This window comes from Nicrophorus vespilloides, unplaced genomic scaffold, assembly GCF_001412225.1.
Source record: "Nicrophorus vespilloides isolate i.1.1-1 unplaced genomic scaffold, Nicve_v1.0, whole genome shotgun sequence".
Lineage (NCBI taxonomy): Eukaryota > Metazoa > Arthropoda > Insecta > Coleoptera > Silphidae > Nicrophorus > Nicrophorus vespilloides.
In genome coordinates, this window is record NW_017098599.1 from 61103 (window position 1) to 170913 (window position 109811).

The 109811-nt window shown below is 31.7% G+C and overlaps 8 protein-coding genes across 9 annotated transcripts; 3 read left to right on the forward strand and 5 right to left on the reverse strand.

Annotated features, from left to right (window-relative positions):
- Positions 1–11628: 11628 nt before the first annotated feature.
- Positions 11629–13095, reverse strand: LOC108562834 (translation initiation factor IF-2). Its single transcript, XM_017921303.1, has 2 exons — positions 13025–13095; positions 11629–12933 (listed from the first exon to the last, which is right to left on the reverse strand). The coding sequence occupies exons 1-2, from the start codon at positions 13034–13036 to the stop codon at positions 11629–11631; spliced, it is 1317 nt and encodes a 438-aa protein (XP_017776792.1). The 5' UTR covers positions 13037–13095.
- A 20321-nt stretch (positions 13096–33416) lies between these two features.
- LOC108562846 (paired box protein Pax-1) lies at positions 33417–61676 on the forward strand. Its single transcript, XM_017921316.1, has 6 exons — positions 33417–33658; positions 43915–43951; positions 51249–51469; positions 55299–55518; positions 57421–57877; positions 61550–61676. The coding sequence occupies exons 2-5, from the start codon at positions 43939–43941 to the stop codon at positions 57873–57875; spliced, it is 909 nt and encodes a 302-aa protein (XP_017776805.1). The 5' UTR covers positions 33417–33658; positions 43915–43938; the 3' UTR covers positions 57876–57877; positions 61550–61676.
- A 4081-nt stretch (positions 61677–65757) lies between these two features.
- LOC108562841 (toll-like receptor 4) lies at positions 65758–67387 on the reverse strand. Of its 2 annotated transcripts, XM_017921312.1 has the most exons (3): positions 67195–67387; positions 66941–67137; positions 65758–66886 (listed from the first exon to the last, which is right to left on the reverse strand). In XM_017921312.1, the coding sequence occupies exons 1-3, from the start codon at positions 67330–67332 to the stop codon at positions 65764–65766; spliced, it is 1458 nt and encodes a 485-aa protein (XP_017776801.1). In that variant the 5' UTR covers positions 67333–67387; the 3' UTR covers positions 65758–65763. The 2 variants fall into 2 exon arrangements, with proteins under 2 accessions (XP_017776801.1, XP_017776800.1); XM_017921311.1 differs by having other exon boundaries at positions 65758–67137.
- A 314-nt stretch (positions 67388–67701) lies between these two features.
- Positions 67702–75639, reverse strand: LOC108562843 (lipoma HMGIC fusion partner-like 3 protein). Its single transcript, XM_017921314.1, has 3 exons — positions 75100–75639; positions 68278–68520; positions 67702–68218 (listed from the first exon to the last, which is right to left on the reverse strand). The coding sequence occupies exons 1-3, from the start codon at positions 75500–75502 to the stop codon at positions 68025–68027; spliced, it is 840 nt and encodes a 279-aa protein (XP_017776803.1). The 5' UTR covers positions 75503–75639; the 3' UTR covers positions 67702–68024.
- Positions 75640–76515: 876 nt separating this feature from the next.
- Positions 76516–79979, forward strand: LOC108562870 (transcription factor TFIIIB component B''-like). The gene is made up of 4 exons (XM_017921361.1): positions 76516–77380; positions 78022–78245; positions 78309–78532; positions 78590–79979. The coding sequence occupies exons 1-4, from the start codon at positions 76753–76755 to the stop codon at positions 79845–79847; spliced, it is 2334 nt and encodes a 777-aa protein (XP_017776850.1). The 5' UTR covers positions 76516–76752; the 3' UTR covers positions 79848–79979.
- LOC108562869 (tRNA selenocysteine 1-associated protein 1) lies at positions 79974–81407 on the reverse strand. Its single transcript, XM_017921360.1, has 5 exons — positions 81289–81407; positions 80876–81230; positions 80545–80822; positions 80373–80481; positions 79974–80304 (listed from the first exon to the last, which is right to left on the reverse strand). The coding sequence occupies exons 1-5, from the start codon at positions 81325–81327 to the stop codon at positions 80177–80179; spliced, it is 909 nt and encodes a 302-aa protein (XP_017776849.1). The 5' UTR covers positions 81328–81407; the 3' UTR covers positions 79974–80176.
- A 116-nt stretch (positions 81408–81523) lies between these two features.
- On the forward strand, positions 81524–83823 carry LOC108562835. Its single transcript, XM_017921304.1, has 10 exons — positions 81524–81742; positions 81793–81987; positions 82040–82223; positions 82279–82487; positions 82552–82674; positions 82731–82883; positions 82938–83115; positions 83172–83404; positions 83459–83624; positions 83680–83823. Exons 1-10 carry the CDS (start codon positions 81549–81551, stop codon positions 83821–83823), a joined length of 1779 nt encoding a protein of 592 aa, XP_017776793.1. The 5' UTR covers positions 81524–81548.
- Positions 83824–83981: 158 nt separating this feature from the next.
- On the reverse strand, positions 83982–96916 carry LOC108562845 (A disintegrin and metalloproteinase with thrombospondin motifs 18-like). The gene is made up of 17 exons (XM_017921315.1): positions 96742–96916; positions 93937–94012; positions 88144–88406; positions 87087–87470; positions 86769–87030; positions 86608–86713; positions 86416–86550; positions 86257–86363; positions 86061–86203; positions 85788–86008; positions 85557–85738; positions 85363–85505; positions 85032–85277; positions 84781–84892; positions 84549–84706; positions 84332–84494; positions 83982–84273 (listed from the first exon to the last, which is right to left on the reverse strand). Exons 1-17 carry the CDS (start codon positions 96808–96810, stop codon positions 84134–84136), a joined length of 2910 nt encoding a protein of 969 aa, XP_017776804.1. The 5' UTR covers positions 96811–96916; the 3' UTR covers positions 83982–84133.
- Between the last annotated feature and the right edge of the window lie 12895 nt (positions 96917–109811).

The window sequence follows — 109811 nt, forward strand, 5'->3', positions numbered from 1 at the left end:
TTATATTGCCTTTTCTTTTACAATAAACGTTATTCCTTTACAGATTCATTAACTTTATTTAAAAAGAAACTAATTTGAAACAAATAGAAGAAATAATTACAAAATTTATAAATATTTAAGTGCATTTACTATAAATATAATAATTATAATGGTTCAAAACTGAAACAATACAAATAATAATGATACAGTGGAACCTCGCTTAACGAGTTAAATCCGTTCCAAAATTTCCGGTTCTTTACCGGTATAGTGAAATACTCGTATAAGGAAACATATTCAAAAATACACATAATATGTGTACACAAGTTTTAAAGATGATGTAGCAGGCGCGCAATCTGAGAATTCTCTTCTCATCGTCACTCGTTATACGAAATGTCGCTCGTTTTTGCTCGTTAAGCGAAATGCCCGTTTTGCGAGGTTCCACTGTATATGTATGTTCATAAATGCAATTTAGTGTATAGTTTTATATAATATTAATAATGTACATTTAAATTAATTTTGAAGTTAGAAAATTAAAAACATAAATTATTTAGCTACTTTCATTAAGAATTTCCTCATCAAATATAAGTTTAAAAAGTGGACCAGAGCTAATTAATTAAGTTACTTAATTATATAATTTGAGGAAATTTGAGGTAGAAATCTACATTGTTGCATTGTATGATCCTATCATAATTTTTTCTTTACTTTTTGTTCATGACGATAAAGAAGTATTGGGACCAAAATGGAAAAACCGGAACTATTATACAAGTACGAATGATTAGGTTTATTGCATGGTGTAATAAAATTATACCTGCTCTTGACTTGGTATTAATTTTTGCATAAGCAATAAAAAAAGGACCTTAATTCCTCAGGTACATCAATAAATTTGATACATAATTCGCAAACAAATTGAGAACATCATTATTCTGATTCTGAAACTTGTGACAAACACAATCTACTCAAGCAAAAAACATGAAGCTGACTTCTACAACTTATTTTAATAAAGGGTGCTGCTATGGAAAGAGATTTTGGTGCCCATACAATTGTTAAAGGAAGTTAAGAAACGACATAATTAATTTAACAATTGGAAAACAATATAGTAAGAGTAAAGGTACTCTACGAAAAATGATTTTGCTGAGAAATACTCGGAGGATGCTGAGCTCGGAATTGGACAACGAGTATCTGATATATGCATCTCGACAGATGTATATGCAAATGCCTGCGCCAGTTCCAATTCTGGCTGAAAAGACTCTATGATCATATTAATTTCAGTGGATAATATGTCAGAAAACAACAATTCACGTACAGAAAATAATATCATCGTTCCTCCAACAAATTACGAAGTACCTGACATAGAAAGAAATTTAGAGGAAAACAAGGACATAAGTTGGTCATCTGTGGTTTGCTGCTCAATGTACTTGAAATAAGAAGAAATGTGTTGAAAAAAACTGTCATATGATAGATATATGTTACTTATTAAATTATTTTTTAGAAATAAAAAATATTATTGTTAATTATAACATTTCTGTTTGTAACAAACACAACTCTACTGAAGCAAAAATCATGAAGCTGACTACTACAACTTATTTAAATAAAGGGTGCCCATACAATTGTTACAGGAAGTAAAGAAACGACATAATTAATTTAACAATAGGTAAACAGTATAGTAAGAGTAAAAGTACTCCAAGGAAATTGATTTTACTGAGAAATACGGAATTGGACAACATCATATAATTACTACACAGTTCCATTGCAATTACTAATTCCAGCTGAAAAGACTGTTCGAATCCCGAACATATTAAGAATACAGATACTGAATACAGAAAACAATATCAGCGTTCCTCCAACAAATTACGTGGTACTTGACATAGAAATAAATTTAGATGAAAATAAGGAAAAATTGGTCATCTGTGGTATACTTCTCAATGTACTTAAAATGAAAAGAAATGTGTTTAAAAAAAAACTGTGATTTTAAGTGGTGCGAAAAAGGTTTTGTTAATTTATCGGACGATTGAATTCGAGCTCTGTCGCACTGATGGATATATGTTTCATTATGTAACGCAAACTCCAAATCGAGTTAATTAAACTAGTGAATGTGTGTATACAACATGAACCATTGAACCCGACAGGAAAATGTCCCTGTTTATTGTAAATTAATTGGTTTACTTGTATGCGCTTGACCAAACGCGAATTGCTTTCTAAAATAAACGAATATTAGTATTAATTCTAATTCTAATTTCAGTTCAAAGAAAGAAATCAAATTAATGTTTTTTTTTCTCTCTCTTCGCATAAATATGAAAGAAATGTACTACTTCTTTCAAAATATAATTAATGTGTACTATTTTTTTTGTAACATATAATAATAATCTATTGATGATAGACATTTGTCTATATCCAATAGATTGTTATTTTTTTCATTGTTTAATCAAATTTAATTAATATTTTTGTAAAAAAAAATAATATATAATTAAGAAAGTTAATTAATTAGCACTGTTCTTTTCAAAATTACATTTGATCAGGAAATTCTTAATAAAAGTAGCTAAATCATTTTTTTAAATTGCGCGTCTGGTAATCATCTTTAGAACGTATTATGTGTATTTTTTAATATGTTTCATTTCATCTCACCAAAACCGAACTACGGCCTCGCAGATACTCCAACGAAGTCTGAATAGTATCGAACCAGAAAGTGGAGAATCAGGGCTAATGAAACTAAGTCGGTGCACGTAACGTACACAATGCGTCGACAAACTTGTCTACCCGTTACACTGAATAGCAGTGACGGGTGCTTTGTGTACAAAAATACAAATTATACAATATCTTCAAAGCCGGCTTGGAGCGTAGTTGCAGCGTTGTCAATTTTACCACGTTACAACTACCTCCCTTCCCGGTAAAAAAAACGAATAATTCTACTACTTAACAAAAATAAATATTCTAAACAAAATCAATTCCTTCCGTCAAGTGGGTCTTCTCTACTACTTTTCCATCCATTTGATTCGCCGTTGATGTTGACTTAAACAATTTTTCTTCTTCCATCTGGTTTTCACAAAAAACTAGAATTTTCCAAATTTTCTTATTATCCTTTTTCTTAGTTGAAGTCTTCTGTTTAACGTCTTCATCCATTGGATTATACTTTTTCCGCTTTTCGCTTTCTTCGCCTTCTTTTCTTTCTTTCTGATACGTTTTCTCCTTTTTCAACTTGTTTTTCTTCTTGACCTTATAAAGGGTGTCCAAAAATTAACGATAGATTTGAATTAAATAGAAAATACAGTTTTTAATCTCCAAGTTGCGATTTTTGTCAATATCATCCAACTGGGGCAGAGTGTGTTATGATGTCGTGATATCGAGCATCAGTAGCAATCACTGCTTGAACAATAATCCATTCAACGTCTCATTTTTACTAACCCTAACCTCTCAGCTGTCAAATTGTTTATTTTTGGGGTTGCCAACACTGTAAACACTGTAAAGTGGCAAATGGCAGCAAATTAAAATTAATTTTGGGACACCCTATATTTCTCTTCTTTTTCTTCTTCTTCAACATCTGAACCATAATTTTTCCTCTTTTTTCTTTTCTCTTTCTTTACCTTCTTTCTAGAAGTGAGTAGCACTTCATCATCTTCTTCAGATTCAATTTTTCTTATAGATGATTCAAGTTATGCAGACAAGGGTATATCTTCTTCACTTTCTTCATCTTCAATAACATCTTCCAATTGAGGATCATCTTTGAATTGAGATAATTTATAATCACAGCTGCTGGCAACTGAAATTTTTGGATCCTTTTCATAGTTTTTCAACAGTCTCCTCTATATTGTATAATATTTTTATAATAATTTCTTCTTCTTCCTCGGTTATTGGATGAGCATAAGATTTTCCTTTATTATTTTCAAATTGCTCACATTTAATCCACGTTGCTTTGTCCAATTGATCCAGTTTTATTTTGTACTCATTTGCCTTCGATTTCAATTCTTCAGGAAACTTTACTAAGCGCCCATTTTATGGTTCAACTTCGTTTCAATCCACTCTGCCAAGATTGAATCATATGAGCCATGAAAACGTTCTACCAAATTTTCCAAAAATTCAATCTTCCGCTTACAGTTGCAAGACACCGCCATTATGGGACTTAGTACCTCCCCAGTTTCCTGCAATAGAAGAGGCGCAAGTCTACTCTTCAACTGATTGTGCGTCATGTGATTCATAGACGCATTTATCTTTCAAGAGTCTTTGTATATCCATATTTATATTTAAATTTCTATCAAATCTAAACCAAAATGAAAATAAACTCTTGTAAAAAAAACGTTTCCAAATTTGAATAAACTGAATTGAAACTGATAAGCAATAACAAAAAAATGAATGACTATCGTTCTGAATAAATCAACAAAAAAATAAACTTTCCAAAAATCGTACCTTCTAATTACAATTTAACTATTCTTCCACACCTTCTTTTAATCACACTCTTGATCCGCCCCTGTTGGTCGCCAATTGTTACACGACGGGTGCTTCGTGTACGAAAAACGAATATACCAAATCTTCAAAGCCGGCTTGGGCGTGAGTTTCTGATGTGGAAAGGTTCTGGGCGTCACTTCCTTTTATTGAGAGGAAACACTCTAATAACTGCTTTCCTCCGACGGTGGGCCTTGGCTCTTCTAGAGCACACAAATATGTATCAAATGTCTTCTCAACTGGAGACCTCGACCATCTTCCTTCGTGGTTCGCTGCGGTCTCCCCGAATTTTGGAAGCATAGTTGCACCGAGGAGCGTAGTTGCAACGTTGTTAATTTTACCACGTTACAGTATCTTGGCATGCATCTGGATCGTCGACTCACCTGGAAAAAACATATCACGACAAAAAGAAAGCAGCTGATTGCATTGGCTGATGCGTAGGTACTCATCCATCTCAGCTCAAAACAAGGTTTTAATATACAAAACAATTATAAAACCGATATGGACTTACGGATTACAACTGTGGGGATCTGCTTGTAATACAAGTATTGACATCATACAGCGGTTCCAGTCAAAAACGCTCAGAGCAATTGCCAATGATCCCTGGTTCTCGACTAACGAGTACATACATTCATCAATACACTGGAGACATATTTGTGAAAGATGAGATAATGGAACTCAGCAGCAAATACCAACATCGGCTGCAGGACGAACATTGAAACGATTTAAACCCTAATAACTTTTAAAGTTAAGTTGTGATGTCTAAATTGACAATAAGACTTATTTGCGTGTATGTGTTCGTGAGTTTTTCTTTTATAAGCATTCTGTGGAGATTGGTCGCTGGATCAATCTCTAATATATATTTTTATTTTTTCATTAATTAACCCTAAACTAGAGCTGTTTTACTTTTATTGTAGATAGATTACTTTGTAAATAGAAAAGAAATCAGTGCGAAAAGTAGATAATTTTAATAACGACTTCTTTGTAACGAACCGATATATGAATTCGCGATCAAAGAGGCATCGGATTTAGGATCGAATTGCGAAGAGGCTATTAGAATTCAAAAATTTATGCAGCCATAAATGGGTTCATTTTCAAATAAAATCTATAACGCAAATATTGTTTTTCTTACCTTTGAAGCTGAAATTAGAAAAAGGGAAAGGGATTAAATGTTACAAACAGAAATGTTATAATTAACAATAATATTTTTTATTTCTAAAAAGTAACTCGCATTTACAAATAAATTAACAAATAACATATATCTAACATATCATCAAAGTTTTTTTATCACATTTCTTCTCACTATAAGTAAGTTGAGCAGCATACCACAGATGACCAACTTATTTCTTTGTTTTCCTCTAAATTTATTTCTATATCAGGTACCTCGTAATTTGTTGGAGGAACGCTGATATTACTTTCTGCACATGAATTGTTATTTTCTGGTAAATTATTCACTGAATTTGATATGCTCGGGATTTGTAGTGTCTTTTCTGCCGGAATTGGAACTGGCGCAGTCATTTGCATATACATCTGAGGAGATGCATATATCAAATGCTCGTTATCCAATTCCGAGCTCAGCGTCCTCCGTGTATTTCTAAGCAAAATCACTTTCCTTAGAGTACTTTTGCTCTTACTGTTCTGTTTTCCAATTGTTAAATTAATTATGTTGTTTCTTAACTTCCTGTAACAATTGTATGGGCACCAAAATCTCTTTCCATAGCAGCACCCTTTATTTAAATAAGTTGAAGTAGTCAGCTTCATGTTTTTTGCTTCAGTAGAGTTGTGTTTGTCACAAATTTCAGAATCAGAATGATGATGTTCTCAGTTTGTTTGCGAATTATATATCAAATTTATTGATGTACCTGAGGAATTAAGGTACAGGTTTTATGGCTTATGCTAGAAGCTAAAACCTAGTCTAGAGCAGGTATAATTGTATTACCCTCTGCAATAAACCTAAGTACAATATTCGTATCATCGTTCTGGTTTTCCCTTTACCCAATACTTTTTGATTGCTTTAAACATAAACATTAGAAGAAAAAACTGATAGAGAATCTTTAACTGAAGTATCCATCATCAAATTATTCATTGCTGTCAACATTTCACAAAATTTGAAAGAACGAAGAACATTATTTTAACACGTGAGTTAGCTGTGGAGAATTTATATACAAAATGTCAATATGTTGATTATCAAAATCTTTGCTATGTTGAAAGAAATTAAAAATTTAGTAACGAAACATAGTGCATTGATCCATCATAGCCAATGCAAGAATTAAAATGATGTTCATCGACCTTTCAAATTTTATGAAATATTGAGACCGTTCAGATAAATTTTATATTCCATAATCAATTAGTAAACATTTTCATTATAATTCATATTTATTATCAAAATAGATATTTTCTTCCAGCTGAAACAACAATTGCAAAACCTTATTCGTGTATGTACAGGGTGCGGCAGAAATAACTCCAACATTTCAAAGGGGGATTGAAAAAAAAGTATGAAATGGTAGAAAGACTCGATGCTCAGTCGATGTATTTTTTTTTTCTACTTAAAGGAGTATTAAAAAAAATATTTGCAGCGACAGGTAGAATTAAATGTAAATTTCAATATTTTTCCCACAATTGTTATAAATTGCTTCAATATCATTAAAAAATGTATAAGAAAAATTTAAACGTTTAAAAGTTATAATTGACGTAAGATATTTGACTCAATCCATAGGCGTCCACGAAAAATTTTCTGGGGGCCGTACTTAACGTGTTAAATAATTTATAATAACGAAATTATTAAATAATTCTATGAATAGATAAAATTGCATACAATTGCAAAGTTATTTCCTTTTCAAAATGATAATAAAATTTGTTTTCATTTATATTCATAACAATGATTTGGCGATTGAAATTAAAATTTTAATTTCTTAAAAAATAAGATTATTTTTCGACATTCATTAATATACCAAAATTATCATTGCCATTATTAAAACATTTTTTGGTATATTATCGGCATTAGGAAATTTGAGGTAGGAATCTAAATTCTCTTTTAATGTAATGCGTTGTTTATGATCCTATCATCATTTTTTCTTTACTTCTTGTTCATAGCAATAAAGAAGTATTAGGACCAAGATGGAAAAACCGAAACTATAGTACAAGTACGATTGATTAGGTTTATTGCAGGGTGTAATAAAATTATACCTGCTCTAGCTAGGTTTCAATTTTTGCATAAGCCATAAAACCTGTACCTTAATTCCTCAGGTACATCAATAAATTTGATATATAATTCGCAAACAAATTGTGAACATTATCATTCTGATTCTGAAACTTGTGACAAACACAACTGTACTGAAGCAAAAAACATGAAGCTGACTACTTCAACGAATTTAAATAAAGGGTGCTGCTATGGAAAGAGATTTTGGTGCCCATACAATTGTTACAGGAAGTTGAGAAACAACATAATTAATTTAACAATAGGTAAACAGTACAATAAGAGCAAAAGTACTCTAAGGAAAATGATTTTGCTTAGAAATACACGGAGGACGCTGAGCTCGGAATTGGATAACGAGCATTTGATATATGCATCTCGTCAGATGTATATGCAAATGCCTGCGCCAGTTCCAATTCCGGCTGAAATGACTCTACAAATCCCGAGCATATCAAATTCAGTGAATAATTTACCAGAAAATACCAATTCATGTGCAGAAAGTAATATCAGCGTTCCTCCAACAAATTACGAGGTACCTGATATAGAAATAAATTTAGAGGAAAACAAAGAAATATGTTGGTCATCTGTGGTATGCTGCTCAACTTACTTAAAGTGAGAAGAAATGTGATAAAAAAAACTTTGATGATATGTTAGATATATGTTATTTGTTAATTTATTTGTAAATGCGAGTTACTTTTTAGAAATAAAAAATATTATTGTTAATTATAACATTTCTGTTTGTAACATTTAATCCCTTTCCCATTTTCTAATTTCAGCTTCAAAGATAAGAAAAACAATATTTGTGTTATGGTTTTTTTTAACTGAAGCAAATTGTAGTTTTCTTTTCTCCCTTAATATTAGTAAGTATAATAATTCTGTAAGTATGTTACACTGTAATCTAAGGTAATTTTTTCTTATAAATATAATAAAAACAAATTAGTTACATTAAATTTCAAACGTTGCATTTTTTTGATATTTAAATTTAGTAAATGTTGAAATTCAGATTTTTTGGTATTTGGTTTTCTCAAATTATTTACAATAAATTTCAATTTTGGATATTTCAATATTTATTAATATGTTATGAAATATTTGTGTTGTTTATTAATACGGTGGAATTTCGCTTAACGAGCAAAATGTGCGACGTTTCACATAACGAGTGACGATGAGAAGAGAAGTCCCTGCTAATCATTTTTAAAACCTGTGTACACATATTACACATTGTACACATATTATGTGTATTTTTGAATATGTTTCACTATACGAGTAAAAGTCCGGAAATTTTGGAATCCGGAATTTTCTGTATATTTAGAATTAATATTCAATTAAGTTAAATCTTACAAACATTTTCAAAATAATTAACTGAAATTACTGCAAGAATCATAATATACTTTTTCCATTGGACATTTAACGTTGCGTGCGGCGAATAAATTGCAATGCAAGTTTTTACTTCGTACTAAACTCGATTATGCAAAATAGTTATACTCATTTCGCTCCTTAAGTATGCTAAATAGTTATAAATTTATGTATTATCTTGTTATTAAAGGGAGGAGAAGAACGAGAGAGAACAGAAAGAAAGAGAAGAAGAAGAAGAAAAAAATGAAGTGGAAGGATAAACGAGCAGCTCAAAAGCACAGGCGGCGTCGGTTAACAAGTGACGTTAATTTGTAATGACCAGGTCCGACTTAGCGAAAAAAAAAGAAGTTAAATGGATGCCCAAAAAGTGAGACGTTAAACTGTAACAATTTATATTGACAATGAATTTTGTAATGTGCGAATTTGTTTCAGCAGTTTTCTTTTAATTGCATGAATACAAATATTTTTTAATAGACAAAAAATTGCAACATTAATACAGATTATTTTACAACAATTTGAAAATATTCAATCATAATTGCTATAAATTAATTATTAAAAAAAAAATGTTAAAAACTACGAAAAAAATTGTTTTATTTGAAACTTTAAGTTATATTTAATTTCACTTCTGTCTTCAATTACAAGACAATAATACTATTAAGGATATACTGAGAGATTTAATAAAATAGGCAAATGAAACTTGATCGGTTTATATCAAATTGCGCATAATGAAATTTTAGTTGAATACTGTAATATTGGGATAGGCTTAATGGAATTTATATATGTACATAGTGTAGATTATGAGAGGGGTCCGGGATGTGTGAAAACAGTGATTCATTTTGTGTAACACGGCCAAACATAAGTTGCACGATCGCCCCCGACAATAGGGCTAATATGATATCAATTACGGTCGAGCGGTTGAAGGGATGAGCGGTCGCGCCCTTTTGCCTCTCTCCCAAACCCAAAACCCGTATGTATATACATATAGTATGCTTGCTGCAATTGTCCTTGCAGCACAATTTAATCGGATCGTCCTTGTTGTCACAACAGTATCGCATCAGTAATCCGATTACGACCACACACACACACACACACACACTCAAACGTACGTACGTACGAACGAACGCATGCACACGTCAACTCTTGACGTTCGTCACCCTACTTTCAGTTTGCTGAACAACGTGCGAAAGAAACTTTTGAATACATTGCTTGTAATTGCTCAAAACACAACGACACTTTCACTCTTAAGTATACATACATACTCTCATTTTAATGGGATACTAAATTCATGTAATACAACATTTTCATTATTAATAACAATGCAAAATCTCACGATTAAGAAACTAGTAATCTATATGATTAATAATAATACAATATAAGCAGGTTTCAAGCGATTTGTTATGAACTACAGAAGGAATGTTACAATAATTAATTAATTAATCTTTTTATATAAATGTTTTCTGTAATTGTTTTGTAAAAACATATGAAATATTTAGTAAGTTATTTATAACAGACTTCTGCAAGACTTTTAATTTATTGTTGTTTGAGATTTAGATAACAATTCATTTTTTTAAAAAAATAATTATTGCAAATTCAATTAAATCAGAATTTATATAATATTATTTTTTAATTTGGAAGTAATACTTCAGTTAATAACCTTTGGGTTGAAAGGACAAATTTTTTGTTTGTTTTGTTTTTTTTTTCTATCAATTTGTGTTAATTATCAATTTATTATTTGTTTTTCATTTGGGTTTCCGCGGTAACAACAATACTATACTCATTGATGCATGCGATTAAGTAATAAATAAAATAGTTTTCAATCTTGTATAATTACATTTAGATTAAATATAAATCTAATTACGATTTTCAATTATGATTAATAATTATCATTATGTGCAATGCATTTGCACGCTTGATTATATAATTTGGATAATGCACAAGCAGTGTTATTTATTATTAGAACGGCGGTGCGCAATTCCGTCAGTCGAATGTGTTTAAGAAATCGTTCGTTCGCTTTCCCCTGATGCAAATCTGTAGTTACATTCAGATTTCCTGGATGTTTACCGGTCGTTTTTCCAACTTCTTCGTCGTCGTCTTCCATAATTTTTGTTTTATCGGAGCGCAAAGTAAATGCGCGTACCGACCGACAATGTGGGCAAATCACCAGGAAGCGATTGTGCAACTAACTCGTCATATGGTCGGCGCGCCGTAAACATCTTCAAAATGCTTTCACTTTGACTCTTGATTTCCTGTCTTAAGAGATGGTACGAATAGGTAAGTATAACACGAATGCGCTTTAGCTTAATTTGTTTTTAGAATTGTCGCAATTGATGCGAGATTCGCAAAGTTGATTTCCGGCCTGAAGAAATGCCAATAAACGAGGCTTTAACTGGATTTCGTATTGGAATTCTGCTGTAATGATTTATTATTGTTGGGTATTTTCAATTAAATGTTCGGCTGCTTACATAGAGATGTATGATTTATTTATTTTTTAAGTAATAATTTCAATTTCTCTTTGTCGTTTTTTTTTTCTCTCTTTTAAATCTTTAACAGGATATTATTAATAATACTGCACACTGGTTTTTGGGTGATTTTGATGGTTCGATGATGTGCGCGTCATTATTGCAATAAGATAACAAACAAACACAGCTAACAAATGGTACTAGTTAAGTTTAATGGTGTCCTCCGCCGAAGGAGTGGCCGCCCTCGAAGGAACCGCCACCAAAGGAATGACCTCCTCCGAAGGATCCGCCGCCGAAGGAGTGACCTCCGTCACCGCCGCCGCCTCCGAAGTGAATTTCTCCGCCGCCGAAGTGACCACCGCCGCCTCCGCCTCCAAAGTGACCGCCGCCGCCTCCGCCTCCAAAGTGACCACCGCCGCCTCCAAAGTGACCACCGTCGCCTCCGAAGTGACCTCCTCCGAAGGATCCACCGCCACCTCCTTCATGGTGAGATACTTTGATGGGAATGTGGACTGGTACTTTGACCGGATATGGTATTTCTTTCTCGACCGGGTATGGTACTTCCTTGATCACAGGATATGGTTTGTCTACTGGTACCTTGACTGGAACTGGGACGGGCTTCTCGACTTCGACTGGGACTTTCTTCTCGACGGTGAAGGGCTGTGGTACTGGTACCTTGACGTGGTATGGGACTGGTCTTGGTACTTCGACGGGGTAAGGCTTGTCGACTGGGATTTTAACCTCGTAAGGTACTGGTTTTTCGACCGGAACAGGGATGTGCCTTTCAACAGTGACTGGGTACGGTTTTGGTACGTGCACGGTGTATGGACGATCGACTGGTACCTTCACTTCATATGGTACCTTCTTCTCAACGGTGTAAGGTTGCGGAACTGGGATCTCTACCTTTACCGGGTACGGTACTCTCTTCTCGACGGTGTACGGTTGTGGAACGTGAACCTTGACTGGGTATGGTACCTTCTTTTCGACGGTGTAGGGTTGTGGTACTGGCACCTTGACTTCGTAAGGCCTTGGCACAGGTACCTTGACTTCGTACGGTACCTTCTTGATGACCTCGTACGGCTGAGGCACGTAATATGGGACCTTGATGATCTCCTTTACTGGGTAGGGAACCTTCTTCTCCACGGTGTAGGGTTGTGGTACTGGTACTTTAACCTCGTACGGTACCTTCTTTTCAACAGTATATGGAACGTGCTTTTCAACGGTGTAAGGAACCGGGATCTTCTTCTCAACGACAACGGTCTTCACGTGCTCATGGTGACCTTCGCCACCTCCATAACCTCCACCTCCGCCGCCTCCGCCGAACCCGTGACCTCCCAATTCGAGGCCACCTCCGAAACCGTGTCCTCCAAAATCATGTCCTCCTCCACCTCCAATTTCTCCTCCGCCAAAGTGAATGATGCCACGTTTATCCTGCTTCTTGTTCTCCTGCGACACTTCCTTTTTTGTGGACTCCGCAGCTAGAGCCGAGCACAAACAAACGGCACCCAGAAATACCTGCAAAGAAGAAACAGACAATCTTCAATTAATAAACCGCACCGTAATCCTCTGTTCCAAAATTGAAGCACTTCACTCTTGGTATACTTACAATTGCCCTCATGTTTCTGACGATGTGGAAGGCTCTGACGCTCTACAAACCCGCAAACTCTTTTATACTCGGACCGCTGCACTTTCTCACCGCTGCGCTCGCACCTCCAGAGGGTTTCACTTCCACATCCGCCACACATCTTATGCAACGGTTCACCTCTTCGCAAATAACCTTGAAATGCAAAGCCACCATCACCGACAACGACCCTCAAAATTACATATTATACATCTCAATTTTATCTCTCAAAATTGCAATACCAAAATACCCGGATTCATTAATACACATTACGCTGATTTCTAATTGGAAAATAATACAAATTGATACGAAGCAGTTTCCAATATCTGCAGCAGATATTCGAAAGTGTTTATTTTTCTGAGAACGCAATAAATTGCACTAGGAAATCCACCTCATTTCGTATATCATAAATATTTATTAATCCTGATAACGTTTTCAAATACGCACGAAACACCATTTCCGCCAATAGAATAATAACATGGAAATATTACAAATATTTCCACAGAGAACAGATGTTTTTTTACATATTTTTTGAAATTATATATTCAATTTTATGGAAAATAATTTATGGAGAATCTTAATGTGTTTGCAATTTATTTGAGTGTTTAAGGAATGCAATAAACTAGGTTGCTTGCCGGGCTAATGCAATTTTGCAGCTTTAGCAAAACGCGTACGAGAGGTTTATAAACGGGAGCGAAGATAAACAAGAGTTTTGCATATTAATGAAAATGAAGAGAGGAGCAACAAAATTGGATGGATTCTAATGAATAATTCGGAGGTCTTCGAATATGGCCCGTGTATCTAATTACGGCCCCGAGGGGCAGCAATTAGCGTTTCGGTGCATCTCTATTTCCAAAAAGTAAGACCAACCGACAGGTAGGCATGGCAAAAATGGTTCACCTGTCTCTCTATATACTAAAAACGTTATCACGATAATGCCTTTCGTGCGCGCAATTCTCTCTCGCATCTCGCACATCCTTTTCCTTTCCTTTTACATTCTTTTGTACTTTTTTTGGATGTTTGCTTTTGCTTATATTCTTTTTTTTTCTTTCGAGCTCCCCGCTGACGACTACCTGATCCTAATGAAGTCGATGCTCCTCCGATTAGGGGAAGAAGCACGTCTGCATTTCGTCCTGCGTTTTTGTAAATTGGCCGTAAAACTGCGAATCGTCAAATTAAAACTCTATAAATCATCGAATGCTTAATGATGAGATTGCCGCAAAGATGCCACCTAATTACTTGATGCGTGTGCCAAGTGTTTTGGAAATAGAAAGCTTCAACGACAGATGTCCAATAGCTCAAGACGAACGACGTTTCAATCTCGCAGCTTCAAGAACAAGTTCCTGGTAAACGTCGTAACAGATCTTACCATATTACATTAATCACAATAATTTACCTGCAAAATATCATTAATGATGAATGAGAGCCGCATTCCGATTTTTCATATTTTAAAGAGCCGCACTTAACTAAATAAGCCTTATAGAAAAATCTTTTGGTTCGAAGATAATAAAATAATATATATTATAATACGATATATACAAAAAACTATTGATTACATTATTTTTAAACACAATATTTCAAATAACAACTCACAAGTAATTTGCATTTTTTTTTTAATTTTATTTTTTTTTTTTTAATTTCATACTAAATTTCACCGAATCTTAAAAAATGATAATAATAATTTAAGAAAAATGAAATCTAGTAATTTATGCATTAAAAAGTATAAACTTTGTATTGAGAATGTTATAAAATCGTGTTTAATTGTTAATAATCAATTGATTTGCATAACAATTTTGAGATTGGAAAAACTTTATAATGAATTGTAACGATATTCAGAAGTCCTTGGATTTTGCGCTATAATAATGGAAACGCACTTCCGGTGCGAATGAAAAAAAAAGCTCGTTAATTTCCCGCATTGCCTTTTAATAACAATTAAGTGAGGAGAAATATAACAAACGTGCTTCATTAAATTCCCGCATTACATCTCAATATACAACAAACAATTATCAACGAATATTAATTGATTGCCAAGGAATTACGTATATCTTAATAAAGCAAAAAATATATATAAATTGTTATTTTTATTAATTTATTTTTAAATAATAATTATTGTTAAATTTGATAGTATTTACATGTATTCCAAATTATTTATATATTTGCATTTTTTTAAACAATTTCTGTATTAATAAAGGATAGTTGAATAATAAAGGATTAATTTAACTATACTAAATAGTTTTTTTTTATTGTAGTTATTATAATGAAAATTAATAGAAATTCAATCACAATCATCTAATTGATTTGTATTATTGATAGAATTTACATTTTGATCCATAATTTTGTAATTCATAATCATAATTACGTGACGCCATCTATTGCTTGATTGCGAAGCTCGTGAAAATTGTATGTTATCTAAAACGTTTAGGTTTAAATGACATTAATTTCGGTATTATAATGAGGTAGTTTCGGTGGACCGATGATGATTAAGTAATGAATAGTTTAGATTGTACAAGTGTGATGGGCGGATGACGGTGCGGAATTAATTGCCGTTTATCGGGAGCGCAAATAGAGCGTTATTTTTAATGGTGTGGGCAGTGCACACGTCGTAATGATAAGATGATGATGATGATGGCAAAAAAAAACGAATGGTGGATGAAAATCGTAAAGCCGTTTTATGGCTCAATCAAACCCGACCCGAATGATTGCAGGTGTAAATTCGAAGTAATCAACTGGAATATCAACAATTAGCGTCAACCCCCGTGCGTCTCGCCCCGCCGCCCCCTACTATTACGGACGATTCGGACAGTTCATTACAACACAAGAAGAAGAAGATGGAGAAACTTATTAATTTTGTAAACTGCCCAACGCTTCCATCTCGAGAGATATCGAGGGCTTCACTTACTTGTTTACTTACTTACGTAAGCGATGAGCGTGTGCGAGAGCTTCCTCCCTTTCTGCAGGTGGGCGATTTTTTAACTTGTCAAAAACCTCGCTCCATTCCCACATGGATTATTTTAATTGGCTATCGGCCTAACTCATTGCTTCTTCTTAATTTGAAACGCATGGCGTTATACAAATGGAAGAAGTTATCATTTTTCAAAAACATAACAAATCTTGTTCATCGTTTCATTAAATTACTTATTACAATCACTTTGAAAAACAATCGAAACCAATTTGATAGGCGATCTACAGAAAATTAATCATTATCTTATATAGTCTAATACATACAATTAGCCCTGACTTAACGTGTGCAGCATTTTAACGTACGCAAAGTGTACGTTTGTATGAATATCTAGTACGGAAGATCGAACAATATTCTTGTATACTCAATACTCGTATAATATCTATCTAACCTATTTCATCTTAATATAAAAAAAAATTCGTTGGGATATATATGAAATTAAATAACATATGCAAGATCGTCCGTAAACTGTACGTTCGTATGAACATCGAGTACGTTAGAGCAAACGCATTTTTTTGATATATTTTATTAATTTTCTATTCTGTTTGAAATTATAACAATAAAAGTCAAATTGATAAAGAACATTAATGATTACCTTAAATATAAATGTAATTAACGTTTACTTATCGTACAACTGTTAGATAATATGATTATTTACGGTCCTCTGATCAATAGTAAAGTGTACGTTCGTATAAATGTCGAGTACGAGTATTTTTTATTATAAAAATTGTTTCTCTTGTTTGCAAAATCATTAAATTAAATAGAAATTATTATTTTTTTGTTGTTATTTTAGAAAATTTATTGTTTTCTGCTCCTATTTCTATACTTCATAAAACTAATACTAAATACAGAAATACTTAGCACTGTTTGAAACCGGACTAAACGAGGACTGTAAAATAGTATGGAAATAAAATCGGTTAATTTATATACAAAAAATTCTTTTGCATAGACATTTTTAGAATTTATTATTACTTAGCTTTATTGAAATTAACTTTGTTTTGAAAATTCGCACTGATCAAAACCGCACTATGCAATGATATGTATTTCTGTATGCAAATTATTAACTTAAAAAGATAAATCACATTTACTTCTAGAGCTAATGGAAATAAGTTAATTATTATTGGAAATGTAAAGTGAAGAAAAAAAATGTTTAATTATAAGATTTAAGTACTACAATTTTCTAATTAAACTGCAAAAAAAAGTCGTCGTTTATAAAAAGAATGAGAGCGTGGAAATTAAGACGTTATTTAAAGAAGTTATTGTTGTTGTTGTGAGCTTAAATGTGAATGGGGTAACGAGCAAAGCGCAAAGAGCATACAACAATTACGGTTTGCAAAATGCGACGGCCGGAATCTAATTGAGCGGACAGGTACGTTCGAAACTAGGCCTGCATCTTGAAATGCAAATCGATGAAAGCAAATCGAAGGCAACAGCAGCAGCAGCAGCAGCTTTCGTGCAATTCTTAATTCAATTTCATCTGGAGAAGTGGAGAAAATGTTACCATATGCTCTTCGCCGCTGCCGCAAAAGAAGCGAACATCATAAGAAAAAATAGAGAAGCAAGAAGGAACGAACCATAGTATATGTGTATGCTATGCATCGACTTTTACTTTGCACAATGTTACAATAATATCTATTTACCATTTACTACTACGCAGTTCATTGCGTAAGAAGAATTCGGTGCCAATTGCAATTTATTAAATATACTATTTCGCACTTATCGAATATATTATTACATAAGTATTCAATCCAGTTGGTGTTAGAAATAATAAGTAAAGAGAAAATCCATTATTTATTACAAAGAAAAAACATATTTAGAAAATTACTTTGCAAGTAAATTCAACAATTGCTGACACAAATAGAAAACTAATTATAAATAAGTAATAACAACGAAGAGAAAATGTACTAAATTTCAAGAGAAGATAATCTTCTATGCAAGCTGTGCTAATTTGAACGATTATTATTATTTTTTTCTTTCTTTTGCACATATTATAGTAATTTCTGCATGTATTTGCACTCTCCTTCTTCCGTGATTTCCAAGCGAGAAAGAATTGAATTTATTTGAATTTCGCTCATTATCTAACGCGAGACGGATTACAGCTATTTCCGTTAAGTTCAATGTTCCATTCTAACATGCGTTCAAATAATCAGGTTTCCGCATAAAATATTTTCTTATTAATAAATTAAATTAACTATAAATTAAAAAAAAACGAAGCAATTCCTCGCAAAATCCGGCTTCAATCAGTGCGGATTCACAATAGTATAGTTTGATAAATAAAAAACGAAATTTAGTTTGAGGAAAATGTAAATAAATTTTAAAAAATTGGTACACAAAATTTTATTTTTATACTCAAATATTCGTATTTTTTTTTACTTTTATGTAGTCAAGTCTCTTTTTCAGCTGTTTTAAAGTCCTGCACTATACGAGGTATTAAAATAATTCTTTTAGAAATCGATTTATTTGGATAATAATCCAAATTCATTGCAAAGTTTAAATCAAAATCTAACAAGTTTCCTGAAGTAAAGATAAGACGCACCCAGTTTTGAAGAAATACTCTACTTAAGAATCAAAGTATTTGCCATATTTCTCAATTTCTAAACTACAAGGCTAATAAATTGATTCTTTATTTCTCATTGAATTATTACTTTCTATCTGAGAATTGAATATGTCTGATTCAAATTACATCTGTTCACCAATTATTTACGTACAAACCATTAAAGTGTGGAAAGGCTTTTTACACTTTAATAGTTTAATAAATGTCCATTCTTTACCTTGATTTTGGTAGAAAGTTAATTGCAGTACGACAAAACCAGCCAATTCACTTTTACAGTTATTGAACATAATTGTTCCACCAAATAAGTAAAACAAACAAAAAATGTTCAAATCCTTGTAAGATTTACAATAATTAAACCATGATATAACAACATAACATTTTTGTTATAATTCGTTTCCGTTTAATTAAAATCTCTATTACGTTTTCTAATAACAGCAGTAATAAATATTGATCAATCCGTTTGCTTTCCAACAAGGGTAATTAACACAAGCATTCATTAACATAACTGCATTGTGTCTTTCTAGTAATGTGAAAAAAAAAATGCTTTTGCCTATTTGTGTCTACTATAGATGTTGCTATATTTTTTAAACAAAATGCGCACATGTTCATCGTCTGCTCCGTTCGTTGTGTGAAGGAAAGGAAAAAAGAATCTTCAGCTCGCATCGACAATGGACGGTTAATTGTTTTTCGCTAATTAATGAACGAACACAATAGTACCAACATGCGGGATGATTAGATTATCTTCCGTCCGTCTCGGCTCAAAATGTTAATTGCAGTTTGTTTTCTTGTGCGTAAGGAAAATATAGAACAACCAACATATCAAATTACTTGTTTGGAAAGGATGTCCGTCTTCCTGTCTGTTCGAGAAGCGCAAACATTCATTTTCGTTTGATATCGTCTGAACATTAATTATGGAAAATTGTAATATTCAATTGATGATATATAAATAAGTGCTAGTATTAATACTAAATCACTATCATCTTTTATGATATTTTTTTAGCATTTACTTCTCCAAATATTTTTTTTTTAATTTTACAATAAAAATATATCTTACCTACCGAGACTAGTCAATTTGATCAGTAGAAAATTTATTCGAAAAGTAAAAAATATACAAGAAAAATCTTAATAATTTCTAAGAAATATATAATATAAATGCAATTTCTTTCTCTGTTCATAATAGAAATAAATAAATGTATTTTGTCAATTCGCGAAAGTTGAACAATTTGTTCATCAATAAAGTACTTTTTATCTACATGAAACGTTTAGTGTTAATTTTTACATTCCGAATTTAAAGAAATCTTTAAAGATTTACTAAACTTACAAAAATGACTTTAACAAAAATAAATTAAATTTGATATAATAATTATGATTTCTTGTAGTTGAAATTGATTGGATCAGTATAATTTTAATTAATTTTATTCTATATAAGTATGAATTGAAAGGCAAAGAAATGAAAAATAATTTCTTATTCATTATAATCGAATAGGGAAATCCGCGATGAATGAATTTCATCGACGATTACGAACTGATCATTTCGTGACTAATAATAAATAATGACAGCTTTTCCGTCCTTTCCAACTCGAATTTCAAAACGTTAAATGAACCGTTAAAAACGGAAATTCGCATGTCGCAACTTTATATTTTGCGTCCACTCGAATCGGTGCAATCCCCCAGGTAAGCAACCATGTAACCCCAATTTAATGCTAATATTATAGATCTCGGAAGTAAATGAACAACGATTGATACGTTTTGTTTAGTTACGCAAACGGATGCATTGGCAAATTGAGTTTTTGTTTTGCTCGTTACGTAAAGTGGTGAACTCGATTAATGGACGAAGCTTACGAATTGACCTGAAGCGCACACACACTATACAGTAATTAAGTTGCTAATGTCGTTTCTCCTCCTCCTCCTCTTTCTTGCCGAATGCGAAACAAAAACCAAAACTTTGTATGCCTGATTGCGATTAGGAACTAATTTAAATGCTCGTAAATTTCAGCTACAATCCATTACTCATGGAAATGCGAAAACCCCAACGAATATGAAAGGTTATTTGAATTGATTGACAAACTCATTTAGTCATATTATTTTACCTCGTATAGTCCGGTTAATTGGATCTATTTCTTTGGAACCGGACTAATCGGGGATTTTAGAATTTCTTTAGAATTTATTTTTACTTTGATGAATTTAAATTTAGTTTGTTTTGAAAACTACTATAGTGAATCCGTACTGATCAAAACCGCACTATGCAAGATATTGCTGTTGCAATAAACAAACCAATTCAATATAGATTTTTCTACTTAAAAATGTACAAATAACGAACGTAATTACTTTACAACTTTCCTTATACGTAATAATTAATATCTTTTTAACAAATAAATAATATGTTTGTATTGAATTGAATTGTTTTTCATTTTGAAGAGTATACAGAAATACGGCTTCGATCAGTGCGAATTTCCGATAGTCCAGATTGAAAATTTCGAAACAAAGTAAATTTCAACTGATATAAATGAATTCTACAAAATTAGTGCATAAAAATATATTTTTTGTAAATAAATTTTCGATTTTTTCTTTTATATAAGGACTTAGTCCGGTTTCAAACAATCCTGTATAAATATAAATTAAATTATTTATAAGATTTTAAATTGACTATTATCAAAAAAAAATCTCAAGTTAATAAAAATGTTTTAAATACATAAGAATAAGAAAAAAAAATTGTTATTATAAATGTGGGACAAAAGCGTGGAAACCGCAGAATTACAAAAGCAGTCCAATTATTTCAATTAAATTAGATGGCTTGAGCGGAGAAAGAATAGCGACAAGAGCAACAAATGAAAAAAAGAAAGATAGATAGAAAGAACGAAAGAAAGAAAAAAGAACGTCGTCACGGTTTGTTTTTCCTTCGCAATAAATAAATCTGGCGTATATAGGTTTAATGATAAGTAATTAGTATTAGAAAGTGCCGGGCAGTATGTGCCCAGTCGAGTGCGAGTATATGTACTTGTATGTGTGTGTTATGTATATATTCATGTAGTGTGTGTATGTGTGTTAATATATAGATGTAGATATATATATAAGAGGGAAATCATTTTTAGGATCAATAGAGGCGAGGAAGTCGTTACGAGTTGACGTTGCGTAACGGACCTCGTCGGACCTGCGCTCCTTTCGGAGGTCCTGCTAACAAACAAGTCGTTAGGACAATCCACTTACTATCTCTCTATCCTTGCGTAACTCGTCTGACTGGACTATTCGGTTATATGGCGAATGCAAAATAGCACGAGTTGTCGGAACTGTTCGAGTTGAAATAATTTGTTGTACTTCGATTCGATACGTCGCAAATGAAAGGCGATTGCAGTCGAACAACATCGACAATAAAGTGAACGTATTTCAGGAATTCCATTTTAGGTTTTAGTTTGGAAAATCCCTTTCTCATCTTTTATTTTTTCAAATTATTACATTTGGTTATTATGTTCTAAACGTAGCTAATAAAAGTTTTGTAAGAAATAAGTGAGAGGAAAAAAAGAGAATGTTGAATAATAAGAAAAACTTAAATGTAAACCATGGGAAAACTTATTTAAATAATTTCAATTTAAGCATATTTTTTTTTTAAATTATCTTCTGTCCTTTAGAAATAGTGAATTAACAATGATGTTGATATAAAAAAGAAAAGCCGAAAAATTTTGTTTTGTATATTTATTAAGAGAATTATTGACTAATTATTGTCATATTTAATGTAAACATTTCTTAAATTACTAAGATAATGAACAATTATATAATTTCCTAGTTTTTGAAAGCACACTAAGATCAATTATGAATTAAAAACACAGGAATATAATTAACTCTAACTTAATTATATCGTCTAACAAGAATTAAATTAAATTATAAATTAAATGTATAAAAATAAATTGAATTTTATTTCAATTATAGTTTAAATTGATGTTACAACTAATTCATGTAATTGTCACAAATATCAAAGTTACACATATTTAAAAAAAAAACTATTTAATAATAATTTTATTTGTCGTAATTAATGTAATGTGGATTGTAAAATTAATAAATATTTAAATCATAAATAATTATGTAATTTTAATAATTTCTAAGCTACTAAACAAATAATGAATTATATTGGGTGAAGTAAAAACTTCTGAGCGTTTTTTCGCGAAATTAACAAAGTTAGAATTTTCGGATTTAGGTCAAATATGCGCCGTTTTGTTCTATAACTTATGTCCATTTTGAAGGCAATTTGATAATGTTACGATTGAAGAAATCCTCGTCTCTATTGGTAAAAAAACTTGACCAGCTCATTTTCACAAGCCTACTTTGAGGTCAGTTTTTTACCATCAAGAAAATTTTGCAAATGCTTGAAAAGGTGATAATAGCTTGAAGCCAGGTCTTAGCTATACGGCGGGTGCTATATAACCTTCCATCCAAGCTCTCCGAGCTTCTGGCGCGTCTTTAAAGATGTGTAGGGTCTAGCGTTGGCTTGATGGAACACAAAACCCTTCCTATTTGCCAATTCTGGGCGCTTCTCATCGAGCGCTTGCTTCAATCTGGTCAGTTGTTGACAGTATAGGTCCGAATTAAGTGATTGGCCTGATGGAAGCAGATCATAGTGGAAGGATTCTCTTCCAATCCCACCAAACACACAGCAAAACCTTCTTGCCTTGGCGATTATTTTGGCTGGCTCACCGCGGTTGAACCACGATCTTTTTCGCCTGTTGTTCTCGTATGTGATACATTTTTCATCGTGAGTCACCATCGGCTTCAAAAAAGGGTTGATTTTGTTACGTTTCAGCAAAGAATCGCAAGCATCAATTCGCTCCAAAATGTTCTTTTGTGGCACCCATACATCGAGCTTCTTCTTCAGACCAGCCTTATGCAAATGATTTCAAACAGTTTTCTAGCTAATCTTTAGTTCCTGGACAATGGAATAAGTACTCGCATACTTCTCCGACTAGACGATTTCCATGATTTTATTAAAATTTTAGATGATTGGTCCATCAATCTTCAATGTCTCATCATCTTCGACGTCCTTATTACCAGAACGGAACCATTGGAAGCAACGCTTTGCTGTTGCATTCAATACAGTATTGGGCAACATATTTTTTTTTGGCTTCCTGTTCCGGTTTTTGTTGAAGAATGTATCGAATTTTCTCTTTTTTTACCTCCATTTTCGAACGCTCTAACACACAACTGGATTCACGAAACACAAAATAATCAAAGAACTTTATTTAAAGCATTATGTCGTTTTTAAATCGCAGTATAGAATGACAAGATGCAACGTATACATCGTGAGATATGGCTCACTAAAGCCATCAAACGAAAAATGCTCAGACCTTTTTACTTCACCCAATATTAATAGAATTATTATTAACTATATAGAAAAAGTCTAAATTATAAAAAAAAATGAAAATTGTGAAACAATTATGTACATCCAACTAAATTAAATTACACCCAAAAACAACAATATTTATGGAAATAAATCTGTTTTCATTAAAAGTATTAATTATATAATCAAATAGACATAATTCATTACTAATTATTATCCTGTTTAAAGTAAAAAATGATGAAATTACAAAGATTGTAAAATTAACAAATAATTATATGATCTGTATTTTTAATAATTATGTTTCTAAATAAATTATTAATCATATTAATATAGTAATATCATTGAGTCCTGTATTAAAAGACTAAAGTAAATCATAAAATATTGTGAAGAAATTATGTAGAATCTAAATATTTGAATCTTACTATAAAACAATATTTATATATAATAAAAATCAACCTATTTCAATTATAGTTTTAATTAACGTTTCAATTAGTTAATCAAATAGATATATTAAGATAATTATTAATTAATTATTGTAAGTGATTCTAATTCCAAGGTTACAAATTTAAGAAAAAAACTATTTGATCAATCATATTTTACGTTTATTGTTAAAATTATCAATTTATAACGAAAGAAATTTTCATAATTTGTTTATGTACATTTTAACTAATTATAAATTAAAAAAATTAAAAATATCATTAACTCCAACATAAAGACTTTAAGACTATATTAAATATAATTAAAAATATTATATAATTAAAATATATTAAAAATAATTTACAATTATATTGTCTACTAAAAAACAAATAGAAAAGAATAAATAGCCAAGAAGTTGAAATTTAAATATATATAGACATAAGATTTCTAAATTAGTCTGCATTATACATAGTTACAGTTATCCGAGTCCATTAAATGCAACTGACCAGACACAATTACGCTCATTACATCATGCGCAGAAATAAAAAAAATATCGCACGTAACGCCCAATGAAATTGCAGTTCTTGGAATATTCTTCGGTAATAGTGCATGTTTTAAATAATTTGTACTGGTATTTTATATAATTAATGATGTTAGTAGGTGAAGTATGCATACAGAGAAAGTCTATATTAATATCATTTCATTTAAATTACCTAACGAACTTACATCCAAGAACAAAACAAGGATTACATAAAATACATTAATACCTCGCATAGTACGGCTTCTATCAGTGCGGATTGAATACAGTCCGGTTTGATTGTTTTTTATTTATACGGTCATGTTTTAAAGTCCTCGATTAATCCGGTTTCAAACAGTATATTGGTGAAATTGATTACCCGCACTATGCGAAATATTTATTGATTTTACTTATTTTATGTTTATATATTTATATTATATTTAAGAATGTGCTATGCAATAAATTGTATGTTTATTTTATCCAAAAAATACTGTAAATTATAGTCTTTGCGTGCAGTAAATACATGAAGTTAATAAAAGATTATTATTTCTGTTAGGAGAATTTACAAAAGAAAAATGAATATACTACAAATCGTTGAATGCAGATGCGTTCAATGAAGAATAATTGTTTTTTTTTTGTTTAAAAAAATGTAAAATGTATGATTCTAGCATGCACGTATATTAATTCTATGCAACTTTCAAATTTGCTAATTGCAGTGGAACAGCGCAACACGCAATAACAATAATTTTACATTTAGGATTAACATAGAAAGTGGTCTTCTGCGCTTATATATGTGTATGTATTTGTATATTTTTATATGTGTGGATGTGTGTATTTGGAGCGGGAATTCATGTAGATAATCGGGTGGAAAATTTGCTCTTATTTTGGGCATAAATTTAACGCAATATGTGGGGTAACACGAGATACACGCAGGGGTTAACTTCTGGCAGGAATAGAGTGAGTGTGTGTGTGTGATAGAGAGAGAAAGGATGGATGAGAGGATATGTGTGTGTGTGTGTGTGTGCATTTGCACCCTCGAGTGTGATTATTATATAATGGCAAAAGTGGACAGGTTGGATGGATAATGCGGCCGGTGTTGCGAGACCGCGGCTGTTAGCGCCGTCATACACCAACGGACACCCCATCCTCTCCGACCATAGACCCAACATTCTGCATAGACTGTTACGTAATCGATTGCAACATCATCAACCCTCTCAGTAATATTATAATATTAAGATCAAAAATTCTAAGGTAGAAAACCAGTGCATATATAATGGTACCTCGGTACTCGTCCATAATTTAGTTAATAAACTTTTGTTTGCATAAAATTTTGTAGTTTTTCGAAATAAAACAAAACTAAATTGTTATCATAGGAATGCGAATCCGACTGTTTGTAGAGTACCAAAGCATTCAATATGTAACAAGTACCATACACAGTGTTTAGGGCCAACAAGAAATTTCTGGGGACCACAAAAAAATATTTGTATTCAATAATACAGAGTGGCCTAATTGAATTGCAACCAACTTAAAACTGCTATAACTTTTGATCCGTTTGTGTTCATATTTCGCCTAATGTTAGCTGATTTTAATGTTTAGAAGCTTGCGGAAGCATTTGCATCTCAGTTTTTTTTTTAAATAGTTATCAGTGATGGAATACAAACGTAATAGTGTGATAGCCCAATATTTGAGCAGAAAACCAAAAGTGTAAATACTCTCTTGTCTGATGAGAAAAAATTCCCAATCGAGCAATTCATAAACAACAAAAATGATCAAATTTACTTAGAAGAGAGATCATACGAAAAATTAGACATTCGAATGACCACAAGAAGTCAAGTAAAACCGTTTGTGGTAGTTTGGGAGGCTGTGACGGTCGTTGTCGCTCTCCGTTGGTGTTTTTGAACCGTGGCGTCAAGGTTAATGCGAATGTCTACTACGAAGAAGTTTTGGAATGTATTCTGAAGCCATGGGCAACCAAACATTTCAGTCAGAAAGAGTGGACGTTTCAAGAAGATTCTGCACCATCACACAAAACACAATGCATTTTGACCGTACAGTTGCCTCCACTGTGACCAGATGCAAATCTGTTTAACTTATCGGTATGGGTCATTTTACAGGCCAATATCAGTACTAAAATATACCAGAGTGTTAATGTGTTTAATAAAGCCCTTATTCGTGAATGCAGGAAGATTCCGCAGGTTTCGTGCAGCGACCAACTAAGAGCTATGAAATGAATCAAAAAATTTAATTGTTTTCCAACATTTTTTGCTTGTGATTCCATAAAATCCAATTTCAAATAAAAAAAATACAACGTTCTGAAAAGTTTTTCGCAACCCCGTTTCCCTCTTCCTCATCTACTTAACTGTTGTGTAGTGCACATGAAAATCTTAATACGGTCTTGACAAGCACCGAATACATAGTTTTGTTATTAATGGATAACAACATACAAATAGAAAGTTATAATTATAACACGCAATTAAAGTTGAACGTATTCATTTTTTATTAATATAGTCCGATTTGAAGTTTTCAAGGGAAACAAAAATTTTAATTCAGCAAAACAAAGATGAATTTAAAAAAATTGTATATAAAATTATATAAGTAATTTTTTTTTCTTTTTTTTAAGTCTCCTTTTGTGCGATTTATTTTCGCAGTTCCTCAATTAGTCGGCTTTCAAATAGTCCGAATAGTCCAAATATTGGCAGAACGTATTACCCGCACTATGCGAGGTATTGCTCTATAAAACTTCATATAATTTTAATTTTATCAATGAATAAGAAAAAATCTACTAATTGTATAAAAATATTATATTCCAATGATCTCCTTTACTCCAAAACCAAAATAGTCCCTCTCCTAGACCGATACCTGTCCCTCTCCTTAAATCCAAACAATCCAACATAGCCTCCCTCTCTAAATTCTGTGTCCCTGGAAACCCAAATGTCCTTCCCAAATTTAAATATCCCACATTATCCCTATTCCAATACCTAATGTCCCTTGATTGATATACACTCGAGTAGGAACACTCCGCTGCTTTTTTTTTTTCATCATTCTTCTTTTGTTTAATTGTATATTATTATTATTATTATTAAAATATTGTAGTATTCCATAATTAAATTTATATTCCCGGGCGGAAAGACCCCGGTCATTAGCCCTTTGGCCAGCCTATTGATATATTTTTTTTTTTATGTTAGAATTTATTTATGTATATCTTTACATATGTCCTTTTTTTCCCTTTTGTATTAATATTTGGTCAATAAATTATTATTTTTTTTTTTTATTATATTCCATAAATATTACTAAGAATTAAATTTAAATTGAAATATTCAATATTTAAAATAAGTTAGAATTATTCAAATTCAGTTTGTTTTAAAATTTTCAAACCGGACTATAGTAATTCCGCACTGATCGAATCCGTATTGCTGTATTATAAAATTGTGTTAGAATAACATTCAAACAATAGAATATATTAGAAATAATTAGTCTATTTTTCAATGATGTAATGACTACTGCGACTAAATTATAAAACAAGTTATCAAGCGTCGTATATGTTTATTACACATGTCTTTTTTTTTGTGGAGCTGTGATTTATGTGCGTCGTTTGGATGTGCGACATGTGTAGGATTTGTAGCTCTGTTCCATTAAATTTCGAACGTCAATGGTGGAAACCCCAATGGAGAGAGAGAGAGAGGAGAGAGACATCAATAAATCGTGTTCAATAATGCACTTGCGGTTTTGGATATTCGACACCCTTAATATAATATAACAAGTTCACATGTCCGTGACCACAACATGTTTACACGTATGCCACTGATCTTTCGGCAAATGCACACATGCCAGCCACATCCATTCTCCTCATCTCCGATCCGCTCTGATTGCCATCAAAGAGTATAAAGAGCAAAACCTAATTGCATTTCGCAGGGTGAAAGTCGCGATCAAAATATAAAAAAAAAAACTAATAAGAAAAAGTCTAGAGTATTAAATAACGCGATCTTCTGCAAATGGCTTTTTAATTCATTAGTATTCCGATGGTAGAATTATCTCTTCATCAGCATACGCAGGTATATTTAGAGCGGTTAGATAAAATACCTGTTTCGGGATTCACTGTGAAAGAGAAGCGCGTGTCTGAGAGGGTTCAGCCGACGTTCATTCAGCTCGACACGAGGATTGGATGGAATAATGTCCTGTAATGAGAGCCTCCCGTATTTTTTTAATCGTCAAATGTAGTGGAGGTGAAGAGAAGAGAACTGCACCCGGCGATCCTTCGTCCGGCGACTTGTCACACCCGGACCAATTACAATTTAAACATCTTTTCAAAGGACCCTCTCATTTTCGCATCTCTGAAAAATAAAAATTGCAATCCTCATCTATGCTGTCATCTTCTCGTCCGGAGGATATGCAAAGCGAACCATTAAAACGTCATTTTCCTTCCTATAAACACTATTCTTCATCACCAAAAAACACTCCAATTTCACTACGTTCCCACGCAATTAAAACTTAATAACACAAAAAACATATCAGAGTTCTCCTAGTCACCAATTTAATAGCATAATCAACAAAAGAATACAAAAATACGGTTTATTTTAATCATATTAATTTCTTCAATTAGTCCGGTTTCAAACAATATTTGTATTTATTAATATCTAGAATTATTAAAAAATACTTTATATTATCCAAATACTATTTTACAAAGTTAAAAATTTCATTAATTAACTATCGATTTCCAATTACAAAGAAAGCAAAAAATTGAACACATTTATATAAATTTCAGTTTTATTTTATTTATATTTTTTTATATTCAAAGCAAATATATTAACAAGTGAAGCTTTTATTTCAATTTTTAGTTTAGTGTGCATCTCCATAATTATCGAAATTACTTTCTAACTTTCAGCAAAAAATAAACAAGAAACAAATTTTTATTTGCAAATAATATTAAACAAGCTTTTATATTTATATTCAACAATACTACACATTACCTGTAAACCGGTTTTAGCTATCAATATGATTACTGAAATTACCTGTAAATCTTCATAAGAAATATTCGTTTTTTTTTTCTCTAAAACTCCAGAATAAAAGTATTGAAATTCCGTTTTCAGAACATGAACTTATATTAACATCTACATTTCTACCCATAAAATTGGCTGTAGAAGCTATAGGTGCAGATGATTACTCAATACCGATATTACCCATATACTTATTGTTGACAAATTACATGATTTTAAATTATCCTCGAATTTAGTAGGACTTATTAAAAAGTTTGTGTCTAATCTGTGTTCTTAATGTAATAACTTTTATTAAAACTTAATTGGTTATTGTTAGTAACTCTATTTACATATTATACAAACATTGCTAGTTAAGAAGTAGTACTATCATACAAAATTTTCAATTAAAAAATACCGTTAATTTATAGGTTAAGCGGTTATAACTTAAAATATTTACCGTTTATCGATAGAAGAAAATCTCGGTAATTTTGGAACATAATACATTTTAATAAATTATGAATATTAATAATAATAATAATTTATTGACCAGACAGGAAATACAAAAAAAAATACATTCTATATATAAATAAATAATAAAAATAAATTCTAACATAAATTAACAAAAAAAAATTAACATGCTGACCAAAGGGCTATTGACCGAGGTCTTTCCGCCCTATGAATATTATGTTTATACACTTACAAATTTAATAATTACTGCAGTTAGGGCATCCAAAATTACCGAGATAAATAAAATTTAAGCCTTTCTCTAAACTTTGTTTGTTTATTTCTATACATCGTGTTTTGAAAGAAATGGCGGTATTTACTAATCGCATTGTGAAAATGCACAATAAACAAGGATACCTGTATATTAAGTTGTCATTGTTAGAGTAAAAACAACTGCCGGTCAAAAACGAGAACTAAATAGTAGAAGTACAAGATGATGACAATTTCAAGGATCAAGTGAGAATCGATGGATGCAGCTGGTGCGATGTTTTTTGTGCGTTAGAGCAATGTTTCGGAATTCATTATTCATGTGGCCTTACGTGCCTCGAAGTTCGTAAGAAGCGCAAAGCATTGTTCTTCTTCGTTGTCAATCCACTCAAAGCTAATGTAATTGACGTACATTTCCGTCGCATTCTCAGGCAGAACACGCCGCCGTTCGATACATATCGATTTTTTTTATCGGCTATCATTTACATTGCACAACGCGTCGTACAAATAACAATTACATTTAATTACCCATAAAACGAGAAAAACTGACTACTATATTATCGATACAGAACAGCATGTGTTTTGTACTTATTTTTTTTATATTATTATATTATATTTAACATTTCGTCATATTTTTGACCAATAAATATGTTAAATAAATAAATAATTGAAAGTTAAGCAATTAGATTGATTAATTGATCAGATTCAACAAAATGATTAATTTAAATAACAGATTCTCATACTTAACATTTATCAATCAAAATGTAAGTCACAAAAAACTAAATATAATCTAATAAGTATTGTTTTTGGAAAAAATAGGCAAATACTTTATATACATTTATAAAAGCAAAGTATTGCCAATGAATACTATATTATAATACCAATTATATTCATTTTTTTTTAATAATATAAAGAATTAGTGTTTATACATTATTTTTGGGCGAAATAAACTTATGATTATTAGACTTTTGTAACGTTGTTTTATTGTTAAGATGTGATTATTTTATTTTTGTTTACTTTTCGTGATTGACGTAAGAAACAATAATTTTATAAGAAAAGCAATAAAATTACAGATTACTTCTTAAAATGATCAAAATGTAATCTGTAGTATCATAGATATTAAGTTTTTAAAGTAAATAAAAGTGATGTTTGTATTTAACCGCGTTTTTCAATTATCCGTGCTTTAACATTCCTGAATACCACGGATAATTGGCGTTTTAGTGTACTAATTAATTATTAATTATAAGTATTCGATAAACAATTATGCAACAGCATTAATTATATCAAATCTTTAAGTAATTTAATGAACATTTCATTAATTAATTAATTAATCATATTTTTTACTTACAAAAGATAATTAAACTTTAAAGTAAAGCTCAATTAAACAGTTTTCTTTGGGTTGTATCTACCTACAAAACGTTGTACCATTATGTATCTTTGCAAGGATCTCCGGAGATCCAGGAAACTATAAGAATGATAGTATTATTTTTTGTTGTTGGTGATGGTGAAGATAAGACGCGGGTGCGTTTATTTGGTTTTATTTTGGGGGGCACGTGCCGAAAAACGTAAAATTTATGGATTTGCACGGCGTTTTTAAATGGCCCCATGCTGGTAGCAAGTGCTATAGATCCAAGTTGAATTAGTGGCTGAAGGATGATGGGTCATCGGTCTGATGGAAATCGATTTGCATGGAGTTATTAACTTTTTCGGGGCGAACGTTTTAATCCCAAGCGAGGATAACGATCTGCTTAATTAAAGGCTCTTCGTTCCTTCCTTCCTTCCTTTCTACCATACTATATCGTCCATCCTTCAATCCTCCATCCATCGGCTTTAGTGTTAGGTTACAGATAGATCATCTTTCCCCATCCTTCGTTCCTTTCGACCGTCCTGCGGCGTCTGCGCATGACGGCCCGTGCCGCAGGACACATGCACGCGCCGTCAGCTCGGAGGTGCTATTATGTCGCCATTGGCCCATCTGCTGCTCATCCTGTCCGCCCATTGGACGCTCGTGCCCTTCGCCTCACCACATTGGTCGCACTTCCTTTCAACGCTACCGCATCATCCTGTCTCATGGTCATGCATAGTCTGCAGTCCGACGATTTTCGTAAATGCTTTACGTAATTGAAAATATCAATGTTACACAGACAATTATGTAATAATTTTTACTTAAATTAATTTCAACAATTAATAAACAAATATTTCAACAAATTAGAGATCAATAATAAATAATTAATTATTTCCTTATATACTTTAAGGTTTGTTTATTTGTATTTTATTTGGAATTAGAATTATTTGAACACATCGAGTTTTTATAATTTGTACCAATATTAATTTCCTATATTAATTTTATATATTATTTTGTAAATCCAATTGTAAATCCTTTTTGTTTGTTCAGTCAAAGAACAAAAAAAAACTTTTATATTTTGTTTTTTTTATACATTCAACTTCAATAAAGAATAAAGTCAAATCATTCATAACATCAATTGTATTATTGCATGAAAAAGTATGCAAATATTAATTAATTATAGTCATAATATTTTTTACAGACATTTAAATAGAAAATCTACTATGCAAATATTATTATTTTGATGAACAACATGGTAAGATTTGATTAATTAATTATCAAACTATAGGATTTTTAACAACTTACATTCCCATGGAATAAGACTATTAAGCATTCATTTCTTAACAACATTACAAATTGTTTTATGTAATTTATATCATTTAATGTTTATATCCAAAAAATATTTTTGATAAAAGACTTTTTATTGAATAAACGTATTTTAATTATTATGTTGTTATTGTTATTATTATTTCAGATAAAACATTTAAATGTTGCGGTTGTAGTGTGACAAAATGTCTACGAATTTGATTGGCTATAGCGACATTATATATAGATATAGTCAGAACTGTGGGACGAAGATATGGGTGCGCGACTGCAGACTACAGTTGGCCGACTGCGGGGCGGGTTTTCGACCCTTCGGCATGAAGAAGTCTCGCTGTTAACGCCAGTAGCACCGTGTGATCCTTGAGCGCTGTGTCCTCCGCAAGGAACTAGTGGTGCCCGTCACGCTGCCAGGACTATAACGAAACGCTTACAGCACACAACAACAACAAAACACGCGCATACCGAAACCGCACGCACCACCCACAACCCCTAAGGTTAGTCACATTTACTCTCTAAACATTTATTACATAATTATTCACATATTTTATGGCTCCCTTCTACTTGAACTTCAATGTACACGACTTATATTAACAGCAACAATCAATATTCTACTTCAAATTTTAGATTTACAAATATTCAAAAGATAGAACTAGCCTTTTTGAATAATGTAAAACTTCATAGTTTATCCTTAAACTAAACCCATTACGAATACTTAAATCAATCAAAAAAAACTAAATGTTCACTAGATTTGAAACAAAATATTAACAATTTTATTGAATTATATGCATATTGAAGGACTTTAAGGTAAATTATTCTCTTTTTGATTATTAATATTTAATGTAATAATTAACATCTAAATAAATATAGTAAACCAAATTAAATTAATCTGAACTCAATACATTTTCTCTTGATTCATATTTTATTGGAAACAATTTTCTTGAAATATATTCATTTTTAAGTAAATGACTTTTAATTTATTCTATATAAAATATGATTTTTTTTATTAATATTTAATAATTTATAGCAATCAGTTTTCATTAATTTAAAGACAATTTAAGTGGTATAAAATTAATGATCAAATTTAAGTAAATTAATTGTTACTAAACTCTTTTTTGTGCATTACACAAATAAACTAATTGTAAATTTGTAAATAAAATAATTATTACTCAATTTATATAAGACTTAAATATTATACATGGAAAAATTTATATATAAATATACGAATTTAACTTACATTTACATTATTATTATTGGAAATGTACTAATAATACTTTGTAAATAGAATAATTATTACTGAATTTATAAAACATATAAATAATTTACGTGTAGATAAAATGTAATAAACAACATGCAAACAATTATAATAATTATTATTTTTAAAATATATAAACAGTTGATGTGTTAAAAGTTAGTAGTGAATCATTGTTTTGATGTAGATCATGTTATTTGCAACGGATGAAGCTGTAAAACGAACATAAACATAACAATTATTTCAATTAATGTAAATCCGTAAGTGTAATTACTAACGAGGAGATAATTCTAATAATTACCTGTTATATTTTAATAGCCGCTATTTATTTCAGTACTGCGACACGTAATTAAACGATACTTTATCTTCAATTAATATTACCAAATCAAAAAAGCGTTTTTCATTGTTGTAATTACCAAATACTTTTAAATCAAATAATTATCTTAAATAATATCATTTACATTTTATAGAAAACTAGAAAAAAACTATTTTTTTGTATTACTTAGAGATGAAAATGTATATCTTCAAAGTAACAAATTCATCGATTATTTAAAAAATAAAGTTAATTGTTTCAAATTATAAAAGTAAAAAAAAATGTTATTTTTATTAATTGTATAAAATATTATATTTTCTATAACTATTCTATATTTACTACATATTTAGTAAAATTTAAGGTTTAATTTCAATACAAATTAATTAATTATATCTAAATTTATGGCAATTACCTCAATTAGAGTTAAGGTAACAAATAAATATTAAAGTAATTATTAGTATTGTTCAGAGAACAAAATTTCAAAACAATTGAAGCGTCCAGTGATGGGCAGATGTTAGTTAGGAAAGAACACGCGAAAACAAAACTAAAACCCAAAAAATGTATATATGTAAGAGGAACCGAGGAATAATGAGTGGAATAAGGATAGTAGGTTGCAGCACGAATTTGATAATTTGTACCAATTAAGCCGAGCCATTTTTGCCTACATTTTTCCCATGCACTTATTATTGGACAAATACGGAATTACTATTATTACGAAAATAATTACATGATCCTCGATGTTCCAGTACATTTTTTTGTTGTTGTTTTTATTATATTTCTTTTCTTATAAACAATTAGTTTAATTACGCAACATTCGTAGTAACATAAAGAAAACGACATTTTTTTCTTTCGAATATCACGACAACATTATATAATGTGTGGTTAATACAAAAATAGTCTTTTTATTTACGTTTTTCATAGCATAACATTAATTTTATTCTTCTCTAAGTTACTTTAATCAATTAATTTATAATATTAATTAGTTCGTAAATATTTAATTATGCAATTATATTCATGATTCTTATGAAAATTCAGATTTCTTTTCTTTGCTTTTTTTGAAGAATTGCTTTTGAAGAGAACAAATCTGAAATTAAAAAGTGTTTTTCATTCTTAATTTTTATACAGTAATTATATTAAGAAATTAATATAAATAAAATGTGGATACGCGACAACTCGGCGACGGTCACATTAAAATAAAATTTTAACATATACATAATATATATTAATATACATAAAAAAAACAAAATCTAATTTTCTATAAAAAAATTGAAAATAAATCAAAAATAAACTCAAATATGAAGAATCTTTACATATTTTGTTTTATTATGGATTTTTTTTAAAATTATTTTCATTTTATTTTTTTATATACATCAAATTTACGTTATGTTCTATTACATGGCTAAAAAAATATTGTTATTATTATAAGCGAATATGTTAAAATTTTATTTTAAAGTGTCAGTTGACCGTCGCCTAGTTGTCGCGTACCCATAAAATATATATATAGAAAAATAGTTGCATTATGAATATAATGATTTTATGCAAAAATATATGTTATAAATATGAAGGTATTAAATGTCTGGTTCATTTGAATAATGCGTTTTTGCATTTGCTTAATCAAATTGGTTAATGTGTACAAGAAGTTGTAACAAATTAATAATGTATAATAATGCGGGCAGAAAGACCTATAGTAAATAGCAGTTTGCTAATGATTGGAATTACAAACGTGTATTTAAAAGTAAATTTTGTATAACTTTTGCAATATATGTTTTCATGATTGAATATCATTAATAAATAATAAAAAAAAAACGTTAAGGAAAGTTAACATTATTGACGCTTGAAAATAGCTTTATTTTTCATTATACAATAAATAAATTTTAATTAGTAAAAGTGCACCAATTGATAAAGTTTCATCTTCTAAATGTTAATATTGGAAAAATAAATTTCAACTTGGAATTTATGATATTCATGTAAGGTTGATTTTTGTTGAAATGTGGAAACAATTGCACTTTTGGTTACGATCAGGAAATAAAAGTTTTTTTTACTATTTGTTTAATTTTTTTTTACAATTTTAGCCACAAATTTCCTTTGAATATAAAAAAAAATCTTAAAAAATATAACGTTTTAAAATTGTAGAAATTATATAATTTCTATTTATTTTGTTCTTAACGGAATAACTTGGAAGAATCGTTTTGGTTATAATTGTAACAAGTCTTCGGTTATTATTTTAAGTGATTACGTAATACAATATAATAATTTTCAATAAAATAGATCCGTTTATTATATAAAATCAAGTAAAATCTGTTGATATATGTAAGCATTATACGGTTTGTGTCCGAACAAAGCTGATTATACGTATTAAAAATTGCGTAATTAAATGTAAGTTGCTGGTAGTTGCGGTGTGATTGATTGCAGACAATAAATTTGAAGTAACAAATGAGCAAAAGTCGCATTGATTCAGACCGTCACGTAAGGTTAAGTCTGAGTACAAGTTGCGAACGTTGCGAATAAATAACGATGATTTGTCCACGTAATCGACTTCACCATTTGTTGGACCTAATTATGCAAATAGAAAAAACAACAATAAATGGGCCGTTATTAAGAACCGTCAACGAAGGTGGATATCAGCTTATCCACGATTACAAACATCAGAGGAACGCAATGGGAAAGAAGTGAGCAGTTAAGGGTGGTTTTCATAGTAGATGGTGGATTGGTGGTAGCGTGCGCGCGCTCTAGCTTAAATTAGGTTTAAAATGAAGGGTGTTTGACATTAGTCACAGGATACACACGTTCGTTCGTTCATATGTATGTAATATAATAAGCAATGCTCATTCTCTCTCGATTTGCAAATTATCCGGCGCTCTTGCAACGGGCTTATCCATCGAATACATCTTAAAATATGCGTGGCATTTGCATAAACATCCATTTAATTAATTCTGTTATGCTTTTTCCACCGGGATTGCATATATGGGTCTCTCAGAGACGGCAGAAGTAATTGCCTTTGAGCGCTGGTTAAAACGCGCAAAAATTCCGCTTTGCTTCCGATAAGAAACCTTTCACCGATTCCCTTCCGAACATCCACAATATCCCAACTATTCACAGACCTCAAATAACCAACAGTTTTCCAATATCGAGTTAAGTACCTGCAAATATGATCAGTATTTCAGACGGTCTCTTTTATGTTACAACACAAATCATTGTATGCTTTTAATAGGTCACATTAATTAATTAATTAACTAATTAATTGAATTTTTTTATTATTTTTTTATACATATATTTATTTTTTATGATCTTTGAATAAACATTATTATTACATATAAATTTTAAAGTTAAATATTTCCACTTTATTTAAATAATGCATAAAGAAAAACATGTACATTGCTAAAAAAATATTCAATTATTAAATATTTATTTACTTTTTAACATAATAACTTTAAGGATAATCTAGAAATGTTCATAAATGTAAATACGTAGTTGCTTTGGATTCTTCCCAAATTAATTTCAAAAATTTGCGATTGATTTTTGACAGGTCGGAAAAGAGCTTCATCGTATTTTGTGTTTATTAACAAAATAATCAATTCCCAAAAGAATGTTAATTATGGATGTGAATCTGAAATGTCTATAGAATGAAATGAGGGTAAGCACACGTCTGTAGCTGCATTCTTCTATTTGTAATTAATTATAAAACTTTTTGCATTTGACAAGCAACAATTCGAAAAATTTGAAGCAGTTCAAAATAGAAGATTTAATAAGAATATAAATCTAGTATGTTCATAGAAGCAAATGAGCATAAATGTAAATACATAGCTACTTTTGATTCTTTTCAAATTAATTTAAAAAAAATGGGAGTGACTTCATCGTATTTTGTGTTTATTAACAAACTAATCAATTCTCAAAAGAATGTAAGCTATTGATATTAATCAAGAATGTTTATAAAATAAAATGAGAGTAAGAATTCTTATATTTGTAATGAATTTAAGATAACTTATTAGTAATTACGAATTAAAACATGATAGTCAGAATCAATAAAAAAAACATGCATGACAAAAACATATTATCATGTAGAAACATGATATAATTTCGCAGAATTAAAAAAAAAAACGATGTTTGAATTTTTTAAATTAACATTAAACCCTTTTATATACATTTAATCTTCATCAATTACGCACTTTTTGATACAATTATAATTTCAGTATGTTAAATATAATAACTTAAATAAATAACTTTCAATTAATGCATTTTTTTCACGTTTTATTTAATTATTTGTTAATGTATTATAATTAAATAATCAAATACAAAATTAAGACTTTCTCAACGAGCTTACTAATAGATTTGTAGACTTTCCTGTTTTCCAATAACTATCATCATTCAGAAATACACTTAGATATTGTCAATTTGTATTAGTTTTTCTTCAAAATTAGTTTAACTGATGTCTAATATAATTTTGATATATATATATTACAATGTTATTTAATGACTGAAATATGTTTAATTTTATTTAATTACTAATTACTAAATATGCAAATCAGCAGTACAACTGCCACAATTCTTATGTAATAAGATAATTAATAAACTCAAAGTTAATTGGAAATTTAATTTCCCATTAAAAAAACTTATGAAAAGTTAAGAATTACAAAAAAAAATCTGAATTTAAAGTTGTATTTTGGAAGATGTTTAAATGTGTTTTTGATTATTGATGAAAGGATGTGGAAGCGGTTTCACTTTCGGTCGCAACGTGCAGCAAACCAGCAAAAATCGTAAATATTAAAACGTTAAAAGAAAGCGACGTTTATGCCGGACATTAAATATTGCCGCAAAAATTAATTCTGCCCTGTATCAATAATGATAATACCGAACACCCCAACACGAATTCCATACAGCTGCAACTCAATACCGATCGTAAATCAACGATGTGTGCAGTACGCAACACACAATTCCCTGCTCGCATCTTACCTTTATTGATTTATTTATTACCGCGATATCATTCAATTACATCCATTCCAACCTGTTATCGAGCTTCAAGATTTTACTCATTTAAATTAATTTTCATTTACAAATTAATTACATTTACACAACAGACATGTCTTATCGCTATCAAGCAATTATTACTTTATTTATTTTTTTGTTTGTATACACGTACAGACATGGAATAATTCGATAATTAATTAAGCTTTTTCTTACAAATAAAAAAAGTCTTTTTTTACTTAATTTTTCTATCTTAAGACATACAATAAAATATATAAATTTAAATAATAGAAATACTTTCACAAGTTTGCAAATATTTATAATTAATATACGAATATTTAAAACTAGTAAGATTTTTTTTCTTCATAACTATCTTAATATAGACTAATATAGAAATCTTGTGGGCAGAGATATAATTACTAATTAAATTATTTTTTTTTTGATTTATTATTGCGTATACGTGTAATTTATTTCTTAACAACTGTTTTTAGATGTAGAATATTATGTAAATGAAAGTACTGATATATCATAAAATTGTTAATGTAATTGCACGTATTTTTATTTTTTCGGACTCGATGTTCGTATGGGTTTCGTGAAATGATGGGGAGGCAAGGTAATAATTCATAAATTATAGTGATGTATACCGTTGGGTTCCGATGATTATCGAAGGTTAAGTAAATATCAATCATAACAGAAAATCGGTGAGCGGCCTTTCGATGCCTATCCTATCCTGTCCGTCTCTCTGTCATCGAGGGGGAAGCACATAAATAATTCAGTTATTGAAATGTCCACTACTAAAACGGCTACTGGGTGGCTTCATTACCTAACCAACAGTTCCGAAACCTCAGCCTTTCTTTCTCTATACCACGGATAAATTACCGAAATTATGACCGGCGATGCAATTAAAAAAATAATAAATCAGCAGTAATTAATCGTCCCGACAAAGTGCAATGTCATAATACCACTCTCACCGTTGATTCACCTTTCATCATTCTTTTGACCTTCGATAATTTATAACTTTTTTTTAGTTATCAATGCAATTCTTCGCTCATTTAACGTACATTCGATAATACGATCGAACCAACGTACAAATACAAGAAAAGCAATGTCTATCAAACCTAGACTTGCATTTGAGCATGATTGAATTCAAAAAATCAATGCAACTTCTAATTTAATATTTTATAAAACACTTACCAAATGTTTTGATTACTGTTGTTGAATACATTTAAACGTAATTTCCAAAAAAATCTATCCAATCTAACTTTTTCTTCTGAAGTAGTAAGGTTGTCACAATAAAAAAGTTAGTAAACCTATGATACAATTAACGTTTATATATGAATACCCAAAATAATTTTACTTACTTCAAGATTGTTTTTCATACATTATTATTTCGAACTCATCACCTTCGTATCGCATTTTGTTAGTTAAAGATTGTTGTTGAACAACCTTTGTGAAGCAAATAACCACTTGACTCGTCAAAAAAGGCTAGAGAGCCGCACATGTCGTACAATCGGTGTTTTTACTAGTGCATTTAGTTTTCTAACATAGTTACCAAAGGCAGCAATGTGAGAGCTGAGAGCCACAATTTCTTATTAAAAGAGCCGCATGCCGCTCCCTTAAATAAAATTATTATGTTTTCTCTAACACATTTCACTACTTTTTTTTTACTTACCACTTCTGTTTGTATTAAATAAAATATTGTAAGTGAAATTTATATAATTACAGTACAAATTTACAAATACCTTTTTTTGTAAACAAAATGTTACCAACCTATGACACTTATATACAAAAAAATGATGATTTTGCATCACGTGACTCTATGAACCAGTATATTTGTATCAAGTTGCCAACCGGTGAATAAATATTTTTATGTAAATGTGTGAGTAGATTTGCATAAGTACTTTGATTTTAATGCGGGTAAACTTTGAATCAAAATAATTACTTTTGATAGTTATAAAATCGTTAATTTCACTTCGATTATTTAATTTGATTTTTTTTTTTCTCTGAAACAAATTAATTTTTAAGAATTATTTGTATGTAATTAAAAGTGACTAAACGAAATTAAAAGATGTTAATTTGTTGGACGATAAGGGTTAATGAGTGCGTCGTGACGAATAAATAATCACAGAAACAAAAAAAAATATGAATACAGAAAAACAAACGCAAAATAGGTAAGGAAGGGTGTGTAATTAGGTTTCGATGCGTGATGTTGGGTGGACGGAAATCGTGTGCGAGCGTACGAATAAATTAATACGGTTATTTGCGTTAAAAATATCAAAATGTTCATTAAAAATATGCCGAGGGTGAATTTATAATCGCGTAATGTCACATTGCGAGTGCGCGCATTTTTCTGATCCCTTCAACCCCTCACCGCCGCCGCCACCGCCTACTTCAAACTCGCCACTGCCGCCGCCACAGCCGCCTCTCGATGCGTGATCAAAGATGCAAATGTGTTTTAACTACCAGAATAATTTGGCCTGAACACGTCGCGCTCATGATTTTGATTTACATTAATTCCATATTTTTCACCGTATAACATGATCGATATTAAAATATGTTACGCTCACAACCCTTTTATACTCATATGTATAAAGCAAGTTTATTTTTACTTAGTTTCAAATGTACCAAGTCTTTTTATGTCTTTCACATATTTTTTATAATTTAGTTTAATCTGTTTTATAATTGAGATTAACTCTTTATTTCTTTGCATATTTCAATTAAAATTTCACAAATTTTTAAATTTAGTTATGCTATCAACTAAAGTATAAGAATTTATTATAATTTTTCTGTATCCAAAATTACCAAGATTTTCTTTTACGATAAACTTTTTCTAAAGAATCAAAAGCATTTCTGATTTAATTAAAAGTTCTCAAATATTTTAACTTCATTATTTTTCTAAAATTATTTTTTTTTAATTTTTATTCTTTTTTTGATTATTTCATATTAAATTATTTTCTAATTTATTTCATATAAATACAAAATAATTGAATTTTGTTTAAACTTCCAATAATTTGTGTCTCGAAACAATTTACAAACACAATAAAAAATGCAATTTATTTCATTTTTATCCAATTTTATTATCAAATTTTGTTGCTCTTTCGTATTATTTAGTTGCTGTTTAAGGAATTTATAACACAATATATGAATCTGTTTTAATATAGTATTTTTTAATTAATCAATTTCTAATCGGGTTACATATGCTAAACAATTATTATTAATTAGCACTATATACAATATTAAATTTTGAACTAATATAATACAGTACGCGCTCAGTTAACGTACGTAATGCGAACATAAATTGTACGTTCATTGAATGGTGAATTGAAACGATATACATATTTCTTTAAACAATACCGTTCATCAGAAATAAATGTTACAATACCAATTAAAATCGTTTAGTTTGCTGGGTGAAAAAGAAATTATAAATAGCCTTCGAGAGTTGTGAAATACGGTTCCATTCGGAAAGGGTTATAATTAGTAAATTTAGGTACGGTTTCAGGGTTTGGACAAGCCATTACAATGGGTCTGAATGTATATATTTTTTCTCTGTCGTTGCGTTTGCTGTGATAAGGGTGGTAGTTACGTGGCGTGGAGGGTGGAAAAATCATAATTGCTAATATTGAATGTTTTTTGCGTGCGTGGCGTGTAAAATAAAGCAGTGCACATGTGAACAGCGCTTAATTCGCTTAATCGAGCCCACCTAGGCGACATTTACATCTCGAAAAGTCCGCTAACGACCTCACGTCACGCTTCCCGCCATAATTTAAACATCGTCGTAGTACGCACGGGCGCCCCCCAAACAACTGCACATAACATAATCGTGAGCTGCTCTCCTGTAAGTGGTCTAAAGGTGATCATCCGAAGTGGTTTTCGAGGTTCAGACCCTTGGGTTGTTACTATACCTTTTTAATTGGTCTATCGGTCTGCGTAGCTGCTGCTGCGGCCGTCCAAAGAAATTGCAACTGCAATGCCGTTCGCATACAAATTAGTTGCTACAGCAACGATATCACCTGGTGTAATAAAATCCCTCTCATCATATCCCGCGAAAATTACGTACTAATGCAATTTATTTATGCATTTCTCTGTTGTTTCTTTTTTCTTTCTTGCGTTTGGTTTTAGGTTTTGGGTTATTCGGATCCGGGCGAATCTGGGCTCGTTACTTAATTTATTGGCCAATTATCCTGCGAGCATTATTTATGTTAACATGAATCCTTTTCTGGTTACAGATTGCCGGCGATTAATCCCTCAAAATGCCACATACTGGTGAGTAATTCGTAATTTATTACATCGCAAATTGCATGGAATTACGTGTAAATACGATACATCATTTTTTGCGCTCAATTATGCATTTACGGAATGCACAAGTACACGTGTTCGGCAGGACGATTACCACTCGCATTATCCTCGAGCCCGAAACAGAGCCAACTGCCATCCAATAATAATGCAAAACACCGGACCTCGTACGTACGTACGTGTCCGTGAGCTTGTATGTATGAATGTATGCAAAGTAGCCCAAAATTATTCAATAAAACTTTAATTTATGGTCGGATCCTTTTTCAACGTGATAAATTGTTTCTCTACAGGAGGTTCCAGCAAGCAACCAACGAAATCTGAACCAAAAAAGAACAATGAAAAACATTTTTCTAAACCGCATATCAAAATGACACATAATTTGCAGCGCCATCTACTAACAATTTAATTATTAAAGTAATACTATGGTGAATCTGATACGTGACTAATGACTAATTCAAATTTCACCAAAAAATAAAATTCAGATAGATCGATAAAATAAAGTAAATTAATGAAACGTCGTTTCGGGGTTCCGTTCCTACAAAATTCGTCGCAAATCGAATCGGCGTAAAATGAACCCATATTTACAGTGAGGTAACTATAGGGTTTAGTTCTATATAAGTGTAAAATCAGCAATTAATAAGCGTTATTTCACAGCGGCATTATTGTGAATCAGCGTAAATCGAACCGGCGCAAAACGACGTTTATATGAAAAATGAAAATCTTTAAAAATTAACGAAAAAATGATAAAAACGATAAAAATGATCTTGGTTTAGTTATTTTGTGAATAAAAAAATCTACATAACTATTATACTCCCTCTGTGCGAAAATATGCTATACGTTTGAAAGAAAATCTTAGATTATCTAGAGTTTAGAAAGCAAATGTTAATACTCATTATATTGGTATTATTTAAATTGATAACTAAATAACATAACATATTTGACAGTCGTTGCTTTTGAGTTACGTTGGAATTTGAAGGCCAAACAATTGACTAATGGTATCTTGAAACAGCCATTACAATATATGAAGAACAAAGAAAAATTAGAACACGGTACTACTGATGTTTGGATTATTCAATTCAAGTCATAACAACTACCGATTTAAACCTTCTCGATTTAGGTTTTTTTACTCTATTTAAGTATTTAATCACTACAACATGAAGCTTCGCCAAACAATTGATGAATTGACTGAATGTGTTCAAGATGCATTTAATAAATTAGAGAGAAATACTATTAATAACGTTTTTATAACATTACAAACGTGTATGGAATCAATTATGTTAACAGGAGGAGGAAATTTCAATAAATTTTCTCATATAATAAGGTAAAACTTCGCCGTGAGGGTTGATTAACTGAAATGTATACAAAATGTATTTGTTCAAAAGAAACGTTCAACTGGACTAGTGAGATTCTTCAAGTAAATTTGGATTACACTAAAATTATTTGCATTTAGTTATATTGTGATATTACAATGAATTTAATAATTTTTATATTTATGTTTAGTTTTATTTCATTATTTCACAAATGCATACCATATTTTCGGACAAAAAAAATATTAAAACAGAGGGAGTATTATTTTTTAATAATGGAAAGTATTTTCAATATCAAATAGAAACTTTTTTTTAGAATTTATAGTACAAATATATAATTTTAAATATTTCTTTGTTAAAAATTAAAATTGTGAAACGGTTTAAATAAATTATATGTAATATTAAGAAATGATATGTATTCAGTCAGTTTTTTGTAGAATGATTTTTGTGTTGCACAATTAGTTAATGCGGATGTATAATTGTGCATAATAATGCAGAGAAATTGTCCGACAAAAACAAGGTGAAATTTATGACATCCGAGGAGGGCGAAGATAATGCAGTATTAATGATACCGAATTAGCTGTAGAAATTGCATATCCTTCGGGTATAATGCATTCAATTCGACCGAAAATGTGTTATTAATTATTTCCCTTTTCGCGAAAGCAAACGATTTTCGAAAGAAAAAAAAAACAAAATAATTGAAACAAGATTAAAAAAAATAAATAAATAACAAAATGTAAAGAAAGAGATGCCGATTGTGCAGATGTCCTGATCGAAGTTGAAGATCGAGTTGTACTCGGAATACTGAAGGATTCAAATTCCGCATAAATATTTATTTGGTGTAGGCATTACACGATATCATATACATATTGCGATTCCGCTCATTTTCGTTTTCCCTCGGACTCACTTAATGCAGCAGCAGGATGATTCCGGTAATTGGATGAATGATGCTCGCCCATACATATGTATGATGAATGCATGAATGATGGGTACGACTGAAGCCAAGGTAGATGGATGCGACGGATGGATGGATGGAAAGGCCTAAGCAGCAGAGTACACGAAAAAAGAAAAACTAGTTTACCTTGCCTCTACCAACGGTCACGGTCGACGCTGAAACAATTGGTAGAAAGAGGAGAGGATTCCAAGGCAGGATTATCCGAATGTCGAGAGTGCGTGCAAATTGCTTAAGCAACAGCAACAAAAAAAACAAAATAAAATAAAGGATGAACAGACCGAATTGCCAATGCGTTCTCTTCTCGTCTCTTTCTCTGTTTCATGGGAAGAACGGACAGACCGAGAAGTTATTTAGAGGAGGTGAAAGATCAAGCATATAAACTGGCTTTAAATGAAGTCACTTATTATGGACTTCTTGTAGTGAGAAAACCGTATCGCTGTAAATTATACCACACTTATAATGGCCACTTATTTATATAGACTCGCCTTCGATCATAAACAACGGATTTCAAACGCATCCAGAGCTCAAGATTGGTTTGGTGGCACTAATGAAAACGCCAACATTAATTGAAGTTCCGACGCTTCCAATGCGCACTTTGCATGCCGCACTCATTTATTTATACCATTCTTACCATTACTGCCACCCAACAAATACTTTAAACATTTAACGCCACCTATCAATAATAGTAATGCACTATTCTATTAAACATTTATAATAAGAAATAATAATTCAATTTGATAGGATTTCTATTTTACCTTAAAATTCTATCGAATTTTTAACATCAATTTATCAGAAACTAATAAAAGTCAACCATTGTCAAGACTATTAAACATATGCATCAAGAAATAATAAATTTCCTAGAAAAAATTGTAAATCTTAATGAATTGAATTATATTAAAATTATCTTTGATGAAATTCAATTATTAAATACTTGATTTCTTATATAATAAGACATTATTTTTTAATATTACGATTGACTATTTAATATCGGGAAATGTTTGAGGAAATAGAGCAATAAATATGAATGCAGAACGATCTCTCAACCCCGTGGAAAACGTTTTATTCGAGTAGGGGTAAATGCTGCGGACATGCGAAACGTCCATTACATAAGGTTGTTGTAGACTTTCTCGGATAACGAAAAGCTAAAGAAAAATTAAGAACACATTCTATATTTAAACAAACAAAAAAATCCCAACGATAACAAACATTTCCAATTGAAGATAACACAATTTTTAGTAATTTGCAATTAATTTAACATTTTCGGTTCTATTTCTTCTGTTATCAATAGAATTTTTACTCTGATAATAGAACGTATCGAACGTGAAAGTATTTTTTTTTTTTTGTAAAATTCGGTTTCTGAACCGAGGTTCATATATTTTTACTTCTATTGTATTTTGTACTCGAACTTAAAAGAATTGGAAAATTGTGTCGAAAAATTAATTAATTATGTAATCATATATGAAATATTCTATCGATGCACGCAATTTCTTGTTACAATTAGTTTTCAGTCATTAAATGTGAACAATTAAAAAATAATTCTAATCAAATTATCGAATTTCTTATAAAATATTGTAATTGATTTATAATGTATTTAAAAGACTTATTTCAACAATATTTATACATCGTATTAAAAACTTTAGTGAATACGTCTGATAAGTCTCAATAGTTGAAATTTAATTTAGCAGTTATTTCAAGGTTATTAAATATTAATTAAAGTTGGCTTTGGGCAAAACAAAACAAAAAACGCACGTTTTTTGTTTTCTACTTCAAATTACTGAAAAGCTGATGTATAAAAAAAAATGACAATACAGTCGGTTGAAGATGTTTATCGGAGATGGTCGTAATTTTGTGTCTTTTTGGGAAATTCGTATCGCGTGTTTAGTTCTTGAAGCGGCGTTCTACTATTTCATGGTTGAAGAGGGTCAGGGTAATTTCGCTAATGCGGCAGTAAAACGTCCGTGTGCTTCCAGCTGGTCCGAAGAAGAGAAGAGGTAACTACTAACAGTCAAAAAAGTGACACTCAAAAGAAAACACTGCACAGGTGTAACTTGATTTGTAAATAATTGACACGGCTCCGTCTCTTAGTTTTAGATGTTTGCGTTCACATTGCATTCCGCAATCCATCAACATTTCGATGTGAATGATCATAGATAGAAAGACAAATTTATGAATGAACGATATCAGTGGGAGGCATACAGCACCTGTGCATGGTAAATTAACTACCATCGACAGTTTACCTTTGGTAAAAGCACGTAACTCTTCTTCGTCTTCGCGTCGTCCCCTCGTCGCCCATTGTTCCCTTCCGTCGAAGACTTCCTGCAATTATTTGCATGCCTTTAATCATCCTTTATTTATTTTCTCCTCACTTTTTTTCATTTAATTAAAACGCATGTGGGTTCTTTATTAAAAGTATAAAAAAAAGAAAAAGAAAACGAGCGACAATGAGAACGATATATATTTATAAAATATCCGTCCGTCTGTATACGTACATGTAATCATATTTTTCTTTTTGTACGAAACATACGATTTCCTGTCCGGACATATCCTGCCTTGATATTGGAAATCAATTAGCTCACAACTTCGGATTGCATCGAAATTCCCATGCCTAAAATGTAAACCAGACCACTTCCTTTATTCTTTCATTTTTATTTTCGCGTTGACTCATCCAACTTGCCAACAAAAAAAAACCTGTATCTTTAACGACACCACAAATGCTCCACCTTTCGATTCATTCATTTACTTTATCTCTCATATATTCGATTTCAGCATTAAAACCAATATAAACTTTACACTAAATATAAAAAAAATCATTTTTTTTTTGTTAAAAGTATAATTAATTAAGAAATTTAATGAACTAATTGAAAAATAATGTTCTTCAGTTTATTAATCTAAATAATTTGTTTTATATTAGTTTTATTATGGAATATCATATTTTTTTATATTAAAATTGATTTCTCAGCTGAACTGTAAAATGCAAGAAAGTATGCAGAAAACAACTTAAAGTTAAAGCATTAATTAATCATTGCGGTAATTGCATTTTGCACATTCATCAAGACATCCATGATACCATGAGCATGCAAAGTAATTTCAATTTAGACGGGAGCAATTAATTATACAAATTGTATTAGAAGTTGTATAATAATTATATTTTTTTATGAAAGGTTAATTTAGGTTTAATTAAATTTCCATTGGCCTAAGGGTCGGTAATCCATGACTCTGGAGCCACATACGGACGGCTCTTTTAATGAGAAATTGCGGCTTCCAGCTTCACTTCATATCTTAAAAATGGTTCTTTGCTCCAAAAGAGTTGCCGACCCTTGGCCTAAGAAGTTAATAAAGTGTATAAGAAGAAGTAAAGAAATACAGTTGGTATTGACTATATTAAAGCAGTTGTAACCATGTCGATGAATATTTCAATTGTTAACAAAATTTAAAATAAAATAATATTTCATTGTGTATTTTCAAATAATAGTTTTATTAGACAAAATACTCACATTTAGAATGGTATACTTTATATTTTATAATACAAAAGTATTGTATGTAAGTTTTATATTATACAATATAATTTAGCTTTTATGAAATTTCCAAAAGTTACCAAATATTTAATTGTTTAAGTTGGTATGATGTATTATAAATAGCAACAGCTTTATGTTAACAATAAAAAGTATAATAGATCAATGATTTATCAAATTTAATAAAATTAAATACTATTATCAATAAATTTAATGATACATTTATTTAGAAAAAAAAAAAGCCATAAACAAAGATAATAAAATTTCATTTTGTTTTAATAAAATTTAAGTTGGCAATTATTGGTACTTACGTCAACTAATGATATTTAAAATATTCTATTGTCTTATGTCAACAATTAACAAATTTTATAAATGATTTGACGTTTATCAAAATTAAATATTGTCAAAATGTGTATAATTATAAATTTAATAGACAAAAATGTTTCATGTATTTAGAAAATAACCATAAGTAACGATAATTAAATTATTTTTTTTATAATAAAATTTAAGTTGGCAATTTAAAAAAAGATTTTTTGTCAATAATAAACATTTTTTTTAAGCAAAAGTTATTTATGTAATTAATGAATATTCGTAATATTTTTGTGAAATAAGAACAAAAAATTGCATTTATAAAAAGACAGTAATGATAGTTGAGGTAAGGTCAAGTAATTTATATTAAAAAAATCAGTAATTGAAATTATTATAAAACGTTGGATGGTTGAAGGGGTTAGAATAATGTAGATAATTGTATTTCACTTGAAAAGTAAATAGTTTGAATTAGTGGTAATTGTATCAATGATTATGAGATATGCGTGCAAGGGAAAGACTCTTCACCTGTCGAAGGAAAAATGATTTGAGTATCCCCCAAAAAAAAAACAAAAAGGAAAAAAAAGGACGACCCTCCTGCTGCATTATTACCCACATTATCCTGTGCGAATGTCCATATATATGTATGTTCACGTGCGGATGCAGGACGATGTCTTTTTGTTCGGGCTGTCGCTTTGCATATCCGATCGATGCTCGAAATTTATTCAAATTAATTGGCCGGAATTCGCGTCTGGTTTTGTCTTGGCATGTTGTGTGCTGTCGGTGGTGTGGTGTGTCGTTAAAATGAGAACCTAACCAGACGAACCAGTTTGAGCACCTTTTAATTACGGAATCGTAAGGCAGAAGTCGGCGTCGGAAAGAAGGCATGAATGGAGGTAATTACACGTAAAAAGCACATACGCGCGAAACTGATTTGTAACCTGAACAGGACGAATTATATGTATATATATATATATATTAATAATGCAACACAGGAAACGTGTGTAGTATTATAATTTTTAATGCGCATAAAGTATGGTGATTAGGGACAATCGAGCGGTAATATCCTGGCACTTTGTTGAAATGCAAATTCAGTTAGCCCCTATGGATATGATTTCTTGGCCTCGTTTTTTTTTTTATTTCTCTTAAAGTCCTTTGTGCTTAGTCTTCGCTTTTCCTTGTTGTAGGTCAAGCTGGGGTCAATCAGTTGGGCGGCGTCTTCGTCAACGGACGCCCTTTACCCGATTGCGTGCGTAGGCGGATCGTCGAGTTGGCCCTTCTCGGAGTCCGGCCCTGCGACATCTCAAGACAACTGCTAGTTTCGCACGGATGCGTCTCCAAGATCCTCACCAGGTTCTACGAAACTGGCTCCATTCGACCGGGATCCATCGGAGGCTCAAAGACAAAGGTATCTTGATTTTTGCTCATTTTCAATTTGATTAACGTACATTCTATAATACGTACATAATTATTTACGACACATAACTAACGAACAAATATCCATACTTACGTATAATTATTCTTCAAGTAGGAAATAAATGACATATTATGACATTTCCCAGACGTCTAAAGTTGATTTTAGAATTTTCAATTAATCTGTAAAATTGTAAAGAAATAAATAATAATTCTGACTGTAAGCTTTTCTTTAACGAAAGTACAACCAGTATTTCAAGCGAAAGTTCTAAAGTTATATAAAAAGTTGTTCATAAAATAAATTGATTATAAAGTATGGAAGAATTTAATTGGATAATAATATAAAGCCATTTAATGCAAATCATGGGATTAAAAAATAAAACATTTGTTTATTTCCTCCTAAGCCAAGTACTTTTCGGAATGATATTTAAAGAAAGTAGTCTTCAGTATTTCTTGAATTATTTACTAATAGAACAATTAAATTCCAAAGAAACTGTACAAATTGTATTTAATTCATATGTCAAAAGGTGCAAATACAATTACAATTAAGTCATGTACATTAAGATAAGTTCATTCGAATATGTTGGAAAATTCAACTGTTTTATGTTTCTGTGACAACTTTCATTAACATTAATGTGATTTCAATAATACACTTACTAAAATTAAATTTCTCATGATGTTTCTTATAATTAGAAATTTGTGTCTAATTCACAAGTTGATATCTAAATATTTCTAATGATTATATTAAAAGTTCAAAAGTCTTCATAATGTTTCCAAGAAATAATTATAAAAAAAATGAAATAAAAATGCATTTATTTGAAATAAATTGAATTAATTTTCTATATATATCATTTTTCAACTGTTTAGAATGTTAACAGTGTTTTGTTTTATGTTTGCGACAAATGTATCTAGGATCAAATGCGATCTAGACAGGTGATGATAGGTGACAGGTGACAACGTTCGCTCGTCCTGATTGCGTTTAATAGCGGAGCACTTGCCGACAGTGTTTACATAACACTGATTGCGCGCCCGTTAAATTATTAATAACGGAGGATTTGATCCTGCGGAATGGGCGCACCAGGCGTTAAAATTCACACGGCTCTCACACACTACATTACACGGCGAACGAAGCTTTATTTTATTTTTTATTGCGCTACCCTCTGTGTTTATGCCCGATGCTGCTCATTTATAGGCATTATAGCAATAGCGATGATGATAATGATGAACCGAATGAAAGCACCGCATTTATCGCTAATGGCCACGTCCACAGCTCTCATTACATGCACATAAAACACAAAGCAAACCAAAATACGCGCGGTCCTCTCTGATTGAAATCACCGACAAATATATATAAGGTGTCCCAAAATTATTTAACTATTAAAAAAAAAATGTTAATTATATAGCTTTACAACATGTCCACACTTCAACTCATTGCAAATAAAATAAGAATTAAAATATTTTATTTTATAACGAAACAATAAATATTAATAAAATTGATCAATATTTATATAATCTCTCTACTTTTGTTCATGTTTTAACTGTACAGATTTTAATCTTCTGACTAAATATAAAATACTGAATGCAAATAATTAAATTAATTCAGATTTGATTGTCTTAAAACACTAAAATATATTTTTCCTTATTTTTGTTAATAATTTATTTATATAAAAAAAAAACTACATATTATTACTTGTTACGGCTGAAAGACTGAATGTTATTAGGTGATCTTGACTATAATTACTTTTTATATAAGAATATGTTGAAAGCACAGGCATATTAATATTGTAACTCAGATTTTGAACTAAACAATATGTTGAATTTATTAAAAATTACTGTAATTATCAATAATTGCTAATTAGTGTTAAGATTCTGATGAAATCTGTAGACGTTGTTTAAATTTGTGGTTGCTTTTGTTGTTCGAGTGAAAAACAAGAAGTGTTGTTGTTTTCTGTCTTTTGTTGAACATAAATAATTCCCGTAATCGCACCGAAATGGTGTATCCAAACACCATTATGATCCGCGTTCCCGATAGAAATGTTTATCCAATTAGTGGACAGGCAATATATCATGGAACGTTGGAAAGTAATTTGGGCTTCGATCGCAATCATTAAAGACACATATATGAAAAATTTACGGTGAGTGCGATTACGATCTGGCCATTGTCATTTGTTGGCTTCTTCGTCTACTCCTCCTCTTCCCAATGCTTAGTTTGTACTTGTATTATGTAGAGGTATAAATAAAGTAAAATGGCGGAAAGCGGCTTCCGATGATACTGGACTAAAGATAGCGTAGTGAGCATGGTGTAATTACTACAGTAATAATATCATGTCCGAGCCATGTCAAGTGGTCTAAGCCGGCGGTTGGCGGAAGCATCCTCTGATGAAGCACCCCGATATTTATTATATCCGAGGGTTGTGTCACTACAAACACCGGGCTAATGTGCCAACGACACGCGCCTTCATTCCTTCCCGTCCCTTCCCTTCGCGCCAACCTCCCTTTTCACAACCACTGAAACCCCTCCACTTTACCTTCAAAGACCGGTCGTAAAGATCAACCCATCACCTAACCGCCTTTTTGCATTTAATTAACCCACACACAGAAGGGCTTTATCGCAATTCCTTCCGACTCCTCACCATCGCAATTTCCTTCACCAATTACTTCCACCCTTTCAATTTAATTTCCCTCCTTCATCCATTTTTTCCAATCTTCTTCTCTACTTGCCTCCTTTTTTCAGTCATTACTTCGCTTCTTTCATCCTTCATCTACATAACTCCTTCATTCAGTTCTTCCCTATACTTGTCTTAATTTTATCATCTGGGTAACTCTTTCATTCTATCAATTGGATAATCAGTCTGGCATTGTACGTTTTATTTATTTTTTTGTTTTTCATATATTTTTTACTAACTACAACATCGTGTACTGTCAGCGTCACGCAATGTTCCTCCTAATAAGCTAGGTGACATTTATTTGCTTGAACAAACAGAAAGGTTTCTAGTTTTACACGAAACACAATTATCCGCTATCCCACGGGAAGCGACGGTCGGAATTGGCCTGTCCCCAACGTCCATCGAAACACCACCAATTATATACCCATGCGGATGATTGCGAGGAAATATGGATTTACACTGTTTTATTTATACGCCGCAATCGTTTCAATGCTAACAACCACAAGACCTTCAACTTATCAATTTAAATATGATTACTTTGATAATTAATGACATTTTCTTTTAATAAAATATAACAAAAAGTTATGTGTTAATACACACGTTTAATTCAATTCTCTTTTAATGCCTAAGTTTAAAATGATTAAAATTTTGTGAAATTAAATATCAAGAATTCTGCTTTTGTGGATACCTAAAAAGGTGCAAAGTGAAATTGTCGACAGGAAAAATTTGTAATGAGCAAAAAAAAAAATAACTTTGGCACGTTTCGTGTTCGTCGGGGTGTTAAAATTGGATGCGATTAGTTTAATATTGGGTTCGAGTTGTCATATCGTTGAAGGTTTTGGAAATCCAACTCGAAATAACAGATCTCTTTGGAGAAGAAGCGTGTGCAAAGCTATTATCGAAGGTGGCGTGCCAACTTAAGTTGTTAATGAAATCGCGAAAGAAAAAGAACACATTTTAAGTGCTTCCGAAACGTACCGGGATTTTCAGATAATAAAGACAGCACAGGTGCTGATCTAATTTTGTTCGTTCAACGATTACGATGCATTACGATCAGGTCTTCAGATTAGGTTTTGATACCTGGAGTTTGTCGAAGGCAATCGGTCGGATCGAATCTCATATCTGCAATTAATTCAGGCGATGCCCATTTTCTTGCAGCAAGTTGCGACGCCGACGGTGGTCAAGAAGATCTTGAGATTCAAGCAGGAGAATCCTGGGATGTTCGCATGGGAGATACGGGAGCAGCTTGTCTCGCAGAGAGTTTGCGAACCTCATAACATTCCATCAGTCAGTTCGGTGAACAGGATCCTCAGGAATAGTGGAGCTTGGCCTGATCCACCTGAACTCTTACATCATCATAGGCACACACAACATACAGGTAAGATACTAACAATTTTATGATAAAATATTTTATTATTGCAATTTACTCATGAAGCAAGTTAATCTAGGATATATTTAACTTTAATTTCTAAATTTTCTTAAAATTCTACATCTGCTGAAGAATAATTACAATAAATCTAGGATTGATTCAAATAGTAATTAAAGAAAATATGATTGTACATTAATTAATATGTAACTAATTTAATGATAGTTATTTATGCCTCGATTTGTATTCATTTTTAGTTAAAAAGTAAAGTAAATAGATCATAAAAATGACCTGATTCGTTAATTACGTTTTGTGGTCTACGGAAATAATTATTCGTTGTAATTACGGTCGTAGTAAACACGAAGCGCATTGTCCCAATCCTCACATAAAATTGTAACTTTCTCCGTTGGAATTACCCCATTTCAAAGTGCTCCGGGATTGCCCAAACATTTGACTCATTACTTTTATGTAAGTATCCACATACAAGTGATAATTGTCGCAATAAAGTTTCTATCCGAATCGTAAAAAATGTACTAATTAAAATAACACCGAAAAAAACATGCAATAAATAACAGCAGCTAATTGACACGTTTATTAAATAAGATGAAATAATGAAGTCCCGTCGTTACGCAATTAAATCGTTCATATATATATGTATATAAATATATCGAAATTGAAAATCGACGAATGCGTGAGGAATGCGTATTAATTAGACTTCTCCTCCTCATCCCCCATGGGTTCTTCAAATTCGTGAGAATTGGGGAACCTAATGAAGACGTCGAAAGGTGCTCGAGTATGATATACGTGTGGGTCATAAATTTAGGTTTTTGCTTGTTTTTCATGAAAAATTTCAGTTTCGTTTATTAATTAGCCGCACGAGGAATGGACAACATAACGGTAGCCCCATAAATTACGTAGCATCGGGCCCTAATAGAATCAACTCTACCTGCGAACACTATTTTACCTGTCATCTAACAGCTTGAAACATAAAAGTATACATGCCAGATAGGAATCGGATGAGCTGAGCTGCACAGCATACAGCTATAATTCAATTTCGGCGCTTTATCTTTCTTTTATCCGACTTAATGGGATCTTGATAGCGATGTATATTTTACCAATCACAAATTAACTTGTTTACTCAAAGAAGGCGGAAGTCTTTTTCCCAGCAATTTGATCATCATTCTTAGATTTCATTTAATTTTATCCATCATACCCATGTATTCACTAGATTCAATTAATAAAACCGTACTAATCGAGGTATTTAAATATTATTTATTAAACAAAGGAAACAATCTGATTAAAAAATAAATGAAAAAAATCTTAATTTTATAATTGGAAATAATAAAATATCGAAAAAGACGATGTTGAGAAAAAAAAGTAATTGATGTTGCAATGAAAAATGCAGATATGAACGTTTATTTGGTTTTGATTTTTGTTGCGTTATAGTTTTGATGGTTGTATGTTATTGGGAAAAAAAAGTAATTGAATGGGATAGAAGTAGATCTTGAAGCATCGATGGTAAGTAGTTAGTTGAGAATGGTTCAATTAGTAAAGAGGCGCAAAGTTTAGAACGTAATAAAGAGGCCGGTGCGTTTTCGTCCAGTTCTTTTCTTCGTTTTAAATAAATTAAGCGGTCATTTGTATGTGCCGACGGAGGTTCAACTCGCCTCACCACATCTCTCTGATCATCGATTCCAGTCGGAAAGGATCTAATGGAAATGTAAATTTTAATGCGTATCTGCTATGGAATAGTTCCAGGTCATATATACTTTTTTAGTCGATAAAAATTACCATTTTAATTCGAAATCAATGTCCGAGCGATAATCTCCTTTCGAAGAAACCCACGCGATCTCATCCAGATTATTTACTATATAGCTCTGATGATCATCCCCTTTTTTTCTTATGTTGTTTCAGACCCGATCGTTAGAGGCGCCGATTCTTATGGTACAAAGAGCGTTTCGCCGCTTCAGAACATGACCTATTTCCCACTACCGGAATCCCCATACACCAGCAGCAGGTTGGCAGCCCTTCAGCATCAACTACATATTGCCACGTCGACACCTAATAACCTGGATCAGATCAGCAACACCTGGTCCAACCTGATAATACCTTATCAACCGATGGCAAAGCACGCGCAGCCAGAGAAAGAAATTGAGGTTGATGAGGATGAAGAAATTACGATAACCGTGGAGGAGAAGCCCATCGAGGGACCGAAAAAGAGGAACCCTTACTCGATAGAAGAACTACTAAAGAAACCAACTAAAAGGGTTAAAGCGCTTGATTTTAACCACGCGGATATCCAACAACCGATCGGAGCCCTCATCAACAACAGTAACGATAGTCTGGATGCCCTTCAGGAAGCCCCTTGAAGGTATTGCACAAGGTCTTTTATAATCACGCATCATCATCCTCTCCATTTCAATTCGCCTTCCAACCTCACCTTTTCTTCAAAAACAAAAAAAAAAAAGCTGGAAGCAGCAAAGAGAGACGAAAGGGCATAATTAAACGATTACCTTGCGCCTCACAATTTACCCGCTCTATCGGACGGACAGGTGCTTCACAATCTCTACAAAGATTAACTATCCTTTCGGACAATAACGTCCGCTCGTATTCAAATCGTCAGCCCTCATCTTGACCATTCACACTTCGTCTTATCAGATTCAATTATTTATACTACCCAAAATTAATGAAAAAACACCACTTAAAACACTATATTATTTACATACAATGTTTCTATAAATATCGCAAAATAATATTTACACTTTAACAAATTACATTTATTAAAATATTATACAATATATAAGTTAATTCATAATTTGTTTGGTAATAACAATGACAAATTTGCAATAAGTGTTTTACTATAAAATTGCCAAAAAAAAATCATTTTGAAAAATAATATTTTTTTAATTACTTATAATTTTATTTATTGCAACAACAAAGAACCATGAGATTATAGAGATTTGCACAAAAACTATTATTAAAAGATATTGTTTTTCAATAAATTTGAATTCAAAAATACATTAATTTAATATTTGATTTGGTATTTTATGAAAGTTAAGCAATAGATACTACTTGAATTGGTGATAATTGTATCATATTATTTGACAAAATTAGATCGATAGCCCTTCAGTTAGTATGACCAATAAAAATGTTTAATAAATATAGTACAGTAATTACCCTAATTATTACTGTGCAAAAACCGGTTTTCGAATCTCTAATCTTCTAACTATCTAATTAATCAATTAGGTTATTTGATGTTTGATAACTAACAAATGTTAGATTGTATTTGAATATTATGTATAAAAAAAGCACATGAATGGTATGGAAATGATAAAAATGTGTAAATTGGTATTAATTAAAGAGAAAATGTGTACAAGGCCGAAAGTGAAGAAGGCTGTTGAAAAGTATCTGAATTTGAATTAGTCGGAAACAGAGACGACTTCATCGGTCTTTGACGTTTCTTATCGAATCGTCTGCGGGAATTACCATAAAGAACTGAATTCACGATCGAACTTCGAGTTCGAGCATCTGTTTAACTTCCAGTCCAAAGTCGACCACTATTGTACACTTTATGCAAATCGATTACGTTCCATGGGCAAATAATCGGGCGTCTCTTAATTAATTTTATCAATTAATACTGATTGCAATTAACGCCCGACGGAACCTTAAGACATTTCAACTGTAGACGCACACAGAAAAACAAAAAACAACATATAGTTGCGTGTACATTTCTATTTCATACTGGTACTATAAGCCTGAGAGAACTGCGCATTTCATAAAAATTTTATTTTGTTTAATTCGCTTAATCCTCAAAACACGGAATTCGTTCGTGCGTAATGACAATTTAAACTGGATTTTAAAGCGACGAGAGAAAAAAAAAATGATATTTTATACGTTTGTGTTTGTGCAGCCGTTTGCGCAATCAATGCAAAAAGGAAGTCTCTAGTTTTCCCATGGAAGGCCGCATCATAAACTTCGTTAGAGGCTAAATCTTCATTAGAGTCACCACCAATAAAATACAGTAATAGTAGAACCTTTGGAGATGGCGAAGATACAGATACGAAATCTCCTGCGTTCGGTCCCAATTATGCATTTCACAGTTATCCTGAAAGCAACGATTTCATTAAATCGCCTTAAATTTAAGCACCGTGTCGCTGGATGCGAAGAGATTTTTATCGGAAGGATAAAGTACGTCCTGTTATGTTAACTTCGTTATTAAACGTAGAATAATAATGAGAAGGAGATGGAGAAATTATGTTTTAAATGGAGGCGGATTTTTTTTCTTCTTTCAATTTGTTAATTGGGATCTTCGAATCAATTGTGAAATTTAATTCACACTGTGAGACTAAATTGTAGCCATATTTTATTCAATAATTCGTATCTTTAACAATGATCTAAGTTATAACACACATTTCTTTTTATTTTGTTTGTTTGTAACGGATTTAATAAATTTAATAACAGATCAGATCAAAAAAATTAAAGATTATCTTGGCTACTAATTTTTAAATTATCAGTGAAAAATCTCTAAATTGAAAGTTATTTATAAAACGTAGATAAAATATTTAGCTTTAATCTAATTTGATAATGACGAATTTATTCAATGTAAATTATACTTATATTTTATAAAGTTCAACATCCTAATTTTTTATTAAAGCAAATATTTAGAAGAAAAAAATCAAATTTATGACAATCGGTTTAAAAATTGCAAAAGAAACAAAATTTTTATTGAGTAAAATAAAAATAAATTTTACAAAATTAGTACACAAAATTATTGTTATTATTGGCTACAAATATGACCAAACGGCTATGGACAAGTCTTTCCGTCTTCTCGCTTAGTTCAATATCAAACAGTCCGGGTTATTGGTTATCCGCTCTATACGAAGTATTTTGAAATTCATTATTCAATTATTTTCTTATAGATTTGTTTAATTGTTTTGACAATATTGACAAATTAAAACAATTTTTTTTATTATTTTTTGTTCTACTTTTTATGAAATTTGTGCATACTTTATTTGATTGAAGTATTTGCGTTTTTATTTTAGAAAATGAAACAAGTATAAAAAAATATTCAAATTTTTAATTATTTTTAAAAGCATTATTTTTTTTTGTATTTTTCTGATTTTTGACTTTACAAATCAACACAGTTTTTTTTATGTAATTGAGGCATCTATAAAACAATTAGTGTTGAAACATAAACTGTCTATTTTTTATGACTATGAAGAGTGATAGGTTTATTATGCAATAAATTAGTAGATACATTGTATGCATAATATGTAGTATAAATATTATTGAGTGTCCTGAGGGTTATTCTGCACATGTCTAGAAAAAGAAAGTAAAATTGAAAATAATGAACATTAAAAGTGATGCTTATTTTATGCAAAAATTTGTGTCAATTAATTATATGTTTGTATAATTGAATCTGTGAGTAGGTGAAGTGAAGGTGTGTTTCCCAAATAAATTATATTCGTTGATAAATAGGGGCATCAAGATGCACGAAGGCGACTCAATAAAATTATTATTCTTTTATTTTTTTTTTCCGTCGTCCACCTTATTTTCTTTGTGTTGCATTTTGTTTTCATGTCGCAGCAACAATGATAAAATGAATGGACTCGAAGATCGTGTTATATGATATTGAATACGGGCGGACATTTGGTAATGCACATTTCTTTTCCATGCCAAACAGAACAAACGGATCGTAAATTAACGTAGGATTATTACCGACAGTGTCTTGTTAGTTCACAGGTTTTAGAAGCGCGCACGTGCCGATTCTAGTACTTCTTGCACGTTAGTCCTTCCTTTCAGTCGTTAGTCCTGTCTGTTTGTTTCCTTGCTTACTTGCTCTCACCCATCCTGCTAAAGCCGCCTCAACAATAATTATATGCGGGTTAGGTGGATTTTAATGCGTAGCAGCAAAAGTTTTACGTATTCCGAACTACCCTTACCCCATCATTTCGTCCTTCTCATTTCATTTCCATTCGCCGACTCACCTGGACGACGAAAATAAACCAAATATCTTCGTACCAACATGCGAGTATTTTTGCAGGGGCCATAAGTTACGACGCGCGCGTGCCACCTTTTTGCAGTCATCTGCAGACTTCGAAGGACGTGCCATCATTAACATTCGTCCTTCTGTAATACGCATTTAATGTCGAATGCGTCGCACATATATATTAACACCTATTTATTTATTTATTTATTAATTATTTGTTTGTATCTAATCATACTTTAGCGGTAAATGTACAAAATTATAATAAGTAGATCGTGTAAATACATCTCCTCTTCGTCTAATAACTTAATGTAAAGAAGAGTAATCTTTATTTATTTTAAATTAAATGTCCTTAGGTTAAGTATTATTATATACATTGATAAGCGTAGTAACTGTACAAAATAGTTTCTGTAGATATAGAACATACTATGTTAATTAATTATTGTTAATTGTAGATTGATTTGTAAATAAAACGTACATAAATTATGCATTATTAATCGCACTTTTCATTGCTCAAACCCAAATCACAATTAAATAAGGTAAGTTACTTTTTTATACAAATATTTCGATGATAAAATTGAAAATTATTATTTTAAATACAAACCTTATTTTTTCACAATTTTTCTGTAAGTCGTTGATGTATCAAATAAAAATAAAATTAATTTTAAGCACATTGGTCAAAATTTATGTTTATAAGAAATTATTATTTTTATAAGAAATTTAATGAATAAAAATAATTATAATAATAACATTTATTGCAAAAACCATAAAAATTGTATACAAAAACGGAAAGTCTTTGTTCATTAGGTTTGTGGTCATAATTGTGTTTAGTAAATTAGATAAAAAATATTGTTATATTGTGTAATTTGAGAAAAATTAAAAGCTTTCCTACAATTAAATAAGAAATTTTATGACAGCAATCACAATGTGTCAAATCGAGGAACTGTTAAAATTCTCTTAACAATTGCATCATAGTACAATTACAATTACGAATATGTTGGATTGCAAAATGACAAGTGTCAGCTTCTGTCAAAAGGAGGAACTGGTGAAATACTCTTAGCAATTACACTTCTAATTAATTGACACATTTTTATGATAAACAACAGAACTGAATGTTCATTATTTACAATTGTGCAGAATAACTCTCAGAACTCTCAATAATATTTATACTACATATTGTGCATACTAATTTATTGCATAATGAACCTATAACTCTTCATATTCATAAAACAGTTTCTGTTTCAACACTTTTTGTTTTATAGATGACTAAATTATATCAAAAACTGATTGATTGATTAGTAAAGACAAAAATTAGAAAATATATGAAAGAATTTCATACTTTAAAACATAATAATTGTAATAAAAAATAGTGAAATAGAGAAATATTACATGACAACTGTCACCTAGTATCAAAATGATGAACTGGTGAAATACTCTTAACAATTTTAACTACAAATATGTTGTCTCGAGGAATGACAACTGTCACCTTGTGTCAAAATGAGGAACTGGTGTAATATTCCTAACAATTATAACTACAAATATGTTGTCTCACGGAATGACAGCTGTCACCTTGTGTCAAAACCAGTAACTGTTGAAATACTCTTAACAATTGAATCACAGTACAATTACAAATATGTTGGATTGCGAAATGACAACTGTCACCTTGTGTCAAAATGAGGAACTGGTGAAATACTCCTAACAATTATAACTACAAATATATTGTCTCGCGGAATGACAACTGTGACCTTGTGTCAAAATAAGTAACTGTTGAAATACTCTTAGCAATTGCATCACAGTACAATTACAAATATTTTGGATTGCGAAATGACAACTGTCACCTTGTGTCAAAATGAAAAACTGGTGAAATACTCCTAACAATTATAACTACAAATATGTTGTCTCGCGGAGTGACAGCTGTCACCTTCTGTCAAAACGAGTAACTGTTGAAATGCTCTTAGCAATTGTTTGGTCATTGCACAACTACAAAATAATGTAATTACTTCTATATTTGTATTATTTTTTGTGCCAAAGTTTAAATAATGTAGATGAATAATGATTTCTATACTTGTTAACATTAATAATATTTGTTGTAAATTATTTAGCAAGATTAAAAATCAATTATTTAAATTACAGAAACGAATTGTAAGAGGTAAAACCTGAAGTCGTTATCGAAATTAAAGCAAATTCTCGATAATTTGAAAAAGGTAAATATTAATAAAAGTTTTAATTGATTTATTTTCTGGCAGACTCGAAAATGATACAGTACGAAGCGAAAATCTTAATAGCATGTAATTTTGTACTAAAATTTCAGGCCAATTACCGCAGCCGCATCCGTTACACTTCTCATTTCTTCGTTTCGGGCGAGGATACTTTAATTGACAAAAAAAAAGCAATGAAACCATCATATTTTGTTGTTGTCGTTTTTTTTCTCTTTCTAATTTTTTCGGGTTCTTTTCAGTTTTATTGTTCTAATTAGTAAATTTGCGTGCTGCCCGAGGCGATATAATCGACTAATAACAACCCTAAATGGTACACAATATTATCAGATCTATGAACAACCCCACCTGCTGTTTTGACCCTTATAATTTTTCACACAGGCTCAAACAAAACAGTTATACGTTTGTCTGTAATGTGGCTGAAAAAAGAAAAAAATAAATAAAAAGGAAGAAACAGAAAACGATGAGCGCTCGTATACAAAGAAACACGATTGAGGGGGAAAAAGTAAAAAGTGAAATAGAAAAGAAACGACTAGAATGAATGTGTAGAGGCGCGCATATTATATACCATCATGCGTAAATGTGCATTGCGTATGCAAATATATAGAAAATCATAAACATTTTGAAGCATTTCAGTTGTTCCATGTTGTTATTATTATTATTATTTCTTTCCTTGGAAGCCTTTCCAAGGTTCAGTTTAATTGATGTTCCGCCGCAATTAATTAGCTTGATGGACGCAGGTCGTGGAGACAATGTTTCCTGTGCGTACACATTTTCAAATTACCTCTTCTGACCCGTCTGCAAATAATTGCACCTCGAGAAATAATTATCTTTTACATCAATCGAACGTTTCAAACACGTATATTATTTTATCTTCCAGAAAAAGTGGAATTTATTTTTTATTTAAATAATTGCAGTAATTTCAGTCATGATCTAAATATGCTTAAGTATCTAAAAGAAAAAGCATGACATTCCAGTCAATCAATGAGTTTCCATCAATGTTACACATTTGTTTGAAAAACTACACACTAACATTCATTATATAAATAATTACAAGAATAGTATGAAAGAAATACACATCTTTGATTCATTACTGTCTATACAATTAGTGTTATAGTATAATTATTACAAAAAAATATAGTCCATATTAGTTGATAATGCGTACTTTGCTATTCAATGATTTTCAACCGATGTGAGTCGTATACATTTTATTATATTATATTCCAATAAGTTTCATTAAACAATAAGTATAGATAGAATATAAGTGTACCTTTTGTCTAACTTTAAGTTCAAGTATGCCATGTAATAAAGACATTTCAATTGTTATTATTGATGTTAGAAGACACATTGAAGTATTCCAATTGGGTGTTTGCAAAGATGCTTTCATCCAAATTGACAGCTGATTATTAGATAGATCCAACTTATACAACATGTTATTATTCTGAAAAGTTGTACTTGTTAGGGATGAAATTGATATATTTGACATTGATATTTCTTGCAGTTTTGTCATCAGATCGAAGAGGCCTTGCTGAATCTGTTTTATTGGATTGTTGGATAACTTGATCTATAGTAAAAATATAAGTGTACCTTTCGTCTAACTTTAACTTCAAGTGTGCCATGTAATAAAGTGAAATGTTTTTATTTATTGTTATTATTTATGTTAGAAAAGACTATGAAAGTATTAATTATTTTAAGAGTAAACCTAATTATGATTTTAGGCTAAAAGTCATTAGATCAAAATGAATAATACATTTTGTAATTATTTCTGTTTGTATATTTGGTTGCATACTGCTAGTAATCAATTATGTCCGTTTTGGACAGCGCTAATCACGTTGAACTATAACTATTCAAAACAATTCGAAAGATGGGGCGACGAACGTTTAAAATATACGCAAAACTTTTCAGCAGCAAAAATAATTGGCAAAGTATCAGCAGCAAAGAATCCATAAGATGGAGCAACCATACATATAGAATCAACTTTGGAATAACACAGAATTTGTGGGATGCAATTAAGTATAAGGATTTGTAGAAATAGATGAAACTATGCAAAATAATTTAATTGTTCCTAAAATACACGGTGTCCAATAAAACATCGTTCTTTATGAGTTCATACTGATAATAGAACTTCTTCAATTCCTGCCTCTTTATAACGCAATGAAATGTTTCGTAAACCACGCAAAAGCTGCTTATCCCATCAAAATAGTTTCCTTTAGTGAAACTAATTGATTTATTTGACAGTGCTGTTAATATATTATTGAAGCAGGCGCATGCAAGAGGATTTCCCAAGAACTCCAGCATCCTTAATTTGGGCATCTGTTCAAATAGTGAATCCTCTATATAAATCAACCTGTTCTCAGTAATATCTAAATATTCTAGGCTTCTGGGTAATGTCTGAGGACCAATGTAATCTATTTTGTTTCCTCTCACATATAACATTTGCAATGGCTGATTGACCAAAACATCAATGTTTTCAAACCCATTGTTGCTTAAATCAAGTACTTTGAGTCTCCTGTTTCTAAACAAATTCTCTCTGAATAATTCCAGTTTGTTATTGGACACATTCAAGTATTCCAATTGGGTGTTTGCAAAGATGCCTTCATCCAAATTGGACAGCTGATTATTAGATAGATCCAACTTATTCAACATGTTATTATTCTGAAATGTTGTAGTTGTTAGAGATGAAATTGATATATTTGAAATTGATATTTCTTGCAGTTTGGTCATCTGTTCGAAGAGACCTTGCTGAATCTGTTTTATTGGATTGTTGGAGAACTTGAGCTTCTCCAAATTATTGATTCCAGTAAACGCTTCAAGCTGCAGATTGTCCAATTGGCAGTTGCTCATATCCAATTCCTTCAGCAGCGTAGCCACCTTGAAAAGGTGAACGTCTATTTTCTGTACTGGATTGTTGCTTAATTTCAGAACTTCCAAGTCTTTCGTGTAATTGAAGACGCCACTCAAGTCCGGTATATCGTTGTTTGATATATCTATGATTTTCGCGTTCCGTAATTCTTCGAATGTATCTGCGAGCAGCACGAAAATTCCGTTATTATTCAGATACAAATTCTGCAATTTGGGCATGTCAAGAACCGCTGTGCCTATATTGGTGATGCGATTCTGAGATAAATTAAGCTCCTTCAATTTTGCGATCTTCGTGAACGCTTCCCTGGGTGGATTCCTAAGAACGTTCTTGTTTAAGTTAAGCCTTTCCAAGTTGGACAGATTATCGAACATTTGGTTAGTTATTCTTGATATTTTATTATTGCTAAGGTCCAACTCGATGATATTATTTACACGTACAAATGTGTTTGGATTTATTTCACGTATGCCACAGGAGATCTTCAGGAATTGGGTTTGTTCGAATGGAACAACGTTCGCCTCCAGCTTGGTAATTTCGCAGTTTTCCCAATATATTCTCGCAACGTTTTGCTAGAAAACCGATTCATTTACTCGCAGTTTTTCACACATAATATTTGATAGACTCACCTTTACGTTGAAGTATTTGGATACTATGGCTTCCGCTTTGATATTGTTGCATTTTAGTAATTTCGTTATTTCGTCGAAGTTGCAATCACCGAAACAAAGAGTGGTAAACAATGATAGAATTAAAATACGAATCAACATTTTGGTTGTTTCTCATAAGCCGCACTGGACTACGAATAAACGAGTTTATCCTCAAGTCAAGGTTATGATTGTATGATCGTAATTTCCAGTTTACAGATTACTTGACCTTAGTATTATCGTTTGCAGCACCGAACGGTGATTAATTGAATAATCCAAGATCGAATTTCATTCACCGAACTACAGGACCATGTATATATTTCCGTATATATGCAATTGTAAATAAATACAATTTATTACAACATAATTTTTGTCTCAAAATATATCGATAAATTAATCTATAATTTTGTACCAAATATATAACATAAATTAATTAATGAAGTGAATAAAACTATAAGTTTTCTATTTTGCATTCTGTTAAGATTTAAATGTTGCTGAAACAGGTTTCACTGGATCATTTATTTTAGCATTAAGTAATTATTAAATATTGAAAATAATTGCAACTTTCTAGTAGCAGATCGGTGTCGATCGTCTTCTAGGAATTAGAAATGCTCCATCGTTTTATTATTGGATTTCTTTATTTCCTTCATGCATTCATTAATTCTAAGAGTTGCGGTACATAAAAAAAACGTAAAATAATAATATACACTAAGAAGAGAAAAACAACATTTGAACTATGAAAGTTAGGAGCGTGCGTCGCTCATCTTCAGTCACACAATAAATACGAAATGATGGAATGTATTATAATACAAAATTCAGTAGTGTTGATGGATCGAATGCGGATGGGAGTAATGTCCGGAATGCGTGGACCTGGGAACCGTCCTTTGCGAGAACTGCGAATACGTATCGTCCTGTCCAGGATGCATCATCATCACAGGATGCAGATTGAGCGATTTCCTTGAACCAGCAACGCTTCCCGCATCGTTCACGAAAGCTCCGTTCATCTCGCCTGAAACACGAAAAAAAGCATCGTTAATATCGTTCGTTTTAGTAAGTGAAACATTTCACCTTTGAAGAGACTGGCCGGTGCGTATTGCGGGTCAGGTTGAAGCCGGATGTGTCTTGTAGCCAGGATGAAGGCTAAAATTGAAAGAATCACTGCATCCAGACATCCTATTGCAGCAAGAAGATATGCCCATCTGATACCGCAATTGCCCAGGACGTATTGATCTGATGGTCCGCATATTCTCACCACGTTGTCCTCGGACCAGGCCAATGGAAATACCGAGCATCCAGTGATCATGCAAATCGCTGCAACAAGAATTTAATGTTATAATAAGATTAAATAAAAATGGTAAAGAGTAGATAAACGCAAACTTTTCTTTTCGGTTACGAGATGTCTCAGATTCAAAACCTAGCCAAACGAATAATATAACTTTTTCCAGTATATCATGTAAATGGTAAAAAATTCAAAAGATCCAATAAAATATCTTTATCTGGTTCATTGGTCTAGGACAGTGTCTGCCAAATTGTGTACCGAGGCACACTAGTTTTTTTTTTTATTAAGAATGTTATTTATTATGAGCAAGTAGAAATGGTAAGATTTATTTGTAGCTTTATAAACTATATTCAAATTGTTCATATAGTTACTTTATAACTATCCATATCATTAGGTATGCTAAATCAGACTTGAAGGAATTATCATTGTTCTAAAATTTCCTAATTGATTAGATGTGAGTGAGTGAGTGAGTGACAAATAAAATGCATGTACAATGTAAATTTAAAGGATGTATTAATATGAAGAATGTGTTCCAGTTGAAACTAATCATTTGATTTATAAGTATTTTCAAATTATATTTCATGAATTTCATTCAATCGATTAACATTTCCTTCATTTTGTATTAGAATTAGTAATCGAAATACATATTAATTGCAATTATAAAATTAACATAGTATTAATAGTTTATAGATTTTGGTCAGCTAGTTTAAATCCGATGAACTGTGTTTTGAGAAAACCATCATTGGAGATGACACAACCCCATTAGATTTAGCGGCAATTAAAGGTTAGTGATTAATCTGAATTGATTAAAAAAAAATTCGCATTGCGTTGAAAGTCTTCCAATTTCTTCGCTAATCGATTGCATAGCTTCTATTAAAATGTGCATTTTCCAGTACTTGAGAATCGTAATTGAGAAATTCGCGTTAATTAATTAAAAATTTTGGACGCTTACAAAATGGCGGACCGAAGTTTTCCTCCAATACTTTATTTTGTTTAATTGATACCAACGCATTTTTGTTGCAAACAAAAAGTGATGTCCCTATGATGTAGTTGTGCGCGTCCCTTTCTTAAGTCAACATCATTTCATTAGATGTGCGCATTCATTAATTAATTTTCGGGGTATTCTCATTAATTTTAATTGGAAATTTTATAGCCGCGGTTCCGAACCGTAACCAGCGATGACGATGCTGATTAATGGCGAGCAATTCAAAACTTAATTTCTTGATTCGCATGGAATTGCAAGACCGCCTGTGCTAAAACCTTCTCGAGGTGCATCCGTTAAGGTGGTTGCTCGTATCCGAAATATGCCAGCAATAGCCGACAGATCACAGCGGATCTAGGGGCTCGTGTTTTCCTCGAAATTTCATTCTTTTGTCTTGCCACTGGCTAAAATTTAGTCTTACATTCTGCTCTTCGGCTCTTGTTTTTCAACCATGAGTGCAGGATATTCTATAATTTTGGTTAGCCATTTTTGGTTAAGCAAATTCGTTTTTCTATCAGTTTTTGGAAAGTTTCTCATATTTCCAAAATCCGAATATTATATGTTAGTGTGTGTTGTTTTGGTTGGAATGCAAACGAGCTCGCAATTGTTTCTGTATGTTTGAAAGTATGAGCAAAAGTGTTTCGATTTGTGTTTGATTTTGAATTGTGTTTCCCCTTTTGTTATTACAAAACACGTTCAAATTTATTTTTAATTATTTAATATTTTGTTAATAATGGAAGTTATCATTTTATTTCAAAATTGAAACAATGCGATCAATTGCTATTTGTTAACTTTTAATTTAATTTTAAATCTTCTCCTAATTGAATGGTGATTTCGTGTCAACTCACGATTAATAAGCATGAGTCGTTAGTGGCAAATCTAACGTATTTATCAGCTTTTTATGTTTCTGCTTTCAGGGGTGGATCTAATGTATCCACCGTGCCCGAAAACTCTTCATTTAAACAGTCTTCATTCAACAAGACTTGACGATAGACTCTCTGCACGATTGTAGATTTGTATTAAAGGATGTTTCAGTTACCCTCCCCCTTAGAGCATATCTCAAAGGTTATTTAATTATAGTTTTAAATTATTCCTAGGGTCGTGAAATGGTTGCACACTATCAAGATCCACCTGCAGCCCTCCTCGTTTTCAATTCAATCGTATATTAACTTTAATAATTAAAAGTAGCTTCAATTTTTAGAAATCTTTAGTACATTATTGGGATTGGTTCCCTTCACTCCACCCGGTGCTATGCCTATTATGGGGGTGCCGGTAATTCCGCAGACTAGTCAGTTTTACTGACAGGGTCTCTGCCGGTCCCAAAACCTTCCTTCCTCCTCTAGCCTTATGGTTAGGCATTTAGTATGGATCGAATGAGCTTTTGCTTGGCTCACGATTCTCTCACTCCATATCAATTTTGGAGTTTTCTTCATTATTTCGAGTGATTTATCGTCGGTTGTATTGTATTAATGTGTAATGTCTGTGAGGATCTAACGTATTCCTACGTGTTTCTCTTTCAGCAGATAAAGTTCACCTCTGAACTGTTGCTTCACAGCAAAAAGTAACAGTTTTGCTGTGAAGGTTCAGGTCTTGCTGCTGGGTCGGGCACTCCGGAGGTGGACCAAACTATAGAATTTGACAGCAAAAACCATAGACAAATTATATAATTAGGCCGCAATTGATTATCATAAATGTCCAATTAGACACTTAAGATAATACCATTGCTAGAGAACTAATTACTACAGTAAAGTGCAATTTACTATAATAGGTAGTTCTCTCTTTCGTTAGGTTAGATTAAGTTATATTTGTAATACGCCCATTTTGCCTATATTCCTCTTTAGTTTTAAGTTAACACCTCACTCACTCTCACTAACCAATCCGAGGACTCTCCATCCTTTCCTAGAACCGCCGAGTTTCCGGTTCGCATTTATCCTTATCCATACTATGTCCCCTTACCACGAGGAAATAAATAGGTCGTAATTTATATTTTTAATTTGTAAATAATATAAAAAGTAATAAGAAAACCATATTATATAAAGTATTATGTTTATACTAATATGTACATAAAAATATTTAAAAAAAAATAAAACAAATTAATGAAATAATATGGATTAATAACAATACTAAAAAAAAGTAAAAAAAGAATTAAAAATAAAAAAATGAGACGTTCCATTTATACCTCTCCTGTTAAATATTATAATGATGTTCAATGTGCAATGCAAATTTATTTGCACAATATAGATTGTGTAAACGTATATTTCGTTCATGTTTTGTATCGGGTGTTATTTTTGTGTGTTCTGTTTCGGGATTGATTTAATTTTGTTGTATGTTTTGTCACTAATCGTTACCTGCCCTTTCCTTCATAGTATTTCCTTCTATCCTATTTACTTTTTTATCTTCTTTCGAAGATGATAAGCAGGTATCAATTCAAGCGCAAAACATAGCCACCGAATTGATTCAAGACCGTCTTGCATTTAACCTTCACGAGGTCGCAAATATTTCATACAGAAAATACTACGGATCTCGTTTTGATCCACTAGATTTACCATACGCTGGTTTATCTATGGGATTAAGATTAAATTCTCTATTAAATATTCATGCAATTCATAAGTTATACAGGTACACGTGTTTTGTCCATTAAATTCAGTTTTGTCTTAGTCGGCAACCCGCGGCTCTATAGATGGGAAACTGCGGCTCTCAGCTCTCGTATCAGTGACTATAATAGCTACGTTCGAACATTTATTTCATTAGTAAAAATAACGATAGTAATGCTATGTGTGACTCCTTAGACTTTTTCTAATACCATAATAATTGCTCTTTTCTTCCAAAAAATTACTAGTATATACAGACAGGTCCAACGTGAAAGTTTTAAAGATGTTCGAAAAATCAGGTTAAAGCATGGGAGTTTTCACATTTACAAAAAAAAAATAAAGTGAAAGAGCAAACAGTTACTGAGCGAGCGGTAAATCAATTTATTATTAAATAACATTATTATTATATTTGCACGAATCGAGAAACAGAAATAGAAAACAGAAGTAACGGATGCGTTTATGCAACTGTTTGCGTAACATTTTCGAATTAGCAATAAAAAAAACTTAATTATATTAAATTAATGAAAGGTTAATAATAAGTTTGTATATTGGAAACTTACGCAACTAGTGCACTTCCATGTGAGATTTTATGAGTCATTGAACTTCAAAAAAATTTGAATGTTTTTTTTTATAATTCTAATATAAAAAAAAGATATTTTCTCAGATTATTAAGACTTTCTTTCAATTAATTATAATTACAGTAGTAATAAAAGAATCTTTAATGTGAAAACAAAATTTTTGTTTGTATAATTTTTAATAATAGCGATTTTGTTTACTTTGCTAATTGCTAAATTACTTTCTGTGAGATTACATTCTTGTATAAAAAATATTAAGTTATGGAAGGAATGGAATGAAAACGCGTTTCACATTTGACCTGCAATTTTTCATGCACTTTCCAAGTGTTCTTATTATTGCGAAACGCAATTTCTATCACTTCGAAAGTCGATGGAAAAGAACCATTCGAACGCGGAAACTGAGGACAAAATAAAAGGAGTTCACGCTTTGTTTGCTTTTCGGTTGAAGCACCGAATCGATGCGCCTCGAAATGACAATTATCCCACCGCGATAATCATCGACGAAAATTGGAAAGTGTAACTGAATTGCGCAACGATTTAATCGCAACCAAGTGAAATTAATCCGCTCGTAATCATTCCAATCATAATATTATTAAATGGATGGCAATTACCACAGATCACAGTTAAATTGCCGTCCGGACGATTTATATGAAAGTACTCAATTACCTATGAAGAAAATAATATAAAACGAAGGTATCAATACGTAAGCCACTTTCGTTGCTGCTGCTGCTGCTGCTAAGTTCATTTCCGAAGTTGCATTTCTTTGGGCGTGTTTGAAAGTAATTGTTATTGGATTTCTGGCATATGCCAAACGCGATTGCTGCGACTTCCCGTGTTAACGTTCGTTTGTCTCTGATGGACGTTCACATTGTTTTACAGTTTGTTTCCTAACTGTAGATGCATATCATATTGTTTTTTGTTTTGTTTATTTGTTTGTGTTTTGTTTCTTCTTGCTAAGGAAACAATGAGCGACAGATTCGTACAGTAAAACAAGTCTAAATCTTCATTTCAATTACCTACCAACATCTCTAATTAATCATGCACGTTCACTCGATTCGCGTTAAGTAAATCCGTATGTTTCGTCATTCAATGCAATTCAGCATGCAAATCGTGTATTTGTGAATGTTGTTAACCTTTTTCCCATTCCATAATAAACTTAAATTATACTTTACTAATATTGTGAAATAATTGTATGTGGTTACAATAAATGAAAGAACAAACTCATAAAATAGATCAAAAAACTTTTTTACTATTACCCCAAAATATATTCATTTACACCGGTATGATCCCAATATTGGAATTCCAATATTTGTTTATGGTTACATACAATTTGACAATTTTCTGACGTACGGCGGATATATTCGCCCAAAGTCATGTTTTTTTATTAAGCTTTGACGTTATTTCTGTATAGATGCTACCTCAGTTATCAAAACCCGCCACTTCATAGCAGTTTAACGGTGTCAAACTGATTTGAAACCGGACTAATCGAGGACTTTCAAACGACATAATAATAAACAACACAATAAGAAACTTGATTTTATGAAGAGGTTTCTCTTTATACAGTGCTGATCATTTATAATTTTGTGTACTATTTTTTTATAAATTTATTTACATTTTGAAATTTTCAAACTGGATTATATTTTCTTGTAATAATTGATTTTATTTGCTTTTATGTCTGAAAATAATAAAATTGAATCTTGATTAATTCAATGATTATGCATAGTTTTAGATAAAATATTCATAGATAATAAATGAATAAACCTTGTCTTAACATTATAAAATGATAATCTCAATAAATGACAATATTTTCGAAATTATAAGTATTACAATTTTTTGTGAACTTCGATGTTTTAGTAGATTATGATGAAATCATGAAACGGTAATTTCTGAACTTCTAGTAGACATTTTTAAATGATTTTTTTTTAATGCTAGATTGATTTAAGTTGTTTTAGCATTATATTCAAAATATGTTGGATTACTTAGAGAAACTATTGAGAAATGCAGGTGCAGACAATTGAGAATCTGAGTGGGTTATGAATAAAACACAAATGTTGTAATGGTTTTAGTTAAAGCATTGTTTGAAGGCGTGCGAAATTAAGAAGAATATGAATGGTCCTGTAAACCTGGTTTCGGAGAACCGGATTCGAGGTGTATTGAGTAACGCACGTGTATGGAACGTAACTTGCAAAAGAAGAAACGGTACACAGAATCTACCTGCACCGAATATTCGAAGGTCGCTTCTGACTAAATGCAGTAATATTTCCATTTGGTGAATGTATCGATTAGTCTCAAGTTTCTCTCGATTAAAAAGTAAATTGACATTTACCGTTACCCGCAATTAGCATGTAATGAAATGGCATCAGTAATAGGTTATTATTAGATCGTTGAAAAGTAAAACCAGTTTTCAATTCTGCATTCCTGCGGGAGGATCGGTTTTCCGTTCCGATCCGGCGTTGAACTCACCAGAGATTAGCTGCAGCCAAGCACAGATGTGGTAGACGGTGGTAGAATGGCAGAAGATGAAGAGAAGCATCGCGCAAATGCTGAGGAGGGCCGTGCAGACTGCTGCACCCACAGCAACCGTCGCACCTTGGAAGGCATATCTGGTACTCAGATAGAACTCATCCAGGCGACCCTTGCAGGATTCCCCGTTTTCCTCGGCGTAGCACTCTGCCCAAAGTCCGAATTTCCCTGGTCTTTCTCCGTCCACGTTCCCAATCCATTCTGGTGTCACGAAGGATACCACTCCGATGATGGCATAACAGATGGTGAATATTGCCCAGAGGACACCGATCGCCTTCGAATTGCGCACGTAACTCGTCGCGTAGATTTGGGTCGAATCGACATACTCTATTTTCGAACCCATCTTCTCACAGCTCTTTTTGATTTCTTCTCGTCTCGTAAAACGTTTTAAGACATTGCGTGCTCTCTAAGATGGCCGTGGTAACACTGAAAGCGGCATACTTAGCCTCTCTAGTCAACAACTTACCATCCCACCACTTATTTCCACGACAAAGACACGTTCGTTCGTCGTTGCACAGTATGGAACACCTTTTGCATCTCGCATCCAAAACAGTTTAATTAATTGTTTGGTGAACATTTCCACATACCAACGCAATTAACCCGATTACATGTTTATCGCTGCAAAGGTTCCTCCAAAGAGAAAATAGAAGAAAATGGACCAAACGCATAACATATGCCACCGAATTTGAAAACCAAATTCAGAAAATTTCCTAAATAAATATAATTATCGAGAGAAACAAAGTTTCTCCAATAACAAACGAAAACAATGCATATTTTTATAAGTATCATGCGTTAAGGTAATTTTAAAAATATTTGAAGTTAATAAATTCAATTTAGTTTCAGAGACGGCAGCATCAAAGAAATATTGTGCATTGGGGCTAAATAATAAGTTGCACCCCCTTCAAAGCGGCCAAATATTCAACAATATCCAATAATACAGTTAATTATAGCCCTTTACTGCAATTAATCTTTTTTGTTTTATTATTATAGTTGTTGTGAATGAAAATGTTTATTTTATTTGACTGGTGGAATAAAGATTATTATTATTCATAAATCATGTAAATATGTTAGATTTCTAATAAATATTAACAGTATTTGATTAACTACATATAATGAATGTGCTATATGTGTTAATGAAAAGAAATAGGCAACTTCTTAATCGCTCTTTATCAATGATGAATAAGTTGCCTACATTGTAATGTTTTATTTTATACATTCTTGTTGTTTTTAAGCAGAAATTCAACGTACTAGCATTGTACGATAGTGAGATAATTTATAATTATTCGTAATAAGTAAAGTTGTTAATGAATGAATAGTTTCTGGAATCCCATTAGAAAGTTGGGTAGGAGCCTCTCCAGTTTTTCTTGTGCTCCGCCCATTTCCGACTGCGTGCTGACAACGTTGCTTTAAAAGTCAAACGTATTAAATTTTCCCTAAAGCATTGGATCTTGCCATGTGTATCTTTAGATCACTCTGCTCCAGATTCTCCATATGGAATAATGTGCCTGGCAGTGGAATAATGTCTGTGTGTGCAATATCGATACGAACATTATAATTGTAAATTAGTTTCACCTCAACATCCAAAGCTACAACATGGCTGCAAGAAGGGTTAGGATCAAAGGGATAGCAAACATCCCTCAGAGGAGGAAGAACAATGAGCTGAGCACAAGTGAATCACCAAGTCCTCCTTTAGAGGAGACTGCACCTCCGACCAATCAACCTGACATCTCAGAACAGGCAGCTGGCAAGGATCAATTGGAGCAGCATGTCGCAGAACTCACACCACCAACACAGCCCATTATTGATCCTCCCGTCACCATTGCTGCAACTGAACAAGCCCAAGAGACAACAACTGCTAAAGAGACAATCCAGTGTGATACAGACACTACAACAAAAACTCAAGTAAATACATCATCAACTGACAGTTCCATCGAAACATCATCTGAAGTTAAACCAGCTGTACCTGATGGTAAAGTTAATACTCAAAATGCAAGCCAAGAAACTAAGAAACCCTTGCGACGTAAGTTCATTAAGCCAACAATCTCTGTTGCTGCAATTAATGGACGAGCAAAGAGAAAGGAGTCTACTAACATAGAGAAACCACCATCACCACCAATTGTAAGGGAAGAAGAAATAAACCTTAATGAAACAATTTTGCCAACATGCAAAGAAGCTCCTGTTGAAACTGCCAATAATAATTCAGTGATTCACCCAGTCCAAGGTATTTATTATTATCTTATTTGATTATATTTCTTATATTATTTTATTAAGAAAATAGATAAATTGTTATATATGATAGTTGCCAATGATTAGATTATGATGACATTTTTGATTTAAATGCAACTATTGATTTTGCTGCAGTGATGCTGGGAGTCGGCTGCATCTAAATGTAATGTGGTGCAATGTATCTCATAATCAATGCTATAACTGTATCAATATATTTGCTAAAGTAGCAAACAAATTTGTTATTTGAACTTTGCAATTTACAACCAATTAGAGTATTATCTAGAATTACTACTAGATCAGCAATAATTCCTTGCACATGAGAAATTGAACCATAAAATGTTATTGACACAGCTTAAATTATTACTATGAACATGACTTTTATTTACACGTAAATCGATATTTACGACATTGAATTGATAGATTAGACTATTTCACTTGCTTGCAAGATTATCCACTTTTATTATTATAGGTTTTTTTTTATTCTCTGAATGTTAATTCGCAGATAATAAATATATGATGATGATTATGTGAATTAAAGCCCAATTGCATTTAAATTGTAATTGCATGGGATTATCGTAGCGGAAACTTTTAATGAAATAAATAATGCATCAATTATTAATTGGATCGCTGTTGCAGATATTACGAAATTGCCGAGGCCCGAGTTCATCGAGGGTTCTAAGCCGTGCTCAGATAGTGAAAGACCTCCACCTGCGTCCAGTCCTAGTAAACTTATAAATAGATCTCGCATCAAAGCTGTGCCTAGATTAGGACAACATAGGAGTAGCTTCAGTATTGGCAGCGCCAGTGAATCTGAAGATGAATCCAGGAAGAGTTACAGCAGTCGCATCAGAAATGATTCGGTAATATTCTCGAGATTTATTATTTTATGAAGGAATTAACTTTTTATATTTTTTTTTTATTAGGTGTCTTCTGTGGTCTCCGAATATCAGACCAATGAGGTTCCGGTTCACAAAAGTAAAGAAAGCACGGGTAACGTTCAGAAGAAGACTAGAAGGTCGCAACGGGCGAGAAATCTTGCTGAAGCCCGTAGGGAGTTCATAAAGAAATGCGGAAACGGACAGCCAGACAGGCAGAGATTGACAATGATGGATTTGCTATTTTACAATCCCACTACCAATCCGATGAGGTGAGTTTTGTGATGCGTTTTGTAGACTTTACGTGACTGATGGATGATATTTTTAAGCCGGAAAGAGAAGGTTTCAATCAGTGAGAGCGTGATGGAAAGCGAGGAAGTGGATGGTAACCTTGAGGAGAGCAGTGAGAAAGGAGAATCCAATGATACGACGGAAACGAATAACGATCAAGAAAACGAAGTGCCTGCACCCCAGATTATGATTGGGGCAAACGGAGAGATTATCATCGACGAGAAGAGTTTGCTGATCGAGAGTTCCGACGTGGCGAAAAATCGAGAAGTCCTGAAGAACTCTAGGGTCATCGACGGCGATAATCTTGACTCTCCGTACGCGACGTACAGACGCGCTAAAAAGTACAAAGGTTGGAGCAACGTGGAGACGCTCAGATTCTACAAAGCAATAAACACAATTGGAACTGACTTCTCCATGATGGTGCAGCTGTTCCCCGGCCGAACACGTCAGGATTTGAAGGTCAAATTCAAGGCGGAGGAGCGGCGCAACAAGGATCTAATTGATAAAGCTGTGTACAATCCAATTACGTTCGATTTGACTGATATGTTAAGAGAGGTGGAAATGGAGGAGTTTGAGAAGAAGCAGAACCAGAAGCGTCTGAAGGAAATTGAAGAATTCAAGCAACAGAAAGCCGAGACTAGATGTAGCAAGAGGAAAAAGAAGAAGGAAGTTCTTAAAGATGCTCGTAGTGATGAAGACGAACCTGTATATAAGAGGCCGAAGATGAGTGCGAAGAAGTACCTCGATGGTGGTATCAATAGTTTATTCGATAGTGATAACGATGATGAGGCTAGCAAGGATAGCAGCACCGTCGTCGAACAACCGGCTGCAGTCGCGGACACTCCGGATCTTCAAACTACTATTACTGAGGACACTAATGATAGTCAAAATAGTTTAGGGTCGGACAGTATGCAATGCAATGAAGATGCAGATTTATTCGAGAATAGCGAAGATTTGGTACCTGGGTCGATAATTCACGTGACTGAAGAGAATGAGGACGGCGAAACTGTGGATAGGATTTATAGTATAGGTGAGAATGGTGAGAAGATACTTGTGAGTCTGCAGCAAGATATTATAGATCGTTTAGTACAAAATAGTACAGAGTGCGAAAACAACAAGGAAAATTTGGATATGAACGAAACCGGCAACAATAACAACGAGAAGCCTAGCGTCGATCCACCGAATTCCGCAGATATAGACATTGACAATGCGGAAATAATTCTGCTTGACGATAATTCCGATCTGTTCGGTTTCGATGTAAATAATAGTCATACGATGCTGCAAACCTCCGCATGAGCACAACAAGCAAACATATATTTATTGATTTCGATATTGGAAATCTCCACATAGAAGTGATATGAATTAAATTATCTATCCGGAAAATTCATTGAATAAATAAAAACTGCCTTTGCCTTTGCTAGAATAATTATATACAAATATATTATATATATATCGGATTGTTATATACACACACCCCACAATAAAAATTATTATAACCATGTTCTTTTTATACCGATTTGTACTTGTTAAAAATGGTAATGTAAATTGTAATTCGTAATATTTCAATAATAATATACAAACGTTGTTTAAAAAAAAAACTGTCTCTGTATTTATTTCAATGTACTTCACGAGGCTGAAGTCTCCAACATTTCGAAAGGAAGCCACCGAGAGCTTTCCAAAGCACCCCACAAGTTCACGTCCTGCTCGATCATCTCCTTGTTCATTTTGTCCACGTCCAAAGGCTGTGCGTGATCTGAAAACACAATAACCATTTAACTTTTCTACGTGAGAACATCAATTTCGTGAGAATCCAATACGAACCGACGAGTTCCAAATCTTGGTCGATCTTCTTCTCAACGTGAGCTTGCATATTAACCATTGGTGTTCCATCAGCGTTCAATTGATTTGCATCTCCCTGCTCATAATAACTCTGCAAAAACGAAAATCATTAAATTAAAATAAACTAAAAAACAATCAACTAATAATATCTGACCTGCCAATTAGCGTAATTCTGCCAATAAGCTGTGGCGTCGTAATACTGCTGCGTGTAATCCGTTGAACCTGCTGCTTGGAACGTGGTGGTAGCAGACGTAGGAGAATCCGTAGCGGTTGTAGAACCTTTCGGCTTAGGAACTGCATTGCAAATCTTTAGAGCCTTAGTCCCAAGTCCTATATACCCGTTCATTGCAGTCAAACTATCCTTCTGCTCTTCCTCGCTGCCGAATCGTACAAAACCATATCCTCTGCTGAAGCCACTGTTATCAATAATAACTGTAACAAATAATTTAACAAACTGCATATTTTGTTTTACTTCAATGATATACCTTTGGCAGTCTTAATGGTGTTGTACTTGGTAGAGAAAACCCTATATAAATTGTAATCATCCACATCTGGGCTCAAATCTCCAACCCAAACAGAGAATTCCCTATCTAACATAGAACGACCTGTATTACTCGCATTGTTCAATCTGAATCGGACAGGAGGTGAAGTGGATGGTATAGCTTTGCCATTCAATTTATGCATGGCATCAATAGCTTCTTCGTCAGTAGCAAAATGCACAAAACAATACCCAGCTGGTTCTCCTGTGAACTTATTCCTCATTACTTTCACGTTCAAAGGGTTTTCACCCATTTTCCGAAACGAATTTATTATAAACGTCTCGGTCATATAAGACTCCAGCTAAAACATATTACATTGAATGCATTTCTATATAAAAAAAAAGTATAAAATTACTTACGCTCCCCATCCATAACTGGCAATGTACCATATTCGTCATCTTATCAATTTAATTACTTTATTCACCTACAAAAATACTTATTATTAAGGTTATGTTTTGATAACACATTTAACACTCATGAAGTTAGCTTGATATTTTAAATTTGGTACTTTTCGTAGTTTTAATATTGGTTCTACTGAATGAACTAACTTTAAAATTAAATGTCGGTTTATTATCGTATACTTACAGCTTCAATAATTTTATTAAAATAAAAAGATAAAATGGCTTTAATTGAAAATAACGGTGATAAGTTATTTAGTTTGTTCAACGAACTTGGAGTGAATTTGGGTAAAACTGATAGAACAGTTGTTAACGGTTGGTTCGATTCGAATTGCAAGGAAACTGTTGATTTTCTCAATTGGATTTGCAACAGCATAAATACCAATAATGTCTTAACTAGTCAAGAAAGCGATGCGTAAGTTACCATAACATAATAATCTTAGTAAATTAATTATTTCATTGTAGCTATGAGCTTTTGCTTGATAATGATTTGCTTCTTTCGAATGAAAAATATGATGCAGCCCTGGAAGATTTGGAAATCAACCATACAGATATATTCAATGTTGAAAATAACTTATTCAATAACGAATGTTTGATGGATGAAATTGCCATAGCTGATTTAGATTTAGATGAAGCAGATCAATCTGTTGCTAATGAACAGTAAGTTAAGGTTATTTGAAAAGTTTTATAATTAATAATTGTATTTATACAGGAAACTTGGTTACCTTTTGAAGAACAGCATGATTAAGAAGAGGAATGAACAAACTGAAGCTGAAGCCAAGAAAAATGTTGCTAAAGATAAATGCATGGTCTTAAGCAATAAGTTGCAAGATCTAAATAAACAATTGGAAGCACAAATACTAAAGTATGGGGAGCATTTGATTAATTATGATATGGTAATTGATTATTTGCAAGTTTATAAGAATTTTGTTTTTGAAGCATTGTTTTTAGGAATCAAATCCTTCTTTTATATCTAGCATACCAAATGAAGAGTACAATTTCTATTGCAGTGATGTTACTTCTGTTATTAACCGAGTGATAGGTAAGCACAAGTCAGCACCAAGCAATGATCTAATCATGTCCAGCACTAAAAATAAACTTCAACAGAGTTTGTTCAATAACACTGAATCCTCAACTATTCTTGAGGAGATGCAGAATCGGTAAAAGTAATGAAAAATTTACAGATTGAAAACATATTAATATTTTTGTCTTTACTTTCAACAGAATTGCAAATAGCATTTTCAAATATGTGCAAGCAAAAAGTCAGGAATATACTTTGGAATCTACACTAAACTATCTGAATAACTTGGATCTATTTGAGGCTTCCACTTGCATTCTGCAGGGCATGTATGTTTCCTATTCATGTTTAAATCTGTTCTTGTTATAATTAAATATGGTTTTAGGGATTTGTATCAAATGGAAGGGATGATAATTTCCAAGAGGGAGCAAGTTAAAACCATCACCATTGATCTGGAAGCTTTAGCAGGGCAAACTTCCAAAAAGTATATTAATTTACCGAAGTTGGCCAAAGCCGAGATGGATTTGAAAGAGATGCAGTATGTTTTTTTTTTTAAATAATTTCAAAGCGTTTTTAAATTATTTATTTTTAGGACGAAAAATGCGTATTTCACAGATTTAAACGCAAAGATCAGCGGCATACTTTCTTTTCAATTTCTTACTTATCTGTTTTACGAGAGGGAAAATAAGAATATGGAAATTACGGACGGTTTCTTTAAAGAAGTGTACCAATACATAACGTACGATTTGAAAAATTATGAATTGAGAACGGTTAGAAATTTTATAAATATTATTTTTATTTTGAGTAAAAGTAATATTATTTTTAGGAAATGATGAACAAAGTTATTGAAGATTACAACGAGTACAAGAGTAAACCAATTGTAAAGCAGTATAAGATCCTGCAGGATGTGATGGAGTTGCTCCAGGGTAATAGTAAGAAAGAATATGATTTGCAGGACGTTGTTAATGTGGTGCAGCAGTTCCGAGGCGAGTGTAGAAACCTCGAAAAGCGAGTTTATCTAAATGATGTCGATACGTTTAAAGCCGACTGTGAACCGATGTAAGTTTCAACTCTCGTAACACCATTTCAAATTAATAATTACGTTCGTTAAAGTGTGGAGAATATAGAAGTGATGAAGCGGTTTTTGATGAATGGACCCACTTCAGAAATCATCTCCATACCGTATAATCTGTACACTACTTTCAAGAAGGTGTCTAATGTGTTGGAGCAGCAATTGTCGATCATCAAAACAACCACAATTCTTACGAACGATACTGAGGTGAATTCTGTTTTATGTTTGCTTTTATAAATTTATTTATATTTTTTCTTTGCAGAAGAAAATATCTAAGGATAAGTGGTTTAACATCAGGCGGCAGCTTTGGATGTACTTTCTGATTTCACCTAAGAAAGTGCTTGGTTTCATAGAGCATATTGAGAATGAGTTGAAGATGGTTACCAGATCCAGGTTAAATGTTTAAAATTGTTCTTTTTTAAATGTTAAATGTTTAAAATTGTTCTTTTTTAATTAGTAAAATATTTATTTATGTATATATCTATTAAATTAATGGTGCATTTTAATCCTCTTTACTATAGTCAGCGAATTTGAAATAAATGTGACAGAAATAAGCGTGTGGGTTGGGTTTATTATATTTATTACATAAATCAGTAGTATTTACATAAATAGTATGTATAAAATTGCGGCAATGCTTATAGATAAATAAAAGGGCTAATCTTAACTGGCAGTAAACTTGTGTACGTTTAAGTAGTACACGTTTCTGTACAAGTACGTCACGTATAATTGTAATAATCGAATTCGTGCCGTCTGTAATATTTATGTGGCATAGCCTCAGGATCCATGTCCATATTGACGTGTATCGGATTGTTCAAGTCTATATCGAACTTCTTCCCGGAACTCGCAGCCAATTGACCTGCAAGAATTATTCTCCACTGCAACTCTGTAAATGTCAATATAAACGAAGCACTTACCCATGATGGTCTGATTCAGTTTATCGATTATTTCATCCAAATCCTCCTGGTGCAACGTGGCCGTAACTCTCGTACTGTTTCTGTGCAATGATCTCTTGGTCCTCGATAGAAGCGGCAAAGTGAACTCGCTTTGCGATACAGGAGTATCGTCAACTCCAAATTCCTATAAAAATGATAATTTTAAGTCATATTTAGTTAGTTAAAAACAGATTCATACTAGGCATTTTCCATTGATGCAGTAAGCTTTTTTTTCGCTCATTCCGCGACTACAGTCCGTTCCAAAAGGGAACCATCCTTCCTCTCCGTTCACCAAGTAAAATCTGTGGGAGATGCTCTCATCTTGGCAGGCCACACGACATGGTCTGTCTGGATCTTCTAAATTGGAATTGTTTTGTATTAATATTTAATATAATTGTTTTACTTAAAAGTGCTGGTGTCTTAGGTATTACCTAAGGCCGGGGAGATTTGCATGCCCAATCCCGAGAGGCGTCGAACTCTCTCCTTGTATTTCGAGCAGACAGACGATGCGTGTTGGAAGGCGGTTTTCACTCGGCCGCAGCCCTTTAAAAAAATATACATGTAAACGTGACATACGTATAATTAATTGCCGAGAGTTGTAATCAATGTCATGGGAATATTGCTGCCTCCTTTGCATGTTTCATAGTAAAAAATCGATGGTTGTTGTTTAATAAATACTCACGTATTGATCTGGTTGACACAGCTGTATGCTGGAGCGGCTCGACTTTAACTTATTTACGACAAGCCTTATACCTGAGCCAGGTGTGACGCAATTGAAGTGGCACCCACTGGCGCTCACCCAGTGGGAAGCTCCTTCTCTCCTTCGAAGACCAGTTCGGAACATAATCTCATTGTCTTCTCTGTCGATGGGACAAAAGTCAGGCATCTGTGCGAACTGCGCTTCTTCATAAGGATCACATACAAAATCCTGTAAAATAGATATATCGAATAGATTACTCTCAAGTATTTGATAATGAAGGAAGTGAATATATAACTCAGAATGAGTATATTACCTCGCATCTGCCATTAATGCAGTGACTGGGTTTTCCGTATTTTGATCTTCTCGTTTGGCACACGGTGCCATCTGGAAAGGTCCATCCACGACTTTTGGTACCTCCATTCCGCTTTTGGCACCAAACTAAGCAAGCCTCCTCCGCTGAAGAATGTTAACTTAATGTTAAGCATAATGAACATATTACGAACTTACGATCAGAGCTAATCCTTTGCAGGCCGAACCCGTTGAGATCTTTGTCGACTTCCTTGGCGCGCGTGCAGATCTGATCTGCAAACTCCTTGATCGTCAGTCTAGGAACGTTGTGGCATTGCTGAGCATTGCAGGCCAGGTACTTCCTATCCACGCCATCGCAACCTTCGCCCGTACCCTGAGGGCTTCAACTTGCGCTGAATTCACTGTTATCGTTTAATAAAAATGACTTACCTAGGATTGTTGCACATCCTCGTTGCAACCATTATCCCGGTGCTTCCCGATCGCAACCTTCCCTCTTCCCCAAAGAGGCATCCCGAGGCGCAGTCACTGAACGACCTCCACTTGCTCCAACCACCGTCCACGCGCTCCAGACGCGCTGAAGATGCCTGCACCGAGTTGTAAGATGCAGTCATACTTAATCCCTTGACTACGCATCTGCCTCCGCGACACCACTAAAATATATACAATTATTAAAAATCCATAAAAACTAGTTTAACTATTTACTAAATTATGACCGCAGAGCGTTCCTTCGAGAGCAGGATGCGAGGTCCATGTGTACCTCTCGCGTTCGCAGTGCAAATCCCTGCAAACATCGTCCAACGGTTGTTGCGACGAATGCAGACTTCCTCTACCATACTTCAGCATACCTAAAAGAAGCTTATTGCAATCAATAAATTAGTAACAAATAAGTAAAAGCTACATTGCTGATCAGCGTCGAAGCGTTCTCCAGGTAGAGCACCCTCAGCCCTGTGATCAAGTTGCCCAGCAGAGCTCCCATGATCCAATAAACATCTCGATTGCGGCGTGCTAAAACGATTGATATTTAAATTTAAATTAAAAAAAGTGTAATGAAACGTACTCTAAAAACTTCTGTAGGTATCGTCTGCTGCAAGAGGACCAGGTGATTTTCCCACTTCCAAGCGTTGGCGACATAATGTAGCTACTAGGATCGCAATCGTTATCCGCCAAAGGACCATCGTGTCTCATACCCAAACTTAAAAAAATAATAATTAAAACGTGGTATTATTCAAGACATTTTTCATATGTTTACTTATGACCTATCTCGTGGGCTACCACGTAGACGCTCTCAAAGTGTCGACCTTCGTTCACTGTACAACTACTAGTTGTAGTGCACATCCCTGCAACTGGTGCTAATCCTGAAATTTAATACACGATAATTTTAAGGAAACATCGAGAGTACTGAATGGTTACCAACTACTTGGCTCGAGATCTTTCCGTGCTTTCCTCTCACATAAAGGTCGAGCCCTGTGAGTATCAAAGCATGATCCCAGTGCTGAGGCTCACGATCTCCAACTGGATTCTTCGTCCTCTGCCAGTTGCAAAAGTTCGAAAGATATCTGTCAATATCCGGTGAGCGGCTTAGATCAGATGCCTCCTCCTTCAGAATCTCCAAACGCTTCAGCAGGAAATTCACAGGTCTTCCCAAACTGGGATCGTGGTACAGCAACTGCACCTAAAAAAAACATGAAGATTGAATTGGCTGTTGATCATTTAACTTCGGATGTTTACAGCGTTGATCATAGCCAGGACGAAGCGGATGAGCTCTCTTTCTGTATCGATTGGGTAATTACTCTTCATATGCTCGAAGAGATCGCGATCAACAAAAACTGCAGTCTCCACAAAGACGGGACTTTCTGTGGAAAATAAATTCCTCCTATTCCTGTACGCATCTCTCGTTGATCTTTTCTCTCTCCTCTTCATTACCACATTTTTCCTCTTTCTCTTACGATGCGGCTGATTCGCTTCCAAATGAGAGCATTCGCTTCTGTCCTGTTTCATTAAACCTATTGGTTTCTTAATTATTACGTGTGGTCTACAGGTGTCGTTATGGAAACGCGTTGGAAGCGGATTTATGATGTAAACATTCTCATCATCGTAGTTCAACAATCCTCTCTAAAACAAAACATAATTAATAAATCAACAATAAAACATAGTTGAAGTTCACATTCAATTCGAATTAATTATAATTAGCGTTCACATGTGAAATTCAATTTCCATTGACATTAAGTTTTTTTTTTGATAACTTTTCCAAACGCACACACAGACCTGCAATTACTGCGCGAGATTCTGCACAATCGAAAAGTAGGTTGCACCTCGCCGATCTATGCTCAAAAATAACAATTTTCACCTACATTTATATGTACATTACGCGCTACTTTTCACTTACCCTTCAACAAAGAAAAAAGTAATGCATTCATAATTATCACATGTATTATAATAATTTGTATAATAAAAACTCGCACAAAATGATTTAGTTTTGAAACTAAACAAATAAAACAAATAATTTCATTGCCAAGGTAACAAAAATTGAACCTTGTTTATTTATGTTGTCATTGATGATGTACGGACTAAGTGAGTTCCTGTTTCTTGTAATAATCATAGTTTAGTGATGTTGTTTAAAATTCGTGAATTTTTAATATGCTGTTAATAATGTAAGTTAATACGATTAATTTTTGTGAACTTAGCATAATTGTGTTATATAATTAATTTGACAATTATAAATTGGATAACATTTGTTTTTTTTTTCAAAGCCTACTCAGAAATATGATCAGTCTGGTATACTTACAACACCTCCACATAGATTGAGCGCGGTCTTTTCGGATCTGTAATAGCAGCCGACATCGTCTTGGTGCTTATGGTTGAGGATGTGAGAGCCGTTGGCGAAGGTCTCCAGCATCAGGAAATCGTCGGACACGAGTCCCGGACTCGGGTACAGGTTTAAATTCAATTTACCATCGATCGAATTCGAACTCAGCTCCAAGCTGCGAGTGGCAGATCCTGCCTCCGGGATTGGATTTAAAATTGGATATGCTATCCCGTAAATGAATTCTGCAACAATTCAATTTACTTCTTTTACACTTTATTTCCTTTCGCTCTCTCACTCGCTGTATATCCATAATAACATTTGTTTTGCAAAGAAGTTTACGTAAACAACATGCATAAATCGTTATTTGAGATATTGAGAAGCTGTAACTGATATGCAATCAAATTCATAATGTATGTACGTTAGTACAAAATAATTGTAAATCCATTATAATTTAGATTAACGTATATTGGCCTAGAGTACGTTAACGTATTTCAATAATAACATTTGTTTTGTAAACAAGTTTACGTAAACAATATGCATAAATCGTTATTCGGAGATATTGAGAGACTGAAACTGAAATGCATTCAAATACGTGCGCGTAAACTACGTACGTTTGTATGAACATCAATTAAGACAATTGTGTAGGAAAGAATCGTTAATGCATTGTAATTAACGTATATTCGCTTAGCGTACTGCAAATTGTGTACGAATTATGTACGTAAACTGAGTGCATACTGTATGGCGATAAATAATTCAGTGATGATATGATATTATTATTTAATTCCATGGCGCATGCAACGGGCTATTGACCGAGTTACAATCCGTCCACGCAGATCCCTTCGTTTAAGCCGCATTACGGCTTTATCATATCATTGTATCAGGAATAGCGAGCTCGTTATTAATGGAACGGCGCAATTTAATGATCGCCATTAATTCAAAACAAATGAACGCAAAAGTATGCACGTATAAATATATAAATACGCAAAGCCTTCCTGACTAATGAGCCGCATCCACAGAGTCCAATCTGTTTGCATTTAATTCCGGACATTAGTTTTCTAACGAATCGGCCCGAAACCATTTCAAATTGTTTATTTTCTCATCGACGGTTTGTAATTGCTTCTGTTTCTAAACAAACGCTGTGTAATTCTCCCCAATCTAATTCTCATTTTACCAAAACCACAAGTAGATTTGCATTCTAATCGTTGAATAATTTAAGAAAGCCAGGTAACATAATAAGCAAATAATTAACATTAATTTTATTATCTATACAGTTTAGATGTGAAGTGTATTTCCTTTAGTTAGAAAGTTTATCACATTTGGAATATTATTCTACAGTTAATTACAAGAGAAAATTAGTACATTTCGAATGTGACATAAACAATTTTTAGTTTTAGTTTCTTTTTATGACTTTAAGAAAATTTAATACAGTTTTGGAAACATTTTTTTTTTTGCAACTAATTGAAAATCATAAATATTAATTGGATTTTCAAATCTCACAAGTTTTAATTTTTATTCTAATGTAAACTGACCTTTAAAAACTCTGCAATTAAATGAAATGTCAATATATTCAAACTCTCTGTTAATTTCCACTACAATTAGCATTTGTGGTTTGCATCTAATATAGTCGACTTCAAAGATGTTACAAAATGTATTAAGATCAGTGGTGGAACAACAAGTTTTTGTCTACACAGAAAAATAATTATTTAGAAATCCTAATAGAAATCCCTTACAAATCTCATATAATTTCTCATAAAAATACATTAGAAATCTCCATAGAAATCCCTTAGAAAACCTTACAAATCGAATAAAAATCTCTTTAGAATTTCATTAAAATCCAATAGAAATATCACATTTGAGATAAATTTGGTTATTGTTTATAATAACTACTTTTTTAAACTATTTTAAAACACGTATTGTCATTAATTTTGTAAACATTCTACTGAAAAATATCAATAAAAACAAAAGTTGAGATTACAACATTCATTTGAATCAAAGTGTTAGATTTGTAAGTAATATTAAGTAGAATTATTTAGAGAATTAATTAATTTCGTAGCGCAATGAACAAAAAATTTCTAACGATCTTTTAAATGGTACCGCATAGCGGCAGAATGTCTGCAAGAAGATGTCACAAGTGGACTAGAATTTCCCTTTTTCGCAGTGATTATTTTATTCTTCTCTTCCTAACAAACATTTTATATAATTTTAATAAGGCATTGTTGAAGAGGAGCCGTTGCCCAAGAGAGACGGGAGGCAGGCAATTTGCGCGGAATTGTTGATGTGATGATGGTTGGCCAACCAGTTTGCTGTTTGCTGGTAACGGATTATATACACTGCATTTATTTCCGATGGGTTTGATAACCCAATTTCCACAATCTGATTGAATCCAATTAATTATTCAAATAAACGAACATTGTTGTTATGGTAATGAGCGGGCTTCGGATTTGCAATACCTTTACAATTTTGCTGATGCCCATCCAGAAAGTAACGGATCCGAATGGATAAATCAGCGAGCGGAGGAGGAACAGAGAGTTCGCACCGAATGCCCACTCAATTAGCATGGACAAAACCACCGTGTGGATTGCGTAACAGCCGAACGAAGAAATTCACAAAGCGCAAACACAGACAATGAGCAGTTTCGAAAAAATAAAAATAAAACGAGAGCTTCCTAATTACGTTAATCCACTAATCGTTTTCGGGGCGAATATAAAGATGGGTGAGAGAAAACGTTTCACTTTGAAGCTCTGTACAGATGAACGGAATATACAGACGTAATACACAAAAATTTTAACGAGGTGTATGTAATTGGTGTTTCTACAATTTCGACTCGCAACTCGCTCACGTTTCGTGATTAAATTACGTTGTCGGGTCATTTACACGCGGAACTAAGAACCTCTCCCATCAAACAACAATTAACTTAGTTAGTTCTTCACCGAAAACGTTTCTTCCTTTCAATCTAGCGCAACTTACGTAACTAAGGAAAAAGAAGTTTACATAAATTTGTATACATTCGCTTGTCGTCAAACCAATATGCATGTACATATTTCAGTTATATTCTACAAGATTTTTCAAATCAATTTTTTATGCACATAATTACTATTATTAATGCACATACAAACGTACATTTTATCGAGTTGGACAATCTAGCGCAATTTACATAATTAAAAAGAATGTTTTCAGAAGTAAAGTGAGAGCTCAGTTAATACGCAAAAATAAATATTTTATTGTACATTCGCTCTAACGTACACGACATTCATACGAAAGTACAATTTGTCGTGAAACCCCTACATCACATCCATGCATATTTTAATTATAGTTTATTTTTATAAATCCAATTTTATGACAATATTCATATAATGATTGCAGCTATGATTACCGTATCGTCCTTGCAGACGTTGCGCAAGTAATGAGACATAGTTATATATATATATTTTAATATCCGGGTAGTTATTTCCACGATCTGTTTAACCAAAATTTCTATAAATAATCTTATTGTTGTTGTTGTACAGTGATAAATTCAATGGAAATAAGGATGAAAATAGTGGAGATGCCGTAAAAGTGAAAATTGATGAGCGTACTGTACGGTTTCCATTTCCGCTGCATTCGATTTGCGCCTTTCCTTGAGGTCATCCGAGCAGACCTTTCCAATGCATCTCCTCCGACTGCATTACTTTCTTCTTTTGGCTAACGACCTTTGTACACTTTTACTGCCGATCCCAATATGAATATGCATGCAGGAAGGAAGAAACCGTTACAATTCGAGAAACAAACACATCACAGATTTGATTATTTCCTTCGTATAATACCTTTATAAACCGTTTATAACCATGAGTCAATAAACCGGCGAAATTTCCGTTTCATTGGAAATTCGATCGAGCGTACGAAAATATTTTTTTTTTGGATATAGTTTTTATTTAGTAGCGACTTTATTTCAAACTTCCCGGCGATATAGGTATTTAAGTGTGAAATAATAATGTTTTTTTTTTGTTGTTGTCGTGGATGGATTTCCTTTACACAAGAGGATGCGATTGTCGTGGCTTAATTAATTAATATGCGCACGAACTTGGTATGAATTGTAAAAGATCCTGTCCGAGTTTGGAAATATCTCGGATACCACAAGGATCCATTCGTAGACGAAGGTCGTCGGCCTTTTGTAACTGGTAATTTGCTGTAATTCCAAAATCGTGAGATCCAGATGATTCACATTAAATCATCCAATTGATGACCTCGTACTGTTGTATATAATTTCAAGTTTTGAAAGAGTTTCAAATATCTCTTAATACTAAACCTACCGACACTTCATGTATACATACCGTGAGCTGTCAAATGACCGCTTCAAAAAAAAACATATATCTTGTTATAGAATGAGATTTTAGCCAATTGCACATTTCTTGAACAAATTACAGAATTTAACAGTAACGTTGTATAAAGGAAATTCTAAACGAAATTTTATCTGAATAAAAGTGAACAACTATTTTTTTTAATTATTAAAATACTTAACTGTAAATAGTAAAAAATATTAATAACATAATTTCTAAAATAATCATTTAAAATATAGAATGTTTTGTGTTTTTTTTTTCTATATTAAAAGTAAAAGAAGATATGTATATTGTAGAATGAATATTAGCATAAATATTCCGTTTTGCGTGTTTACGTCGCATCATTTTCTATATATGCAACTATTGAGTTAATACGCCTGAAAATTAGCGTTTCATTATTACGCAAGACGCTTAGTTATTATACTGACATACAACTAATTTGTAAGTACTTTTATTATAAACATAACTATTGTTCTGTCAAAGACACTTGTAATCAAATTATTGCATCAATTTGAATAGAAAAATGAAAATAGAGGAATTCAAAATACGAATCAAAGACAAACTACATGTGTGAAAATTGCTAATTACAAACAAACTATTGGTATTTAAAAAAAAGTGATTATCATATATCATGCTGCAAGTTGTGCGACCTTCACATGTTTTTCTTGATTTTTTTTCGCACTAATATTAGATTACTCACTTTATGTAACAAATGTTGACTTGACTTAATTAAATTTAGTCATCTATACAAATTTTCTTCATATTTTTTTTATAAATAAATTCGAATTTAAATCTTTACGAAAATGAAATGAAATTTTAATAATGTAATGTTAAAAGTAATCTTTAAGAAGATGTTGATAGGTGCATAGCAACCGGAAAACGTCATTAGCAACATGTGTCGAATTCTTAAATACTGGTTTTGAGTGCATAGTAATCCCACAGCGTCCTTAGTAACTAATATGAACTAATACATAGCAACAACAAGGACACTTTGTTGTTGCTATGTATTAACAACTTTTTTTGCATCTTTAGGTCTTTAGTATACAACATAGTGTATATTGTTTTCTCAGGAAACTTCATGCATGCTTCAAACTGACTATTGTTGTGGTAGGCTAGTCAATTAACCGAATTAAAGAAGTGAACAGTTCTATTTTATTCGGAGGTGAAACTAGTTATGCTAGTAATAGTACCCAAGTTCAGCGGACGAGTCAAACCGGAAACCGAGCGTCATCGAAATCCGCACTTCCGACTTGGGAGGACGAATCTCTCACGTGACATGTCCCCTACCAATCATTTTTTTTTGCTACAGATGTTGTACCTCTCAGGTCACGGACTCTAACTTTCATTTCGCCCGACATCCACAAACACAATTTTACGGTTGTTACTGTTTTTTTTTTATTGTTTTGTTGTTATTTTGTTTCGTTTCGTTTGCTCGATTTTGCGTTACGCAACTTACCTGAATCGGAGGGGAATCCCATCAGGTGCGACCATTCGTTCGGCGTCAGCAAGGACCTTATATTGTTATCGTCCACCTGTAAACAAGAAACACGTTAAACGCGACATTTCCAAGTGATTATCAATGGAATTTTCCTTGGAAATGCGACCATTCATTCGATGGAAATGTTTGGAAAAAAAAATGAAATGCCGAAGCCGTTGTCATGGTGAAAATATTTTTTTGAAGAATTCGAGCGATAGCTTTAGCAAATTTTAGATTCCAGTGTTTCCTTGGAATAGCTTTCCTGCATTCCCGAAAACAAGCAGCGTGTGATTGCGATTGTCGATTCTGCGTTTTTGTTTCAAATTCTAAGTGAAAAAAAAAGGAAAATCGGTACACGTTTATTGTGTCAAAATAATGAATGGTCTCTGTACAGTACTTGTTCACGGTCTGATGCGATGCGCCGCATATTTATCACGCCGAGCCAATTAATTGAAGCGCGAAATTTTGATGCAAACTGTACGTTCGTATGAACGTCCAGTACGTTCGTGCGAATTACCAATAACGCATTACGTACGTTAACTGAGCTCTTGCTGTATAATCGCATATAATTTCTCGATGTACCGCATGACATACTCCAGATATTAAGGAGCCTAAGATAATGGCATAACTGGTTAGAAATCAATAAGTGTTGAATTTCCATTAGATGCGAGCTCACAAATGTTTTCGGTACCACTTTTTTGTTGTTGTTGCTGTTGCTGCTGCTGCCTGTAACCCAAACGGATGGATATGCACGTTGTGTTGTTTGTTTCCATCGGCCTCGGTTAAACGCTTTATGAACACAAATAATAATTACACGATGCGAGTACAAAACCCGAAATTGTAATAGCATCGGCCGTCCGAAGGTCTGACCTATCTGCATACAGATCGACACCTCATTTTCTATTGCAAAACTTTTCAGTACAAGTCTCGGAACATCCGCGGATTCATCCAATCTTGATCCGATGATTCGAGAATATCACAATCTCCACACGTTAAATAATAACGACCTTATACGAAAATGCCGTAAAATGCAGATAAATCTTCATAAAATTGCTAAAAATCAAGTGTGCGGCTGTCATTTAAAATGCCAGTGAAAGGGCATATTTACTGTAATTGTGCAAATGTCAATTATTCTCTGATGCAAACCTAATCAAAACTTGTGTAACACGATGTTCAAGTTGATTAACAGCAAATTGAATTACAAAATACTAACTAATTCAATTCATACACTATTTATAATTATTTGCTAATTTGAAAATATCAATTTAAAGTTATATAAAACTCAATAAAACAAAACATCAATATTTTTCATTCAATAAGAAATAATAATAATTTCATAAATGAACTTAAAAACTAATAATTTGTACAATCATTTTCAGGTAAAATCATAGTTTTCACTGCTTTCTCTAATTCTTCATTTAGTTGTATTTTTCTTTTGTTAACAAAAGAATCATGTTCTTTCAAGCGATTTAAATCTAGGATGCAGTTTTCTTACGCTTGCTTTTTCTTCTTTAAATTTATATCTTTAAGACATAAAACATAAGTTACTTAGAACAACGCTGCTTTTTCAGTCTTGAAATTGACATTCTCTTTTATAAGTTATAAGAAGACTAGAATTTTAGAATTTGAAGCTAATTATTACACTAGTTTAGATTTAGAACTCATTCATATTTTTGATCAATGAAATCTTTCTTCCAACGTGTAATATTGTACTTATTTTAATTACTTGCATAGTAATTAAGGTTAAAACAAATGCTTAATTAAAATACGAATAATGATTTAATTGCTGTTAATTATTTTTTTTTCTTTTTAATAAAATCCACGTGAACAATAGCGTTTCAATATCAAATAAATATTTATATGAACATTTAACGTTTAGCAATTAAATTGTGAATAATGTGTTGGAAAGGGTCAGATTTGAATGCACAAATGAAAGTGAGAGATTGACGTGTTGTAAATTGGAGAATTTGAAATAAAAATCAAATAATGAAAAGGAAAATATTATATCTAATAAAACTTAATTAGATATAAATTGGTAATTAAGTGCACAATGCTTGATTTAATAAATATTTAAGTATTCTGTGTTATTTGCTGTGTAAATCATTGTTTGAAGTAGTAATAAAATCGTAATTGATGATACTTTTTTTATTGTTGTTTTTCAAATTGTTTGCAATTTGGAAAACTACTTTTCTGAATGAATTTAATATATATATATACACATAGATATAAAAAAAGTGGTTTACAAATAGCGCTAGTTCCGGTAGTTGGTGGAGGTCATATCAAGTTCTCTTAACGGAATTTCCAAAGGCTGCATTAACTGTTCATAAGTTGTTACAAACGGCAGTAGCTGAGATAATTATGATAATATCACGGTTAGTCAAGTGCATTCCAAAAAAAAAACAAACCATCTTCCATCTTAACATAATTTTATTATTTAAAAATATATATATATAGATTATAAATTATTATAGGCCGGTATATGCATTAGCCTCTTGCAGCCTTTAGAAGACACTGAGATTTAGTACACATATAAAAATATAGAGTAAAAAAACAAACTAAATTCGTGTAAGGAAGGACACGTGTATGCAGGAGGATAAATCGATCGTAAAGCGAGGTGGCTTTAAATAGATATTGAATAGGTATTGAGCCAGAAAGAAGATAATGAACAAAATTGCTGTTCATTAATTCCTAATGAATGGATTTCGAATAGATCGATCGAATAGAGAAATGTTTGAAACGATGAAAGGAATTTAGTTTGAAATTTTTTATTGTGTTAAATTTTACCTCGGTTAAACAAAGGGCCGTCCAGAGGTTGATCCAAGCGGTGAAGTAAAACCCACGCAAGACCCACATGTTTCGTAATTTTTGCACTCGACGACTCCATCTACCGAACGGTTTCAACCCTTGAGCATCGTCGGAACACTTTGAAATTCTAAGTTTGTTTGAAAATTTTCAGTTTTCTTTCTTTCTTCTTAATTCATGTTTCGCGCTCGCACCACTCTTTTTTTTACTCTCTCGCCGCTCCTCTGGTCGACTTCTTCGGCGGGTGAACGCTATCTGCGGTGTTCTGCGAAATCATTCCAGAGGCTGCGGATTCGATTACCATTTCCACCGTGCGACCATCGGACCGTGGACTCTGGTAACTTTTTTTTGTTGTTGTTGTTTCTGTCGCTTGTCTATATTCCCAGCTGTTCCACACTGAAATTACCTAATTTGACGAAAAATTACAGCGCATGAAGACACCTCCGCTCGATGTTAACGTACTTAAGTAATCTTCATTTGTGGACAAAGACATGATTCGGATGAGAAATTACTGTCAACGATCATTTAATAGACGTTCGATATTACGTACATGATTATTTATACTAATTTGACCAAATTAAAGTACAAATATCAGTTGGATAGATATGAGAATATAGTACTTTATATGTACTTTATCTAAAACTAGATTTAGAAATTAAAAATAGTCACAAGCTCACTTCATCCATTTGCAAAATGTACGTTTGTGCTAACATAACACACGTTTACAACAATACCTCGCATAGTCCGCGTAATTGGTTATGCCAATAAGTTTGACTGAATTTATAGTCATCTTTATTTAGAATAGAAGACATGATTCGGATGAGAAATTACATTCAACGTTCATTTAATGAATGTTCGATCTTACGTACATCATTAATTATGCTACTCTGGTCGAACTCAGCACATCCTGTATTTGATATCTCTATAAGTTATTATTTATATTTCATCTAAAACTCGATTTAGAAACAAAAAATAATAATGTTACAGTCTGACTGAAATTAAATTGAACTATGTATAACCATACGTTACCTTTTTCCATTTGTGAAGGGTACGTTCATGCGTACATAAAAACACATTTTACAATAATACCTCGCACAGTCCGGATTCTAGGAATTAAATACATTTAAAAATACAAGCAATACACGTTTACTGCATATTCTCGTATAGAGCGGGTAATCGATTTCGCTAATATTCCAGACTGTTTGAAACCGGACTAATCTAGGATTCTAAGAGATTTGAGTACTAATTTTTATTTATCTCACTTAAAATTTAACTTGTTTTGAAATTATTAAACCGGACTATAGTAAATCCGCACTAATCGAGGTATTATATCTAAAACCATAAATTTATAAGTCCGATTAACGTACATTTGTGTTCGCATTATGTACGTTAATTGAGTGCTAACTGTATTACCATTACGATTATTTATGATTTAGATTAGACTTTTTTCATTTACATCGTTCTACTATTTAAAATGTATTACTGTTATGGCAAAAAAAAACACATTTGGAACGGATATCAACAAGGAAGATAACAGTTTTTATTTAATTGCTTTCCTTAATTTCTCGTATCACATAAAATATTAATTTATGATCAATATTTATTCATAATTTACAGATTAACTCGTATATTGCAAATCAATAACGAATAAAAGTTCTGTTAGTCATTCCGCTTTTTTTCATGACTAACATTATGATTCGACGCTGAATCCCAGTTTCTTAAATTTTTATTTAAAAAAACAATAAGTTTTGTTCCATAAATCAATCAACATATAACAAATTCAAGAAAGATAGATTTATTGTCTAAAAATATTTAATTTGTTGTCAGTTTTTGACATTTCTTAGTCATATTTTGACAAATTGATAGTCAATAATTTAAGGTTAAATAGAAATGACATTGGAGCAATATTTTTAAAAAAAATAAATAAACATATAGAAAGTTATAATTTAGATTTAGTTTCATACAAAAAGTGATTTAATTTAAGTTGTAGTTAATTATGTAGATCTTCCATATAATTCAGTTTAATTTAACTGTCAATTTGATAACGTCAATGTCAATAATTGTAGGTCAAATGAAACAAGATTTATTCCAAACTTCAGTAAACTCATCTTATTTTATCTAATTATAAATTAGTTTAAGAGCAAATCTGAAAAGTTTAAGTTGATATATTTTAAAATATAGACTTTGAAACACTTATATTGATATTCAAATGAACTATTTACCTATCAATTTGTGGATTAAATGACTGAAACAAACGGACTAATTGAAACTGGACTAATCGAGTAATTAAATAAACAGCACAAAAAAAACTTGATTTTATAAAGGTAATAAACGGATTAATTATGAACCAAATTATCGTGAATCCGGACTGATTGAGGCCGAAATATGCGAGGTCAATTTCTAAAATAGTAATGTTACTTTCATAGTCGATAATCGCAGTGTTTATTTATAGAAATGAAAAAAGTTCGTCACAATACATGGATGATCGAAAAAGCAAAGTATCGATTTATATATATATTGTAAGAAATTAATGAACGTGCCAATTTCCTTTCGAAGACTCCTACTCACGCCTATTAAGTTTCTCTTTGTGAACGATGGAAAAGCAATCTATGGCGGATTGATGGAAGCACGAAGAGAGAAATAAAAAAAACGGACATGGAAATATACGTTTCGATTGATTTTTCATTGAAGGAAGAACAACAATAACAACTTTCCATTATTGCTTTAGTTTACCATGAAAAACGATCGCGATTGGAAGAAAAAAGGGAAATTACTGATATAAAATCAAGATTTAGTATAGATACGAAATGAAGTTTTAATATAGACTTACAATAAATATTAATGTTAAAATTTATAATTGCAATGTAATTTGACTGTATTAAAAAAAAAATCAATATTGATAAATTAACGTTTAGAAGTTTCAAGTGAACTAAAATCATTAAAAAAATTGTTATTCTACAAATTTTCTTGGAAAGTTTATGAAGCAATTACGGCAAGGTTAAAAGAAAACAAGTGATAGTGACATGTCATACTTGGATTCCAGAAGTTTTGCAAAAAGTATGCAGCAAGTAGAAATATTTGTTTTATGAATTATTTCATAAAAAAATTAATATATCAAATTAATTAGTATAGAAATGTCTTAATGTAGTTACGAAAAAGAATCAATTTTTTTTTTTGCTTAACATAATAACTTTATTTCTGGTAATCTACTCCCATATCTCAAACAAACAACAATCGATTCGTCATTATTTGATTATTTTCCAATAACTATGATTACCACCAATTGATATTGAATCTAAAATTAATAATTTAAGAACAAACTAATTTCAGTATTCGAGAGCTTCACTTTTAAAGTGTTTATCAACTTTAATCATAGTGTAGTTCAGTCATGGGAAATCTTTTATATAAGTAGGCCAAAAAATTGGATTTTTTTTTCATATTCAATGTTTTTCTTTTGAATGAGCCAAAATTGAGATATTTAAGAGTTTGCGATTCAATAAAATTAAATTTATACGTATAGCATACTAATGTGTCACATATGAAAACTAATAGCAAGTTAATAATATGTGTTTTCTTACCATAAATGGACTTAAGCCACTTTCAAAATAAACCGCTCAAATATTGAAAGTGAACATTTCTATACTATTGTTTTAAAATCTGCAGCGGGCCAGTTAGAACCTATAGGCGGACCACATCTGGCCCACGGGCCATTGTTAGCACTTTATTAATATATTCAGGTCTATATCGCAAGCCCGACAACCGAAAGACCGTCTATTGAATTCCCGACGTTCGAAATCCCGACTATATTAAAATCCCGACAACCATAATCCCGACTGTATCAAAATCCCGACTATATCGAAAATGTTTACTATATTTAGAAACTAAAAATAATAATGTTACAGTCTGATTGAAATTAAATTGAACTATGTATAACCATACGTTACCTTTTTCCATTTGTGAAGAGTACGTTGGTGCGAACATAAAAACACATTTACAACAATACCTCGCATAATCCGGGTTATAGAAATTAAATACATTTAAAAATACAAGCAATACACGTTTACTGCATTACCTCGTATAGAGCGGGTAATCAATTTCGCTTGCTTTCGACATCCCGACTATATCAAAATCTCGACAACCATAATCCCAACTGTATCAGAATCTCGACAACCATAATCCCGACAAACATAATCCCGACTATATCAAAATCTCGACAACCATAATCCAAACTGTATCAAAATCTCGACAACCATAATCCAAACAAACATAATCCCGACTATATCAAAATCCCGACTGTATCAAAATCCCGACGATATCGAAAATTTTTACAATAACATTATTTCGGAGCGTAGTCACCTTGAGCTACACATTTATTATTTATAACAATAAATTATTATTAATTTATTTGATTTTGTTCACTTATTCATAATAAACCTTAACATTATAAAATAATCTCAAATACAATTAGATTATTAATTGTTATTATTTATTATTAATAACAATTTAAAAATGTTATAGTAAACATTTTCGTTATTGTCGAGATTTTGATACAGTCGGGATTATGGTTATCGGGATTTTAATATAGTCGGGATTTCGATACAGTCGGGATTTTGGTTGTCGGGAATTTGATTGACGATATTTCGGTTGTCGGGCTTGCGATTGCCACCGAATATTTTCAACATTACTTAAAATATATTTTTAAAAAGTCTCATAACTGCGAAAAGCATTATTTTACAGATATTAATATAATTACAACTTCCACATTACTTTTAGCTTCTAATTAAAATTTAGCAAACTAATTTATTAATAAAATAATGACTAATAAACAATATTTTAACTAAACTCTCGGCGGGTTAATAAATTTCCAAACTTTTGGGAATAAAACGTGAAATTAACTAATGAAATTATACATTAGTCTGTATTTTTTTTATTAAATACCATTAACGTAATAATCTTGGCAAAAATATACATTTTTTTGTTTGTTATTGTTTTGTGGTATTGACTGAGTATTTTCAGGTCGTTGTTTTTATTTTGGCCATCAATCAGACGATGATTATCAACTAGTAACATTGTTCGTCACGTCACTAGATTATCACGAATAATGGATCATAAAAACCGACATTAACTTACATTTCACGAGACAATAAAGTATCAGATAAAAGTATAGTTGCATTATCGGAATTTGAAAATGAAATTTATATAATTTTATTGTCTATAATTTTCAATGCGATTATTATATTTAAACTTGAAAAAATTAAAGCTCTCAAAAGCTTCACATTTTAGTGAATTTCTCTATAATAAATAACTATAATAGATTCAATGGATTCAAAAGATGCATATGAAAGCTGAATGTAGCATGTATTCATAGATTTTTGTAGTTTTATGCTTTAATTCGAACGAGACATCAGTGTCTTTATATAATTTTAATAAATATTTATGACATTGAATTCTAGATTATCAACGATAATTGATACAAATCATTGATGAATATTACATTGCATCGAATTGACCTGAATTCCAACTATACCTATACAACGTATTTTTTATTATTTCTAAACCGTTTGTTGTAATTTCCCTATAATCTGCTTTATTATTCTCCTAGTAGAAACGTAACAATAATTATCATAAATACGAAAGAAAGATGATAGCATTGAATATCGATTTTGATCAATTATTGATGAAGATTTCATCGATTTGAAAATGCATTTGAATTTGCTGATTTCTATGTTGTTTCTTACGCAACAATTTACGTATAATTATTTTTTCAACGAATTCAAAGATTATACAAAATTAATTGAATTAAATAAAAACAGGAAATTTGCAAAAAATGAAGTTTCAAGTCATATTTAGTTATGTTTTATAAGAATTAAAGATTGAAATAAGTTTTTTTTTTCTGATTAATTTCAATTGTAAATATGAATTATTTATAGAAGATTCGTCATAATTTGATTTTGATAAGATAAGTGTTTTTTCCCAAATATATTTAGCATGCAAATATAAAAGTGGATATGGAAAAGCCCATGAGAAATTATCAAAGTGTTTCCATTAAAGTCGATACAATACGAAAGAGATTGTGAACATGAACAACTTCATTTTACTCAAAGTATTAATATTTATTCGTGCGAGGAAAGCAATATTGTAAATTCAATAAATAATCAATTAATTTTTCGTTACACATTTGTCACCAATGACGCAACAACAGTTTGCGTTTGTTTAAAGTATTATTTTGTTTCCATTTGTTTATGTTTAATCAATCAATGTGTGTATTTCGATGTTGTTATTTGTTTTTCGCACGATTAATTAAAAATGAGGATATGACACATACCGAAACAAAATCAATAGTTTACAATCAAGTCAACATCGAGCATTTTGTTTATGAAATAACGTTGCGCAATGGAAACATGTATTTGCAGAAACGTTTTTCCAACTTTCCGCAATAATAACCAGGTGGTGATTCTAAAAATTTTGAAATCTATTCCACGTATCTCTCCGACGATACAACAAACACTTCGTTATTTAAACTCGGAATATTCATAATTGCAATTTGCAAGCACGCCGATCTTGTTATGCTCCAATTTAGCAATACTATAAACAATGATCGTAAACGAGAGATGGGTCTTTCTCATCCTAATTAATTTATTTCTCAGCGATTTCCAACAATGAGTACAGTTTTTTTTTATTCCCAAAGATATGTGAAATTTCGTTATTACGTTCGATAAATAACAGTCATTTTTTCGGCTAAACTGATGCAACTTTTTGCAGATTACTTGAAACATCCGTAAGAACAATTAAATTATTGACTGAAATATTTCAAAACTCTTTGATATTATTAATTTACTATTTTAATCCCACATTTGAAGGCGTATTAAGAAGGAAATACGGAGGCAAAAGTGAATGTCCACATCAAAGAAGTAGATTTGGTGGCCTAGGAATTCGTTTTTTTTTTCTTCTTCTTTTGTTTTGTACGCGTGGTTATCTAATGCACACGGATATTGTTGTTCCAATTTGAATATAATCTTGATTCTCTTAGCTTTTGTATTTCCTTTTCGTTCCCATTCGATAATCTATAATGCATTCGCGTTTCATTTTCCAATGCCCTCTCAATTCTCTCATTCCAAGCTTTATTATACGAATTTGATTTCAATTAAATTTTAAACATTTTTATAAATGCAATTTACTGCTGTAATTAAGTTCACATTCTTATTTACAAAAATAATAGATTGGAATATTTCCTAGTATTAATGGTAGGTACACGTCAAGTATTTGTAAATTACTTAGCAAGTTGCAAGTAGTATTCATATGTGTTTATATAACTAATTGCATCAATCAATGACTAAGAACATTGTTATTTCAGATTACTTCTACAAGTGTTTATGCAAGTTACTTGGCAAATATTGTTTTAATTTAAACAATTTGTAAATCTATACATAAATGTTTTCTCTAATAAATCTTAACAAATGTTTTACCCAAATAAGGCAATGTTTATAATTATTGCCTAATTCTTATTACTCTCTTATCTAGTATTCCAAACTTATTTTTTTTTTTTTGAACAATAAGGATTCAGCATAGTAAAGATCTGTATTGTTCAAGGGCCCACGAGATTGAGGGGCCCTTGAAACTCGTCATCAATCTTATATATTTGAATTAGAATTCAATACTTTCACGACGTCATCTACATAACTGTTGCCTAGGGCCCACGACATTCTTAATGTTGGCCCTATTAGGTATTTGTATTAAGCAGTGGATAAGTAAACTGAGTACAACAAGAGAAATCCGATATTTTGGTCTATTTCCATCTGGTGTTCCACTAGGCAATGTTTTAGGTCTTATACAACTTTTGTTTGTCTGCTCACAACAAATTACAACGTTTAGTAATATATTTAAATTCTTAAATGTATATTCTTAAATGAAGAAAAACTATTTTAAGAAATAACTAAAAGCAATATTCTCAATAAAATCGTAATATTTTATTCACAATATCAGTTGCACTAGCTAGTTGTTCCACTGGGTAATGTTCTATGTCCTATACAAGTTTTTGTCTGTTTTTTTTATATATAAATTACAATTAAAAATTTCTTTTGTTGTAATTGTCGATCCTTCAAAACGATATTAATTAAAATACTAACGATTGTATATGAAAAATTCGTACAAATAAACTAAAATTTTTGGGTTGGTAAAAAAGTAAATGTGCTTTTGTAAGAACATTTGGTAACTTCATAGAACTTCAACAAAAAGAAAACTGAAAGATTCAAATTCTTCAAAATAAACGAAGTGTGAAATCCGAAATTATTCTCATTCTAACTCAATATAATTTTTTTATTAATTTTTTTTTGTATTCTTGATATTTGGCGTTGAAAATGTGAAAAATTTAAGTCGTGCATCACAAAAGTAAGAACATATTTCTAAGGTACACATAAAAGAGAAAAAAAACAACAATCGACATTGCACGTGCAAAGTGGATGTCCTGAAAAGCCTCTTCAAAGTCCATCCTTTTACCAACAATGACTCCGAGATGCTCGTCAGAAACATGCGCATTCTCATGCAGATGGACGAGGATTTGAGCGAAGAATCGCTTTCATTGTGTCCAGCGAAATAACCGTCTCGTGCATATTTGTCTGCCGGTTGCAACATCCGTTTATTGATTTTTTAACGGTGGCACGAAGAAAAAAAAAATACAAACAAAATGTACGTCCCAATGGGAAAAATCACCGAGCTTCCGCAATTTTCGTTTATTTTGAACACAAAACAAACGAAAAAAAAAACAATTAAAAAACAAAAACAAAAGAGCAACAACACCATACATACAAATATGCAGAAGCGTTACGTGTGTGCGTACTAATGCAATTTTTTGCCGTCGCATTTCGTATTTACATTCGTAATCATGCCTCCCATGCAAGTGTATTATTCAGTCCGTTATAACAGAATCAGATAATCACGAGCAGACGGAAAAAGGTTGAATCCTTTCCAGGAACGAACTGTAACGACGAGAGCGAAAATATTTTGACCATAAAACGATTCGTTTTCTTTTATTTATAAATTTATTTATAAACCGTTGCTTGCGCCGAATTGCAATTTATTATTATACGTCTTTATTGTTCTCGCAATTTTCGTTACAATAATATTTTGCTTTATTTAATTGAATTTTTTTGTTAACGATTTCATAAAAACCATAAATAAACAATTGCAATTTGTTACAATTTTACACTCTATTTCTATTTCTTATTTCTATTTCTGAATGTTTAAATATTGTTATGATTGACATTTTTTTTAATAAATATTTGGTGTTATTTTTCACAAATATTTTGCTTTTTCAAAAGATTATAAAACCAAAATTTTCAAATTTTTAGTTTACTTATTTACAAGCTGTTGGATTTTACCTCTCAAACAATATTTTTTATTCAAATTTGGTGTACTTGTTGTTCTTGAATTTATAATAATACACAAATATTTTGCATTTTTTTAAATGATTATAAAACCAAAAAATTAAGGTTTTTATTTTACTTATTTATAAATTCTTGGATTTTAACACTCAAACAATATTGTTGATACAAATTTTCTGTAATTTTTATTCTTAAATATACTATAATTCACAAATATTTTGCTTTTTTAAGCGATTTGAAAACCAAAAATTTCAAATTTTTATTTTACTTATTTATAAACTATTGGAGTTTAACACTTAAACAATATTTTGATGTTCTTTTTGTTTGTAAATTTATAATAATTTACAAATATTTTACTTTTTTAATTGATCTGAAACTCAAAAATTTGGCCTTTTTTATTTGACTTGAAAAAATGTTGGATTTTAACTCTCAAAAAATATTTTGGATATAAATTTGGTGTACTTTTTGTTAATGATTATAAAACAAAAAATTCAAATTTGTTTTTTTTATTGTTGTTGTTATTTACAAACAGTTGGCTTTTGAAAGTCAATAAATTACATCAGAATTGTAAATAGAAAATTCAAGTGTTTCTGTTTTAATGATTAACACTTGTGTTTATACTGGATAAATTTTGTTTACTTTTTTTTCAATATTTCGTTGTTATTTTTGAGATTTTTTTAACAATTATCAAATAAAAACATAGTACTTACTTATAAACTGTTGAAATTTGATATTCAAGTAAATACTTCACAATTAATTAATACAGTTATAAACGTTTTTAAATTTATCATAATTTCAAATATTTAGCTTAAAAAATAAAAATCTACATCAAACTACTACATCCGAATTGTAAATAAAATTATTGAAGTTCAAGTGTTCCTGTCGTCATTAACACTTTAAAAAATATGTTTTTTGATGCGGCAATATTTTGTTGAGATTTTTTTGTTTGAAAATGTATGAACTTTTTGCTTAAATTTATATAATGCGAATAAAATTTCTCATTAGAAATCTCCAATTAATATTATTACTTTATTTATAGCAGAATTTTAAATATCTTCTTGTTTGTGTAAAGGCAGTAGCACTTTTATTTATAAAAATATAAAAAAAATACATTTGAAACATGCTAAAACAATACTCAAAACAATTAAGAATTGTGTTTAAACATAAAAAAAATCAACTAACCTTGGAATCGTTGTATATGCTTAAAGATAAGAAACTAATTATTTACCATTTAAAAAGACTTATATTTAAAGCTGATATTTAGTATTGATTGAAGTCAAAAATATTTGGTTTTTAATAAATTGAAGAAAAAAAAAATATCACAATCATTGAAATTGTGAAAGTTTGAATATAGACGAAGGGAAATATTGGCTGCAAAATGGCATAATTAGTGCTTGACCGAGTTACGTTTACTTCAAATTAATTGTAGATTGGAAACGCACGATAAATTGTAAATTTAAGGCGGAAAATGGAACGAGCAATAATTTATTTGCATATCAATTTAAAATAAAAAATCTATTAGTATATATGCTTTACAAACTAAATACACATAATATACACAATAGTGAAACGAGCACAAAAACAATGGTATTGTTTTTGTTGGGCCGCATTCATAACCGTCCTGGGCCACATGTGGCCCGCGGGCCGCAATTTGGATAATAAAAAAGTGAAATAATCTAGAATTTACTCAATTTTAATTCTTGTATATAACTTTGATAATTTGCAAAATAGTTTCTGTAATCTATAAGAATATATTAAATATTATTCTAAGATAATTTCATAACATAAATTATACAAACAATTAATTCAAAAATTATCTAAATTCAAGTAGAAAGTTTACTTTCGTTTGAAAACAAAAAACAAAATGTTGATGACAATTTAGGTATCGTGATTTTTAATTCTCAATACATAAAATACATAAAGTTTGGAACTAATAATTTCCAAATTCATTTCAGTCAGTTATTTATTTCAAGTAGATTTATAATTTCGTAATATTATGTATTTAGTTGTATTCAAACTTTGAACTAAATTTGTCATTGAATTATATATGTATCTAAGAACGATAAGGAAGTTGAGAAATAGTACTGCTATTTTACTGAGTAAACGTATAAGAAATGCTTAACGAGCATCTAGCATAACGAGCAAAATGAATTGTAAGAAAAATGACTCGCTAAACGTTTCGCATAACGAGTGACGATAAAAAGTCCCGGAATGCACGCCTGTGTACACAAGTTTTAAAGATGAAAACTTGTGTACACATATTATGTGTATTTTTTAATATGTTTCACTAAACGAGTAAAAATCCGGAAATTTTAGAATGGATTAAACTCGTTAAGCGAGGTTTCACTCTATATAGTGTGGTTCCAATAATATCCCGTTGTTATGTCCCAGAGATGGAATTCTGGACACAGTGGAATATTGTCTGGTGTTGTCGTCGTGGAGTCTCAGTTGTTGGGAATTTAATGAAATTCGTTTGGTTTTACATAACTTTATTTGTTACTTGGTCGACTTAAGATTCATCTGAGACTATGCTCATCATATTAAGATTCTTATAAGACTATGTTCATCTTTAAATGTTTTACTGAAATAATTCAAATCGTAATATCATCAGTTACAATATTCTGCTTTTCATGTTCATTTGCATTGAGATTTTTGTTTAATAAATATGCTAAAATGAACACATTTTTGTTTTAGTATTTTCATTTTCATTCATTGTTTATAAATTTATAGTCATATGTGTTTGGTTTTCATTTATACAACAAATTGATTGACTTGTTTTATTTTTCTCTGAAAAGAATGATATTTTTCAATACTAATTAATAAATTGTATTGTATTAATGAACACAAATTCATAATAAAAAAATTATTTATTTTAAATAATTTTTCAAATCTTTCAAATTATAACAAAAAAATATTTTCATTTCTTGTAATATTTTTATTATTTTAAATAGCTTTTCATTGAATCCAATTATATCTATTTTTATTGTAAATTTTATTTAATTGAAGCAAAATAAAGTTTCCTGCGGTTAATATTTCCCACCTTTACAATTGTTTTTTAAAAAACAGTAGAAATATTTGCTTTTTTTTTACCAGAGTCTGTATATAAAATTCAGGAATTTCCTATTCGTCTTCTGCTAGTATTTTTCCTATTCTTTTGTGAGCTTTGTAAACTGCACGTACATATGCATGTAGAAGGGGATGAAACGTTTATTTTCATACCACAATTTGGGGAGTTTCCCATTCGTGTTGTTTCAATTTCATTCCTATTTGTTTGTGCTTTGTAAAGTTTGTTTTTATAAAAACGGGATGATAATGTATTGTTTATTTGATGAAAATATACGAAATTTATTGATTACTGAAACATTTGTCAATATTTTTTTGATTCCTTAACTATTAAAAAAATGATTTTATAAGATATTTTGAAGTAATAAATGTATTATTTTGTTATTCGTGTTTGTTAGTTTCATATCTATTTATTCAGGTCTTTGTAAAATTTACATTGTTATTTAAGAATATAAAAGCGGATGAAAGTGAAACGTTTTCTAGTTGAAAATAAACGAAATTTATTGACAACCGAAACCATTTAATAGTAAAAAATGAAATTATTTAAACTTTCAAGTAAATCGAATTAAGTTTTATTGAATGTGATTTAATTGAAGCAAAATTGTCGTG

What these genes read in the sequence shown, in the direction of transcription:
- LOC108562870 (XM_017921361.1), top strand. Translation starts at nt 76,753, where the DNA reads ATGGCTGCAAGAAGGGTTAGGATCAAAGGGATAGCAAACATCCCTCAG. An exon ending in AGTGATTCACCCAGTCCAAG is followed by an intron (nt 77,381 to 78,021) that starts GTATTTATTATT and finishes TCGCTGTTGCAG; the next exon opens with ATATTACGAAATTGCCGAGG. An exon ending in CCCACTACCAATCCGATGAG is followed by an intron (nt 78,533 to 78,589) that starts GTGAGTTTTGTG and finishes GATATTTTTAAG; the next exon opens with CCGGAAAGAGAAGGTTTCAA.
- LOC108562843 (XM_017921314.1), bottom strand. Translation starts at nt 75,502, where the DNA reads ATGGGTTCGAAAATAGAGTATGTCGATTCGACCCAAATCTACGCGACG. An exon ending in TTGGCTGCAGCTAATCTCTG is followed by an intron (nt 68,521 to 75,099) that starts GTGAGTTCAACG and finishes TTCTTGTTGCAG; the next exon opens with CGATTTGCATGATCACTGGA. An exon ending in ACCGGCCAGTCTCTTCAAAG is followed by an intron (nt 68,219 to 68,277) that starts GTGAAATGTTTC and finishes TTCGTGTTTCAG; the next exon opens with GCGAGATGAACGGAGCTTTC.
- LOC108562846 (XM_017921316.1), top strand. An exon ending in TCGGAGGCTCAAAGACAAAG is followed by an intron (nt 51,470 to 55,298) that starts GTATCTTGATTT and finishes ATTTTCTTGCAG; the next exon opens with CAAGTTGCGACGCCGACGGT. An exon ending in TAGGCACACACAACATACAG is followed by an intron (nt 55,519 to 57,420) that starts GTAAGATACTAA and finishes ATGTTGTTTCAG; the next exon opens with ACCCGATCGTTAGAGGCGCC.
- LOC108562845 (XM_017921315.1), bottom strand. Translation starts at nt 96,810, where the DNA reads ATGTGGGTCTTGCGTGGGTTTTACTTCACCGCTTGGATCAACCTCTGG. An exon ending in CGGCCCTTTGTTTAACCGAG is followed by an intron (nt 94,013 to 96,741) that starts GTAAAATTTAAC and finishes TCTTGTTTACAG; the next exon opens with GTGGACGATAACAATATAAG. An exon ending in GCATCAATGGAAAATGCCTA is followed by an intron (nt 84,495 to 84,548) that starts GTATGAATCTGT and finishes TCATTTTTATAG; the next exon opens with GAATTTGGAGTTGACGATAC.
- LOC108562869 (XM_017921360.1), bottom strand. Translation starts at nt 81,327, where the DNA reads ATGACGAATATGGTACATTGCCAGTTATGGATGGGGAGC. An exon ending in GCCAGTTATGGATGGGGAGC is followed by an intron (nt 81,231 to 81,288) that starts GTAAGTAATTTT and finishes AATATGTTTTAG; the next exon opens with CTGGAGTCTTATATGACCGA. An exon ending in CACCATTAAGACTGCCAAAG is followed by an intron (nt 80,823 to 80,875) that starts GTATATCATTGA and finishes TATTTGTTACAG; the next exon opens with TTATTATTGATAACAGTGGC.
- LOC108562835 (XM_017921304.1), top strand. Translation starts at nt 81,549, where the DNA reads ATGGCTTTAATTGAAAATAACGGTGATAAGTTATTTAGTTTGTTCAAC. An exon ending in ATTTGATTAATTATGATATG is followed by an intron (nt 82,224 to 82,278) that starts GTAATTGATTAT and finishes CATTGTTTTTAG; the next exon opens with GAATCAAATCCTTCTTTTAT. An exon ending in ATGGATTTGAAAGAGATGCA is followed by an intron (nt 82,884 to 82,937) that starts GTATGTTTTTTT and finishes ATTTATTTTTAG; the next exon opens with GACGAAAAATGCGTATTTCA.
- LOC108562841 (XM_017921311.1), bottom strand. Translation starts at nt 67,332, where the DNA reads ATGTTGATTCGTATTTTAATTCTATCATTGTTTACCACTCTTTGTTTC. An exon ending in CCAAATACTTCAACGTAAAG is followed by an intron (nt 67,138 to 67,194) that starts GTGAGTCTATCA and finishes TCGGTTTTCTAG; the next exon opens with CAAAACGTTGCGAGAATATA.